This window comes from Hemicordylus capensis, chromosome 13 (assembly GCF_027244095.1).
Source record: "Hemicordylus capensis ecotype Gifberg chromosome 13, rHemCap1.1.pri, whole genome shotgun sequence".
In the NCBI taxonomy this organism is placed as follows: Eukaryota; Metazoa; Chordata; class Lepidosauria; order Squamata; family Cordylidae; genus Hemicordylus; species Hemicordylus capensis.
In genome coordinates this window covers 16,270,706-16,391,786 of record NC_069669.1, presented here as the reverse complement: position 1 = coordinate 16,391,786, position 121,081 = coordinate 16,270,706, and the positions used below count along the sequence as shown (strand labels likewise).

Below are 121,081 nucleotides of genomic sequence, written 5' to 3'. Positions count from 1 at the left end.
GGCACTTCTTAAGACCCGCCTATTTAAGAAAAAACAAGAAAAACAAGAAAAATGTTTAAATGCTTTTTTAAAAATTAAGAAACATTTAATAAATAAATTTTGTCTGGTGTCTCCTGTGTGGGTTCTGGGACAGGGGTTTCAACCTTGGCACCCTCAGGGTCAATCCCTGCTGGCATCTAGAGCCACAGGGTTCCTCAACCGAGGAGATCTTGGTGTCATCTGGTTGGTACCCGCACGGATCAGGTACCAATGGCTCTGACAAACCCAAATTTTTCCTCTAACCCAGGTCTGCTCCACTTAAGCCCCCCAGCTGTTTTTGGACTACAACTCCCATAATTCTCAGCCACAGCAGCCAATAGCCAGGAATTATGGGAATTGTAGGCCAACATCTGCAGGAGGGCCGAAGTTGAGCAGGCCTGCTCCAACCTAAGCGCTCGTCCTCTAACTTTCTATTCAAGAGAACGTTCTATTTAAGGGAACGTCTTCTTTGCCATGGACTCCACCGCCCCTTGAGATCATCAGGAGAGGTCTGTCTGCAGTTGCCACCAACTCATCTGGTGGCTACTCAGGGACTGGCCTTCTCCATTGCTGCCCCGAGGCTTTGCAACAGGCTCCCTGCTGAAATAAGAGCCTCCCCATCCGCGTTCCTTCTAACAGGGATTCCCAGATGTTGTTGACTACAACTCCCCAAGCAAAAGCCATTGCAGCTGGGGATTATGGGAGTTGTAGTCAACAACATCTGGGAATCCCTGTTGGAGGGAACACTGCTCCGCATATCTGACAACTTTTAAAAGGGCAGTCAAGACACATCTATTCACTGAGGCTTTTCATCAGATTCTGTTTTAATAGTTTGCCACATGGTTTTTATTTTTAAATTATTGTAATGTTTTTATTATTTTTATTATTATTTTTACATTTATATCCTGCTCTTCCTCCACCTTTCTTCCTCCAAGGAGCCCAGAGCGGTGTACTACATACTTGAGTTTCTCTTTCACAACAACCCTGTGAAGTAGGTTAGGCTGAGAGAGAAGTGACTGGCCCAGAGTCACCCAGCTAGTTTCATGGCTGAATGGGGATTTGAACTCGGGTCTCCCCAGTCATAGTCCAGCACTCTGTTTTGTTTTGTTTGTTTTGTTTTATTGTAAACCACCCAGAGACGCAAGTTTTGGGCGGGGTACAAATGTGTCCAAGAAATAACAAAAAAGAAATAAACTTGGTTTTGCCAAGTTTAATGTTGCTTGGACCTCTGATGTACCTGCATGGTGCATTCACGCACGGCACTTTAGGAGTATAAGGCATAGCTAAAATACACAATCAGCTTGTTCACACAATCCTCATCAGGGTGGGAGGGATGCCTAGCCAGGTTAGGAAAACAGTGATGAGAACTCCAAAAGCAAGATAGGAGGACAGGAGACTGTAGGGGTGTGCATTTTGGAATTTTCTTGTTTCGATTTGTATCCGAATCGAAACATCCCCGTTTTGTTTTGTACCCAAATTTTCTGAATCCGAATCAGCCCTGTTTTGTTTTGTAGCCAAATTTTCCGAATCCGAATCCAAATCGATTTGGATTTTTTAAAAGGGTCCCAGGGCAAAAAGAGTGGGTGGTGGTGGTAGTGTCCAATGGGTGGAAGCTACCACCCAAATTTCAAAGGAATTAGGCAAAGGGCTGGTTTTTGTGTGTGAATTTTTTTAAGTTTACACATCTTTAAGAATTTTCCCATAGGGAATAATGGGGATTCCAGCAAATGTATCGCTTCAAATCAAGGGGAAAGGGATGACCCAGAGCAGAGTGTGGTGGGTGGTAGTGCCCAATGGGGGCAAGGAAACTTCCAGAATTATTTCAAAGGAATTGGGCAAAGGGCTGATCTTTTGTGATTTGTTGAAGTTTACGTGTCTTTAAGATTTCTCCCATGGGGAATAATGGAGGTTTCAGCAGCCCCATAATTCCACTTGGGGGGCACTGGGGTTGCCCAGAGCGAGGGGTTGTGTAGTGCACATAGGGTGCCAACCGCCCCCACACCCACAAGCCTGTGGGGTACCGGGTTTTGTTGTTTCTGTGGTGTTCATTGTAGATTCTCTGGTAGCATATGAGATTTTCAGTGAAAAACAAGAATCCATTCTCATATGCTACCAGTGAATCTACACTCAGAACACCACAGAAACAGCAGAACCCAGCACCCCATGGGTTAGCAACCCTTCCCCTGGCCAATGTGGGGTCAGTAAAGAGTGGGGAGAAGCAAAAGAGCCAATGGGGAACAAGGAGGGAATTGTCAGCATGTCAGCCCATGATTTAGGTCACTGATCAGAAGGCTGGAAGGGTGGGAAATTCAAAGAGATGTCAAACACAAAATGGAGACTGACTCAGACATCACCACAAAATGGAGGTCTGAAACAATAAAACGTTTTGTAGCCGAAACAGGGACGTTTTGTTTTGTATACAAAACTTTTGGATCTGGAAAATGGGTGTTTTGTTTTGTCTACAAAACACCCAAAACAGGCTGTTTTGCGTACAAAACGTTTTGTATCCGAAATGTTTCGCACATCCCTAGGAGACTGGTCCTGTGGGAGGTGGGGAACTGGGTCAGACTGGTGTGGCCAGATTATTTCCCCAGCATTTTACTGGGAGTGGATGAAAAGCTTTTAGCTTCTATACTCATAGTTCCAGGCATAGACTGTTTTGATGTTGATGATGATGATGATAATTAATAGTCAATAACAACAACAATAATAATATTATCTTGATTTTCTCATTGAGTTTGTTCTTCCATCAGCTCTACAGTCTCCAGCTCTGGTTGCTCAGCTGAAGATCCGGAGTCCTGTAACCCATTTTTCTAGCACTCGACGCAGCCCTTGTTGACCAGGGCAATGATCGATCCGGTATAGAATTCATTTTTCTTGTTCTCACCATGGGCACCATTGAGTGGCTCTGGAAAAAGGAAACAATAGTGGTGCCAATACTTGTGGGTGCCCTTGGTGCAGTACCAAAAGACACCTTGGGCATCGATAAAATTACAACACATCAACTACAGAAGGCCACACTACTTGGGACAGCACAAATACTGCAACACTATCTTTGATTTTTCTTTAGTTATCCTAGACCCTTGGAAAGGGCCCGATAATTAAAGTACCAAATCTAGTCAATAACATCTAGTAGACGGTGTGTAAATAGCATCATCATAATGCCTGCAACCTTGGAGAAGTCGCTGCCAGTCTGTGAAGTTCATACTGAGCTAGATAGACCAATGGTCTGACTCAGTATATGGCAGTTTCCTATGTTCCCTATGTTCCTATAATAAACAACTTTGTTAGCCGTCCTATAACAAATTGTTATCTGAGCGGTTTACAACACATTAAGACAAAAACAACAACAAATACTTATATACTGCTTTTCAACAAAAGTTTCCAAAGCGGTTTACATAGAGAAATAATAAATAAGATGAAAAATAAGATAAATGAATAAGATAAATAAGACATGAGATTAAAACACACAGCACATTAAGTCATAACAGACCAAAAAAAAAGGAGGGGGAAAGAAAATACAGAACTCAAAGTACAAAATACAATACAAAACAATTTTTTAAAGACTTTTAAAAAATCAGTTAAAAACAGATCAAAATCTAAAATTTAAAAGGCCTGAGTGAACAAAAAGGTCTTCACCTGGCATCTAAAAGAAGAAAGTGATGAAGCCAGGTGAACCTCACTAGGGAGACTATTCCATTAATGCTGTTTTAATGCCACACTAATGTAATCTACTTTATGCTGGTCAAAGACTGAAATAAAGATTGATTGATTGATTTGATTTGATTGATTGATTGAACAGCTGTCCTACCCAGCTCCCGCCTCTCAATTTTTCTATTCAGTTTATTACAATCAAAGATCAGCACACAAATCAAATCCCATTACAAGTGTCCCCAAAAGTGAACATCAATAAACAGTTCATGCATATATATATAAACATACACATAAAATATACAATGAAGAACTATTACATAAAATATAAAATGGAATAACATAGCAAAATAAAAACAAAACCAATTAAGAGCCTGAATTAAGCATCTCCTACATACCGTATGTGGCTCTTAATCGCAGCTGTACAAAATTTGGCTACCAGATCCGAGACATCGGTATACGTAGCAGAAATAAGTAAGTTTATATAAAACTCAGAATTATTTGGATGTCTAAAAATAAGAGGGGCAATAAATCTAAGACGCAGATCATGATAAAATGAGCAATACAAAAGCACATGACCTACCATTTCAACATCACCATTCCCATATGGACACAATCTCTCCAAAAAGGAACCCTCCTAAATCTACCCTCTAATACCACAGAGGGCAACACATCCATCCGGGCTAGCATTAGGGCTTTTCTGTGGGTTGGATGTGTCCGATTATACAGAGAGTTGACTGGTTTTTGCAAGGGCTTAACTGCTGCAAACCACCTGTAGCTTGATGCCCGACCTAAATCTATCTGGTGTCCCATATCAATAATACTCTGCATAAGAATCACTCCGGCATTATAGCCCAGGGGGAGAAGAAATTCTATTGACAGTCCATATACTTTTAATTTTCCAGTGATTAAGAGGGTCCAATCAGAGGGGTATTCATCCTTAAAGATTAAGGGAGATAAGCCAGAAAGGGGTGGGGGAAATCAATTTCAGCCAGAAGTTGAAAATATAAATCCAGGCAGAGGACTCCAAGTTTAACAAACCAGCTTCCAGTTGCAGCTTGACATTTGACACACAACAGGGGGTTGAAAAAATAGCCCTGAGAAATTTGGACTGGATCCTTTCAAGCGGACAAAAGTCACGATACTGTATATGCAAATTTGTGAGCCATAAAGAAGCTGTGAGATTACCTTAGTTTGAAAGACCTTAATGGCAGCTGGAACATATCTGCCCCTTGCCGAAAAGAAGAATCTCAAAATCCCAGTAGTAGACCTCTGGGCGTTTGTTTCAATGGCCTTAGTTTGCTCTTTCCAGCTACCTGTCACCTGGAAGATGACCCCCAAATACTTGTATTGCAATGTCTGTGCTAAACAACCCCGTTAATTTGCCATTTATGCATAATAGGTTTCTTGGCAAACATTCCGACCTCAGTCTTCTGGTAGCTCCCGCCTCTTACATGATCACGCTCCTGGCCTCCGATCTTGCTTTTGGAATTATTTTTGGATCCTCTTGTGTGAAATGATTTAAATTCCTTTGCAGCAGGGGTTTACACCCAGTTCCTTACAGAACACAAAAGAAAGCACAGCCGCTGGCTCATAGACTGCTTAACGGAGTGTCCTCCCTTGGAGGCTGGTTACTTTATACTGTGCTAAGTAGGGTTGCCAACTGTCCCTCATTACGCGGGACGTCCCTCATTTCAGGGAGGAAATGTTGGTCCCTAGAGGTTCAGCATTTGTCTCTCATTTTGGTGGCAGGGCGAGCAGCTTCTTATTTTTGAGAAGTATGGGGCTGAAAAGTAGCATAACACTGAATATGTTCTAAATAATAACAATGCTGGCATTATTCAATAGCATAGAATTCAGTTACATATACGTCAATGATACTCCGGCTCTTGATTAATTCTCCTATTTATTGATCTCTCTACACAAGAGTAGTGACTAGAAAGGAAAGCAGATGTGCTATATACCTCCTGCCCCCAGCCAGCCCCTTAGCCCCCCCTAAACTTGTGTCTCTCATTTCTGGCAATGAAACATTGGCAACCCTAGTGCTGGCATAAGAACAACCCTTGTGGATCAGGCCCAAATCCTATCCTGCGTCCTGTTTCACACAGTAGCCTGTGCCAATGTGCCAAAGACGGCAGGGTCACCACCGGAGACAGGAAGAGAGATTTCAGATTGATAGCAGGCCTCGGAAAAAGATATGCTCGCCACTTTGGGCTATTGAAACACTGCTTGACTCTTTCTCATAAATCCACAGATGGGAACAGACTCTATCTGGAGTTTAAACCATCACCCTCAAAGATGTCACGGGGACGGGGCGGGGCGGCAGTTCAGTGCCCCGGACGGAGGCACCGAGGGACGTTTCTGATGTGAAAGCCCAAGGACAGCAGCTGTTTCATCAGCTCCTTATCCACAGGTGGCAAGTTGTGCAGGAAAACGGGCTTGTATGGGGAAACCAGCTCTCAGAAGAGGGAATAATGGAGTGCGGGCAGTGAGAATAATTAACACTAACGATCTCCGAGAAAGCGCCGCATATATAAAACATGAGGAGGGCATTTAGTACTGTCATTCATTGGCTCTAAAATATGTCAAGCGTTGGAAATGGTTTATGTCCGGCCTACAAGAGGAGAGTGCCGAGCTCTGACAACCGAGAGGAATGTACACTATTAATGCTCTGATCAATAGTTTGTGAAATGCATTTCTGGTCCTCAGGGACTCGGGGGACCATAACGTTGACAAAAAGCGGCACGCTTGGAGCAGAGGGTGATCCCTGCGTGGGCCTGAGGATTGCTCCCCGGGGGGCAGAGATAAAAAGTACCAGAGACAGCAGATCGGGAGTGGGAAATGGAGGCTCCTTCAAGGGCAAAGAGCCATCAGATTCCCCATAATTGGAATTACTCAAAGATTGCTGTGGCCCAGCCGCCTCTGCGCTGACCCCTCCAATAATAACCTCAAGCCCAGCTCAGTGGTCCAAAAGATCTCACAGCCTCTGAATCTTCAGGCACTGGGCCAAAAAAAGCCACAGAGTAGACCTGGGAGTAGGGCGGGGGTGTGTGTGTGTGCGTTCCATGACTGGAATGGCCGATGTACTTTACGAAACGTGGCTGCAGGTGTGGGAGTTGCAGCAGAGCTTCAGCATGTAGGGGCAGTCTAACCCAAAGTTGTGCTTGCAAGTTTTAATGTATTTAGAAATATGGGTGACACAGTCCACACAGCAAAATGTTGCAGGGTATCCGTGGTGTGCATATGTTGCCTGCGCCTGTGTGTGAGCATGGAGACTGTTTTAGACACCTTTCCCCCTCAGAAGCAGAAGTGGCTGTGACTGTCTTGAGGAAGTATTCTTCAAGCTGGGAAACTCCCCACGCTTTTTGTTCAAGCACCCCCTTCCCCCTGCTTCTTACAACTACGTAGCATTAACTCTGCCCACCTAGTTGTCTGTTAAGGGCACTCTGAGTCCACAAACATTCTGTTCCATTGATTTCCATGGGAGAAGTGTTGGGCTTTTCCCCTTCAGATGTTTGTGAAACCAGCATGACTCAGGTTACCCCAAATATGCCAGCGCCTTCCTCTCACCCGCAAGTGCTCTGGTTATGTGTCCATAAGGAGCATATTTCCAGCTCTTTCAGAAATATATATAAGATAGATAGATATATCCTGCCTTTCCATTGGCAATCCCGAGTGCTGTGTCATTCATGCTACACGTACATAACATGTTACTTAAAATCACATCACTAAATAAACTGAATCACAGATTAAACAAATTGGAGTGGTATATCTCATTCTATAAAGTGTTTCCCTCCATTGCTTAAAGCTTTGGGCATGTGTGTGTGTGTGAATTTAAATTAAGGGATCCCTGGGGGGATAACTGTCCTTCTCTATGCCACAGCCCCGACATAAGAACATGAGTGCTGCCTTATACTGAGTCAGACTATTGGTCCATCTAGCTCACTGTTGTCTACACTGACTGGCAGCAGCTCTCCAAGGATTTCAGGCAGGAATCTTTCCCAGTCCTATCCATAAATGCCAGAGAGTGAATCTGGGACTTTCTCTATGCAAGAAAGATCCTTTACTAGGAGCTACAGGCAGCCCCATCATCTAAGGCAGGGTTTCTCAACGTGTGGGTCCCCAGATGTTATTGGACTTCAACTCCCATGATCCCCAGCCTCAGTGGCCTTTGGTTGGGAATTATGGGAGTTGAAGTCCAATTACATCTGGGGACCCACATGTTGAGAATCACTGTTCTAAGGGGACTATCTTATGGCGCTCACATGTAGTCACATCCAAATGCAAACCAGGGTAGACCTTGCTTAGCAAAGGAAACCATTCATGCTTTCTACTGCAAAATCAGCTCTCCTTCCCAGACCAAGCTAGAAGCATGCCCCCATGATTGCTATCTGCAAAATAAAAATATGTCCGGATCTGTATATTTGTATATATGTTTCCCCAAACGTGCCTCGTGTCCACACATCCTTTTGTGATGCCTGAATGAGGAATGCATGTTTTGGGCAATGTTTGCAAAAGTACTCTCATCAGAAAGTCAAGTGAAACAACAGCTCTCTGACAAATGGACTGTTTGCTACCATACAGTGGGGAGGAATGGCTCAGATCTGTTGTTTCCCCCCCACTCAGAGCTGCACACTCCTCCCCAAATGTTTGCACCTGTTCTTTGGGAGAAGAGGACCCATTCAGCACTTCAGCTGAATCTGTACCAAATTAGGGGTGCCATATTGAAGCTCCCCCAATCCAGGTGGCCTAATTTGCATATTTTGCAAAAATTGCATATTATGCAAATTAGGTGGCAGCTAATTTGCATGTTTGCTTATTTATTTGACAGGTTTGTATACTTTCCCCATCTTCTCTGCCCTCCCATGTGATCAGATCCAGAGTAAAATCCGGGCAATCCGGGCAGCACATTTAATCTGTGTACATCTGTTTAAATCCGGGTTGAATTTAGCAGCCGGGTGGAGGAGCCAAAATCTGGGGGCTACCCTAAATTCTCGGGGACATGGCAACCCTATACCTAATAAACTTGGGCATTCATGCGACAAATGTTAACTTGCAATTTCCATTTCAGAATCCCCAGTGCTGTTTGGTTTTTTAAAAAGCATTTTGCATAATAGCTGCTAAAGGCTTCGTCAGCAGGAGTCTACTGATCACATACATCCTTGTTTATGTACATAAAATCTAAATCCATTCAAGCAATCGGAAGTAGAGTGAATTACCATTTGTCCAGCGGTAAATTATGGTGTGCACATAACCACATGGTCAGTGGTCTTGGCCATAGAGATAGGAAATGTCTAGAGCAGGTTGCTCAACTTCTATTTCTCCATGTCAACATCATCGGGAGAAGGCATAGCCTCCCTAAATGCCTGCCTGCAGGCAGTAATGGGCTGGATGAGGGATAGCAAACTAAGGCTGAATCCAGATAAGGAGGTACTTATTGTGCTGGGTCGGAACTTATCAGACTATTTTGATCTGCTGGTTCTGGATGGGGTCACGCTCCCCCGGAAGGAACAGGTATGCAGTCTGGGGGTGCTTCTGGATTTGAACCTCTCCCTGGTGTCCCAGATTGAGGCAGTGGCCAGAGGTGCTTTTTATCGGCTTTGGCTGATAACGCCAGCTGCGTCCATTTCTTGAGATGAACGACCTCGAAACGGCAGTACATCTGCTGGGAACCTCTAGGCTGGATTACTGCAATGCACTCTACGTGGGGCTGCCTTTGTATGTAGTCTGGAAACTGCTGTTGGTCCAGAATGCAGCAGCCAGGTTGGTCTCTGGGTCATCCAGGAGAGACCATATTACTCCTGTGTTGAAAGAACGACACTGGCTGCCGATATGTTTCCATTTAGATAAGAGACCCTTCAAAGAGGCACCTTTTAAAAGTAGCGATTCTCTTTATTGAGCAGGGGGAGAGCAACTGGCCCTCTCCATCCGCAGCACAGCATCCCTCCAGTGGCTCTTGCTGGTGTCTCTCTTCTGTTTCCTTTTTAGATTGTGAGCCCTTTGGAGACAGGAAGCCATTTTATGTCTTTATTATTTCTCTATGTAAACCGCTTTGGATACTTTTGTTGTAGTAGTTGTTGTAGTAGTTGTAGTAGTTTTTGTTGTAGGAGTTTACCCAAAGCAGGAACACATCCTTAACTAACTGATAGGGGGAGCCTGTCTTTGCCATTACTTGATGAATCTTATATGCAATGGCACAAAATTTGGCAGCACAAGATATACACGTGTACTCTTATCCGCAAGAGAAGTTGCATAAAAATCCATTGCTCTTCCCTGTCAACCTTCTAAAAGGGGTAAAATCCGTTCACGACGTGGAATGCTATACAAATTACAATAAAGTAAAATATTAGCCAAATTTTCACCTTCATCTGATCCACAAGGACAGTTTATTTTTATGTATTTATATATTTATTTATCAAATTTATATGTCTAAGTTGCACAGGTAATAGGGTGATCTGGTGCAGTGCTCAAAACGGCTTGATTATAGCGACTTCCTGCTGCAGTCAAATACGACGAATATTTATATACCGCTTTTCAACACAAAGTTCCCAAAGCGGTTTACATAGATATAAACATACAAACAAATAAGCAAATAAATAAATATTTTTTAAGCAACAACAACAAAAAACAAACCCCTGTCCCCAAAGGGCTCACAATCTGAAAAAGAAACATAAGACAAACACCAGCAACAGCCACTGAAGGGACACTGTGCTGGGGACGGATAGGGCCAGTTGCTCTCCTCCTGCTCAATAAAGAGAATCAGCACTTTTAAAAGGTGCCTTTTTGCTCAATTTGCAGGGAATTGTCAGCAGTCAAGCTGCCTGTCTGGGACAGCTCCTGGAAAACCGCCACTGGTTACCTGTATCCACCCACTGGCTGCCTTGAATGTTAACCTGGTAAGATTGAAAGTACTTTACTAAGAGGACTCATTTGCACGGCTTCCGGACTTTGGCGATGGTGTTACTGATACTTCTCTGGATAGCCTGACTGGGCTGGCATATCTCATCCAGTTCCTCTCTTGTGGCAAGGGACTGACTTCCTTTTTCAGAGGTGAGGAAAATGTGGGATTGCCGTTCTGCATGACGAAGTTCTTAGAAATAGATCTTTGGGTTTCCGTTCTGATTGTGCACAGCTTGGTGCAGACCACACTTCTCCAAAGAGTAGAAGAGAAGCCCTTTTAGCAGCCAGAAACACTTGTTTCTCTACTTCCCATTCATTAATGACCTTTATTGCACGCACACACACACACCCCACTCACTTGGAGGGTGCAGCACCAAAAGGTGTCTCCCCCTTTTGCGAATGCAATCACAGGGAAAGAAAAAACCCCTCAGGACTGCAAGCATTTTACATATGGTTGAGGAGATCAAAATGCTCTCCAGCAGCTAAGAAGTTGAGCAAGGTGGTTTACAGGTGGTTGAAGCAGATTTAAAGGCACAAGTCTGGGGAGGAGACCTGGTCTTGCAGCCGTGAGCCTGAATTGTCCCCTTTGCTAAGCAGAATCTGCCCTGGTTTGCATTTAGATGGGCATACACAGGAGCACTGTAAGATATTCTCCGTAAGGGATGGGGTTCAGTGAAAGAGCATCTGCTTTTTATGCAGGACTCTGATTAAGTACCTGGTAGCCTCCCCAGGTAGTGCTGGCAGAGACTTCAGTGTAGACCAGGCAGCCCTCCAGCTATTGGACTACAACTCCCATCATCCCTATTGGCCTCTGTGGCTAGGGATTATGGGAGTCATAGTCCAACAGTCCCAGGTATCTTGGTGGATACCTGGAACAGGTAACTTAGCAGCAGGGCAGTAGACACAAACCAGGGTGGACCCTGCTTAGCTAAGGGGACAATTCATGCGTGCTTCCAGAAGCCCAGATCCTCCCCACAACAGGATTATCCACAGCTGGTTATCCTCAAGGCATCACTATTATTTTTAAAGAGGCAGCTCCGGGTCAGAAGCCGGCAGCCTCACCCTCATCCCATTCGACATGCTTGTAAAGGACCATGAGCAATATGGGTTAGAATAAAGCCACCTTCAGAGAGATACAGAATTGGCTAGCTAGGCAATCGTTCCAGGGGAGCAGGGCCGCGAAGAGATTAATTAATTTAAAATTCTTTTAATCAACGGGGGAGAGGGGATCACATCCTAATCAGGAATCATTTTAACTTAATTAGTATAAATACAAGTACCTTTAAAAACAACAACAACCCTGCAGATCAGAAGACCTATCTTAACAGAAGTGTTTCCTTTTCAGTCTCACACAGGAGGGTGATGGGATCATAGCTCAGTGGTAGTCTAGAGCAGGGATTCTCAATCTTGGGTCCTCAGGTGTTATTGGACTTCAACTCCCATAATCCCCAGCCCCAGTGGCCTTTGGTTGAGGATTATGGGAGTTGAAGTCCAATAACATCTGGGGACCCAACTTTGAGAATCACTGGCTAGAGCATGGATTCATTGGGTCCCCAGATGTTATTGGACTTCAGCTCCCATAATCTCCAGCCCCAGTGGCCTTTGCTTGAGGATTATGGGAGTTGAAGTCAATAACATCTGGGGACCCAACATTGAGAATGCCTGGTCTAGAGCCTCTGCTTTGCATGCAGAAGGTCCAGCATCTCCAGGTGATGCCAAAGATGGAACTTGGGAGCTTGTGCATACGGAGCAGAAGGAAGACTCTGAATCCTTGGAGAGCTGCTGCCAGTCAGAGTAGACCATTCAGAGCTAGAGGGCCCAATGGTCAGACTTGGTAAGACAGCATCCTATGTTTCTCTTCCAAGATCCCTCCTGCTGCAACATACAGGGCGCATCCATGTTTCCCCCCTTCAAAATTATTGTTCAGATCCTTTGCAAATCCATGCAGATAAATGAGTAATCAGTGCATCCAAGCTAGTTCAGACTGTGACTCGTTTAAGAGTCCTGTGATTGGGCCACAGCCCTCTGGGGAATAATGGAGGCATTTCTATTAGATGGGAAAGGAAGAACTGGCAGCAACCCATAGGCCCATGGTTCCCAAACCTGGATCCCCAGATGTTGTTGCTAGACTACAACTCCTAGCATTCAGATTGTGGTTGGGGACGATGGGAGTTGTAGTCCACACCATCTGGGGATCCCAGGCTCATGGGGTGGGGGGTGGGAGTTGCAGTCCAAGAACAGCTGGTGGGTCAAATTGCCCATCTTTGTTACACAGCAATATATTGTCTGCCGTGCTTAATTCTTAACGATTGGAATGAAGGGGAAAGAGAGGAAATCTCTCAGGTACATTAAGGACGTGCAATTCTTTTTAGAAGATATTTAAGAGAGTGCCTCCTTTGTCATGAACCCTGCTACCTTTTACGACCTTCTGGATTGGTCTGGTTATGGTTGCCACCAATTCATTAGGTGGCAACTCGGGACCAGGCCTTCTCTGGGGCTGCCCCAGGGCTTTGGAATATGCTCCCTGCTGAAATAAGAGCGTCTCCTTCTCAGCTTGTTTTCAGGAAGACCCTCAAGACTCTCCTGTTCTCATAAGATTTTAATTAGAATTAATTTTGATCATTTAAATAATTTGCTTTATATTGTTTTTATTGTGTTTTATGTCTTTTAATCTGTGATTTCTAATATTAAAATTTGTACACTGCCTAGATATGTACACATCAGGCAGTATACAAATATGATAGATACATAGATAGATAGATAGATAGATAGATAGATAGATAGATAGATATTACCGACTTTATCGCCATCAGCCAGAAAACCAAACAGCTGTGCAACCTGGGTCAATGTCTCTCTCTACACGCAGGTGGTGGGAAAAACACCCCACGGCTGCCCCTGCCCCAAGTATTCCTGCCAGACCTCCAGCCAGTCTAAAAGTCCAGTGTGGCCTCCAAAACCATGAAACCCACCGGGTGACTCTGGATGGGTCACTTCTCTCTCAGCCTACAACTACAACAAATATTTATATACAATATTTCAACAAGAGTTTTCCAAAGTGGCTTACAGAGAGAGAGAGAGAGAGAGAGAGAGAGAGAGAGAGAGAGAGAGAGAGAGAGAGAGAGAGAGAGAGAAGGCTCTCTGCCCCCAAAGGGCTCACAATCTAAAAAGAAACACAAGATAGACACCAGCAGCAGCCATTGGAGGGATGCTGTGCTGGGGATGGATAGGGCCAGTTTAGGGTTGCCATGTCCCCTGGAATTTAGGGTAGCCCCTGGATTTTGGCTCCTCCACCCGGCTGCTAAATTCCACTCAGATTGACACAGATTTCAAATGTGCTGCCCGGATTGCCCGGATTTTACTCTGGATCTGATCACAGGGGAGGGCAGAGAAGGAGGGGAAAGTGGACAAAACCTGTCAAATAAATAAATTTAAAAAATGCAAATTAGCCGCCGCATAATTTTCATAATATGCAGATTCGCCCACCCTGGAAGCTTGACTATGGCAACCCTCGCGGCAGTTGCTCTCCGCCTGCTCAATAAAGAGAATCGCCCCTATTTTTAAAAAAAGGGAGGGGGAGTGCCTCTTTGCCGAGTTAGCCTAGCCTACCTCACAGGGTTGTTGTGAAGATGAACACAAACATGATGTGCCCCACTCGGGGCTCCTTGGAGGAAGCGCAGGCGATCTAGGTGTGGCGGGTAGACAGCTGGCAGACTGGAGCACATAAATGTTACCCCCCCAAAAAAAATTGAGGGGGGAGAGAAAAGTGGGGGCGGCGCGCGCCCGCCACCCTAGCAAGTTTGATTGCCGCGCTCGCTCGCCCGCGCGCACCCGGGGTGCAGAAAGCCCAGGTAGGAGCTGTCAGCATCCTTCCCCCCCCCCCCGCCCTCTTTTGCAAAGTTCTCCCCCCCCCCCCTTCGCTCTCTCCCCTTTGAACTTCTTCAGCCGCCGGGTTTCCTGTCGCCTCTCTGCCCCCGCCCCTCCTGGCCGCCTCCCTGCGCGTCCCTGGCCGGCCCCACGGCGGGTGACTTGGCCCCACACTTCCGCAGGCGGCAGCAGCAGCAGCAGCCCCTCGCTGGATCCGAGCCGCAGGGGCCGAGGATGCCCGCCGGGCAGCTGGCCCGCAGGTGGCCTTGAAGGCGCCCCGCACCGAAGTCCCTTGCCGCGCGCCTGCCCAGGTAAGGCGCGATCCGCTTGCCGCCGCCGCCTCCGCCGCCCTCGGTTTCTCTTTCCAGCCTTCTCGCTGCTGCCGCCGCCGCCGCCACGCTCCGAGCTCTGCAGGCCGACTCGCGAGGAGGTTCCCTGGCTGTGGGGCTTCCCTGCAGACCCTCGTGGTAAGAAGAGCCAAGGGCGGAGAAGGCAGGCGCTGAGCCCGGTGGCCACGCCGGCCCCTCCTCTCTCCTTACTCCCGAGGAAGGCAGGGGCGCCGACGTGCCAGGACCGGGCCGCACTGGCCCCTGAAAGCCTCCCTCGTTTCCTCTCCGCCTGGCTCTGCCTGCATGCTGCTCTCTCCTTGGCTGGAACTTTCGACAGGTGCAGAGGTGCTGCTCTTACCCCCGGACTTTGGGGCCCAAGTCCAGGGCCTCCACAGCCCCTGCCCCCCCCATCCTCTTTAGTCTGTCCTGGGTGGTGGGGTCACCCTGGCAGAGCATGATAATGTTTAATTTGCAGGGCAGGGGGGCCTCCAAAGGTCCTTCAGGTCCAGGCTCCAGAATTACCTAGGTGCACCTCTGGACAGGTGTAAACATGCCTTGGGTCATTTAGGACCAGAGGAAGCTGCCATATACTGAGTCCGGCCCTTGGTCCATCTAGCTCAGTATAGTCTGCACAGACTGGCAGCAGCTTCTCCAAGGCTGCAGGCAGGAGTCTCTCTCAGCCCTCTCTTGGAGATGTTGCCAGGGAGGGAACTTGGGACCTTCTGCATGCAATCAGGCAGGTGCTCTTCCTAGAGTGGCCCCCTCCCCTCAGGGCAATATTTTACAGTGCTCACACTCTCCCATTCAAATGCGAACCAGGGTGGACCCTGCTTAGCAAAGGGGACAAGTCATGCTTGCAACCACAAGACCGGGTCACTTAAGTTGTAAGCATTTCCCAGCAGTTCTTAGCTTGGTTTGGCTTTCCCTTCCTCCCACTTCATTTGTATAGAAAGAGGAACTCAAGTCTGTCGGGAAAGGGGACCCTCTTCTTGGCAGCCCTGCCTTCTGATGTGGGTGGGGGCTCTCCCTTTCCTCTGCCGCAGAATGCACTCTGCACATGCTTATGGGTGCCTATTAACGTGTGCTCCAGTGTTGAGTGCAAGCAAGTGCTGGGAACCGATGCCCTGAGAAGACCCTTACACAGATGTAAGCTCCCCCACATGCTGCACATGCGCACTCGAGCAGCCTAGTGAGGACGGGCAAGTGGTGACATGTAAGTGTCTCCTTGCTTCTTGGAAAATAGTGGCAGGTGCCACAAGAGATGGGGGTGAAGCGGGTGATGGCCATCATTTGGAGAGTGCATATATCTGTGGTCTTCAAACCTCCTTGAATACCATGCAGAATGGTGACCATTTTAAAGACAGGGGTTCCCAATGGCAGGTCCCCAAATGCTGTTAGGCTATAACTCCCATCACATAGGAACATAGGAAGCTGCCATATACTGAGTCAGACCATAGGTCCATCTCGCTCAGTATTGTCTACACAGACTGGCAGCGGCTTCTCCAAGGTTGCAGGCAGGAATCTCTCTCAGCCCTATCTTGGAGATGATGCCAGGGAGGGAACTTGGAGCCTAGATGCTCTTCCCAGAGCGGCTCCATCGCCAAAGCCTCAATGGCTGATGGGAGTTGTACTCCTGCTGGGAACCCTGACTTAGACAGTGGAGCCATTACTTGCTGGAGAAATGTCGCTCTGGATCAAAACTTTTTGAGTGCTCAAAACTCTGGATCAAAACTTTTTGAGTGCTCAAAAACAGCCCAGCTGAGCTGTACAAAGACCTGGTCAGAGGGACGGCCAATTCATACTTCTGTTCGGAAGGACATTGAGGTGGAGAGAGATGCAATTTGCACATAGCCAACCATCGCAGAAACCTTTAAAAAAAACACACACACAACTTGCAGCTTTACTGGCCATTTTTACTCTTGGGAGACGTAACTCCTGGCTGCCCACCTGACAGCGGACCGGAATAACCCATCTCCTGCCTGTCTCTGTTCTGCTGGGTGGGGGCTCACCCATGCAAGTGGAGGAGAAGACACACTAGCGTGTATGCAAGGCTTCCTCGGGTGTGCCTGCTGCCTGCCGCCCATGGATCCACAGAGGGGTTTTTCTTGCCTTTTGCTGCCTCCCTGGTTTCCCCGGGGAAGGCAGTCTGGAAACACTGACATTAGCAAAGCAACTTGGGCTGCAGCCTTGAGTGGGTTTGCTTAACTAATACTAACTCGAATGGTTAGATTGCTTAAAAGGAGTCCCTTTGAGTTCACACCTTGGGCCTCACTCGCTGTGACTTCCTCCTCTCTGGTTTTCCGGTGGGGCCCCCTCGTGGCCCCTTCCTCTCCATCCTGCACTCCGCTGCAAAGGCGTTCCCCTCGAAATCCCTTCACGGGGCGTCCTGTTTCTCTCTGGTCCGGCACAAGCTTCTTGCCCTTAGCATCAAAGGCCTCCGCGCCCTGGCCCCTCCCTCCCTTTTATATTGTTTTTGTATTTTCACACACACACACACACACACACACACACACACACACACCCCTGTTATGATTTTATGTATGTTTTTATCTCATGTTTTAATGTGGTGTTGTAAACCGCCCAGAGAACAATTCGTCATGGGGCAGCTAGCAAATAAATTATTGCTCTTTATTTGCACAGTCAGACAGATGTTATGGACTGGTTTATTTTATCCAGACATTGAGTGCTTCCCAAGGACCTGGGATGCCTGAATTTTATTGTCAATATTGTTGTGGTTATTATAAATATTGTTGCAAAATGTAAGCTGTTCCCAGTAAAGTTGCTTTTTGTAATTGACCGGTGGTAATTTCCGTGAGCCCTATGTTATCGAGGTGCTCTTCAAGGTGTTTTGGAATTGCACATGCTTAAGTTTATTATTAATTACTACTACTACTACTACTGCTGCTGCTGCTGCTGCTACTACTACTACTACTACTACTACTATTATTAATACCACCACTACCAATCTCCTGTCCCTGACTTTCATTCCTCCATCCCCACCACTTCCAACTGTCTGAAGATCTCCTCCTTCCTCGGATGCCTCTGCCCTTCCTCCTTTAAAAAGGCAAAGTGTGCCATTGAGTCGGTGTTGACTCCTGGCAACCACAGAGCCCTGTGGTTTTCTTTGGCAGAATACAGGAGGGGTTTGCCGTTGCCTCTTCCTGCGCAGAATGAGATGATGCCTTTCAGCATCTTCCTATATCGCTGCTGCCCGACATAGTACCAGCGGGGATTCGAACTGGCAACCTTCTGCTAGTCAAGCAGTTCCCCAGTGGTGCCCCCTATTCTTGGTCCTGTCCCTTGGCACCTTCTTTGCATCATGCCTTCTCTTCTCTTCTCTTCTCTTCTCTTCTCTTCTCTTCTCTTCTCTTCTCTTCTCTTCTCTTCTCCGTCCTTCCTTCCTTCCTTCCTTCCAACCCTTTCTTAAAACCTACCATGAAGCCTGTAACACTTTCTGTGAAGCCTTGGGCCCGATGTTTTTGTCCTTTGGGGCCCGATGCTTTAGCCCTCATTCCCCAGGAGAGGGGATCCCAATCCTGGACTACTGGATTACAACTCCCATCACCCCTGCTGCAATGTGGCGGGGGAGGATGGGAGTTGTAGTCCAATAACGCCTGGGGTCCTCCAAGGGGCGGAAACCCCTGCCCTTCCATAACTCAGCTCAAGCATGTGTCACTGAAACAGCGGCATATTCTTTTCCTGTTTACTCTGCCTGCACGTGTCTCCCTTTTGTGTTAATATCTAGATTGCCAGCAGGCCTATTGCCAACCTAAAGCTTTTTGTGGGGTGGGGGGCTTATCTGGCCCACATCAGTCTAAAGTGCAAGAAACATTGTTACTTAAAAATTATTTGAGGAAGAGAAAAAGCTGGGGGTCAGAGAGAAATTAAGGGGGCAGGTCTGCCCTTGTTCCCCTCCTGGCTATGGGTCTGATTGTAAGTCCCTTGAAGGGACCTGTCGCCTTAGCCTTCGTAAAGTGCCACAGGTAGATGACACTACAGTGGTCACTCGACTTACAAACTACTCGACATAAGTATTTTTCGAGTTACAAACGGCAGTTTTAGATCCGGTTTTAGATGCAGTTTTTTCGACTTACAAATTTTTAGATGGGGTTTCCTCGACTTACAAATTTTTAGATGGGGTTTCCTCGACTTACGAATTTTACATGCGGTTTCCTTGACTTGCCTGCCTGTTTACTGCCTGTTTATTCTTGAAAAGAAATGTTCCTGTGCAGTTTGCAAGCCTTACTGGGGGTCTGGGTCTTTTTTCTAGGCTCCGGAACGCATTAATCCGTTCCCAATGCATTCCTATGGGAAACCGCTTTTCGACTTACGAATTTTTCGACTTACACATGTGCATTCGGAACGGATTAATTTCATAAGTAGAGGGACCAATGTATATGGAATCATAATCTCAATTAATTGGCTACATTCCTCCTTCCTTCCAAATTCATTTAGCATTAATTTAAACGCTTTAGCGGGCAGGCACTATTCTGCAAGAAACATTTCTCTTTCTCTCTCACCTGGGTGGCTGTGCAGCTCCTGAAGTGGATCTGAAAATAAAATGTGTTTGGTTTGATTTGCCTTAAAAATGAGTTTAGTTGTACGCACACTGAATCAGTTAAAGCCCATGTGGTACATGGACTCAGCCCACAGTCCTCTGTACACTTACTTAGAAGTAAGCCTTTTTGAACACTGTGGGACTCTATTCTGAGGAAACATGCACAGAGTGCTCCATCAGTCAGGTGGCAGCCCCAAAAGTGGTGTATTCCCCTATTCTGGTTCTGGGGAATCATAGGAACATAGGGAGCTGCCATACTGAGTCAGACCATTGGTCCATCTAGCTCAGTATTGTCTACCCATACTGGCAGCGGCTTCTCCAAGGTTGCAGGCAGGAGTCTCTCCCTCAGCCCTATCTTGGAGATGCTCTCAGGGAGGGACTTAGCTAAGTCTCTCCTTAGCTAAGCAGGATCTGCCCTGGTTGCATATGAAAGGGAGACTAGAAGTATGAGCACTGTAGGATTTTCCCCTCAGGGGATGGAGCTGCTCTGGGAAGAGCAGAAGAAGGTTCCAAGTTCCTTCCCTGGCAGCATCTCCAAGAGAGGGCTGAGAGAGGCTCCTGCCTGCAACCTTGGAGAAGCCGCTGCCAGTCTGTGAAGACAATACTGAGCTAGATAGACCAGTGTTCTGACTCAGTATAAGGCAGCTTCCTACGTTGCTATGGACTTGGAACCTTCTGCATGCAAGCAGGCAGGTGCTCTTCCCGGAGCGGCCCCCTCTCCTAAGGGGAACCTCTTACAGTGCTCATACATGTAGTCTCCCATCCGAAGGCAAACCAGGGTGGGCCCTGCTTAGCAAAAGGGGACCCTTCCTGCATGCAAGGCCAGCTCCCCTCCTCAGCTGAGGCTGAGAGAGCCGCTTGCCAGAGGCCTCCGGTGTGCTTACGGCAGAGGCAAGAGCTGAACCAACCACTGTGTGTTACACCGTGCGAGGCGTGATCTTCGTTTGCAGCGAGGGGCATCGTTGCCACGTCCCTTTTTTTCCGATCCTCCGGTTCAGTGGCTGCTTAGGGGGGAAGCATGTGACACAGCCCATACCCTATAAATACTCCCTGTTCAAGTTACTCATTCACAATCTTTTCTCTTTCTTGCTTCTGGCCTCCCACACACTCCCGTTTCCTTCCCACGATTCCGCACTCGCTCTCTCGCAACAGACCCATCACATCTCACTTTACGATAATATTCCGTTTGCACTCTCGCTGCCGTTTCCTCCCCATCGACCATTGCTCTGGGGCCCACGTGTTTCCTTTCCTTGTTCTCTTCCCCTTTCGGCTGATGAAGAGGAAAATAACTACTTAGTTATTTTAGCTGGTCCCGTGAGAAGACGGTACAGAGGAACAGAGGCAGCTGCCATATACTGAGTCAGACCCTTGGCCCATCTAGCTCAGTATTGTCTGCCCAGACTGGCAGCGGCTTCTCCAAGGTTGCAGGCAGGAGTCTCTCCCTCAGCCCTATCTTGGAGATGCTGCCAGGGAGGGAACTTGGAACCTAACGTGGAACCTAGATGCTCTACCCAGAGCGGCCCCATCCCCTAAGAGGCATTTCTTACAGTGCTCACATGCCTCCCATTCAAATGCAAACTAGGGCAAACCCTGCTTAGCAAAGGGGACAATTCATGCTTGCTACCCCAAGACCAGCTCGACTGGCTGCCCATTCAGGATGGACAAAAGTCTGGATTTCTTCACGTAACACAGGGTGGCATTCTCAGCCCCCAGATGTGGTGATGATCATTAGCTTTGCTGGCTTTTGAAAAGGATGAGACACAGAAGGTCTGTCTATGGTGCTAGCCCTTATGGCTCTGTGGAGCCTCCAAATTCAGAGGCAGCCTATCTGAATACTAGTTTCTTGGGGACAAACAGCCAGGGAGGGCCTGCTGGACTAGATGGTGTTTTCACCAGCTCCAGAAGGGTTCTTTTGATATTTTTACTGTGGTGAGTGGTCAGAATATACTTCACAGCGAGTGATTTTGTATGTGAATGGCGTTTGCACACCAGCAGATTTCCCCAAGATGATTGCTTTGGGCTGAAATACAGCTGCCCCAGAATATTTATAAATTTATTTGGAACCCTGAGGTAGTCCTGGATGGCATCTCCAATATGCCATGCGATGCCATCCCTTTTAAAAATTATTATTTTAATATTCAAGCTACCTTCTGGCCAGGGGCGTAGCAAGGTTGGAGTGGGCCCAGAGACAAGATTTTAAAAATGGGCCTTGCTACGCCCCTCAGCTCACAAAGTAAAGAAATCTTAAATGAGGCTGAATAGTGGTAACAAATATATATATATATATATATGTGTGTGTGTGTGTGTGTGTGTGTGTGTGTGTATGTATGTGTGTGTGTATATATATATATATATATATGCCTCAAAAGAACATCATCCTAAATTATTTTTAAAGAGGTTTTGTAAATTGTGGACGATGCAAGTCATTTAATGGCACTAGAGAAAGACCTGCTGTTCTGGTAGCTCCAGGTCTTAACACTCACATCAATTTCGGAGGATGAATACAACTGAAGGAAGCCCAGGAGGGTGCACGGCTTGGGAGTTAGTCATTTGACTTGCCTCTGGGGCTGCCCCCCAAAGCAGTGGGACCCCAGACAACTGTCTCCCCTTGCCCTATTATAGTTACGCCCCTACTTCTGGCCTCTTGTCCTGCTGTGTCAACGCCCACAACGAAGCGTTGCATCAGGATCGCTGATCGACAACAACTCCGAATCCCTGACCACGTAAACGAGCCGTATTGCGCCCAGCCTCGTACTCGTATTACTCCCCAGGAAGTTCGGCATTGACCTCTGTTGGCTAGTGAGGGTTCATTAAAGAGCCTTCTCTTGGCTGCTGTTTCTGCTTTTAGCTCAATGGCTGCATTTCAGTTGTGCAGATGGGAAGCTCACAGGTGTGTGCCTGAAACGAATTTCCAGCGTCCTGCCTCCCTGCACATTCTCCTTGCACAGATTGCTTTCCCCCTTCAACCTGGGTCAATAGTTTTAATGGGGGTGAACATTTTCGAGAGGTTAGCATTTCTGTTTTCAATTTGTTCACAGGCGCTCGGAGTTGATAATAGGTTGTTCTCAGAGGTGCGTAATTGGTACCTGTGTTACAAAGCTAATGCATGGTGTGTGTTTTTTTTTTTTAAAAAAACCTTCTCTGGATTTCAGAGATGGCAGCCTCTTTCCTCTCCTTCCAAGTTTGCTCTTCACTTTTATTCCTTTGCGTTAATATGTTTCATGTTCATTTTTAGTATCTTTGGCCCCAAGTCAGCCCTTAGAGAAACCATTTCTCCTATGAACACATGAAGCTGCTTTTTACTGAGTCCATTTCGTCTCATATTGTCTACCCTGACTGGCAGCATCTTTCCAGAGTCTTGGGCAGAAATCGTTCCCATCCCCTGTCACCAGGTCTTGTAGCTGAAGGTGCTGGGAGCTGACACTGGGGTCTTCTGCATGCAAATCATGTGTGCTCTCATTCAACTGGGACTCTTAGGTGTGAGTTCTACTAGTCTACTAGCCTAGTGAGTTCTACTAGCCTATAGCCCTCCGGCTACTAGTCCTAGGGCTATAGGCCACCTCCAGCCTCAAAGGCAGGATGCCTCCGAGTACCAGTTGCAGGGGAAGAACAGCAGGAGCGAGGGCGTGCCTTCAACTCCTGCCTGTAGGCTTCCAGCAGCATCTGGTGGGCCACTGTGCGAAACAGGATGCTGGACTAGATGGGCCTCCTTGGGCCTGATCCAGCAGGGCTGTTCTGATGTTCTGAAGGTTCCCAGTCCCCTCTCTATCATCTCCAAGATCGGGCTGAGAGTGACTCCTGCCTGCAACCTTGGCCGAAGCTGCTGCCAGTCAGTGTAGACAATACTGAGCTAGACGGACCCATGGTCTGACTCGGCAGCGTCCCATGATCCAGAACACGGCAGCATGTACAGCTCCCGAATGAGGGTAGCAGACATCTCCTACTCTTATTATGATAATGTGACGTGTGTGTGTTTGTGTGTGTGTGTGTGTGTGCGTGTTTCTGGTCAACTGCAGAACACAAGAGAGACGGTAGATCGTGCCTCTTCTTCTTGAGCAAAGAAGCCTGGCTTGCGGTCTCCTGCAAAGCATCCACACCACAACATGATGATGTGGAAGAGGAAAGACTCCAACAGTACCAGAAGGTTATCGGGGATATCAGTCGAAGGCTGCGATTGTTGGGCTGGTTAGAAGAAGCCATCCTGCCGGCTTCTGTGGCGTTACTCCAGCACAAAGCCAAGTATGTTGGTGCCTTTTGTTGCAAAGGTTAAATACATACGTGGCATTGTCTAAAAGCGGCGTAGGCTTTGTAGGCGGCCTGCTGTTCTGCTGAAGGACTCGCTCGTCAAGCGAAGCGGCTTTGTATTGACAGATGCTTGGAGTTCTTGTCCCCGAAGCCCCATTCGGAGGCTGCTCTCCATTTGCACAAAGCGCCCTGTTGTTTGGGGAGAGTGCCGAGAAGAAGTAACATTTCAGAGTAAATAGCACGAAGATGATTAACAGGATTAGGAGCACAAAGAGCGTCTTCCTCTGGGCGGCAGAGGCGCTGAGCCAGACCGAACGCAGTGCAGTGGAGACTGGGGGAGGAATTCCCATTCAGGCTGGGGGCACGGACTAGAACGTGCCCTATTCCAATCGCTAGGGTGGAGATAAAGGATCTGAGGGAGCTGCCTTCTACTGAGTCAGAACCTTCGGCCATCCCGCTCAGTATTGTCTACACTGACTGGCAGCAGCTCTCTTGAGTTTCCAGGCAGGGTTTTTTTTTTGCAGCCCTACCTGGAGATGATGTCAGGCAGCGAACTTGGGGCCTTCTGCATATAAACATGCAGATGCTGTGCTACTAAGCTAGGGCGCCATCCCCCAAACACAGGAAGCTGCCTTCTACTGAGCCAGACCATTGGTCCGTTGAGCTCAGTATTGTCCACTCTGACTGGCAGCAACTCTCCAAGGTTCCAGGCAGGAGTCTTTCTCAGCCCTACCAGGAGATGCCAGAAATGGGAGTTGGCGCCTTCTGCAGGCAAAGCAGATGCTCCTCCAATGAGCTACAACCCCATCTCCAAAGGGGAATATCTTACAGCAAACAGAACAGGATGTGGTCGCCCATCCAAATTCAAACCAGGGCAGGCCTTGCTTAGCAAAGGAGACCCTGACTCTCCTCCAGCCTCTCCCTGGCTGTAATGGAAAGTAGGATGCTTGGCTTGACGTACTTTGACTCTCAAGTTCTTGCAGTGCCTGAGGAGAGGTGCAGGCTCCCCTCTTGCCCCTGCTTCTCTTCGGGGTCAGCCCCCTTTCCCAATCATCTAGTCTTGTGGCAGAAAGCATGAATTGTCCCCTTTGCTAAGCAGGGTCCATCCTGGTTTGAATTTGAATGGGAGACTCCATGTGTGATCACTGCATGATATTCCCGTTAGGGGATGGAGCTGATCGGAGAAGGGCACCTGCCCGCTTGCACCCAGAAGGTCCCAAGTTCCCTCCCTGGCAGCATCTCCAAGAGAGGGCTGAGAGAGATTCCTGCCTGCATCCTGGGAGAAGCTGCTGCCAGTCTGGGGAGACAATACTGAGCTAGATGGACCAAGGGTCCATCTCGGTATATGGGAGCTTCCAAACCAGCCTTTCGTAGTTTGAAAGTGTGCAGGGAGCAGCAAGGAGGGCAGGTTGCCAGCAGCCTCCTTTCCTCTCCTCGTGCGTCTTGTGAGCTCTGAGGAGAGGCGCCCCTTGCAAAGTCCAAAGAGCTGCTCCAATAGTGACAGCAGACTTGCGTCCCTGGCGGTGCCCCTGTCATCTGCTGGCTGAGGAGACTGCCTCCCCTCGCCTCATGAAAGGGCCGCCCCGTTTAGTCTGATCCAGGAAGGCTCTTGCATTCCTAGATACAGTATCCCCTGGAGTAGACTTTCTTCACTGCTCATAGTGCTGCATACAAGCTTTTGGGTTGCACAGAACTTTTCTTCAGGTTGGCTCTTTCACTGCCTCTTGATTGATTGATTGATTGATTGATCGATTAAGTGCCGTCAAGTTGGTATCGACTCTTAGCGACCACATAGATAAATTCTCTCCAGGTTGATCTGTCTTCAACTTGGCCTTTAAGGTCTCTCAGTCAGTGCATTCATTACTGTCATAATTGAGTCTATCCACCATGCAGCTGGTCATCCTCTTCTTCTCTTTCCTTGAACTTTTCCCAGGATTATGGACTTCTCGAGGGAGCTGGGTCTATGCATAATGTGTCTGAAGTATGAGAGGTTGAGCCTGGTCATTTGTGCCTCGAGTGAAAATTCTGGTTGGATTTGTTCTAGGATCCATTTCTTTGTTTTCCTGGCTGTCCATGGTCTCCTCAAAAGTCTTCTCCAGCACCAAAGCTCAAAAGTGTCAATGCTTTTTCTGTCTTGCTTCTTCCAAGTCCAGCTTTCACATCCATAGAGTGTCATGGGAAAAACCATTGTCTCGATTCTAATCTTTGTAGGTGTAGACACGTCATGCCATCTAAATATCCTTTCCAAGGCCTTCATTGCAACCCTACCAAGTGCTAGTCTGCGGTGTATTTCTGGACTGCTGGATCCTTTACTGTTGATGGTCAGTCCTAAAAGGCAGAAGCTCTCCACCACTTCAATGTCTTCATTGCCAGTTCTGAGGCTGGTTGCTGTACCTGTTGTCATTAGTTTTGTCTTCTTTAGCCTTTGTTAGTTTAGTGCCTCTTATGCCTAGAGTATTTCCAAGATTGCCTGTGTCGCGCTAGGCAATCTTCGCTCTCCAGCTGTTGCTGAACAACAACTCCCATCATCCCTAGCCACAATTTATGGTGACGGGGGATGATGGGAGTTGTCGTTCAGGAACAGCTGGCGAGCCAAAGTTGCCAGCTGCTGACTTATATGTTGCCACCTCTCTCTTCCTTCACATTCCTCTTTAAACCCCACCTTGTCTCTAACCGAAATGAAGCTTAAGGCTGTAACCCTTTGCATCTTTGCTGGTGAGTAGCATGCAGTGGCACCTTTGCATATCCACCTCCTATTTCCCTTGCTGCATTCTCTGTGGTTTTCACCACCACCCTCATGATCACCACCACCACCTCCTCCTCCCCTTCCTATGATTCTGTTAAGTAACAGAAGAGCAGATTTCAGCTGCACATCAGGAGCAAGGTCTCAGTGATAAGAGCAGTTTGACAAAAGAAGGAATTGCCTCGGCGGGGGGCGGGGGCGGGTGAGCTCTTCCTCACGGGAGGTCTTGAAGCAGAAAGTGGATGGCCCTCTGCCAAGGGTGCTCTTGCTCTGAATCTCCTGCATCAAGCAATGGGGTGGGCTTGATGACCTCCAAGGACCCTCCAGCCCTGATTCCTCAGCATTGATGTTTCAATTGTAAGCAGTTTGGGGCAGAGACTAGTGCAGTGTAATAATACTCGACTGAATCTTTTAGGATTGCATTTCTAATCAGGCCTTTGTGCTTGTTGCCCCTAGGTGTCGGGACACATTCCTTGTGGGTTCGAGAGGCTCATCCTCTTTGAAGCCCTTAGAGAGAGCCCGAAAGACCCATCTTTTCAGCCTGGCTTTAAATAACATCCAAGTGGTTTTAATTATTTTAAGATTAGCTTTGAGTTAATATTTCAATTGCTCTTCATTTATGTTTGGAATGGTTTGGAAACCGCCCAGAGCCATTTTAGGATGGGCGGTCTGTCTATCTGTCTATCTATCCATCTATCTATCTATCTATCTATCTATCTATCTATCTATCTATCTATCTAATAAATATTATTATTATTATTATTATTATTATTATTATTAAGTATCTAAGCACTGTAAAAATGAAGCAGACTTCAGGCTCATGGGAGGAGAGCTGGTCTTGTGACAGCAAGCAAGAATTGTCCCCTTTGCTAAGCAGAGTCCATCCTGGTTTGCATTTGAATGGGAGACTACATGTGAGCACTGTAAGACATTCCCTTGAGGGGATACAGCTGCTGCGGGAAGGGAAGAGCATCTCCAAGATAATGCTGAGAGAGAATCCTGCCTGCAACCGTGGAGAAGCCGCTGCCAGTCTGGGTAGTCTGGGTAGACAATACTGACCTAGATGGACCAATGGTCTGACTCGGTATATGGCGGCTTCCTATGTTCCTATGGGATCTACTTTCTCTCTAACTAGAACAGCCGCAAGCACCAGTTGGAGCCAGGTACAGAACAATGGCTTGAGGGTGGACACAGAATTGAGGAACTGGGCAGGGGTGGTGGCTTCTGGGTATGTGGGCAGCCCAGGAATTTGTTTTCGGCAGAGCTACTGAGCACAGACTCCTTCCACACACACAAATCCACCCCTGAATTTGAAGTCAAGCAAAGCGGAAATGAGGCTGTAGCTTAGATGATGCATCTGCTTCGCATGCAGAAGGTCCTAGGTTCAATCCCTGGCAGCAGTAACTCCAGGTAGGGGTGGGAGAGGCTGCTCCTAGGTTCCTAAACGTACCTATTCTTTGGAAGGATATGATCTCTATTGCATCTTCTGCTACTGATCTGCATCTGCCTCAGACGAGTTGATGGAGGCAAACTTGAAGTCAGTGTCGTCAATAAATGAATCTTTTCTATTTTGTTTGCTTTTGCAACCAGAGCTGAGACCTTTTTTTTTGTCGCTTTCAGAGGCAGACACATACGTGTTGGCTTGCAAAGTGTTGCTCAGACACAGGGGCTGCCAGCTTCCCAGGCGGGAGGAGTGTGAAAGCACCCATGGAAAGTCTGAAGCGTCTGCTCTTGTGCTGAAGTTTCATTTCATTCTGCTTGATGCCTTGTAACTTTTGCTTTGGGAGGCAGAAGCAAACAAAACAAGAGGATGGAGTGGCCGTCTGAGCACAGGGCTCCCAGCCTTGTGTCCCCAGATGTTGGGACTACAATTCTCATCACCCCTGGCCACAATGGCCAAGGGGGGTTATGGGAGTTGTAGTCCAGCATCATCTGGGGATGCAAGGTTGGGACTCTTTGTCTTAAGTGAAGTCAGAAGGAAGACTCTGTCATCTGCGATGCCTGCTTAATTTTGCTGATCATAGAATCTCAGGATCAGCAAATCAGGATTTCAGACTTTGATATTTAGCAGCTGAGGCCCATCATGGACTGCAAAGTCATTTTGCATAGATTACACTTAAAGGAAAGTTGAAGAAACTAAATATGTGTCATCGATTTCTTTATTAATGTGTTTGCAAAGGGGAAGAAAAAGGAAAGTTTTAAATTTTCAACTTTAAACATTGACTTTATTGAATAATTACCATACATAGTAAATGTCATAAATCTGACAGTCAGGCTAGCCAGACGAAGCACAACGGGGACAGAAGCAGCACAGCAAAATTCAAGAGGAATAAATTCTCCAAACCAGATCCTGTCTGAGTCAGTCCAAAAATCCAACAGAGTCCAAAGCGAAATCCACAGGCAAGGTCAACACAGTCCAGGGTCCAAACATGGTCAAGGCAATACAGGAACACAGCCGATTAGCATGCAAGAAACTGTTGTTGCTATCAGCAGGGAAGGCATGTTACAGGCATCTTAAATAGGCTGAGCGCCGCTCCCCCCCCCCCCCCGGTGCTGTTAATTAAGAGCCGCTGAGTCAGCAGCTTTGCCTGTTGTTATATGCTTCTTAGAAGTTATATGCTTCTTAGCTCTTGCTGTCTCTTGGATCGGTGCCTCTCCACAGCTGAGACTGGTCGTGCCTCCTCCACACGAGCTGCCTCATCCGGCACTAACTCATCTTTGACTCCCTGTGCTTCAGACCCACTCTCCTTTGCCACCTCTGGTCCTTGCCCACCCTCCTCAGCTGTCAGCTCTGTCTCTATCTCCAATTCCTCCTTGGAGTCTTCCAGCATGCCGATGACAGTAAATCTGAATCTTAGTAAATTGGAATATGTGAAAGATCCTTCTGTTTCTCCTGGGCATGATGTCATTTCTGAACTATGGTTCTGATTATTGAGTGGTTCTGATTATTGAGTGTTTAAAAAGCTGAGAACAATAACAATAAAATATGATCTATTCATAATTCCCCCCCACCCTTTAAAAATACAAAAATAATATTTAAACCTCTCACCCAGCAGATTCCAATGTAAAAAGTAATGCATTCCACTAATTTAAGTGGCAGGTTTGTTGATACAAAATTTTATATCTGTAGGGAATTGGGAAGTATGGCTTTGCTTTTGCACAAACAAATCTACAAATGAACAAACTCTTCAAAATCTATAATAGATCCTTCCACGGTTGCGAAATGGGGCCAAGTTCAGGGTTTAATGCAGACGGTGCATAAAAATGTATGAGTAGGTGTCAACCTTCCTTAGCTTATCTTGTATCCAAGGGTGGTGTGAGGATCAAAGAATGGGATATGTTTGTAACTCAATTCAGCATCACAGGGCAAGTGAAAAATGAGGGGTTGGGTGTAATTGGGACACTCTTCTGGTTTATTGGCCTGACCCTCCTCTCTTAGATTCCTCGAGTGTCACTTTGATAGGAGTTTTCTATCATCTTCCCCCCTCTCTGGCGGTAATTTGTGTTGCCGTTCTCTTCCCATTCAAGTGCCATGTTATCCATTATTGTTGTAGGCCCCGCTGTTTGTCCTTGGAGAGGAATCTAAATGAGGCTCTTCCCTGGTAGCAAAACCCAGGGTGACTGAATAGTATGAAGGCATCAACATCCAAGTCTCTAGAAGAAAGGAAAATAACTAGGTATTAAAGCAGATTGGTTATTTACTGCCAGCAGAAAGCCGGAAACGATTAGCGTGCACGAAGCTGTATGCAAAACAATGCCAGTGGAGAAGAAGGCTGGAAGAGCAGACGTTTTCCAAGTCTTGCTGAGTACTCTAATAAGTGGGGTATTTGAGGACGGGGCTGTCGTTTTGCATGCAAAAGGTCCAAAGGCAAGCATCTGCTTTGCATGCAGAAGGTCCCAGGTTCAAAGCCTGTGTGTGCAGCTTTAAGGGCGGGGGAGGATGCAATTACCCCCCCCCCACCCGCCAGTTTCTTAAACATCCATCGGGGCAGCAGCGTACCCCCCCGCTGCCCCCTTCGCTATGTTTTCTGGAAGAACCCGGAAGTAGTGGACGTGTCTGGATGCGACGTGCACGAGCATGCATACGTCCCACTTGCGAGTGCGCACTTGCTTGCGCGACATGCACAAACACGCAGGTGCGTCCACTAATCTGGATACTTCTGGGAAATGTAGCGAAGAGAGCAGCAGGGAGGGACGCTGCCACCCCGTTTGATGTTTAAGAAACTGAGCGCCGGCACAGGAAACGCGGCGGGGGGGTCAGTGCATTCTCCCCCACCCTTAAAGCTGCACCCCCCACCATCGAACCAGCGGAACCACCGGCCTTTTGAACCAGTTCGGAGGCCCATAAAGAGCTTCCGAACTGGTTCCATGCACATCCCTACTGCTTTCCCACTGCCGGCACTGTCTCCAAAAATGCTGGCGTGGGGCTGCTGCGTGCTTCCTTGCAGCCCAGGTCAGCGTCATGCCCAGAGGTACACCTAGATAATTCTGGAGCCTAGACCTAAAGCCTTTTAGAGGTCCCCCACCTGCCCACACAAACAGCATTTTTAACATATTTTTTATCATGACCACACCACCCAGGACAGACTAAAATGGATTTGGGGGCCCCCAGGGGGTTTGGAGGCCCTGGACTTTAGCTTGGAAGTCCAGGGGTAAGAGGACCTCTGGTTTTACCGAAAGTGGCCAGTGCACATGCACGCGCGTGACTAGTCAGTGCGCGTGCACGCAGCAGTGGCTAGTCGGTTGCTCTACAGTGCCATCACTGCAAGTGGTCAATGATGGAATTGCAGTGTGGCAGCGATCAGCTGACGTTAAGTGGCCAATAGGCTGCCACCTGGCCCTATCGTTCTGCCGACCAGCTTTCCTGTTTGAGCCACTTGTTGCCAGGCACCAGACGGTGTTCTTGGATCGCTCTTTCCATCTTGGCTACCTGTTTCCTGGCTCTCTCCAGATGCCCAGCAGCAGCGCTGACAATCTGTGTCCTTAGGAAATCAGCCAAGACACCCGAGGATGCTCTTTTGTCCAGGGAGAGTGGAACGTCATTCATATTACAAAGCCATTTACTGGCTTTAAGAGTGGCCTCGGGGGCCGTTGGGAGGCAGTCTGTCTTCTACTCCCAGAACCTCATTTCCACACCTTCCTGTCAGATCTCAAGGTCTCACTGTAGAAGTTGGCATGCACATTGCTGCCATTTTCAGCACCTATTCGACTGGGCTCCTATACAGCCAGGTAGGAATACAGCGAGGAGGATATCGGTATTGAATCAACGGCAACTTTCAGCCACCTCTTCCCTGCCTTTTCTCTCCATTCCTTGTAAGATCGCATAGGCACTTCAGAAGTCTTGGCCTAGGTGGCCTAGGGAGCTGCTTCCTACTGAGTCAGCCCCTTGGTCCATGTAGCTCAGTATTGTCTGCACTGACCGGCAGCAGCTTTCCAAGGTTTCAGGCAGGACTCTCTCCCAGCCCTGCCTGGAGAGATGCTGCCAGGGAGGGAACCTGGGACCTTTTGAATGCGAAGCAGATGCTGTTCCACTGGGCTATGGCCCCATCCAGTCATGGTGACCAGGAGCCAGAGATGATGGGAGTTGTTGGCCCAAAACAGCTGGAGGGCTGCAGTTGGACACCCCCATTCTAAGGGGAATATCTCACAGCCCTCCCATTCAAGTGCAAACCAAGGCAGTCCCTACTTAGCAAAATAGACAATTCCTGCTTGCTGCCACAAGACCAGCTCTCCTCCCTCCTGTGGGAAGGCAAGGATCCTTTTGCTACAGGGGTTCTTAAGCCTGGGTCTCCAGCAGTTGCTGGACTACAACTCCCATCATCCAGAGCTGCAATGGCCTTCAGCAAGAATATTGGGCAAAGCAGGCGTTGCCAAACCTGGGGCCCACAGCCACCAGACTAGTAGCCAATGATAGACCTGTCCTCCCTGAATCTGTCTAAGCCCCCTGTAAAGCCATCCAAGCTGGTGGCCATCACCACATCCCGTGGCAGAGAGTTCCACAGATTAAATACAATCTATTCTATTTATGTATTTATTTATTTAACAAAACATTTTATACCGCCCAAAACGTACGTCTCTGGGTGCTTTACAACAAAGCAAAACAAAAAAACAACAGAAAAAGTTAAAACCTTAGTTAAAACAAAATAAAGGACAACAGAAAAATTAAGACATTCATTAAAACAGAATAAATGATAACAAAAAGGTTAACAATACAACCCATCTAACATTTTTAAAACAATATTTTAAAACAATGTTAAAACGATTAAGACAATATGTAATTAAAAACCTGGGTGAACAAATGCATCTTTAAAGACTTTGTGATATTTATATTCTCCCCTTCCTCCAGGGAGTTCAGACGGGCATACTTGGTTCATACCCACCCTCTCTTATCCTCACAACAACCCTATGAGGTACATTAGGCTGAAAGACGGGGCTTGGCCCACTGAGGATTTGAACCTGGGTCTTCTTGCTCCTCATTCATTCATCCATTCATTCGATTTCTATACCGCCCTTCCAAAAATGGCTCAGGGCGGTTTACACGGAGTGTCCTCGCTGGACACTCTTGCCCAGGGGTAGGCCAAACAGGCCCTCCAGGTGTGGTGGGTCTACAACTCCCATCACCCCAGCCCCCTCCCGGTGTTGTTGGACTACAACTCCCATCATCCCCCGGCCACATGGGGATGATGGGAGTTGTAGTCCAACAACACCGGGAGGGCCGAGTTGGCCCACCCGTGCTCTAAGCCCTACTTCTGCTTTCGTTGCCTAGAGCTCAGCACTGACGGGGCCTCTTTGTGTGTGTGAGACCCAGTCCCGGCAGTAGGGCCTGTGGTGGTCCTGGTGTGGCCATGGAGCGGCAGCCCCTGCCTGCGTGCCGTTGGGGATGAACGTTGGTAGCCGAGCAGCCCGTACTGTACCGTGTGGTTCCTGATGAGAAGATACCGAGTACCTCATCACACGCCTCCTGCTTCCTGCTGAGTGAGAGGTGGGGGGAAGTCCAGGTGCTTCTGCAGAGTCCCATGAGAGGAGAAGCGGAACCAACACGATAGGAACTTGCCAGAACTGTCTTGTGCCTTTGGGGCATCCATCTGCTTGGACCAAGCAGCAGCAGAAGTAGCAGCAGCAGCAGCAGAGGATAAGAAAACCTCTGGAGTATTAGGAACATAGGGAGCTGCCATATACTGAGTCAGACCATTGGTCTATCTAGCTCAGTACTGTCTTCACAGACTGGCAGTGGCTTCTCCCAGGTTGCAGGCAGGAATCTCTCTCAGCCCTATCTTGGAGATGCTGCCAGGGAGGGAACTTGGAACCTTCTGCATGTAAAGCAGGAACATAGGAAGCTGCCAATACTGAGTCAGATCCATGGTCCATCTAGTTCAGTATTGTCTACCCAGGCTGGCAGAGGCTTCTCCAAGGTTGCAGGCAGGAATCTCTCTCAGCAGTCCTATCTTGGAGATGCTGCCAGGGAGGGAACTGGGAACCTAGATGCTCTTCCCAGAGCGGCTCCATCCCCTGAGGGGAATATCTTCCAGTGCTCACACTTCTAGTCTCCCATTCATATGCAACCAGGGTGGACCCTGCTTAGCTAAGGGGACAAGTCATAGGAACATAGGAAGCTGCCATATACTGAGTCAGACCATTGGTCTATCTAGCTCAGTATTGTCTTCACAGACTGGCAGCAGCTTCTCCAAGGTTGCAGGCAGGAATCTCTCTCAGCCCTGTCTTGGAGATATGGCCAGGGAGGGAACTTGGAACCTTCTGCTTTTCCCAGAGCGGCTTCATCCCCTGAGGGGAATCTCTTACAGTGCTCACACATCAAGTCTCCCATTCATATGCAACCAGGGCGGACCCTGCTTAGCTGTGGAGACAAGTCATGCTTGCTACCCCAAGACCAGCTTTCCTCTCCTGCCACTGAGCCATGGCCCCATCTCCCTAAATTATATAGATTTCGTGGAAGCTGCCTTATGCAGAGTCAGACCCTCGGTCCATCTAGCTCAGCATTTTCTACACTGATTGGCAGCAGCTCTTCAAGGATTCAGGCAGGAGTCTCTCCCAGCCCTGCCTGGAGATGCTGTCAGGGATTGAACCCGAGACCTTCGGTATCCAAGCACACAGGTACTCTTCCCAGAGCTCCCCATCCCCTACAGGGGAATATCTCACAGCACTCACCTAAGTAGTCACCCATCCAAATGCAAACCAAATTGGACCCTGCTTAACCAAGGGGAATCCATGCTCTCTACCACAAGGCCCATTCTCCTCCCTACTAGAGCTCTGGCTTTTCTGTTTCTTGGCAGAAGAACTACATTTCCAAGAGTGGTGCAGAGCAGGGATTCTCCATGTTGGATCTCCAGGTGTTATTGGACTTCAACTCCCATAATCCCCAACCAAAGTCCAATAACATCTGGGGACCGAATGTTGAGAATCCCTGGTGTGGAGGATACTCCAAGGGACTCCACCCTCCCCTTTTCTTTGGCATTTGACTTGAACTGCTCTGGTGGGACCCACAGCGGGCTCATTGCTTGATCTAGAATGGATTGCATGATGCCCCCACTGGCATGTTCTATTTTTTCCTGGGTGGTGGGTGTTTTTTTTGGGCAGGGGGCGATTTTCCAGATGCAAAGGAAGATCGCATTAAGGGCAGAAGCCCATAGCTCAGTGGTGGGGTGGGTGCCCTGCAGCTGGAGATGCCCAGGATCGAACCTGGGACCTTCTGCATGCTCAGCAGATGCTCTTCCACTGAGCGATGGCCCCCTCGCTTCTTTGCTTGCCACTAGATGCTAATGGAAGACCTGGTTTCCCCATGCCTGTGGAAGTGTGATTTCCCTCTGCAGTCTCCCATAAGGATTGCGGATTATCATTGAGAATATTGAGACCCTGCTTCGCAACAAAAGGGTTTGCGCAGCAAAAGGTGTGCGTAATGGGTCCCCAAAAGGGTTCGCCGTCTGCGAAGAAACACAAGGGGAACCTTAGCAACGGTAGCTTCCCCAATGCAACGTAAGAGGCAGCTCTTGAAAAGCTGCCTGTTTGCTTCCGTCTGCCTCCTCTGTTGCTGCATGCTGGCTTCATTGATCTTTTAAATTGCAATGATATTTGTATTCGTTGATGTCAACCAAGTAAGGTGTGAGCTGTCCCGAATCTTCAGAGGCGAGTGAGGTAGTAAAGTAAAGTAAGGTTGCGCCGTTGAGTTGGTGTCGACTCCTGGTGCCCACAGAGCCCTGTGGTTGTCTTTGGTAGATTCCAGGAGGGGTTGACCATGGCCATCTCCCATGCAGTGTGAGATGATGCCTTTCAGCATCTTCCTAGATCACTGCTGCCTGATATAGGAGTTTCCCATAGTCTGGGAAACAAACCAGCGGGGATTTGAACCGGCAACCTCTGGTGGAGACCTCTTTAAATCCATCCAGTGGAAGCACTCGGCCCATCGATGATTTTGACCAGCTTCTCAGCCTTTTATCCCCACATGTTCCTCTCTCTCATGTTCTTTATATTTGCATCCTGCTTTTCTGTACAAAATAGCCAGAGTGACTCACAAGCTCCACGCAAGACAGCATAACACTTCTTAAACACCATTAAGGCATACCAAGGTAAATAGCAGCAGCAGTAGCGTCAGATCAGACAAGCAGTTAAAGATGAAAGCCTCCTGGAATAAATGAGTCTGAACTATTCTAAGAAAAGCAAGCAAAGACAGAGTTAGGCAGGTCACCGCAGGGAGGGTTTTTCATCATTTAGATTAGGGTTCTTAACCTTGGACCTGGAGATGATGTTGGACTACAACTCCCATCACCCCCTGCCACTGTGGTTTGATTCAAAGTGGTTTGCAAGCCAATCAGCGAGGGGAAAATAACAAGACAGTAAGACAACAGCTCTCCAAAACAGTGCCTGGAGTCGCCCGCCAATAGCTTCTCGAACTGGTGAGCCAATTCGGTTTGAGCAGGGCTTGATTCTGTTTGATCTTGGACTGGCCCCCTTTCCTGAAGGGCGGTCCGGTTTGTAATTGGACCCGTCGAACCGGCCTGGTTTGCGTCGATTCGATTCACGATCGAACCGTTCTGCACATGCCTACCACAGTGTGTAGAAATTTAACCACGGTGCCCAGACTAGGATATTCAGAGGTAGAGTTATTAAATAAAATATTTCGTTGTCCCAAGCGGCCCTGTTTCTGTTCCAAGTGTGTTAATTGCAAAAGGAATAAAGCAAAGCCAATTTACCCTTCCACTCCAATTACTGTAATTCTGGTAATTTTGCCAAGGGTCCCTGTCAGGCTCCTAAATCCAAATAAAAAAGGTCCGTCCTGGGCCCTTTTCTGACTTCTGCCATGAGAGTACTTGTGTAAAGGGCAGGGCAGAAATTGTCTAAATAAATGAATACATACTTTTGCCAGTAGTTGGGGGAAAGGAAAGGAAAAGTCCTAGGATCAGGTGAATCCTTGCCAGCAAATGAATAGGGCTTTCATGACCCCCAAAGAATTCACCCAGTTGCTGCAGGAGGTTAGCTGTGCGGCTGTTTTGAGGGTCTTTTGTTTTAAAATCTCTGCGAAGGTTTCTGCCTCTGCCCATCTTGTCTTCTACGGCGACTTCATTAGCAGCAAGCTGCTAATTAAATTCTATATTTATGACTGGAAAATAAAATCATTGGACCCTTTTAGAGCGGATTTTTACGACTTTGCGTTCAGGCAGCAGCTGAGTCAGCGGCTGAGGATGTGCAGAGTTGGAAACGTAAAGGCTTGTGTGAGGAAGATAAATAGAATGAGGGATGACACCCGGAGACACTCATCGGAAGATCCCACCTCGCCGCTTCTATGCCGTATTAATCTTCCAGCCCTAGGAAAACAAGGCTCTGTGTGTCTCTTTCTTAACAAGCGCTGTTGCCCTGCTTAGCAAAGTGGACAATTGATGTTTGTTATCACGAGACCAGCTCTCCTCCTGCGTTTTGTCCCCCACCCCTGATCACTTGCCGCTATGCCTGATTCCTGGAGGCTCTGGGGCCAGTCCTGAAGGGATGTTGACTGAAGCAGTTCCAGGATTTGTGCTTGTCAGTATTCTCATATAAGTACACAAGAACAGCCCTGCTGGATCAGGCCCAAGGAGGCCCATCTAGTCCAGCTTCCTGTTTCACACAGTGGCCCAACAGATGCCTCCAAGAAGCCCACAGTCAAGAAGTATGGGCATGCCCTCTCTCTCGCTGTTACTCCCCTGCAACTGGTATTGAGAGGCATCCTGCCTCTGAGGCTGGAGGTGGCCTGTAGCCACCAGACTAGCAGCCATTGATAGACCTGTCCTCCATGAATTTGTCTAAGACCCTTTTCAAGCCATCCATGCTAGTGGCTATCATCCCATCCTGTGGCAGAGAATTCCATAGATTAATTATGCGCTTTGTGAAGAAGTGCTTCCTTTTGTCGGTCCTATTTCCTGACCTTCAGCTTCATGGGATGACCCCTGGTTCTAGTGTTGTGAGAAAAAATGATCTCTGTCCACTCTCTCTACTCCATGCATAATTTTATACACCTCTATCATGTCTCCCCTAAGTCGCCTCTTTTCCAAACTAAAACTTCCCAGGTGTTATAGCGTTGCCTCTTAAGGAAGGTGCTCCAGACCCCTGATCATCTTGCTGGCCCTCTTCTGCACCTTCTCCAGTTCTATAATGTCCTTCTTAAGAGAGGGTGACCGGAACGGAACACAGTACTCCAAATGTGGCTGCACCCAGGTGCGGACGGAGGCCAGTTGTGGCCCGGGTTCTGCTACCGCCACAGCCCCCTAGCCCTGCCCCCTGTGTCTGATGTCAGATGCAGGGAGCATTTAGTCACCCCCCCACATCTGATGTCAGACATGGGGGTGTGGCTTCGCTCCCAAATGGGGCTGCGTGGCCCCGTTTGGGAGCTAAATCATGTCCCCCATGTCTGATGTCAGACGCATATCTGGGGCACGAGGCGCGGCCCCTGAGGGGGTGGTGGCCCAAGTTCTTTGAACTCGTTTGCTCAATGTTGGCTCCGCCCCGGCCACACCATAGATTTGTATAACGGCATTATAACACTAGCATTTTTATTTTCAACCCCCTTCCCCATTCTTCATGATATCCAGCACGATATTCACCTGGAGACTGATGTCTGATCTTTGGAGGCTCCAGATCACTCCTGTGGGATTGGCAAACTTAACTGACTGAAGCTGTTCCTGATATTGTTCTGGCTTTGCAGGGTCTCAGACGTGTCTTTCCTCACCCTGTCTGGAAATGTCTTCCCTCACCCTGTCTGCCCCTGAAGCTTATGAGGCCTATTTGACACATTCCAGAATAGCTTCCCTTTCTTGGTACCTATCCCTAGTAGTTGGCATTCTTCAGGGTTTAAGTCTCTCCCCAAAACGCCTGCATGGGGAATGGATTACCCTAGTGCATATCTGCAAACATTTGTTTGTTTTTTAAAATGTATTTATTACTTCTGTTTTTATGCCACCCTTCGTCTAAAAACCCCAGTGCAGTTAACCACAAGATAAAACCAGCAATAAAGCTTCAATAAAATCAAATTGCTAAGATAAAACAAAAACACAGCTATGTTAAAAAGAGAGCCGGGGGGGGGGGCACTCATTGGCCCAGCTCCTGTTTAAAAAGGGTAAGCTTCATATTCCTCTGAAAGGCTGAGAGAGAGGGAGCTGTGTGGATCTCAGCCGTGAGCAGGTTCCTCAGCCTGGGGGGCCATCACTGTGAAGGCCCTGTCCCACATGCTCCAGTAGCTTCAGTAGTTGTTGGCACACAGAGCAGAACCCTCCCAGCCAATTTCGTCAGGTGAGTGGATTCAGCTGGGAGCAGGTGGGCCCTAAGGTACCCGGGCCAAACCGTTTAGGGCTTTAAAGGTAATAACCAGCACCTTGAATTATACACTGCGGAAGCTGAGCATGTATCATGAACCATTGATGACTGTTGTGTGTTTTCACGTATCTCTTTAACCAAATGAATGAACACTGCCTTGAGTTTCAAAGGGATGGAGGGGAGGCTACTGCAGAGGCCATCTCAGTCAGTCATGGGGATGGGTCCATAGCTCAGTAGGTAGAGTATCCACTTTGCATGCAGAAGGTCCCCGGTTCTATACTTGATATCTCATAGAAACAAAGGAAGCTGCCATATACTGAGTCAGACCATTGGTCCATCTAGCTCAGTATTGTCTTCACAGACTGGCAGCAACTTCTCCAAGGTTGCAGGCAGGAAGCCCTCTCTTGGAAATGCTGCCAGGGAGGGAACTTAGAACCTAGATGCTCTTCCCAGAGCGGCTCCATCCCTTAAAGCAGGGGTGTCAAACTGTGGCCCTCCAGCTGTTGTTGGCCTACAACTCCCATCATCCCCAGTCACCATGGCCAGTAGCCAGGGATGATGGGAGTTGTAGGCCAGCAACATCTGGAGGGCCGCAGTTTGACACCCCTGCCTTAAAGGGAATCTCTTACAGTGCTCACACATCAAGTCTCCCATTGACCCTGCTTAGCTAAGGGGACAAGTCATACTTGCTACCACAAGATCAGGAGGGGCTGGGAAATAATCCTCTCTGAAACCTTGGAGAGCCGCCTCCAGTCAGCGTAAACGATACTGAGCTAGATGGACCAAAATATTGACTTGGTATAAGACAGCTTCCTCTGTGGAGATGAGGGTTGTGGCATCAGCTTTGCATGGAGAAGGTCAGTGTTCCCTCGAACAGGGATTCCCAGCTGTTGTTGACGACAATGCCCAGAATCCCCAAGCAAAAGCCATTGCAGCTGGGGATTCTGGGAGTTGTAGTCAACAACAGCTGGGAATCCCTGTTTGAGGGAACACTGATCCCAGGTTCAATCCCTGGCAGATCTGTGAGTGAGGCTGTGGAAGATTCCTGCCTGTGACTGTGGAGAAGCCGCTGCCAGTCTGCATAGACCAGGGATTCTCAATGTTGGGTCCCCAGATGTTATTGGCCTTGAACTCCCACAATCCCCAACCAAAGGCCACTGGGGCTGGAGATTATGAGAGTTGAAGTCTAACAACATCTGGAGACCCAATGTTAAGAATCCCTGGTGTCGACAGTACTGAGCTAGGTAGACCAAGGGTCTCGGCAGTCTCGGGCTCTTCCAGTTAGGGCTGGAAAGACCCATCTGAAACCTTGCCAATCAGATGATAATGAGTCCAGGAGATGGACCAAGAGTCTGATTCTGTAGAAGACAACTTTGCCTGCATAAAGTATTTCAAAATATATGAGAGTTTGGTAATGGGGAAGTGTTGGACAGTGAATCCGGGTGTGTAATTAGGGCCGTCGTCAGTGTGTCCCGGTATTATTTTCTCAGGTGCCTCTAGGAGAGGAGCGGGCTCTGCGACTCCTGGAGAAAGCATCCTTCCCGGTTTCCCTCCGTAAGAGGAACCACACTGAAAGCTGCTCAGAGCCTCCGCGCAGACGAGAAGGGGAAGCGGGCCCAGCTTGGGCGCTCTCTTCCTGCTAAATATAGGCACAGGGTTTGCAGCAGACAGCTATGGGTGGGTGGGTGCTTCCGGAAACATGTTGTACGGTTCCGTGGCAGCAGCGTTTGAAGGGGCACCACCCGAGGAAGAGGAAGGAGACGCGAGCCGCTCGGCAAGAGCTGCGATGGGGGGAGCAACCGCTTGAGCCAGCTGGGGTGGCTGTTTGAAGGGCCCGGAAAGCAGAACTGGGGCCGGGTGTCGTGCCGGCTCTCCGGCGGGCGGCTGCTTCTGCGAGTCGAAGGGAGGCCTGTAAGTTAAGCTGGCTCCTGGGTGGCCCTCTCTGGATGCTCTGCTCTCTTTGGCCTGCTTCGGAACTCTCTCTTGCCTCTGCCAGGGGAGGGCTGGTGGCGAATGATCTCCAGTTCGGGAGCCGATGCGGCGTGGTGGCGATGCGAAGGAGCGGCAGCGAGCCGACTCGAGCCTCATGAAGGCACTGCCGTTGCCTAGACTGCTGTTGCTCAGTGTGAGGGCCCCATCTGGGCAGGCGAGGGCTCCTTGTGGTTATGGATAAGGTCTACAGCCCTCAAGATGGAAAGGAGGTGATAGCATTGCCAGACTTTCAGCTCTCGTGGGTTCTTGTGTTTTTCTTGTCCTGAGCCTCGGGCCTGCAGCAGCCGCATTTGAAAGGTCTTTTCAAAGCCTTTAGAAGTCTTAAAAGCACACAAATGCGTATAAACGTTTCTCGATGTCAGATGGATCCAAACAGAAATTAGCAGGAGGAGTGTCCTCCCAAGATTCAGAGCACAGCAATTTGTTCATTCTTACCCTATCCTTTTCCTCTCTGCAAAACTGACTGCAAATTTACCCCAATCATTTGGGGGTTAAGGATAAAGATGGGGTGATGATGCACACAAGTGCAGTAATGCTATCACCCACTTGCCATCTCTAGTGGGGTAGAATCACAAACAACCTCTACAAGCATTCATCCCTGTGATGGTAAAGGTAAAGTTGTGCCGTTGAGTCGGTGTTGACTCCTGGCGACCACTGAGCCCTGTGGTTGCCTTTGGTAGAATACAGGAGGGGTTGACCATGGCCATCTCCTGTACAGTATGAGGTGATGTCTTTCAGCAACTTCCTATATCACTACTGCTCGATATAGGTGTTTCCCATAGTCTGGGGATTCGAACCGGAAACTTCTTGCTCACTAGGCAAGTTACATCCCCGATGCGCCATTAGGTGGCTCCTGAGAACCCTAACTCTAACTGATGGTCAAAATTTGTGAACCTGCTCATGGACTCCTGAGGACATAATGCTGGGATCTGCCAAGATTTGGGGGCTCACTGCCCTGTGTGGTGATCCATCCAGGTCATCACAGACTAGGGGATGATTTTCAAACTTGGGTCCCCAGATGTTGCTGGACCCTAACCCTAACCCATCACCTCCAACCTGAACGACCAAAGGCAACTCCATGTTCCAAGTGCAGCTCAAACTTAACCTCATGAAGTGCCCTGTAATATTCTTTAAAATGGGCAGTTTACACTAATATAGACGTTGGGGTGTTGCCAACTCCTCTTTGTATTACATAGGAAACAGAAAGTACTGGGCACTTACAGTGCTTGGGGTCAGAGGGACCCCACAAGATGCTGTTGTAATAATGCAGTTACTCTTTAGGTCTATATATGCTTAGACTGGAACCTGTTCTTCCCCTCTCTTGTGAGAAAATGAGATCTTGGACTATTTCAAGTCCAGAAAAGAAGTTGTCCAACCTCTGTGCTCCTTTCCCACAAACATGGGAAATACTTTTCGATCTCTTCTCATATGGAGTATATTCCACCTTTGTTCTTTCCAAGGGGCAAGACATGTTTGTATCATGCTTTAGGTACAAATAAGAATCCGTGTGTGTGTGTGTGTGTGTGTGTGTGTGTGTGTGTGTGAACAGGATGAGGCAAATTACATTTTTAAAACACTTTTACATTTTATATCCCGCTCTTCCTCCAAGGAGCCCAGAGGGGTGTACTCCATACTTAAGTTTCTCCTCACAACAACCCTGTGAAGTAGGTTAGGCTGAGAGAGACGTGACTGGCCCAGAGTCACCCAGCAAGTATCATGGCTGAATGAGGATTTGAACTCGGGTCTCCCCCGTCCTAGTCCAGCACTCTAGCCACTACACCATGCTGGCTCTCCAATTACTCACCGTAGTCCCAATGAACTAAAGTGAAAAGGCCGTGGCCCAACTTGTCCTTTTAGTTTCAATGGGACTACTTTGAGTCTTTTTCCTCAGCGTGTCAGCTGTTTGGCTTAATTTGGTGTGTCATGTGCGTAGAAGGCATGCTAAAACTGAAACTATCTCTGCAACAGAATTTGGCCAAAATGCTCTCAGACGGAACTGGGAGCTAAAGAAACGCCAGAAATCCTTTTCATCGGACTGTTTTCTAAACAAGCCCCTAATGCGGTGTTCAAACAGCAGAAAGTCCTACGACTTAGAAGCATTTGCTTTCCGTGGTCCCCATAACCATCCCTCCTCATCATTATTCATGGCAGTGTTGGAGGGTGTGTAGATTAAAGCCTTTATTAAATGCCAAGCTTTCTGCTCCTTCCTTGCGACTTTTGAAATCCCTTTAAATAGATGCACTAAATTCCTATGGTAAATTATTAAAATTATTGTGCCATTAGTTTGATTTGCATGCTTTGAGCTAACACTAATCTCCAGGATGCCAAGATCTGTCTTGGGGACCCTCGTTCTCTTTATTTCTGCGCTTGGAGTTTTGCTGTTTGGTGTTTTCTTTTGAGGGACTTCCCCCCCCCCCTTAGTCCTCCTCATCTTGGTGTTTTGTTTTGTTTTAATTCCTCCTTGCCATAGTTGTATGTTGAATTAGGCCTGGGGTATGTTCCTACATGCGGGATTGCTCTACCCATTTGGTGTTTGCATGCAACACCGGCGTGTCGTGTTTCTTGGCCCAGAACGGGGCCATAGTTCAGCGGCAGAACATCTGCTTGGCATGCAGAAGGCCCCAGGTTCAATCCCTGGCAGCATCTTCAGTCAGAGCTGGGAAACACTCCTGCCTGCAACCTTGGAGAAGCCGCTACCAGTCAGTGTAGACAATACTGAGCTAGGTGGACCAATGGCTAGACTCAGTATAAGGCAGCACCCCATGTCCCCCAAACGCATGTAGGCACAAGTGCAACATCACATTTACATGTTTGGTTTAGGAAATGTTGGTATTTCCCGCAGGCCAGGGGTTCCCAGCCTTCGATCCACATGTGTTTGACTACAGCTCCCATCATCCACTGTTGTGGCTACTACTTGAAAAATGAAAAAATAAGCAAACAAGGTGGTTACCTGTCCCAAAAGGGCTTGTAGTCGAAAAAGCTGAAGATGATGGGTCCCCTGGGGTTGAGGATCCCTCACTGAGAACCCTGACCCAGCCACCAGTCCAAATGTCTGTATTTACCAGGGATGCCCTCAGTTTCCCTCCACCCTCACCCTGCAACCAGCCCTGGTGCATTGCAGACATTGAGTTCATTCCCACAATCATTAAAGCGGGGCTTAGAGGCAGTATAGTGCATAAATGGAGTAACTCAATAAAGTAAAGTTGTGCCATCGAGTCGGTGTCAATTCCTGGCGGCCACAGAGCCCTATGGTTTCCTTTGGAAGAATACAGGAGTGGTTGACCATTGCCTCCTCCCGCATAGTATGAGATGATGCCTTTCAGCACCTTCCTATATTGCTCCTGCCCGATATAGGTGTTTCCCATGTTGTCTAGGAAACATACCAGTGGAGATTCGAACCGGCAACCTCTTGCTCCCTAGGCAAGTTACTTCCCCACTGCGAACCCGATAGTGCTATGGAAACTCACAAATAGTCAGATAATACAATTAAAAACAGAATATGTTGTTTCATTGTTAGAATATCTCTCAGTCTTGCAAAAGATGCTTGAGAGAGATTCTACCAGTGACTGAGATGTTCTAACAATGAAATGCTATATACTGTTTTTAACTGTATTATCTGCATATTTGTGAATTTCCATAGCAGTATCGGGTTACTCCATGTTTGCACCGTATTTTACGATCCTGTCCCCTTTTTCTGATCGTTTCCTTACAGACAGTATACTCAGGGCTTCCCAGTCATGAGAACCCATGGTATTCTGACAGGGCCAGCTTGTTGAGCAGGGTAATCCAGCCCCTAAACCCTGCTCTTAACCCAGGTTTGTGAAAAGTCAGGGTTTATACATGAGTGGAGAACAAGCTTCATGGCCTACAGGAGTGGCCAGCTTCAGCCCTCCAGCTGATGTTGGACCTCAGCTCCCAACACTCCTGACCATTGCCCACCAGGGAAGATAGGAGTTGTAGTTCAAGAACAGCTGGACCGGTCAGGCGCCCCAGAAGTAAAGGAATACAGTAGACAGCAGCCAAGGCGAGCTTTCAGCAATAGGTCATGCAGGATGGGGGATGTCAGGCAGTGATCCTCGTATGAGAACTGAGGTGTTGAAAGTATGTACTGTACCTACCGTCGTCTGTGTGAAATGCTGGAGGGTGTGGAATTCTCTGCCACAGGAAGTGGTGGTGGCCCTCAGCTTAGATGGCTTTAAAAGGGTCATAGACAACTTCATAGATGGCAGGTCTGTCAATGGCTACTAGTCATTGATGGCTACAGGCCACCTCCAGCCTCGGAGGCAAGATCACTCTCAATACCAGTTGCAGGGGAGCAACAGCGGGAGAGAGGGCCTGCCTTCATCTCTTGCCTGTGGGTCTCTCTGAGGCATCTGGTGGGGCCATTGTGGGAAACATGATGCTGGATTAGGAGGACCAACACAGATGGTTCTGCGACCGGATCCCTCAGGTCTCGGGCCTTTGCCGTTTTCTCCAGCTCCTCTCCTCTTCCTCTTTGCAGATTCTCGAAAGGTTTGCCAGGAGAAGTACAATCTTTAGGCATCTGTGCAAGTTCGCTGTGAGATGGAAGACTGTCAAATCTTGTTAGGTGCATTCACACCTGTGTCATGCGTCAGCGTGACTGTGCAGATCTCCACATTGGAGGCGGGAAATCTCCCCCCACCCCCGGCCGCCTTTTTTTATGCTTAACAAGTTGTCTGCCAGGGTTGAAGCTGTTGTCACCCCATATGCTGCTAATCTTCTTCCAGACTCCTCCAGAGTCATCTGTAAATCAAACTGTACAATACAGCCGTTCTTGAACTTGGTTTACCACTATTCTGGTTTGCTTTGTTGTTTGCGGGAGGAAATACCCAGAATATATTTGTACATTATATCCATCCTGCAGAAGGCTCCCTAAAACGCTTCTGAGCGAACATATTGTTGGTTGGTTTGTCTGTTACATTTCTATCCTGCTCTTCCTCCAAAGAGCCCAGAGCGGTGTGTGTGTGTGTGTGTATCCTCCCAATAACCCTGTGAGGTAGAATAGGCTGAGAGACAAGGGACTAGCTCGGAGTCACCCAGTGAGTTTCATGGCTGAATGGGGATTTGAACTCGGGTCTTCCTGGTCCCAGTCCAACACTCTAACCACTATGCCACGCTGGCTCCTTATGGTGCAGCCGCTCTGAGGGTGCAGAGCAGGAAACAAGTATTGCTAGATAGCAGGGAGGCATCGCTGTGTTTGCATGGGTTCAGCGTCACGGAGTCAAGAAAGTAAAGACCCTTTCGGTCAGGAGATCAATGATCCTCATTATTTTGAGGATAATTTTTTTTTATTATTCTTGTCAGTGGATTTTTTATCCAGGATTGATTTTTTGATTTTTTTTAATCCAGGATATGCATTTTTTTTAATCCAGGATTTTTTGATTGGTTTTTGATCCAGGATTGATTTTTGGTCCAGGATTTGTTGATCCTTGTCAGTGGTCCTCATTATTTTTCAGGCGGGGGCCACTTTGGCCAAAAACCTTCCATGCAAGAGCCATTCCCCTCTGTGCTGATCTCCATGCAGTGGTGCGTTTTCCTCCAGTGCTGGGAGAGCCCTTCAAGAGAGACGGAGCCCTCCCTGACGAGCTCTGTGGGGAAAGCCCTGGCAAGAGCTGCACTTCCCAGCACTCTGTACACGCCTTCCATGGTGGTTCAGGAACTCAAGAGGGCTCCATTTGCCTCAAAAGAGTGTGAGGACATGTCAGGGACTGGGGTGTGCCAGGGTCAACGATGGTGGCAGGAACACTCCGTATGCCTTGCTCTGCTGCTGCACCAGACCGAGACGCCCCTCAAGACGAGGGAATCGGTACGTCGAGACGAGATCTCAGAGAGGTCCAGCGAACTCTTGTGAGATTGTGAAGTCGATCGAGATCTCGTGAGACTTGCATGGGATGTCAGGGACTATTTAAGGAGGCGTTGTCTGATGATGAAGGGCCAGTATTATTATTTCTTGTTTACACAGTCAGACAGGTGTTATTGACTGGTTTGTTTTATCCAGACATCGAGTCCTTCCCAAGGACCTGGGATGGCTGAATTTTATCGTCAATTGAATAGATATCATCGCAGAATATAGGCTGTTCCCAGTAAAGTTGCTTTTTGTAATTGGCTGATGGTGATTTCTGTGACCGCTATGGTGTTGAGGTGCTCTTCAACATCTTTTGGAACTGCACCCAGGGCGCCAATGACCACTGGGATTATTTATTAATTCGATTTCTATACCGCCCTTCCCAAAATGGCTCAGGGCGGTTTACAAAGAGAAATAATAAATAAATAAGATGGAACCCTGTCCTCTAAAGGGCTCACAATCTAAAAAGAAACACAAGACAGACACCAGCTACAGTCATTGGAGGGATGCTGTGCTGGGGGTGGATAGGGCCAGTTTCTCTCCACCTGCTCAATAAAGAGAATCACCACTTTAAAAAGGTGCCTCTTTGTCAAGTTAGCAGGGGTTAATGGTACATGGTGAGGGCTCAAACTGGCAAGAGCCCTGGGACCCATGAGAGGGGCAAAGAGTGGGAAAGACCCCAATAGGCCTGTGAAGCGAACAGGCCACAGGCAAACACGTTTCCTCCTTTGGTCCCTCTCTGCCAACCTTCAGGGAAATTGCACAGTGGAAGAGACCCCGGGGCCTTAGCAATGAAGAAGATTGGCTTAGGTCCTCAGCATGGCATAAGCCAGCCCTAGGGTTCTGTCACCTGCAGTTTGTTGCCTACACTGGAGTGCCAAAGGAAGTGCAATTTTAATTTAGTAGTATAAGGAGAATATGGTCAAAGACATGCATTTGGTGAGATATCAGAAAGGGGAGGAATGCTATTAGGACTGAGACTTCTTCTGAGATTTGGGATGGTTTTGTAAATTTTTGGAATTGGTGTCGCAGTCAAAATACACCACAGAGATACTAATGCTTTGAGAATAATGCTGGTATTTAATGGTATCTAAGCAAAGAAGCTGATATGAACCCACTGAAGTGTCGGGCTGAAGAGAAGCCGTATTACTGGGATGGCAGAATTACTGAATTAATGCAAATTAGGAAGAATAGGAAAGTAAACAACAGAAGCAAAAGTGTGGGAGCAACTATTGAATTCACAAGAAGCAGCAGTGAGGCTGATTAAAAACACATTTAAGAAGGATGCTTACATTATTGTTCAGCCCATTTGGTCATCAAAGTGTAACTAACGTCCTAATCCAAAATGTGTTTACTTGGAAGTATATCTCATGTTGTTGAAACTGTTTTTTCAAGTAAAGATGTATAGCAGGGATTCTCAAACTTGGGTCCCCGGATGTTGGGCCACAACTCCCATCACCCCCTGTCATGTGGCAGGGGGTGGTGGAAGTTGTAGTCCAACACCTAGAAGAGTAAAAGAGTGTTGAGACCTAGAGGGCTTTCATTCAGACATTCTGAAAGAATTTGGATAAATAACCAGACATGGAGAGTGGAACTTTCTTTCTGACTGACTGACTTAGTATAAGACAGTTTTCTATAGCTGGGGCCATATCTCAATGGTAAAGCATCTCGTCGGAATGCAGAAGGTCCCAGGTTCAATCCCTGGCAGCATTTCCAGGCAGGGCTGGGAGAGACCCCTCCCTGAATCCTTGGAGAGCTGCTGCCAGTCAGAGTAGACAGAACTGAGCTAGAGGGCCCGAGGGTCTGACTCAGTATAAGGCAGCTTCTGACTGAGGCAACTCAAGGGATTTGTAAAATTATTTATTTATTTGTTTATTTGTTTATTTGTTTATTTATTTATTTATTTATTTATCAATCAATCACATTTCTATACCGCCCAAAACTTGCGTCTCTGGGCGGTATACAATTAAAGATGCCTGATTAATATGTAAAATGAGGTGCTGGTGAGCTCTTCTCAGATTGGTTAACCAAACTTGCTACCTACACTGGTGTGGTGTTCGATCTGTTCGTTGGCAGCGTAGTATTCAAATCAAGGTTTTGGATCATTGCCCAAGCCCTTCAGAAAATGTGTGTGGCGTAAATTACCTTGCAGTATCGTTTCCTGCCATCTTTCTTCTTCATCAGCCGGCGTGATGAGCATTTTGCCACATTGGGCTGGTTTCCTGTGCAGGAGGGTCTCTGCACAACTCTGAATAATATATCGCTAGATACGAGAACCTCGTCTCTTCTCTTTAATGAGGCGGCCGAGAGGGCATTCTCACTGGCATCACTGCAGTAGATGTGTTTTGGGCTATTCTCCCAAATGATGATATAAAGCATTCATATTTATTTGGTTTGGAGTCAATAGAACTAAATTCCACGCCAAGATCTATGCGGGAACATTTCCAATTTGGTTTCCCGGTCGTTAAATCATTGCTCTGAGCTGCTGTGGAATGCTCTCTGTGGCCACATATGCTGGTTTATGCTGTCATTTCCGTATGAGCTGGAGTTCTCTCCTTTTTTATTCTGCTGCTCTGTGATGCTGGCATAGGCCAGCTGAATGATGCTTGAGACCCCCTCCTACGAACCACTTCCCACGTCTAAAGAAACCCATTGTGAGTCAGTTCCGAAGAAATCCTATTAAGATGGGCCTGGTTTTAAAACAGCAAGTTCATCGGCTCATACCTTCCAGCTGTCCCTACTTTAGTAGGGACAGTCCCTGTTTTCTGGTGCCCGCTGTGCCTGATAAAATCACTGCCCCATTTGGCCCCTGACTGTTTCTGCATTTAGGGGAAAGGGAGAGGGTTGTTTTGCATGAGTCGCGCATGAAAGTAAATGCACGCGCATGAACACTAAGGCAGCAAGCCATGCCTAGGCAGACAGTTTCTTCGCGCATGGCAGACATTCAGGATGCCTCTGAATACCAGCTGCAGGGGAGCAACAGCAGGGGAGGGTGCATGCCTTCATCTCCTGCTTAGGGGCTTACAGAAGAACATAAGAACAGCCCTGCTGGATCAAGCCCAAGGCCCATCTAGTCCAGCATCCCATTTCCCAGAATGGCTCACCAGATGCCTCTGAGAAGCCCGCAGGCTAGAGGTTTGTGCATGCCCTCTCTCCTGCTGTTGCTCCCCTGCAACTGGTATTGAGAGGCATCGTGGCTCTGAGGCTTCCCAGAGGCATCTGGTGGGCCACTGTGAGAAACAAGATGCTGGGCCAGATGAGCTTGGGCAGTGATGTAGTTGCAAATTCAGCCATGCAGAAGGCACTCTCCGCGACAGCCCTCAGCGCCATGCCCACCCCAACAGGCGGAGAAGTACTGGCGCTCCATCCCTGCACATCTCCCCTCTCCTATGGAGAGGAGAGCTGGTCAGGAGAGGAGAGCTGGTCTTGTGGTAGTAAGCACGACTTGTACCCTTAGCTAAGCAGGGTCCGCCCTGGTTGCATATGAATGGGAGACTAGAAGTGTGAGCACTGCAAGATATTCCCCTCAGGGGATGGAGCTGCTCTGGGAAGAGCATCTAGGCTCCAAGTTCTCTCCCTGGCAGCATCTCCAAGATAGGGCTAAGAGAGATTCCTGCTGGCAACCTCAGAGAAGCTGCTGCCAGTCTGTGAAGACAATACTGAGCTAGATGGACCAATGGTCTGACCCCTGGGCCTTGGGCCTGATCCAGCAGGGCTCTTCTTATGTTCTTATTGTGTGTTGTTGTTGTTGTTGTTGTTTCTTGTTTACACAGTCAGACAGGTGTTATTGACTGGTTTGTTTTATCCAGACATCGAGTCCTTCCCAAGGACCTGGGATGGCTGAATTTAATTATCAATATTGTGGTTATTATTATAGATATCATTGCAAAATATAGGCTGTTCCCAGTAAAGTTGTTTTTTGTAATTGGCTGATGGTGATTTCTGTGGCCCCTATGGTGTTGAGGTGCTCTTCAAGGTCTTTTGGAACTGTACCCAGGGCGCCAATTACCACTGGGATTACTTTGGTCGTCTTCTGCCACAGCCTTTCAACTTCAATTTGTAGATCTTTGTATTTTGTGATTTTTTCTATTTCTTTTTCTTCTATTCTGCTATCCCCTGGTATTGCTATGTTGATTATTTTCACTTGTTTTTCTTTCTTCTCAGCTACAGTTATATCTGGTGTATTGTGTGGCAGATGTTTGTCTATTTGTAGTCGGAAGTCCCATAATATTTTTGCATCTTCATTATCTACAACCTTTTCAGTGTTATGGTCCCACCAATTTTTGGCTACAGGTAGCTTGTATTTCTTGCAGATGTTCCAGTGTATCATCCCTGCTACCTTGTCATCCCTTTGTTTGTAGTCAGTCTGTGCAATCTTTTTATAGCAGCTGATTAGCTGGTCCATTATTATTATTATTATTATTATTATTATTATTATTATTATTATTATTTCGATTTCTATACCGCCCTTGCAAAAATGTCTCAGGATGGTTTACACAGAGAAATAACAAATAAATAAGCTGGCTCCCTATCCCCAGAGGGCTCACAGTCTAAAAAGAAACATAAGGCAGATACCAGCAACAGCCACTGGAGGTACTGTGCTGGGGGTGGATAGGACCAGTTACTCTCCCCCTGCTAAATAAAGAGAACCACCACTTTAAAAGGTGCCTCTTTACCAAGTTAGCAGGGGATGTATGTGTCATATGTATTGAATTTATTGGTCGTGTGTTCTAGAATAATTACACTTTGCTAGAACATCTTTACCAAAAGTGCATTTGCTCTCTTGGCATTCAAAGTCAGTTGGGGACAGGCTGAGGGCATAGCTCAGTGTGGTAGAGCATCTGGTTTGCAAAGGTCCCTGGTGGCATCTCCAGGTAGGGCTGGGAAACACTCCGCCCTGACATCTTTCAGAAGCCGCTGCCAGTCCGTGTAGACAATACTGAGTTGGATGAACCAAGGGTCTGACTCAGTATATGGCAGCTTCCTATGCAACCTATATAATTTGGGGAGATGGGCCCACAGCTTAGTGGAAGAGCTTCTGCTTTGCATGCAGAAGATCCCAGGTTCATTCCCCGGCAGCATCTCAGGGCTGAGAGAGATTCCTGCCTGAAACCTTGGAGGAGAAGCTGCTGCCAGTCTGTGAAGACAATACTGAGCTAGATGGACCAAGGGCCTGACTCAGTATATGGCAGCTTCCAGTGTTGCTGCAGGCAGCTACAGAGCAAATAAATACAGCACACAGCAGGCAGTGAATAGTCTTTAGCAGTGAATGGTAGTTCTATGATTGGAAAATGTTCTGCTTGTATCAAGGGGACTTTCACTGTTTCTCCTTTTAGCCCAGTGTGCCACCAGATAGATAGATAGACCAATTGATTGACTGACTGATTGATTGATTATGGTCATAGACCAGCAGAAAATGAATAATACGCCATACAAAGGTACACAATACAATCCTACATTGGAGACTACAAAACCATCATACATAGTCATTCACATAATCAGTCGTCATTAAAGAAACAATACAAAACAATTCAAATGATACTGTTTTAGTCAACGTCTGTTGGATGGTGCAAGCAACAGAGCAAAACTTAGCAACTCTATCAACAACAACAACAACAACAACAACTATTTATATACCGCTTTTCAGCAAACATTTCCAAAGTGGTTTATACAGAGAAATAACAAATAAATAAGGTGGTTCCCTGTCCCCAAAGGACTCACAGTCTAAAAAGAAACATAAGATAGACCCCAGCAACAGTCACTGGAGGAATGCTGTGCTGGGGGTGGATAGGGCCAGTTGCTCTCCTCCTGCTAAAGAGAATCACCACGTTCAAAAGGTGCCTCTCTGCCCAGATAGCAGGGGTTAAATAGATGGATTTAAGTAAATGGATGGATGGTAGATAAATAAAACTCATCAGACCGGCCTCCAGATATGGGGGAAATGTTGTGCGGGTGTGGAATCTCGAGGAATAGCTTCCGTCAAACCTCGCTACCTAAGAGGGTGGAGCAGACGTCCGGAGTGAGCCCCTCTGAGCTCTGGGTGCTCAGAGGGCCCTTGGGGAGACGCTGCCTCTGCTAACCCATGGCTCCATTCTGTCTTCTGCACCCGCCCTCCCAATTCAGGGGCTGTGCCCTGCATGAGGCCTTAGTGTTCATGTGCCCTTGTTTATCCACATGAGCAGTAGAGATGGGGGGGGTCATTATCCAGGCATTGAGGGGGGACTCTACTATCCTTGCTAGGAAGCTGCCTTATACCGAATCAGACCCTTGGTCCACCTAGCTCAGTATCGTCAACACTGACTGGCAGCGGCTTCTCCAGGGTTCCAGGCAAGAGTCTCTCCCAGCCCTACCAGGAAATGCTGCCAGGGATTGAACCGGGGACCTTCTGCATGCAGGCTTGCAGACGTTCTATCACTGAGCTCTGCCCCCATCTCGTAAAGCGAGGATTCTCAAACGTGGGTCCCCAGATGTTGTTGGACTACAACCCCCATTATCCTCCCACAGTGGTTTTTGGGCTGTGGCCGTTGTGGTGGGGGATGATGGGAGTTGTGGTCCAACACCATCTGAAGTCCCAAGTTTGAGACCCCTGCCCTAAGGGGGAGATCTTACAGCAGAAAGTGCTTATTTAGATCCATCCAAATGCAAACCAGAGCAGTCCCTGTTTAGCAAAGGGGACAATTCGTACTCGCTGCTGCAAGACCAGCTCCTCTCCCGGAAAATGGGGACCATTGGAGGAGGACCACTGGAGGACCATTGGAAGAGAGGAGGAATAGGGTTTGTTAAGCCAATCCCCCAGCAGAAAGTGATTTTGCTCCAGTGTGAACACTGGAAAACACCCCTCCAGTGGATTCCCTGCTAACACGTGTTTATCTTAGGAACTTTTTGTCTCTGCTGCTGCTTTTTGATTCAGCTCTTATGGCAAGACTCCAGGTTTCAAATAAGGTCTTCACTTGCTCTCTCCCTTTGTGCTTTTTCAAAATAATGATGATGATGATGATGATGATGATGATGATGATGATGATGATGATGATGATCTCCCAGGTGCTTCATCTCTTCTCACAACAAAGTGTGAGATCTGACCTGGACTGTATGGCAGTGATTGGGCTGGCGGGGGGGGGGGAGCTTTTTGCCTCCCTGCTTGATCAGCGGGAAACAGTTGTTGGCACCGGGCAGGAACATAAAAGAACAGAGCTGCCCGTCTGAGCTGCTAGCTGGCTTCCTCCATTGGAAGTGCAGCCAGAGAGAGAGACAGAGAGAGTCAGAAGAAGGCAGTAATCCGTGCGAGAGGTGAGGTGGTGGGTGGGGCGTGCTTGCTTTGAAGCATAAACGCCAGCCTGTTTCATTGGTACTGATGCAACGAGGCTCTTTGGAATCATCGGTGTGCCCTCGCTGCGGAATTCATTTCAGCGCACCGATAAATAGAGACTAACTTGTACACAAAGTATTATGCTGTTGGTGGGGAGAATAGCAGGCAAGGAGGGAGGCTGCCACTGCCCCCTAGCCCGGCCCCCTTTATTAGCGTCTGACTTAGGGAGTGGTTAGCCATGCCTCCTGCGTCTGACATCAATCGCGGGGGCGGGGTTTAGCTCCCAATTGGGGTCACATGCCCCCCGTTTGGGAGCTAAGCTACGCCCCCATGTCTGACGTTGGACGCTCGAGGGGCGGCCCCTGAGGGGCGGCGGCCTGGGTTCTTTGAACCCATTCGCTCAATGGTGGTTCCGCCGCTGGAGAATATTTACATAAGTGCTATTCCTAAAATAGGAGTTGCCAGAGCTAGACCCGGATGACTTCAGAGTGACCTTGAAAACCAAGCCTACTTACATAGCCCCACCCCTTCATTTGCATAGCCCCACTTAGGGATGTGAGTTGCCAGAACTAGACCTGGAGTCAGATGTTGAAAACCCAGCCTACTTGCATAGCCCCACCCCTTCATCTGCATAGCTCCACCTAGGTTTATGAGCTGCCAGAGGTTCACCTGAAGTCAGCCCTTGAAAACAAACCTTTTTATCTGCATGGGGGTCCACCCCTTATCTGCATAGCCTTGCCCTTAGCAAAGCAGACAACAGAATGGCTGAATCCCTTCCCCATAATTATGGCATTCAAGGTCAGGAAAACCATCCAAGTCAGAACCTGAGAAGTCCATTTAGAGTCATTCAGAATCTGTGACCAATGCTACATATTTTGTAACCTCCCATGGCTCAGCAGAAGAGCATCTGCATGCTGGCTGAAGGTCCCAGGTCCAGTCCCTGGCAGCATCTCCAGGTAGGGCTGGGAAAGACTCCTGCCTGAAACCTGGGAGATCCGCTGCCAGTCAGTGTAGACAACACTGACCTAGATGGACCATGGGTCTGACTCAGTATACAGCTGCTTCCCGTGTGGCTGCCATTTGGGAGGGTCCTCTCGATGGTGGGGTGGTTTTTTTGCCCATATTTGCTGCCCTTGGGTTATCTTTCTCCATTGAGAGGGCCATGGTGCTGTGGTTGGTAAGGAAGAGACTGCTTAGCAACTGCTCCAAAATACCTGCGGCCACAATTGCATGAGTGGCAAATACTTTGGGGCTCTTTGGGGTGTGTGTGTGTGAATGCTCCTCCTTCATCCCATTTGCACACACACCAAGAGCCCTTGCATTGATGAATTTCTACACCTATGCACGAAAGGGAGTTGCAGGCATCTCTTCAGAACCAGGTTCAGCTCCCAGGCTAGCCTGCCTATGCATGCGTACCCTGCAAGTGATCAAGAGCCTGTCACTATTTGCAGAGGCGAGATAAACCAGGAAGGAAGTGAAAGTTCTGATATGCCTCTTGTTTTCAGAGCTCAGCAAAATCCTCCTCCCCTCTCCCCCACCATTCCAAAGTACATCTGGCCACCTCCGCCTCCAGCCGTAGCAGTAAACCATCCGAAGGGGAATTTACAGAGAGAACTGCCGAATTAACAAGCCAACAAAGCCACCATTGGGGGGCAATACATAGTGTGCCACCTGAAAAGCGCCACTCGGAGCTGCCACGTCTCAGGCTTGTTCACGTGATTGTGATTCGGGAGTGGGGAGAACGTCCCATCCTAGTCTGGGGACTCTGCATGCTCTCGTGTTGTGACTGTGTGCGAGAGAAACCACAAGCGTGGAGGGGGAGGAAGTGATCGCCTGGGAGAAGAGCTGGGTCAGACGGCAAGAGCCTTCCCCAGCTCTCATACCCGGTACTTTACGGAGGTCGGAGTAGGGTTGCCATATTCAAGCTTCCCAAACCCAGGCAGCCTATTTTGCATATTATGCAGATCATTTGCATATTATGCAAATCATTTGCAAATTATGCAAATTATGCAGAGACTGATTTGCATTTATTTATTTGGCAAATTTGTGTACTTTCCCCTCCTTCTCTGCCCTCCCATGTGAGCGGATCCAGAGTAAAATCCGGGCAATCTGGGCAGTGCATTTGAAATCTGTGTAAATCCGGGTGGAATTTAGCAGCTGGGTGGAGGAGGCCCTCTCCTGTTGGAGGAGAGCTGGTCTTGTGGTAGCCAGCATGAATTGCCCCTTTGCTAAGCAGGGTCCCATTCAAATGGTTTGCATTTGAATGGGAGTCTACATATGAGCACTGGAAGAGATTCCCCTCATGGGATGGAGCCGCTCTGGGAAGAGCATCAAAGGTTCCAAGTCCCCTCCCTGGCAGCATCTCCAAGATAGGGCTGAGAGAGACTCCTGCCTGCAACCTTGGAGAAGCCGCTGCCAGTCTGTGTAGACTAGTGGTCCCCAACCCGGTTTCCTCCAAGATGTTGCTGAACTACAGCTCGCAGCATCCCCAGCCTTAATAAATTGTAGCTGGGGATGCTGGGAGTTGTAGTTCAAGGAAAATGAAATGAACCCGTGTGAAATGGGCAAGGTTCACACGGGTTCATTTCATTTTCCTTGTTCTTGTGCGCATGTTCCCCTTTTGATTCTTTCTTCTTATTTGTGGGAGTTGTAGTTCAGCAACATCTAGAGGAACTCAGGTTGGGAACCTCTGATCTACTGAATACTAAATGGACCAAAGATCTGACTCGGTAGAAGGCAGCCTCCTATGTGACTTGTGAAGGGGTTGCCTCTCTGGGCAGAATGGCTAAGACAAGGAAGGCCAGCTCATCTTCTCAGAGCAGGCTTCCACCCTCCATTCTGAATGAACATGGTTTGCTTTCTCACATCTGGATCACAGGGTCACTGCTCCATCTCGCCTGAACTTTCCATTACTGTGTTTTGCAGGCAGAATTTTTCTGAATCAGCACACTCACTGCTCAGTTTATTTCTTCCCCACCCCACCTTCTTCCGAAGAGGAGAGTCAAACATGGACGACTGTTTGGACACCCTGCGGGATGAAGAGGATGCCCTTTGGGAGAACGTCGAGTGCAACCGGAACATGTTCACCCGTTACATCCACCCCGCCAAGCTGACTCCGTACCTACGCCAGTGTAAGGTCATTGATGAGCAAGATGAGGACGAGGTGCTCAACTCACCTATGCTGCTCTCCAAAATTAACCGAGCAGGTATGCCCGACTGGCCTTTGTAGCTCTTTCCAACCATGCCGAGTCAGATGGAATGGTTTTCCTGGTGGGATTTTTTGTACCAACCTCCATGTTCCTGATAAGATGAAGCTAAGAGAAGGTTGAATCTATCATACAGCCAGGGATGGATCTACAGTTGGGCGACAGTGTCCAGTGAACATGGACCACCCAATGGGGCCAGCATTGGGGTAGCCATGTGCCGCTTGCTTCTGCAGCCATCTACCCACCCACTAGGGTGTACTCAGTGCCGGGTTTGCTGGTTCGGTTCGAATCCGAACTGAACTTGAACCGGCCTGGCCCAGTTCCAACCGGTTCATAGATCGGTTCGGGAGTCTACTGGTAAAGGCGAATATGGTGAGGATTCCCTTTTACCCGTTAAGGGGCAGGGGGGCTTCCTTAGGGCTAGAACAGGCTGGAAGGGAGTCAGGGGTACTTACAAGAATGATTGCCAGCAGCCACGGGGGTGGGGGGCTCCCCCAAAGTAGCCTGGGCCAGAAGTTTGGGCTACTCTGAGAGAGATCACCACTGCCCCTGCTGCCTGGGTTCTTGTAAGTACCCCTGACTCCCCTTCTGCCCCCTCTAGCACTAGGGAAGCCCCCCTTCCCCTTTACTGGTAAAGGGGAATGCTCGCTGGATCCTCCTTTACCATTAGACCCCTGAACTGGTTCGAACTGGGGCTGTTCCGGCTCAAATCCTCCCACCCCCGGTTCAAGTCGAACCTCGGTTCGAACCGAACCAGTCTGCACATCCCCACCACCACCCTGCCTGCTTCTTTCTCCGTTGCTGGCAGCAGCAAAGTGCCAGTGTACAGGCCAATGATGTCGCCACCCAGTGACATGCACCAGGCTTGACATCACGAACGCACCCCAGAGGTAGGTGGACCATGGCAGCTGCAGAGAGAAGGAGGGGGCAGGCAGGCAGGTGGAGGCTAGAATCAGCAGACCTGACGGTAGGAGCCACCGCGAAAAATGTCACCACCCACGTCGCTATGCGAGTGCAAAGGGCCACTTGATTCTCTGTTTTCAAGAGATCTCCGTTATTCAGAATCTGTGAGAAAACGCAGAGGAAAGACAAGGTGTTGTTGAGTAATCTTTTGCCAGGAATAAGGATGTTGCCTGCCCAAACCTAAAAATGTAAAGCTGCTAAAGCTGCCATCAGTTAACAACTGATGTAGAAAAAATTGGCATTTGATGGTTCTGTTGAAACACTCTGCAGTTCTAATTGGGGAGAGTTCTGAGAATGCAGCTGCTTTATTCAGAGTACGCTGGGGAAATGTGTAAGTAAAGTTGTGCCGTCGAGTCAGTGTTGACTCCTGGTGCCCACAGAGCCCTGTGGTTGTCTTTGGTAGAATACAAGAGGGGTTGACCATGGCCTCCTCCCGTGCAGTAGGAGATGATGCCTTTCAGCATCTTCCTAGATCGCTGCTGCCCAGTATAGGTGTTTCCCATAGTCTCGGAAACATACGAGCAGGGATTTGAACCCGCAACCTCTTGCTTGTTAGGCAAGTGATTTCCCCGCTTTGCCATTAGGTGGCCCCTAAAAGCAACATTTGTATAGAGTTTTTTGTCATCGTGATGGGTTTATCAAACCTTATTTGTGTGTGTTCATTCTGTGACTTATAAATAATTGTCGTTATGGTCATTTTGATTTTCTGTTTCCAAGTTGTATGAAATGTTCCTCTTAACTATGGATAAGTAAAGTGTTCATCTTGGTGGTCTTCCCAAGGAAGGAGAGCTGGTCTGGTGGTAGCAAGCATGACTTGTCCCTTTAGCTAGGCAGGCTCCATCCTGGTTGCATATGAATGGGAAACTAGATGTGTGAGCACTAGAAGATATTCCCCCTTAGGAGATGGGGCCGCTCTGGGAAGAGCATCTAGGTTCCAACTTCCCTCCCTGGCAGCATCTCCAAGATAGGGCTGAGAGAGATTCCTGCCTGCAACCTTGGAGAAGCCGCTGCCAGTCTGGGTAGACAATACTGAGCTAGATGGACCAAGGGTCTGACTCAGTATATGGCAGCTTCCTATGTTCTTATATCCTATCTCCGTGCTATCTCTAGGTCGACTCCTGGACATCCTACATACAAAAGGAGAAAGGGGGTATGTCGTTTTCTTGGAGAGCCTTGAATTTTACTACCCTGAGCTCTACAAACTGGTAACCGGGAAGGAGCCAACACGGCGGTTCTCTACTATTGTTGGTAGGTTGGATCCATTTTTATAAACTCAGTTAATAATAATGTCTATATTGATCAACATGTATGTAAATGCTCCTCTGATACGAGCAAAAGTGGGAAGGTAGGGAACCGAATAAGAGCAGCAGGGACAAGAAATTGCCCTTAAGAGGAGCCCTAGTCCCACAATGGCCAACCAGAAACCTCCAGAAAGCCCACAGGCAGGACATGAAAGCAACAGCTTTCCTTATTGTGTACTCTGAGGTAGACCGCCTCTGAACATGGAGGTTCCATTTAGTCATCATCGTTAGTAGCAATTGATACCAGACCTCTTCCTCCTCCATGAATTTATTTGATCCCTTTGTAAAGCCACCTAAAGAAGTGGCCGTTTGCACACATCCTCCCTGACGGTAATAATGTATTGCATGAAGAAGTATCCTGATTGGCTACCATCTGATTTAATGTGTCTCTGACTCGGACCAGAGCAGCCAGTCAGGGATCACCACTGGGGAGCTCGAATCGCTCAAATTGCTCGAATCGCCTGTTCCTTGGCCAATCTGGAGCTGTTGCTTTTTGGCTTGGACTCATTGCAGTGAAAATTAACTCCCCATTCCAGCTTTTGAGAGGAGAGGAAAGCTGATCTTGTGGTAGCAAGCATGACTTGTCCCCTTAGATAAGCAGGGTCTGCCTTGGTTGCATATGAATGGGAGACAAGAAGTGTGTGCACTGTAAGATATTCCCCTCAGGGGATGGAGCCGCTCTTGGAAGAGCAGAAGGTTCCAAGTTCTTTCTTTGGCTTCTCCAAGATAGGGCTGAGAGAGATTCCTGCCGACAACCTTGGAGAAGCCACTGCCAGTCTGTGAAGACAATACAGAGCTAGATAGACCAGTGGTCTGACTCAGTATATGGCAGCTTCCTATGTTACTATGAGATCTTCCAGGTTTTTAGCTACTCTCTGGGCAAGGGGATCCTTGAAACGGGATATCCAGATGGCTGGTGGTTTCCATCATCCCTGGCCAAAACATTGTAGCTGGGGGTTATGGGAGTGGTCGTTAACTGCATCTGAGAATTCCCACTACAGGGAACCCTGACAGAGGCTCAGCTTTTGTCATCTGCGTCCTTACCAATGTCCTCTCCAATTTTTTCTATCTGTGTGCGGAAGGAGTTTTGTTCTGGGCGGAAGTATCAAGGCAGTGTGCGCGCATGTGCATTCAGAGTGGGGGCTTCAACCTGAGCGGGATCTAAAATTAACTGAGCGGACATTTAAAAAAACAAAACACCTTGTGAATGCATGCATGTGTGCACGCCTTAGAGGGAACACTGGTCCTTACCGCTGCTCACAAGCATTTATGGGATGTGGTGGTGCCCTGTCGTTACCCTTCTTATTTCAGTAGAGGAGGGCCATGAAGGCCTCATCCACTTCCTGATGAATGAGCTCATCAAACTGCAGCAGCAGGCCAAGGCCAAGGACGCCCAGCGCTGTGAGCTCCTGGCCAAATCCAGCCAGTTGCAGGACGAGATGAAGCAACTGAAGCTCAACAAGATAGAGCTCCTGACCTTCCAGGAGAGGTACAACAAAATGAAGGAGGAGCGGAACAACTACAACGACGAGCTCAACAAGGTGAAGGACGAGAACTACAACCTGGCCATGAGGTACGCCCAGCTGAGCGAAGAGAAGAACATGGCGGTGATGAGAAGCCGGGACCTGCAGCTCGAGGTGAGACGGGGTGGGGGGCAAAGGCCCGATGTGGCTTGCTTGGACGCTAGATGTGGTCAGGAGCAGAGAGGGCATGGAGCTCCCACTCAGACATGGAGCTAGGGGAGAAGGGGCTCGTGCTGGCCCCTCGCACACGTGTCAGCCACACCCCCGTACGTGACATCACGTGCAAGGGGTGTGGCCAGCACCTGGAAAGGCCTGTGCAGCCCCGGGAGCTAACTTGCTGGCCAGTTTTGCTATTGGCTGGCTGTTTTCTTCGCTCTCTCCCTCGCTCAGGAAGAGAACAGCCAGCTGGCAATGAAGCCGGCTGGAACCCGGGGGACGAGCAAGCCAGCCGGCTCCCAGGAGCTGGGCGGCTCGTGTTCTTTGAACCCACCGGCCCAACAATAGCTCCGCCCCTGCTCCCACATTCTGCCGCCCCATTCATGGGCAGAGGGAAAGGCATTGGGGTGGTTTTTAGGGGCAGAAGACAGGGCAAAAGGGTGGGCCTACTGGCAGCGGTGCTGCTGTGGGCAGCTGTCATTTTCTCCAAGAAGCCCCCTAGGAGTGGCACGGCCTGTTGGTGTGGCGCTCTTCCCAGTGGATTTATGGGAAACAAATGTGGCGGCTCGAAAGTGCTCGGAGTTCGGTTACTCTGATCCTCGGGGTGACACCACAAAATGTGAGCTGGAAGGATCTGTTTCAGGACAGCGTCCACCCCTTCCAGGTTTCGTGGCTGAAAGCTTTCGGCAAAGAGTTTTCGGCTCCCCCTTAATAAGATGTTTGCCCACTCATCCAAGGATATGTTGATGTTATACAGATATACATATGGGAATATGTTAAGTTGTGTGTGGAGAAGTTTCTGCTCATGCATCTTTGCATAAATCGTCCTGTTTTATATCCTCACATTGTTGTGAGTTTGGTTGCTGTTTGTGCCCTCAAGAACCCAAGGGTTTAAAATGCTGAGTGTGTCATGGTGTGTGTGTACAGGGCTTGAGTGGGGGCTCCAAAGGCCTTTAGGTCTAGGCTCCAGAATTACCTAGGTGCCCCTCTGTGTGTAATACAGATATGCTTTATGAGAGGAGATTGAGTTCAGCTAGTTCTCGGAGGCATGGCTTGTGAGTCTTGTGGTCAACTTGCATGTCCTCTGTCACGGATTTTGAATGTCTGAAGCCACCCTGGGATGACTCTGTTTTCTCTCCAGGTTGTTTGGGGTAACTGGCTGGTTGTCTAGTGGGGCAACTGATGGGGCTTCTGGGGTAATCCTTACAGAAATTTGCCATGGAGATGCCTTCAAACTGGCTTCTTAACAATTCATTGTGCTGGTTGGGGAACGAGAGCTGGAGAACATCCCAAGGGCAAGGAATCCAGGCTGTTTGTGAACACACCGTGACCCGGAATGGAGATTACTTGGGGGGGGGGGGGGAGAGGGAGAGAGACGTGGATTTTCTCTTCTCTCTCTTGAATAAGGAGTGGTGATTCTATTTATTGAGCAGGTGGAGTGCAACTGGCCCTATTCATCCCCAGCATAGCAACCTTCCAGTGTCTGTTGCTGGTATCTAACTTAGGTTTCTTTCTTAGATTGTGAGCCCTTTGGGGACAGGGATCTTCCTCCCTCCCTCCCTCCCTCCCTCCCTCCCTCCCTTCCTCTTCCTTCCTTCCTTCCTTCCTTCCTTCCTTCCTTCCTTCCTTCCTTCCTTCCTTCCTTCCTTCCTTCCTTCTTCTTTCTTTCTTTTTTTCCTTCCTTCCTTCCTTCCTTCCTTCCTTCCTTCCTTCCTTCCTTCCTTCCTTCCTTCCTTCCTTCCTTCCTTCCTTCCTTCCTTCCTTTCTTTGTAAACCACTTTGGGAGCTTCTGTTGAAAAGTGGTATATCAGTAGTCGTCATATTTGTATTCATACTCTCTGAATGATACTTGGGGTTTTCCAGATTGACCAGCTGAAACACTGGTTGAATAAAGTGGAGGAGGAATGTAAACTGGAGAGGAACCAGTCTCTGAAGCTCAAGAATGACATTGAGAAACGACCAAAGAAGGAACAAGTTCTGGAGCTGGAGAGGGAGAACGAGATGCTGAAGACCAAGATCCAGGAGCAGCAGTTCATCATTCAGGTCAGCAAGGAGAGGCTTCCGGATTGCGTCTGATTGGCCGGGAGACAGAAAGCCCATAGAGGAGATAGGGGCGGGGCTCAGTGGGAGAGCCTCTGCTTTGCATTCAGAAAGTCCCAGGCAGTGTCCCCTCTGACAGGGATTCCCAGATGTTATTGACTACAACTCCCAGAAACCCCTGCTCTAATGGCTTTTGCTTGGGGATTCTGGGAGTTGTCTTCCAGTTAAGAAGAGAGAACACTGGTCCCAGGTTCAATCCCCGGCATCTCCAGGTAGGGCTGAGAAGAAGGCTTCTGCCTGAAACCCTGAAGGAGGAGAAGAAGGCTTCTGCCTGAAACCCTGAAACCCCCGCCAGTCAGAGCAGACAATCCTGAGTTTGGTGGACCAAGGGTCTGATTCAGCAGCAAGCAGCTTCCTGTGCATATAAGTACCTATAGAGGGGCTGGTATTGGGGGTTCACTTTTTGGAGGGGTTAGGTTGCATGGTGTGATCCAGGTGGTGTAAGTCAGTTGTGTTGAAAAGGTGTCCACATATTCTGGGATTCCCCAGAAGTCTTGTGAATTGTTCAATTGATTGATTAGGAACATAGGAAGCTGCCACATACTGAGTAAGACAATTGGTCTATCTAGCTCAGTATTGTCTTCACAGACTGGCAGAGGCTTCTCCAAGGTTGCAGGCAGGAATCTCTCTCAGCCCTATCTTGGAGAAGCCAGGGAGGAAACTTGAAACCTTCTGCTCTTCCCGGAGCGGCTCCATCCCCTGAGGGGAATCTCTGACAATGCTCACCGTTCTAGTCTCCCATTCATATGCAGCCAGGGTGGACCCTGCTTAGCTAAGGGGACAAGCCATGCTTGCTCCCACAAGACCAGCTCTCCTTGTCTTGTGGCTGTCAAGTCAGCGTCGACTCTTAAGTGCTGTCAAGTCGGTGTTAAGTGCCATCGGTTGAGTGCAAGTCGGTTCAGTGCCGTCAAGTCGGTGTCGACTCTTATTAATTGTATTGTTTGTTACATTTGTATCCCACCCTTCTGCCTTGACAAAGGCACCCAAAGCGGTTTACAAGATTTAAATAAGCAAATTACAGGAGATTGATAAAACATTTCAGGCTGATGGTCTTTTCAGGAGCCGAGCACAAGAGCTCCCTGGCTTGGGTGCCTCCTCTCTTGGCTTCCTCTCAGGGCACACTGGTCTTTCAGTACTCAGGTGTGGTCTTAGGTGCTGGAGAAGACTTCTGAGGAGGCCATGAACAGCCAGGAAAACAAGCAAATGGATCAGATAATAAATAAATCCAGAACTTTCACTCAAGGCACAAATGACCAGACTCAAACTAAGAGTTGACACCTACTTAAAAGCACTCAGCCCCATCTGCAACATGAAGGTAATAACTCAGCCTCAGCCCCATCTGCAACATGAAGGTAATAACAATATTAGTTTACATGAAGGTAATAAGAAAGACGTGGCTTAGCGACCATATAGATCAGGGATTCTCAAACTTGGGTCCTCAGGTGTTATTGGACTTCAACTCCCATAATCCCCAGCCTCAGTGGCCTTTGGTTGGGGATTATGGGAGTTGAAGTCCAATAACACCTGAGGACCCAAGTTTGAGAATCACTGATATAGATAGATTCTCTCCAGGATGAATGATCTCTCTTCCACTTAGCCTTTCGGGTCTCTTAGTGGTGCATTCATTGCTGTCGTAATCGAGTCCATCCACCTTGCTGCTGGTCACCCTCTTCTTCTCTTTCCTCCAACTTTCCCCAGCACGATCGACTTCTCAAGGGAGCTGGGAGATCAGTAATGGTGGACAGTGGTGTTGCAGTTACTCGCATTCCTGAACTCAGAAATAAAACTCTCGAAGGCTCACGATGCTTGCCTCAAATCCAAAATATAGGGAAAGAAGTTGCTTTAATCTCTGGGGGCGGAAAACCTGGTTGCCATGCTATAAGATCTCTGAAGGAAATGGGGAAATGTAGTCCAGCATAGAGCAAAGATCGTGGCCTTGCTATCTGGGAAACGTAGTCCAGGACGCTCCAGGGGCCCAGAATGGAGTTGCCCAATTCCATGCACATGGCAGCAGAAGGAGAGAGAGAGAGCTCCTGGACTCCCTTTTCCCAAGAGCATGCTAGAAGCTTGCCCAGGGTCTAGGCTCAAGCGGCTGGAGGATAGGCATGGTGTGTGTGTGTGTGTGTGTGTGTGTGTGTGTGTGTGTGTGTGTGTCTTTTCCAGTGAGCAACTTGGCCACCAGGATTAGAGATTTGGGTTATTCGGTCAAGAGAGTGGGGAGTGTTCAGTAAAATACAGAGGACTCCTCCAATGCTGAGGATAGGGTTCTCCACCTCTGGTTAGTGGCTTGCTTAAGGTTACCTAATCAGTTCAAGGCTGAGAATCCCCTGCTAACAGAGCAAAGAGGCACCTTTTAAAAGTGGTGGTTCTTTTTATGGAGCAGGGGGAGAGCACCTGGCCCTCTCCATCCCAGGCACAGCGTCCCTCCAGTGGCTGCTGCTGGTGTCTATCTTAGGTTTCTTTTTTTTAAGATGGCGAGCCCTTTGGGGTCAGGGGGCCGTTTTATTTATTTATTTAAATCTCTGTAAACCACTTTGGTGGGAGAACGAGGGTATATGTTTGTGTCATATTCGTATGAGAGGGCTTCCTGGTTTTCAGCTCCCTGCACCCCGTCTGTTTCACGAGCTCTCAAGGAATACCGTGCAATTTTATATCGGTGGGGAATTTGGGGAAAATGTGTGTGTGTGTGTGTGTGTGTGTGTGTGTGTGTGTTAGCGTGCTTCAAAGCTGAAGTGATTTCATTCCTGTCTTGGAATGGCCAAATCCCTTGTGAAGAGGACCCAAAGTCACGTGTGGGCTTTAGGAACCCCTTGTGTGGAGAAAATTGTGGGTTGTTCCGAGGGCATGGTTCAGCGGCAGGTGTTTTCCTAACAGAGCCGTGCCTCCCGGTCCCTTTTGCCAGCTGTGGTCTTTGTGTGTGTGTGGGGGGGGTTGCATTACAAATCATAATTTGGAAGGGGAGCAAGCACTAATCACTTAATCAGCTTGACTAACTTGAGCTTAATCACAAGTTGGAATTAAAGCAGTGGAGAAATAGAGTTGTAATTAATTGCAGCCAGACATATTGGCTCACCCACGAGCGCTGGAGACGTGAGTACCGCTGCAGTCCTGCATGCATGTCCATATAAATAAGTTCTGTGGGCTTCAATGAGACTTAACGGAGTAAACATCCACAGGATCAAGAAACTTGGAAGGCCTGGATCTGAGATCTAATGGAAAAGCCCCCCACCCACCCACCCCCTGCAACAAACCAATTTTCTTTCTTGCTTGTCGTATATTTGTACCTTTTGACTCCCAGTTTATGGGATTATTTTTTCGACAGCAAATTACTTAAAGGCAGAGAGGAAAGAGAAGTGGCTACAGCGGAGAGGAAATATTTGTTCTCGTCAGCAGCGGTGGTGACTCCAGGCATGGATTTTCGATTATTCAGTGTATGTTGCTTTGAAATGTCTCTGCATGTTTGAAGAACTTCTCTGCCTGGATGCATAGACCCTGCTCCGTGGCACAAAACCAATTCTGCTCAACAGGAGCAGGCTGGTTGCAGAAGAAGGCCATCGGGGCCTCGAGATGTGATGGGGGGGGGATCTAAGACTCTGGATTCTGGTTCTGTGCTTACTGGGAGGCGATCCAATTTGCAGGATGGAGGAACAGCCTATTCTCTTCCACTGTCTCCCCAACCATCAAGATGAACACAGGCCTAGCCCACAGAGTGTGATCTTTCAGCTGGGGCGCTGTTCCTCCATCTGCTGAGGTGCTGTGAGTGATTAGGCATGGCCTCTTTGGTAGCAGCCCCTCCGTTGCAGAACAAGGACTGAAAGGAAATGTGTTACTAGGGACGGGCTACCACCCTCCAGATCAAAATGCTGAGAGCGACCTGGAGTTGGAGGAGCAAATAAGAGAGGTGTCAAAGAGAGACAGGGCAGTAATACTGGGTGACTTCCACTACCTACACCTAGACTGGGTAAATTCACATTCAGGTAATGAAAGAGAGGCCACATTTCTAGACATGGTAAATGACTGTGCTTTAGAACAGTTAGTCACGGAACCCACCAGAGAGATGGCGACCTTGGACTTCATCCTGAGTGGTGCGCAGGACCTGGTGTGAGATGTCAGCGTTGCAGAACCATTGGGCAGCAGTGTCCATAGTGTGATCCAATTCAGCACATATGCAAGTGGAGAATTGTCAAGGAATTCCAACACAGATGCATTGGACTTCAGAAGAGGAAACTTCTCAAAAATGAAGGGACTGGTAAGAAGGAAGTTGAAAGGGAACGTCAGGAGGGTCAGATCACTCCAGAAAGCATGGAACTTATTTAAAACCACAATAATAGAAGCACAGTTGGAATGTATAACAAGAAGGAGGAAAGGTAGCACTAAGTTCAGGAGGACTCAGTGTGGCTAACAAGTAGAGTCAAGGAAGCTATAAAAGGGAAGAAGACTTCCTTCAGAAAATTGAAGTCCTGCCCAAATGAAGAGAACAGAAAGGAACATAAACTCTGGCAAAAGAAATGCAAGGAGACGATAAGGGATGCAAAAAGAGAGTTTGAGGAGCATATAGCAAGGAATGTCAAGGAGAATAACAAAAACCTCTTTAAATATATCAGTAGTAGAAAACCTGCCAGGGAGGCAGTTGGCCCCTTAGATGATGAAGGCATGAAAGGGATTATTAAGGAGGCTAAGGAGATTGCAGAGAAGCTGAATGAGTTGTTTGCATCTGTCTTCACGGAGGAGGATACTGACCATATACCCTCTCCGGAATTGAGCTTTTCAGGTTTAATGGCTGAAGAACTTGGCCAATTTGAGGTGACAAGGGAAGATGTTCTAAACTGTCTTGAAAAACTAAAAATTAACAAATCGCCAGGGCCAGATGGCATCCACCCAAGAGTTCTGAAGGAACTCAAATGTGAAATTGCTGATCTCCTAGCAAAAATATGTACCTTGTCCCTACAATCAGGCTCTATACCAGAGGACTGGAAAGTTGCCAATGTGATTCTAATTTTCAGAAAGGGATCCAGGGGCAATCCGGAACATTACAGGCCGGTAAGCTTAATGTCTGTTCCGGGCAAATTGAGCATTCTCAAGGATAAAATTGTAAAGCATATAAAAGAGCAGGCCCTGCTAGGGGAGAACCAGCATGGCTTCTGCAAGGGCAGGTCTTGCCTCCCTGACCTGTTGGAGCCCTTTGAGAGTGTCAACAGGCATGTGGATAAAGGTGATCCAGTTGACATTAAAGTATACTTGGATTTCCAAAAAGCTTTTGACAAAGTTCCCCACCAAAGAATCTTGAGTAAACTTATCAGTCATGGGATAAGGGGACAGGTTCATCTGTGGATTGGTAACTGGTTGAAGGACAGGAAACAGAGGGTTGAAGGACAGGAAACAGAATAAATGGACAGTTTTCACAATGGAGGGAAGTAGGAAGTGGGGTCCCCCGGGGATTGGCACTGGGACCAGTGCTCTTTAACTTGTTCATAAATGATCTAGAAGTTGGCGTAAGCAGTGATCTGGCCATGTTTGCATATAATGCTAAACTATCTAGGGTAGGGAAACCCACAACAGATTGTGAGGAGCTGCAAAAAGCTCTCTCCAAATTGGGGGAGTGGGCAACAGAATGGCAAATGTAGTTCAGTGTAAGCAAGTTGAAGTGATGCATATTGGAGAGAAAAAAACCCCAACTTCACATATACACTGATGGGATATATATGCTGATGGCAAAACGTCCAACGATCTTGAATTGGCCTTTGGATGGGCATAAGTTGGAACAAGTTAAGACCTTTAAATACCTAGGTGTTGTCTACGAGACAGAGTGCACATCTGCAGTATGTCACTCAAAATGCATGGAAATTGTCAGCAACAATTCAATCCTGTTTTCATCAGGGTGGGGTTGTGTGCTCAATTTGTTCCAGCAGCACTTAAATTATTTTTAGCTAAATCCTGCTCTCAGATGTTGTATGGATCGCAACCCCTGCTAACTTGGCAAAGAGGCACCTTTTAACGTGGTGATTCTCTTTATTTAGCAGGGGGGGGGAGTAACTGGCCCTATCCACCCCCAGCACAGTACCGCCAGTGACTGTTGCTGGTGTCTATCTTGTGTTTCTTTTTAGATTGTGAGCCCTTTGGGGACAGGGATCCATCTTATTTATTTGACATTTCTCTGTGTAAAATGCCCTGAGCCATTTTTGGAAGGGCAGTATAGAAATCGAATGAATGAATGAATAGGGTCCGTATGCTAATTTTGCAGCTTTAGAGGTCATTCAGACAAAGTTTTTAAGATCTATTTTGCAGACCCCTAGATGCATCCCAAACGTGATCCTGAGGCTGGAAGCTGGTATTCCTAGAATGGAGGCCCGGGTTTGGCTTTCCATTTTAAGTAACTGGCTGAAGTTACATTTCTTTCCTATAGGCCTTGCTCGTCTTACCCTTATGGATAGTTTTAACTCTTGTTGGAAATTGTCAGTTTTTTGTAAACTAAGCCTTTATGGCTTTAGCTTAGATGTCCCACTGAAGATGGGATTAATCCATACGAGATTGGCACTAAAACAACGGATATATGATATGGAGGCGCAAATTGATTGGTCTTTAATCCCCAAGCAAGTTTTTTGGGGGGCTACAGCCCTATAACTACAAACCTGAGAGTTATTTAGATAAACATACAATTGCTAAATATCGCAGGATGTTCACGTAGGCCGGATTTCATGTATTACCTTCGGCTGATTTGGAGGGTAGGTTCAGAAGGATTCCTATAGAACAGAGTCTGGGCCTTTGTGATTCTGGAGATTGGGAATCCATTTTTCACATTTTACTTTACTGTTCCCTTTACGGGGACTTTCGGCAATGTTTTATTGCTCCGCTATTGGTCGATTATCCAGGGCATACAGACATATTTTATATTAATTACTTGCTTTCTGATCAGAAGAAGGAGATAATGTCGTAAAGTTCTGTGTGGTGGTTAGGAAAGTTAGGCACCAGATAGTAGACCAGCTTGTGTAACTTGAGGTTTATTTGTTATGCTGAGACATTATACCAAACTACTGTAAGCATTGTTGATTCTTGTTGGTTCATATGTTTTGAATTCTGGTCTTTGACTGTAAATAAACTTGACTGACGGACATATACGCTGATGGGATCTGAGCTGTTGGTGACTGACCAGGAGAGAGATCTTGGGGTCGTGGTGGACAGCTCATTGAAAGGGTCAACTCAGTGCACAGCAGCTGCGAAAAAGGCTAATTCTATGCTAGGAATCATTAGGAAGGGGATTGAAAATAAAAATGCTAATATTATCATGCCCTTATACAAATCTATGGTGCGGTCACATCTGGAGTATCGAGTACAGCTTTGGTCACCGTATCTTAAGAAGGACATTGTAGACCTGGAAAAGGTGCAGAAGAGGGCAACCAAGATGATCAGGGGCCTGGAGCACCTTCCTTATGAGGCAAGGCTACAGCATCTGGGGCTCTTTGCCTTGGAAAAGAGGCGACTAAGGGGAGACATGATCGAGGTGTATACAATTATGCATGGAGTAAAGAGAGTGGACAGAGAGAAATTTCTCTCTCACACACACACACACACAACCAGGGGTCTGTTTCACCTCATGAAACTGAAGGTCAGGAAAAGTAGGACCGACAAGAGGAAGTACTTTTTCACACAGCGCATAATTAATCTATGGAATCCTATGGATGTGGTGATGGACACTAGCTTGGATGGCTTTAAGCAGGGCTTAGACAAATTCATGGAGGATAAGTTTGCCAATGGCTACTAGTTTGGTGGCTGTGGGCTGTCTCCAGCCTCAAGGGCACATTTCATCTCAATACTAAATGAAGGGGAGCAACAGCAGGAGAGAGGGCATGCCTACACCTCTTGCCTGTGGGCTCCACAGAAGCATCTGGTGGGCTAGTGTGGGAAACAGGATGCTGTACTAGATAGTCCTTGGGCCTGATCCAGCAGGGCTGTTCTTATGTAACCCCCAGAAATAGTGGCCCCCGATTCTTTCTTTTGCCCTGTGAAGCCTGTCCTATTTTGGCAGGTGTTGGGCCTGCAATAAATCACGGCTGAGTTTGTTTAGGACCTCCTTTCGTCATGTCTCTGCTGCTGTGATATTTTTAAGTCCTTTGTAGTGGTGTTTGTTAGTTTCTTTACTGTTGCTGTATGTTCGATTTTTAAATTGCAAGCCACTTTGGGTGCTTTTACCATGGAAACATGCCCTATAGCAATTGTTATAAATAATAAAACAGGGACAACTCGTAAGTACTTGTGTTAGATCCCTATCTTCATGCCAAAGATAGCCTGCAGATTCTCCCAGTCCTGCTTTTCTCCGCCTACTCTCTGTTATAGTAATTTACTTTTCAATAGCATAATCCTGAATTGCGTTTTGAAGCAGAGTGCTTAAATAAACTGACTGCAACATTTCATATAGTGTGAGAGTGTGTGTGTGTGTGTGTGTGTTTATTGTTAAATTTATATACCGCCTTTCATTAAAACAATCCCAAGGCGGTTTACAGCAAAATTAAAAAACAAGATATAGATATAGATACAGATGTAGATATAGATATGGACTGTTTTGGCCAAAGCAGACGTTCAAAGAAACTTTGTTAGTTAAACAATGCTTGCACAGCGAATGTCGTTGCTTTTAACACACATGAAACGGCAGCAAAGAGGAGAGCAATAGATACCTTCGCCTGATATTAGGGTACAGGGGGTTTCTTAAAGGAATCTAAAATCTAATCAAATACTTCTGTCCCCCCCCCCACCCGCCCCAATTTTCCCACTGTCTCTCTGCTCTCCCTATCGATTTCCGCCACCTATTTCCTTTGCCTTCTGTCTTTGCCTATAAAACCTCACAATATTACAGGCTAGGAAACCTGGCTTACCAGATTCCGACAAAGCCATTTTGGATATCCTAGAACATGATCGCAAGGAGGCTCTGGAGGATCGCCAGGAGCTGGTCAACAAGATCTTTAATCTTCAGGAAGAGATCCGCCATGCGGAAGACCTCCGAGATAAGGTAAGGTGGAAAGCTGGGAAGAATAAGGTTGGGAACCCAAGCTTCTTCTAGGTCACTCTCTTTGGATACATCCAGGTCTTCTGTATCTCTGCTGCTTGCTAGCTTTGCAAAGAGTGGAAGGAGAGGGGCTCGTTGCAAAGCTTGCAAGGTGCAGACCAGTCCCGAAGAGCTGCTCTGATGGCAGGGACATTTTGCTGCGCTGCTGACACCCCAATAATCTGCCACCTGAGGTAAATGCCTTACCTTGCTTCATGAAAGGGCCGCTCCTGACCCCCAGCAGAATGAAATGGCTCAGTGGTAGTGGTGTTGCTGTGCCTGACCTGCTGCCCTCATGTAGGGTTCCCTGCTTGGGGGTGACCAAGTTATCTCACCTTAGAGATTCCCGACCCCAACGCCCTCAGAGTTCCTCTCCAGATTTCCTTCTGCAGCTCCCAGTCACTGTCCACATGTTGATCAGGAGGGCGATCGCACTTCCCTAGTAGCACATTTCCTTTATGCGGGGATGTTTGGCAAAGAGGCCTTGCGAATGGATTCACAGCTGTGTGCCTGGAGCCTGTCTCTGCACCCCAAGTGCTCATGTTGCTGTGCAAGCAGCCAGGCTGACATCCTGACATGGGGAGATAGATTGGCCGGGTTCCCTGGTTTGGAGCAGGCGAGCCTGTTTATCGATTTGCCGGGGTGCACTGTGCGTATTGATTGATTCATTTGCAGTACCTCGAGGAGAAACAGGAACTGGAGTTGAAATGCTCGACTCTGGGGAAAGACTGCGAAATGTACAAGAATCGGATGAACACTGTGATGATACAGCTGGAGGAAGTGGAGAAGGAGAGGGACCAGGTAACTAAAATCCCAACAGCGGGGAGAAGTCAGGGAAAGAACAGAAAGGAATGGAAACCAGGCTTAGAAATGAGCCAGAAGTCCTTAAAACTCAGATTTAGGGGGGCAAAGGGCTACCCCAACTCACGTATTTGTTGCTGCAGTCACCGATTCAATTGTGCCTTGTGGCTGCTGGGTACCTTCCCCCCACCCCGCAAAGTGCCTTCCTTTCCATACAGGAAGTATAGTCGTTACCTGAATCCAAGACTAGGTTTTTTCCCTAGTCTTTTTGATATTAGAAATCAGGGGCTTAAATTCAGAGTCGTCTTGTATTCAGGTAAATACGGATATAGCTTCTTCCTTTTGCCCTCGCTCTGATGGTGTTGTCCTGAAGCCAAATCAGAGTGAGGGCAGGAGCAAGAACCCAGAAAATACCGGAGTGAAAACACCCGTTAGCTATGTATGAGAAGCCACTAGCTGATGCTTTCTTGGGACTGCAAAAATAGAGGTGGGTGGGTGCTATTGAGTACCTGGCAGGCGACCCCAGGCTGAACTGCTGAAGTTGGCACATCCTCTAGTTTGTGTGTTGCTCCCTTGCGGAAATTGAGAGAATATATGCAAATCTATTGCTTTCCATTCACAGAAGAGATCTCTATAGCTACGTTTTGCAACTTCTTATTCAGCTCAGATCACACATAATTGTGAAATAAATTCAGTCGATTTTTGGGATCCCCAGAAGTTCAGACAAGCTTGTGCAGCATCTCTGGCACACCTTTTTCAGATGGGAAGGGAGAACTACTACCCCAGGAGTTCATAATCTGGGATAAAGTGGAACTCAGGGGCGGCGTGCCAAGGGATTTTAGTGGACTTTGCTTTCGCAGGCATTTCATTCTCGTGACGAGGCACAGACGCAGTACTCTCAGTGCTTGATCGAGAAGGACAAGTATCGGAAACAGATCCGGGAGCTGGAGGAAAGGAATGATGAGCTCCGTATCGAGCTGGTCCGGAAGGAGGCCTGTGTCATTAACCTGGAGTGCAAACTCCGACGTCTCTCTAAGGACAACTGCTATGACCAGGTAAACCAGGGGAGACAAAAGCCCTATTCAGACATTTTAGACCCACCCACAGTGCAGCATTAGGAGCCCACAGGAAGACCACCGGACACTAAGGCCTTATTTTCTTATGCTTGCAGAGCTTACCTAGGAATCTGCCTCTCACACTAATTTCTCAGAGCCTAGGAACTCCCATCCCCAAAATCAATGGCCAGGAGGCTGATGACTCTTCAACCTCTGAGGAGTCTCCAGAAGACAGCAAGTTCTTCCTCTCGGATCAGCCTCGATTCAAGAGAAGGATGAATCTGAAGGCCATCCAGGTGTGTTCCGAGAGGATTCGAGATTGCTGGGGTGGGAGGAGAATGCTTGAAGTGTGGGGCATGGTCTGGAGGCAACCATTTTGCTTTCCTCCCCATTTTCCTTATCTTCCATTGCGATGGTACTTTCTCGTATCATCAGGCAGGTCCAGGTTAACTTGCTAACACTTTGGGGTCAGTTTGATGATGGTTGGAGACCATTGCTCTTGGGTAAGCAGGGAGTAGCAAACCCATCCGCTCTTGGGGATTGCTTGGGAAACTGAAAAATCCATCTGGAGCAGTCGTTCAGGAAGGAAGAGGGGAATGCTAACATGTGTAACTCCGGAGTTCCCAACTATGAGTCCCCAGATGTGGTTGGACTATAACTCCCGTCATCCCTAGCCACAATCGCTGAAGGCCCCGGGCTCTCCCATCCCTAGCCCCAATCAGTGGGGAAGAGGGAGGCTGTCATCTTACAATGTCTGGGGACCCAGAATTGGTCCTACCTCAGTCAAGGCACTCTGTGAAAGAAATTCGTTCCAGACAGTCACTACCTTGATTTCAGGCATAGTAAATGAACTGTGTTGGATAGTGATTAAGTGCTTTCCCCTTAAATATAGTCCGGAATCCTGATTCCTCCCTGCCTTGGCCTCAAGAGAAACCGGCTGCAGGTCTTCATTCAGAGCCCTGACAGGGGGCTGTATCTATCCCTGCTAAATACCATATTTACCTGAATTCAAGGGAAGTCCTTTCCAAGTGCTTTGGTGTTAGAAATTAGGGGGTCATGTTAAGTCCAGAGTCCTCTTCCTTTTGGGTAAATAAGAGGATGTATTTAACCCCTGTTTATTTTTTAAGGGGCTCAACTTAAATCCAGAGTCGTCTTGTATTTGGGTTAATATGGTGACCCCGTTGAGTTACCAACACTGGTAATGACCTGTAGTAAGCTGGAGGGGTGGCAAACTAGCCCCGGCTGCTTGGATCCTGGCAGCCACTCTCTGGCTCCCTTCTGGTCCCACCTTGGCCGTAATTGAGTCATGCGGGCTGGTCATTCATCCGGTAGAGGAGGGAAATCCCCATCCCTGGCCGTTCACCTGGTTCCCTCCCCAACCAGATAAATGATGAGGCTGCAGTGCTCAATTACAGCCAGGACGGGGCCAGAAAGCAGTGAGAGTGGTTGCCGATACTGAAGCAGCCGCGGCCCATTTTCTGCCCCTAAAGCATTACTGAGCAACATCTGCACTGAGCCTGAATTCAATAGCCAAATTGGACCCAGCCTCTAAGACAAGATGCCTCTGAATCCCACTTGCAGGGGAGCAATGGATGCAGGAGAGAGGGCATGCCATCATCTCTTGCCTGTGGGCTTCCCAGAGGCCTCTGCTGGGCTACTGTGGGGAAACAGGATGCTAGACTAGGTGGGCCTTGGGCCTGATCCAGCAGGGCTGCTCTTATGAATTCAGAGAACATACTCATCATCCTCTTCACTTTGGTTCCATTTGCCTAGTGAAGTGGGGAGAACCAGCTTGCCCGAAGGAGTAAGGGGGGGTGCCTCTCTTTCCTGGAGCTCTGTTTGCTCCCTTCCCTCCTGCCCAGCGGGCTGCCTGCAGGCTGACCATTCATCAGGCAGAGCCTGATAACCACACCACGCTACCGGATGAATGGCCGGCCTGCAGCAGCATGGCTCTTGTTAACGCTGGGGCGAGAGGGGAGAGGGAGCTGCGGGTGGAGCTTCAGAAAGCAGAGGCAGCTGGCCATCCATCAGGTAGAGCTGTGTGGTTTGCCACGCAGCGCTACCTGATGGATGGTCAGCCTGCAGGCAGCATGGCTCTTGTTAACACTGGGGCGAGGCTGTCTGTTGTATTTGGAGCTGCTGCTGTGACTAGAATGCACACTTTTGCCTCTTTGATAGCTGCACGAACAACAGAAATCTCTAGGAAAAAATAGAAAATTGGAGCAATACCCTAAGACTACAAAGCTGATGGACAGCAGAGAGCTGTTAAGAACATAAGAACATAAGAACAGCCCTGCTGGATCAGGCCCACGGAGGCCCATCTAGTCCAGCATCCTGTTTCTCACAGTGGCCCACCAGATGCCGCTGGAAGCCTCAGGCAGGAGTTGAAAGGGGCAGGCCCTCCCTCCTGCTGTGACTCCCCTGCAACTGGTACCCGTGATAAATGGGAACTCCTTGGAACTCTTGCAAAAGTTCCCATTGGCTGGAAAGAGTAATAGGAAGAAGGCAGCCAGAATCTGGAGGGAAATTAGCTACCTAATTAAGAGTTAAATTAAGCTGTATCTGTATCATCCCTGTGTAAAGGAAAATGGGCTGGCAGGCTTTGATTCTGCTCGATTGACTGAGTAACTGGATCGTCTGCCACGCTGGTAGACGCTACAAAAGCTTTGCTCACGGAGATGTGGCTGCAATGGAATGGATTTACGTCCTAATCGTTTGGGGGTAGGGATAAAGAAGCTAGCATCTATATTCCATCTCTTGGGCGGGGGGGGCAGATGTTGCCAAAAATCACGATAAGCCCTTATCCCCTGAGATGCTAAGTAAAAGTACAGTTGTGCCGTCGAGTCGGTGTCGACTCCTGGCGCCCACAGAGCCCTGCGGTTGTCTTTGGTAGAATAAAGGAGGGGTTGACCATTGCCTCCTCCCACGCAGTATGAGATGATGCCTTTCAGCATCTTCCTAAGTCGCTGCTGCCCGATAGAGGTGTTTCCCATAATCTGGGAAACAGACTGGCGGGGATTTGAACCGGCAACCTCTTGCTCCCTAGGCCAGTTATTTCCCTGCTGCGGTACTGATGGCCAAAATTTGTGGGCCGGGCTCCTGTATTAAATAGGCCTTAACCTACCCGGAGGTCTTTGTTCCACATGCATCCAGAGTATTATTATTATTGTTTACATAGTCAGACAGGTGTCATTGACTGGTTTGTTTTATCCAGACATCGAGTCCTTCCCAAGGACCTGGGATGGCTGAATTTTATTATCAGTATTGTTGCTGTTGTTATAGATATCATCACAAAATATAGGCTGTTCCCAGTAAAGTTGCTTTTTGTAATTGGCTGATGGTGATTTCTGTGGCCCCTATGGTGTTGAGGTGCTCTTCAAGGTGTTTTGGAATTGCACCCAGGGCGCCAATTACCACTGGGATTATTTTGGTCTTCTTCTGCCACAGCCTTTCAAGCCTTTCATCATCATCATCATCATCATCATCATCATCATTATTATTCACATTTTATATCCCGCTCTTCCTCCAAGGAGCCCAGAGCGGTGTACTACATACTTAAATTTCTCTTTCACAACAACCCGGTGAAGTAGGTTAGGCTGAGAGAGAAGCGACCGGCCCAGAGTCACCCAGCTAGTCTCATGGCTGAATGGGGATTTGAACTCGGGTCTCCCCGGTCCTAGTCCAGCACTCTAACCACTACACCACACTGCCTACTGTCAGTAGCAGGCATCCTCACCTAGTTATCTCCAAGCATGCCACAGCCTGAACGCAGGGGCCAAGGCTTCCATTCCATTGCTCTTGTGGAACGCCATAATTTCTGCAGGAAAGGGCTTCAGTGAAACCGTGCTGGCTTCTGTCCGTTCCCATTAGTGTGCAAAATTGATTTTTATAAACTGCAAAGCCTTATGCAGCAGGTTTTCTGATCACTGAACACTCCATAATCTGGATACATAAGGATCTGGCTGCATGTGACAAATGCAAGCCCGTAGAATATATATCTGGTTTTAGCTGAATCGGGATGCCGACTCTCATATTTTTCCACATCAACCATCAGTGTAAATGAATGTTAGCCCGAACCCTGTGGCTGGATTCATGAGGAGTTAGATCACTTTTTAAATTTTGCAACCAAGTCACTGAAGAAAACCATGAGGAAGGGGCAAAGCTGCCGGTGCTCTTTGGCAGCCAGCGTGAATTGTCCCCTTTGCTAAGCAGGGTCTGTCCTGGTTTGCATTTGAATGAGAGATTACATAGGTGAGCACTGTAAGATATGAGCGGATGGGGCCGCTCTGGAAAGAGCATCTGCATGCTTGCTTCAGTCCCTGGCAGCACCTCCAGATAGGGCTGAGAGAGACTCCTGCCTGCAACTTTGGAGAAGCTGCTGCCAGTCTGTGAAGACAATACTGAGCGAGATGGACCAATGGTCTGACTCAGTATAAGGCAGCTTCCTGTCTTCTTAGGTAACACAGACCCATCCACCTCTTCCCAGAATCAGCCTTCTCCCTCCGTTCTTGTTCCTTCGTACTTTCCCGCCTCCTCTGATGCAGCTCCCACATGTGGAATCCGGAAGCCCTGGCAAATAGCACATGTGCACGCAGAGAGGAGGATGAAGAGGAGAGGGAAAGGGACACCCGTGGGCAGGGAAAGGAGAGGCAAGCGGGCAGTGGAGGTGGCAGGGGTGAGCACATGCCACTCCCGAACCCCCACTGCTGTGGGTGGGTGGTGAGCCCATGCACTGGGGGCAGACTCAGACCTCCCATGCACTAGCTACACCAGCGGCGTAAGGTCAAATAGGTTTTAAGAGCATAGGAAGCTGCCATATACTGAGTCAGACCCTTGGTCTATCTAGCTCAGTATTGTCTTCATAGACTGGCAGTGGCTTCTCCAAGGTTGCAGGCAGGAGTCTCTCTCAGCCCTCTCTTGGAGATGCTGCCAGGGAGGGAACTTGGAGCCTAGATGCTCTTCCCAGAGCAGCTCCATCCCCTGAGGGGAATCTCTTCTAGTGCTCACACTTCTAGTCTCCCATTCAAATGCAACCAGGGTGGACCCTGCTTAGCTATGGGGACAAGTCATGCTTGCTACCACCAGACCAGCTCTCAGTCTGTACACTTCAAGCCACGTGGCTCTGTTGTCTATTGCGTTTATTGGCCAAGCACTCAGGAAATAATTGGTGTTAATGCTTTTATTGTATTTTAATCATTGTATCACATGCTGGAACCCAAGTCGGTCTACCCACGTCCAATTCCAGCATAAGGGGAGAGGGAGGTGAATGTCCATCTCTCTGCATCAGAGGTTCCCAACCTGCAGTCCTCCAGATGTTGCTGAATAAATTGTTGTTGAATAAATTGTGGCCAGGGATGTTGGGAGTTGTAGTCCAGCAACATCTGGAGGGCCACAGGTTGGGAACCCTTGCTCTACACTGTACTGTTTGTAAACTCTATCATGTTAGCCTCTCCGCAGGGCTGCCAAGAGCGGGTTTGGGCCCCGGTGGAAAAAAAAATTTGGGCCCCCTATGAGCCCCCCCACATCTGCCACTGCCATGAGGCCCCCACCATCACCACAAGGCCGAACCACCAGTCTTTAAAATAAGTCTAGCCACCATGTGCGTGGCGGGAAGGGGGGTGAGCCGAGCACCCCCCCTGTGGTGGTGGGCAGAGCGGGTGGCGGCAGGAGGCAAGAAAAAAACATGCAATGTAGTCGGGCCCCGGGCCCCCTTCCAGACCACCAGGCCCCGGTAATTTGTTCCGGCTTTCCCCCGCCTCTCGGTCCTGGCCTTCCCCACTTCCTGGAATTGCCTGGTTTTTGCGGGGTGGCCTGAGATATGGCGGGCAGCACCTGAGGCAAGGCAGCAAGTGCTGATGGAGGCCAGTTCCCTTTCCAAATGGAGCTTTGGGTGGGGGGGCAGGGAGGAGGGAAGGTTGCCAGAAACTTGCAAGCAGTACCAGGAGAGGTGCTTGCAAGGGTCAAATCAGTACCCAAAAGCAGCTCCAGTGACAAAAAAAGGTGGGCATCTCTCTGCCCTCCTGGCACCCCAATAATCTGCCACCTGAGGCCACCACCTCCCCTTGCCTCATGAAAGGGCCGCTCTTGTTATTACTGTCCTCTTACATTCACATGGATGTGCCATCTTCGTTCCTTTGACAAAGCATAGGCGTCCAAACATATTGGATGCTTCTCCATCTCCCCCTTTTTTCCTCCGGAGAAGGTGCCCAGAGTCACTGCTTGGTGATGGAAAGCGTGGGAGGTATCTCTGGTACAGGCCACGCGAACACATGTCCCGAGTTCAGCTTGATTTCTGTCCTCTTTCAGCTGCCAAGAACGAAATCCCCCGTCAGGGTGAGCAAGGCGTCGGATTTTCAAGGTCAGCGAAAGAACCGCGTCCCTGTTGCCAGGCTTGACGATCTTCCCTCTTAACGCTCGGGCTGCTTCTCTTGTTCGCGCTCATGTTTCCAGCATGGCAAAGACAAAACTAGTCCTGGGAGAGAAAGGACGGGGTTGGCTGAGGGTTTGGATTGCTTTGATGGGAAGCACTCTGAAAGCGTGGCTTCACATGGGCAAGTGCTGGGTCTGAGAATGCTTGCAGACTCTTTCGACAGCCAATGCAAACCGGAGGAGACCGAACCTGGACCCACAACCAGACAAGACTAGGGCTGACCCAGATCTCTTGGCGGAGCACTTTTCGCTCAGCATTTGGGCGGCGGGGGAAGGATAAAATGGATGCAGAAGGTCCTCTGAAATGATCCTTCTGGTTCATTTCCTCCCCCTTCACACTGCTGCTGGTAGCCCCCCTTTTTACCCACAGTTTCCCTCGGCACAATGCTATGATGATCAGACATTCTGCATCATAGCAATAACAGAAGGAGACAAGATCCAACTGCCTATATATTTACATGCATTGCCACGCAATTTGGGTAGCAAAATGTGCATGGTATCTTGGCAATTTTTCAGGAGAGGGAAAACTGGGGCAAAAGGAGGCGAAATCGTTGCTTGACTGACAGCAGCCACATCCCCACCCAGCGAGGGAGGGAGGGGACAAGTTTTGTTCACCTTTTTGTCCCGTCCCCACCAAATCCATGCCACGAGATAACATTTGAGTCCACCCTGATTTATAGTACCAAACATGTAACATTTTAGGCAGGTGGATATCCATCTGCAAACTCGGCATCCAAATCCCGAGCTGACTGAGCAAATATTTATTGAATCTTTTAAAAAATACTAGTTTGCTAGATTTATGCTGACGGTTGAGATTGCGGGCTGGTGGGGGAGAAGGAATGCTTTATGAAAGGATTTGAATGGCAGGTCCCAGACGGAGACACTCCAGAGGGACTGCTTATGTTTCTTTGCCTAGATCCATTCCCCAAATCCTGGAGGACTCGTGGAATAAGAGAAACAGGCAAAAGAGGTGGTCTTGGGTCACTGGGAAGAAAAAATAAAGGCAACACCAGTGGGGGATCCCTCCATCATAAACCAATTAGAGCCACAACCTGATGTGTTAGAAATCTTATTTGCAGAGAAGAATTTCCACTGAAGCAAACCTTAATGCCAGTATCCTGGGTGTCGTCTTTATCCTCTCTGACTCGATCCGTTCCTGTCATTTGTGAGTCCAGCTATCCGAGGACATGACGCTGACGGGGGCAACACTGCCAGCAGCCATGCCGGATCCAATTCCATTTCCATCAGCAACGCCGTGGGCAACTGCGAAGTTGGCAACATTGTAAGGACCTTGGGCGTGGGGAGGGGGGCACACCTTGCATGACCTGCTCTATATAATACTGATGTGGGGGGGCTGCTACCATTTTTGAGTTGCTAACCCCAGCCATGATGAAATCAAAGACTTTTCCAGCCTGCAACCTTAACCCTTTTAATGTCTTTTTATTAGATGCTTATTAACCTTTTGTCCTACAAAGCAATTCTATTACTGGGTCAAGTTTATTTAAAGATATAGCAGCCAGCTCTCTCTCTCTCTCACCTCTCCGTTTAACGCCGAGTGGGGGTGGAGTGGGAATAAGAAGGGGCGTTCCTCCCATTGCTGCATTGCAATTGATTTCTATTTTCTTTAGCAAAGCATTTGAGATTCTTTTCCGTTTCTCATGCCCTCCATGTCTATAGGCATCATTTGGGTGAGGAGAAGGGTCTTGCTAGCAGCTGGGAGTTCCGGCAGCTGCCAGCCGATCCATTTCTCCCCTGCTTGGATGTGTTCCCATAATCTCCCAAGGTAGATATCCTATTACACACAATGTGATCACTGGCACAGCAGGAGCCGTTAGTTATAGAGGGAATGATCTGGTGGAGTGTTAATAACAGGCCTGATGAAGAAGGAAAACACCTTGCCGGAGAGGCCTATAAAAAACAATGCCCCCCCCACCTGAAAATTAAGAAACTGCTTCCCGCTGGCGCCAAGAGAGAAGTCCGCTATGGGTGTGAATTATGTTGCCGGGATTTTATTACCATGTAGGATCTGCTCTGGATTGGGACTGCTAACCCAAATCATTTGGAAGGCACCATGTTGAGCATTTCAAGGTGATTTGGTGCAGAGGCAACTGCTAGCCAATGGCCACTGGGGGGCCTGTGGCCCCTGTAGCTGTGAGATTGGTGGCAGCAGGTTTGGGGGGGGGAGTAAGCCAGGGAAGAGATCCACACCACCCTCCCTGATCCCCACAAGCCAAAAGTGTATTTCTTCATTACTGCACTTATATGTATACCCCGCCTTCTATAAAACCCCGGGGTGACTAACCGATTAAAATACAATCTGCAAAATACCGTTGCGTGAAATGAAAAGGCATACATCAAGAACTTTAGAAATGGCATATCACAGCCAGGAAAGAGAGGAAGCCGTTAAAGGACCACAGCATCAGACCAGCACAGAAGTCGGAGATCAAAGGTGCAGGAGAGCAGGACAGTCCTTGGCTGTTGTGGCAAGGGATGGTGGGAGTTGTAGTCCAACAGTATCTGAGGCCCCCAGGTTGAGAACCCCTTGTATAACCTTTTGGATTCGTAGGCTATAATAAAGGTATTGTCTTGTGGTTTTGGGATCTTTTTTTCTAAGGAACCAACACTACTACCTATGATCTTTACATTCAGGCTCTGGTTTGTGGTGCCTTAGTAAACTACCTTTCCCAGATGGTTTGGTAGTTTTTGAATATATCTGGACAGTGCAGTACCGCACTGCAGCACCAAACTTTGTGGTCCTAATGAAAGTTTTGTCTTGCCTTTTGCCGTAAAGCAAACGCTACGAAACCGCAACCCCAGCATTATGTCCACAACCCCAGAGCCTCCGGGGAACGATTCCATTGTCCGGCGATGCAAAGAAGATGCTCCCCCTAGCAGGTAGGTGTCACGGGGCAAGATGTTTTGCTAAGTTCCGCCCCTCCGTGAAATTCAGCCTTCCCTTAAGAAAATAAGAACAGCCCTTCTGGGATCAGGCCCCAAGCCCATCTTGCCTGGCATCCTGTTTCCCACAGTGGCCCACCAGATGCCTCTGTGTCATGGCTCAGACTTCTGACTCGGAAGAGTCAGAGGAGGAACGGGAGGATTCGCCTGCTAGTGAGGGCTCAGAGGCACAGCAACAGGATTTGGCAGGGAGACCAGACTCTGGAGCTGAGGAATCGGAACAGCTGCCAGACAGGAATCCTGATCAGGAGCAGGCTGATCAGGAGCAGGCTGGGATTTCACCTGTCTTGAGAAGACGTCTCAAGAGGAAAGCTCAGTGGGAGACACACAGGCGCAGGAGATCACAAGAGAGGAAGCAGAAGTGCTGACTCGGGGAAGCCTGATTGGCTGCTGGTTCTCTTGAGCCATATATCAAGCAGTCTGTGATTTCCACCGATGCTGTTAGCTACTTTCGCTGACTGTGTACCATGTTCTATTTTGAATTCTCAACTTTTCCAAGTTCCAGTTTGCCCTTGTTCTGTTCTTTCCTGCTCTGTGCTCTTGTTCCGTTAATTCCTTGCTCTGGTGTCCTTTGTTCTTTTTCATACCTTGCTCTGTTGTTTTCTTTTCAGTTATTACTCAGTTTTTGTTAGAATGGGCTACCTAGTTCAGTTCAGGGGACTTGAGTCATTTACTATTTTCTTTGTGAGCCTTTTTGTTTTCCTTCGTGCAGCGTCGCTGCTACTTTCTGTTAACTCACAGGGGGAGTGCTGAAGGTGGTTGTAAATCCTGTTGGTTAGCCGAGCTAACAGATTTATGACACTCTGAGAAGCCCACAGGCAAGAGGTGAAGGCATGACCTCTCTCCTCTTGTTGTTCCCCTGTAACTGGCATATAGAGGCATCTTGCCTCTGAGGCTGGATGTGGCCTATAGCCACCAGACTAGTAGCCACTGATAGACCTGCCCTGCATGAATTTGTCTAAGCCCCTTATAAAGCCATCCAGGCTGGTAGCCATCACCACATCCTGTGGCAGAGAATTCCACAGATTAATGATGCACTGTGTGAAAAGTCTTCTATTGGTCCTAGATCGCCTGGCCATCGGTTTCATGGGCTCTGGTGGGTTCATGGGTTCTAGTGTTGTGAGAGGAGGAGAAAAAGGTCTCTCTATACACCATGCATGATTTTATACACCTCAATCATGTCTCCTCATATTCACCTCTTTTCCAAACTAAAAAGCCCCACATGCTGCAGCTTTGCTTCATCAGGAAGGTGCTCCAGGCCCCTGATCATCTGGGTTGCCCTCTTCTGTACCTTACAATGGGAGGTCTGGACTACATACGGAATTCAGTCTCAAACTCCAGAAGAATCCCTGTGTAGCTTGTAGCAATGGTGACAGTGTACTTTGGCACATTAAAGACTTTTTTAAAAATTGTGGTGCAAGGGTGGAACGTACGAAGCTGTCTTCTCCCAAGTCCGCCTGTTAGTCTGCCTAGCTCAGTATTGCCTACACTGACTGGCAGCAGCTCTCCAAGGCTTCAGGAGGGATTCTCTCCCAGCCCTACCTGGAGATGCTTCCAGGGAGTGAACCTGGGACCTTCTGCATGCAAGGCAGATACTCTTTCACTGGCCTACGGCCCCATCCCCTGTGGGGAATATCTTACAGTAGACAGTGCTCACATGGAGACACCCATCCAAATGCAACTTAGGGCAGACCCTGCTTAGCAAAAGGGACCATTCATGCACACTACCACAAAGCCAGCTCTCATCTTTGGAAGTGTGAGGAGCCACTGCTCACTTCAGCCTTTTTTGGCGGGGAGATAAAAGAGAGGAGAGCTGGTCTTGTGGTAGCAAGTATGACTTGCCCCCTTAGCTAAGCAGGGTCTGCCCTGGTTGCATATGAATGGGAGACTAAAAGTGTGAGCACTGCAAGATATTCCCCTCAGGGGATGGAGCCGCTCTGGGAAGAGCATCTAGGTTCCAAGTTCTCTCCCTGGCAGCATCTCCAAGAGAGGGCTGAGAGAGACTCCTGCCTGCAACCTTGGAGAAGCCGCTGCCAGTCTGTGTAGACAATACTGAGCTAGATGGACCAATGGTCTGATTCAGTATATGGCAGCTTCCTATGTTCCTAAAGACACTTGGTGGGAGCGGGGAGAATATAAGAAGCCCTGCTGGATCAGGCCCAAGTCCTATCTAGTCCAGCATCCCATTTCCCACAGTGGCACACCAGATGCCTCTGGTAAGCCCACAAGCCGGAGATGAAAGCATGCCCCCTCTCCTGGTGCTGTTCCCCCTGCAACTGGTATTTAGGGGCATCTTGCCTTTAAGGCTAGCCTATAGCCATCAAGACTGATAGCCATGGATAGCCCTGTCCTCCATGAATTTGCCTAAATATATAGCATGTATGGGCTATTAGGTTTGGGAGAGTTTGGGTAAAATATTGCTGGGGCTCCTCAGAAGGGGAGGGGGATCTGCACCCCTTGCTTTCCTAAGCAAGGATCTATTTTTCGGAGGACAGCGAAAGTGTCGAATGGGATACGACTTCAGTATCCCCATATTTGGTGGGTTTCACAGGAGTGCCTTGTCTCTCTGTCCCTAGGGGCAGGGAATCTGTCTGTCCTTGGCTTGATGCAGTCAGCAGAGGCTGAGCCACCCCCTGTGTGTGCTCTCGCTGCAATATTGGTCCCTGCAGCACTTTATCCACCCATGGTGTGAATGGCAGCCCTTCACTCTCTCTGCAGACATTTTCCTAAAATGAAAAGCAGCCTTGGATGGCTGTGTTCGGGATTGGAAGAGTGACCATGAAGGGCCGTGATTAATCCAGGGGTTCCCAACCAATGGTACTCCAGATCTTGCAGAACTTCAACTCCCATCATCCACAGCCATAATACATTGTAGCTGGGGGTTATGGGATTTGTAGTTTAGCAACAGCTGGAGTGCCATCAGTTGGGACCTCCGGCTTAATCCTCTCCCCATTCGCTTTTTTTCCTATGCAAAATCTCACTCCCCAGTTGCATTTCCTTGTGCGGGAGAAAAGACACACTTTTCCTCTTCAAGGGAAAAACCAACATGGGAAGCAGCGGCGTTAAAAGCCAGCCAGTGGGGAACAAGTTCAGCACCCTCTTCCTCCTCTGGCTGCTCTGATCCCAGCCTCCCTTGCCTGCTTTTCATTTTTCAAAGAAGTTGGGAGAATGTTGCTTGTGACCATATACAGTGTCTAGTTTGACCCTCAATGAAGAGACGGCGGGTGTAATTCGGCGGCTGACTTACTTCCCCTCCTGCTTTGAGACACATTGTTATTATTTGACTGTTCCTACGTGTTGTGTTAGCGAAAGACCCCGGGGGTGGTGGAAATCTGTAGGAAATTGTCAGTAGACGTTTGATTGCATTTGACAAGGTGACCAGGGCAACTCCATTTCCCTTCCTTCCGCGGTTCCCGGACTGCGTTCCTTAGACTGGAGTATTGCCACCGGTGGATCTGTGACATTTGACATGTGTTTGTGGAAGAGAGAAAGAAAAAAAAACCCAACCCTCACCTTGGAATATAATAGGCCTTCCGTGTGCGACTTACCAAAATATTTCAAAAGCAGGAGGTGGGAACAGCTAGGGCTGCTGGACTGCTGGGGAGACCGACATCCCCTCCTGCAGAAAGCCTCACAATATCCATCTCGGGTGCTGACGGCTGCTTCTTCAGAAACAACCCCCTGATTTGCTGCCACCCCCCCCCTTTCTGGCTTTCCTCTCTGGATATGCCTTTGCTAACTTTTCAGCCTCTTCCCTTCATTCACACATGTCTGTCTCTGAAGGCACAGTCTGTTGGCACCGCCTCGCTTTTTCGCCTGCGACCTCTGACAGCCTCTTGCATTAGAAACGCATTCCCCCCCCCCCACATTCTGCCTTCTGCCACCTGTTTTAGAATGCTAAAAGGTGTAATAAGAGGGAGGGAGGGAGAGCAGAGAGAATCTGACTTCTTTGCTTTTTAATTCCAGCCTGACTGAAGAAGACAATGACAGTTTTGGCTACGAAGAGGGTAAGGACTTGGGAGGAAGCTGTCTCGTCCTTAAACAAAATTGTGAATCAAGGATCCATGTTGCAATTGTATTGCATGATCGTCAACATAAAACATCCACTGTATGCATTAGAACACTTCTTACATCACAAATATGTCCCTGTCTCAGTAGAAGCCCTATTACAGGGGTTCCTAACCTGTGGTACCCCAGATGTTGCTGGACTACAACTGCTATCATCTCCAGTGACAGTTTATTAGACATTAAATTACATTTAATTCATTAGACCTTATGCTGGATATGTATACAGGTGTCTGTATACATGTATGTATGTTTATGGGAATGACTAGATGTGCATTTATTTTAAAGTGAACTTGGCTGCAGGCTATCTGAAATGCAAGGTACAGCTCAGAAGTGTACTTCTGTGCGTGTGTTGAACATCAGGCGCTAACTTGGCAAAGAGACACCTTTTACCGTGGTGATTCTCTTTATTTAGCAGGGGGAGAGTACCTGGCCCTATCCACCCCCAGCACAGTACCTCCAATTACTGTTGCTTGTGTCTATCGTGTGTTTCTTTCAGATTGTGGGGACAGGGATCCATCCTACTTATTTATTATTTCTCTGTGTAAACCGCCCTGAGCCATTTTTGGAAGGGCAGTATAGAAATCGAAATAACAACAACAACAACAACAACAACAACTATGGCTTCATTAGCACGTAATGCGGAACTGCTGTTGAATGTGCCTGAGGTTCTGCTGACATTACGTCCAAATGTGGGCCACCAGGGTTACGCGCAGCGATGAAACAGAAGGTTTAGATTTGGAACTCCAATCTGAACTCTCGGGTTGTAGTGAATTTCATCGCCGCAACCCAAGGATCCAGGCACCCTGTGGTATGTCCGAATTTGGAACCGCAGGCTGCTTCCCCTGGGTGGGAGAGCGGAGAGGACCTGTGGTTCCGCGTTATATCCAAAGGCGGCCTCTATGTGCATATACATGCATTGAACTTGACATGTGAGTAGGGCTATCTTCTCAAACCCACTGTTGCCTTTAAGCGCATTATGGACCAGATGGGGCAAAATGTCTCCAACCATTTGGCCCATCACATGAGAGAGAGAGAGTGGGGGGGGGTGCAGCTGCTTCCTGCCCATCTGGTGCTCTGATGCTGGTGTGTATGTCTAAATGAACATGTCCACCATTAAGGATGTGCACGAACCGAGGTTCGAGCACTGGTTCGGTGCCGCGGGTAAAGCAGCGGCAAGCAGGAGCTTCCTGCTGGGGTGGTGCTCATCCCAAGTACCCACACACGGCGCCAGCATGTACATGGCCCCCACGCATGTGTGGATGCCATGTGCGTGCTGGCGCCACACGGGGATTCTTGGGCCGAGCGCCGCCCCAGCAAGAAGCTTCATGGGGCGTTGGAGAGCAGGTAAGGACCTGCTCTACTCCTTCTTAAAGCTCTTTGCCACTCCTCTACCCTGGCGCCAAACTGGTTGGGCACCAAACCAAGGCCCGAACCTCGGTTTGTGCACATCCTTACCCACCAAACAGGCATCAGGTCTTTGTTAGGTAAGTAAGGATTTGGAGAATACTTGCAATATTGATTACAACCCAAATCACATTCCTGCTTTCCGGCATCTCTCTGGTTAAACACTTGGTTTTTGCTTTTTTAGGCAAAATCATACAAGTACTTTTGATGGTGGGTTTGTTTAGGCACCCTAGGCTTCTTCGAGTCCTGTTCCCCTTCCCCCACTGAGCTGGGAGTGGATACATGCAATTGGATGCTAAACAGCTCTGTGTGCTGCTTCCCTTTGCTCCCCCCAATACATTAGTACCCCACATATGAGTACCCACCCACACAGGAAATGTTACCATGGACATGTTTGTGCTATTCTCCCATTGCAGCCATATCCATTGTGTGAAACTGCACATTCTACTAAGCATGGGACTCTAGAATGGCTGCTGTCAGTCACCCAGAGCAGGGCCACTTTCAAAGTCGTGATGGTGGGAAATGGGGAACTAGGGGTGGGTGGGACTTCTTTTGGAATCAATTCTTCTGTGCCTCCTTCCCAGATGACTTCCTTGAGAGGTGTTCGCATGAATATTCCTCGCTCCCCTCCTCTTCATCATCCCACCAGTCTGATGGGCTGGACCTTGAGCAAGTCAACTCCATCTTCCGGAAATTTTCTCTGGAGAGGTATGAAATCATCCAGTTGGGTGTATAGGTATGATCTCTAGTAGGGATGTGCAAATTCAATCAAGTCTGGGCGATTCAAATTCGGATCGAATCACCCATTAAAGGGGAATTTCAATTCGAATTTGAAATGAATTTTTGAAATTTGAATTTGATTCGAGAGCCATTTGACACCTTTTAAAAACAATTCAGGCCACTTGAATGGTTAAAAAAGGGGTGCCAAAACAGGGTCAAATCAATCTGAATTTGATCCAAATTCGATCCGAATTTTCAGACCAGATTCGAATTTGATTCAAATTTGGAATGAATTTTTGGAATTCGGTTTGGAATGAATTGAAAAATGTGTTTCATGCACATCTCTAATTTCTAGTGTAAGACTGCACAAGCAGAAGAACTGAGGGGTAAAAACCCCTTTTTGCTTGGACTCTACCACTGGAGGCTGCTAGCGCATAGGGAGTGTTCTCTCATGAATAAAGCTAGCTGCATGGATAAAATGACTGAGTTGCAGGAAAGGAGTCAGCTTAGCCTCCTCCCGAGGGCCAGTGTGTGGGGTGAGCCGTGTCAGGCATAAGCCCACGGGCCCAGCCTCTGCAAAAGCAGAAAGTTGACTCAGAGACTTCCGAGGTCCTTCCCAGTTTTATAATTCTCTGTCTGTGGCTGCCACTGCTTCCTACCATCAGCAGGACAGCCTCCCCATTGGGCCTTGCCCTACGGCAAGCTTGCTTCAGGCTGCAGAGGTGGCTGCCTGTTTTAAAACAGGGGTGACCTCTCCATGAGGCAAGATGAGACAGTTGCCTCAGGCGGCAGATCTTTGGGACTGATCTGACCATTGTAAACTCAGCAAGGTGCTCCTGCCCTTTTTGCAGGGCTTGCAAGAAGCATCAGGAGAGAAGAGGAGGCTGCTGGAAACCTTTCCTCCTCTCTGCCCTCTGCGCCACTTTCAAAGCTTGCAAGGTTTGACTGTAAAAGGGGCATGGGGCAAGGCAGGACTGGTGCCTTGTCCTGGCACCATAACGCATTGGGCCACTTCTAGTTTGCATGCTTCCTTACATCTGGCTCTCGGTTAGCCTTCCTGGCACCGGGCGCTTTGGGGAGGAGTGGGTGACCAGGGGGCATGCTGGGGGCACCTAGGATGGATCCATTTCCCAATCCTAAATGTGTGTATTCAGGATGGAGTGGATCCTACAGAATTCAGGGTCAGACTAACTTCCTAGAACCCATGCTTTAAACTGCAGGCTAGGAACTCATTGAGAAATCTTAACTCGGGGCTCTTTCTCACAGCCCAAATCCTCCTTTGGGTTGGAGACAGCTATAATTGCTGTTTGCCTGTCCACTGAAATCTTTGACCCCAAACAAGAGCAGGACTGGGTTGCTTTGCGTTTCTATCACCTCCTTCCTATTTGAAAACCCCGGTTGACTTCCGAGAAGCAAGAAGAATGTTGTCTTTTCCAAGCTGTTTGGTTCCTTCCTTCCCTTGACACAGGCCGTTCCGTCCCTCGGTGACATCTGTCGGACGCGTCAACAACACGTTCCGTGCAGTCCAGCGCATCATGGTAAATGGAGACAGCCTGAGCTCGGAGATCACCCTGGTGGGAGGCAACATCAAAGGAAGCTTTGTCAACTCTGTCAAGCTGGATTCGCCCGCAGAGAAAGCTGGCCTCCGGGAGGGGCATCAGCTACTTCTGGTGAGGATCCGGCCATAGAAAATAGCATGCTTGCATTCATTCATTCATTCATTCAATTATAAGTTTTGTAGGCTGTCTTTCAGCCAGGGCTTTCAAGGCAGCTTAAAAATTTTCTATTAACCAGTTTATAGACAATTTTGAAAATTGTTTCAAATCAAAAATTGTGATAAAATAGTTTCCCAACCTGGGGTCCCCATATATTGCTGAAGTACAACTCCCAAGGAAGCTGCCGTATACTGAGTCAGACCCTTGGTCCACCTAGCTCAGGATTGTCTACGCAGACTGGCAGCGGCTTCTCCCAGGTTGCAGGCAGGAATCTCTCTCAGCCCTATCTTGGAGGTGCTGCCAGGGAGTGAACCTGGGACCTTCGGCATGCAAGCAGATGCTCTTCCACTGAGCTATGGCCCACCCCTCAAAAGGGGAATTTCTTACAGAACACCCATGTAGTCACCCATCCAAATCCAAACCAGGGCAGACCCTGCTTAGCAAAGGGCCGTGCTTGCTAACAATTCATGCTTGCTACCTCCAAACCAGCTTTCAGCCATTGTGGCTGTGAGTGATGGGAGCTATAGTCCCACAACATCTGAGGTCCAAGACTGGAAGTTTCTGAAAAAGAAAACCCAAGCAGTATTGAAACAGCAATGCAAATTACAAGGAAGCAACAGAACAGCAGGGAAACTAGAATCCATAGAGTTAAAGGCCCGGGATTCCCTCAGTCCAACCACAGTTCAGGAGTAACGGAATGCAGGGAGTAACTCTTGATTTCCACCCTGGGCTGAAAAGTCATCAGGGCTGGAGCCCGGGCTGAATGTTGGTTTCACCCTAAGCTCTCCTCTTACGCCAAGTTGTGTGTGCTGTTCTTGATTAATTGATGTTGCAGTGTGCTCACAGTGACACTGCACTAGCTGATAAAATGTGTTGCTGAAAAGCTCTCTGAACTGTCTTTCCACAGCAACTAATTTTGCTAAATCCTTGAGACCTAGTTGGGTGATGATTGTGGCCGTTGCTGCTTGTTGCTGCTATTTATACACACACACACACCGCTTTGAAAATTAAAACACCAAAGTATCTTGAAAAGACATAAAACCAATAACAAGCTATAAACACTTTAGTAAATATAAAAACAAGCCACCATTAAAACAGCAGGGAAATGCATGAACATTAGGCACCAAACATATTTCAGCAGTAGAGTAAAACACCAGAAAAAAAAGGCTTCAGTTTCTGCTGAAAGATGGCCAAAGAGGGAACCTGCCAAGCCTCTATGGGAAGGAAATGCCATAACAGAGGAGCTGCCACCAAAAAGGCTCTGTCGATTTCTGTTGACAACAGGCCAAATTCTGGCAGGCTTACATGGGAGAAGATGGCCCTTAAGGTAACTTGGTCCACAGTCATGTAAGGCTGTAAAGGTTCAAATCAGCATTTTGCATTGGGCCCAGAAATGAATGTTTGCAAATATAACCCCTTTTTTGCTATTGGAGGAAAACAAGGGAAAACAAGGAAAACAACATTCAGCTCTCCTCCATCAGCATCCTAGCAACCACATTCTGAACACACTAAGCTGTTTCCAAAAGCAGCCCCACATAGAGTACCTTGCAGATATGTCAAACCTTTCTAGTTATTTCTGTCTCTTCAGTTATGTAATTGGCATTAAATTAATGATACTCATCCTCGCCACACTCCATACCAACTACTGTAAGAATCCTTCACCTTTCGATTGATTGATTGATTGATTGATTGATTGATTGATTGATTGATTTAGTGCCGTCAAGTTGGTGTCTACTCTTAGTGACCACATAGATTCTCTCCAGGATGAACTGTCTTCAACTTGGCTTTGAAGGTCTCTCAGTGGTGCATTCATTGCTGTCGTGATCGAGTCCATCCACCTTGCTGCTGGTTGTCCTCTTCTCCTCTTTCCTTCAACTTTCCCCAGCATTATAGACTTCTCAAGGGAGCTGGCTCTTTGCATAATGAGTCCGAAGTATGATAGTTTGAACCTGGTCATCTGTGCCTCATGTGAAAATTCTGGATTGATTTGTTCGATGATCCATTTCTTTGTTTTCCTGGCTGTCCATGGTATCCTCAAAAGTCTTCTCCAGCTCCAAAGTCCAAAAGCGTCAATACTTTTTCTGTCCTGCTTCTTCAAAGTCCAGCTTTCTCATTCATAGAGTGTCACAGGGAAAACCATTGCCACCTTTTTATAGTGCATTTTAAATGTTGAAAGCACTTCCTAAGCATTGCATTGATCATTAGACCTGTGCAGCCTAAAATGGTCAGATCTGACCCAACAGAGGAATTGTTGGGAGGGCTGATGTGGACCCCCCCCAGTTGTTGGGTCGTGTTGGATCAGAAATCTAACGTTTCCCAACATTCCTGTTGGACCCCAGTTAGATGGCCAATCAGCTGAGAGACAGCTTGCTGGCCATTTAACAAGGGTCTGGCAGGAATGCCCGAGCTCTGATGAGTTCTGACACAACAGCGGGCAGCTTGGTTGGAGGTTCCATCTATCAGGGCTCCCTGCTGTCGTGTCTGAACTCACTCGGATCGTGCCCGACCGAGGCGTCCAACATGCCGGTCAGACTGGCACAACTGCACAGTTCATCCTTACTACATCCTTACTACTATATTTTACTACTACATCCTTACTACATCCTTGCTACTAAGGATGTAAATTCATCTTTACTACAGCCTCGTTGGATAGGCCAGTATCCTATGCAGATTGGGGAGATAGGATTGAGAGAATAATGACTTGCCTAAGGCCACCTAAAGAGCCGACAGCTGATGGGAGATTTGAGCCAGAGACTTTCCATCACTCTCCGCCTCTGTGCTGCACCAGCTCCCTGCTGTGTATAAATTTACTAGTTTGATTAATCGCCATTTGTCATATCAGTGTTTCTTAATACGGCATGGGAAGCAAAGATGAGCGCTGCACATGCCTCATTTCCTAAAGGCTGGTCTTCCCCGCCATCCTTGTAGCTGCATTTATAGGACAGACATGAATCCTCGGAGCCGAGTTATCAATCCATCCAGTGCTTCTGCTTTATAGTAGGAGACGGAGGGGCGGACGAGAAGAGAGAGCAGAGGAGAATTATGATCACTGTAATGGCTGCATCCCTGTTGTAAAAGAAAGGCCGGCTGTTTGTTCCAAAGAGAGGCTGGCCACGTCGCTTAATAAGTGGAATCGTGGGCTTGGAGGAGAGAATAATGCTAGCTTCCTATTCTTAGGTGGAAGGCTGCATGAAAGGAGAAGATGAGATTTTTCCCTTGGATAACTGCACGAAGGAAGAGGTTCATTGGATAATTCAGCGCTGCAGTGGGACCATTACGCTGCACTGTAAACTGAACCATGAAGGTAAGGCATAATGTCCCGTTCCTCCCAGACGTCCAGACAAGTGTGTATATCAATATTTGAACACGCAGCAAGGAGAATACACTGAATCAGGCCATTGGTCCATCTGGGTTGGTATTGTCTACACCAAGGCTGCAGGGCTTTGGCCTTCCAGCTGTTGTTGGATTGCAGTTCCCATGGGATGATGGGAGTTATAGTCCAGCAGCCAGAGGACCGAAGCTCTGTAGTCCTGGCCTACACTTACTAGAATCCAGAATTACATTAAGCAAGATGGGAGGAGAGCTGGTCTTTTGTGGTCGCAAGCATGAATGGTCCCCTTTGCTAAGCAGGGTCTGCCATGGTTGGCATTTGAATGGAAGACTGCATGTGAGTGCTGAAAGATATTCCCCTCAGGGGATGGGGCCACTCTGGGAAGAGCATCAGAAAGTTCCCAATTCCCTCCCTACCATCTTCAGATAGGGCTGAGAGAGACTCCTGCCTGCGACCTTGGAGAGGCCACTACCAGTCTGTGTAGACAATGGACCAATGGTCCATCCTTGGACCAATTGCTAGATGGACCAATGGTCCCTCCTTGTTTCTGTGTTCTTCCTTCCAAAGGATCGGAAATTCCATGCATTCTTATGTCCCTTTGGAAGGAACCAGGGCTTTTCATTGGGCATCCCCTGTCATTCATTTTATCACATGCCCTAGAGCATGGATTATCAGCGTTGGGTCCCTAGATATTATTGGACTTCAACTCCCATAATCCCCAACCAAAGGCCCCTGGGGCTGGGGATTATGGGAGTTGAAGTCCAAGAACATCTGGGGACCCAACATTGAGAATCCCTGCAGAGCACCTACTTTGCAATCAGAAGGTTTCAAGCTCCCCCCCCCCCCGGCATTTCCAAGGGAGGGCTGGAAGAAACTCCTGCCTGCAGCCCTGGAGAAGCCGCTGCCAGTCTGTGTAGACAGTACTGAGCTAGAAGGTCTGACTCGGTAGAGGGCAGCTTCCTATGTTCCTCTGGAGATGCTACCGGGGATTGAACCTGGGACCTTCTGCATTCAGAGCGACTGTTCTACTGCTGAGCTATAACCTTTCTTCTGTATATTCACTGTGTTTGCATGAGAGTGATTGGACAAAAGCCATGTGCAGCAGTAGGACCATGGAGGAGAAGTTCTGGGATGCTTTTAGCTCCAGCCACATAGAAATGGGTCGAGGGACCATGAAGAAAAGGCCAGAGCCCACATCTGTGGTGCAGTTTGGGTTCTCTAAGGAGTTCTCCCCCACCCCCATGCTTCATCCCAGAAGATCGGAGGATCATTTGATAAAGTTAATGATCTACAAACCCTGGGCTCATTAAATTGCCCCCGGAATGAGGAAGTGCCTCATGGTTAATGAACTTGCCACATGATTACCTCCATGATTAACGAACTGCCCCAGAATTGTTGTGTAATGTGTCTGAATTTCAAGGAGAGACATTGATTATTCATTTAGAGTATTTATGATTTGTTGATTATGGATATACTTGGAAATCTCAGGCGAAGGAGAATGAGGACTAAGAAATCAGAAACCAGCTTTAATTGGTTTCTTTCCTTTAATTATGTTATGCCAGAGATGCAAAAAGAACAGAAATAGGGAGGGAGGAGGAGGAAGAGGAAGAGGAGGAGGAGGGAGGAAGAGAAGCAGCAGGAGGAATGATGAGGTGGAGGAAGGAGATGGGTCCAAGAAATTCCACTGGAAGGTGCCAAAGAATTAATAACAACAATTTTTGAGATTGGGCAAAAGTTTCTATAAACGTTCGGCAGAGTTGGTTAATGGGTCTTATACTAAGACAGGAATTCCCAGTCTTGAGTCTCCACATGTTGGGATACAATTCCCGTTATCCCCTGCCACCATGGCCTTTTGCCGTTGGCAGCAGGTGATGGCAGTTGTAGTCCAACAGCTGGGGACCCCAGTTTGGGAATCCCTGCTCTAAGGAAAATGAGTAGAAGGTAAATTACAAATCAGATGTGAGGACTGAGAAGAATGAAGATGCCACACAAACTAACAGAGGATAAGACGGCAGTGGGGTGTAGTGGCTAGAGTGTCACCCCAGTGACCATAGATCCTTCGCTGTGATCTGTTGAAAGTCCCCTTGACAGTAGGATTGGGAAACATGGGTTCAAATCCCCCTTTCAGCCATGAGTCTTCCTGGGGGACTTTGGGCTGATCATTATATCTTAGCCTAGCTTACCTCACAACCCTGTTGTGCTGGTTTTAAAAATGTAATACATATGCGCTGGTAGCAAGCGGCCTGGATTATTATAGGGCAGGTAGTTATCTGACACACTCACACAAGTGCAACCTTTAAAGAGGATATAGACTGGCTAATTGTTGGAACAAAATCAGTTATTCGATTTAAGAATGAAAAGAGTAAATGTGTGGTTATATTTGTAGGAGTTTCTTAAAAGATTGCTTTAAAACTGAGTCACCATCTGGATTTTTTCTGGACTTGTAACTACAAACCCTCAAGATGTGATGTTAGTTAATAGTGTTTGGAAAAGAGGTCAAGTTTAGCATTGACTTTAATTAATTATTATTAATTCAATTTCTATACCTCCCTTCCAAAAATAGCTCAGGGCAGTTTACACAGGATCCCTGTGTAAATCCCTGTCCCCAAAGGGCTTACAATCTAAAAAGAAGCATAAGACAGACACCAGCAACAGTCACTGGAGGTACTGTGCTGGGGATGGATAGGGCAAGTTACTCTCCCCCTGCTAAATAAAGAGAATCACCACGTTAAAAAGGTGCCTCTTCGCCAAGTTAGCAGGGGAAAGAGAGTTCTGAATGAGTGTTAATGACATTTATAGCTGATCTATAGGAGTTATTACTAAAAGCAGATATCTTGAGAATTTAACTGCTTAGCTTTGGGGGTAAAACAGTCTGGTTTAGATGGGGAACACAGGTGGTTTATGTTTTTGGATCTGTAAAAGATGTGGATGTTTTTTTTAATTTCTGAGAGTACAAATTGAATGCTTGTAAATAAAGATGAATTTGCTGCCCAATCCTATGCATGTTTACTTGGAAGTAAGTCCCACTGTGTTCTGTGAGGCTTACTTCCAGGTAACTGCCTAGGATTGCAGCTGTGCTTCCAGAAATACCACGCATACACCTCTCACTCAGAGAACTGCAACGTCGTAATAGTTGGTGTATCATCATGTATTTGTAAATTTCTCAAAAAGAAAAAAAAACCCAAGTCATTTTTGAACCCCATAAAATGAACACAAATTTGCCTTCCCCTAGTTATGGGGGTCAGGGGAACTCAGAAAGTTAAATTTCTCACTGGGAAATAATCCTTTCTTTCTCCCTTTGATGTTTTCAAGCGTAAAAATGAATGCTGCATTTGGCAGGAGCAAAAAGGAGGATACAGATTGTGTGAGGTTCCAATTAGAGTTAATTATGAAATGACTGAACTGCACATTATACTAAGCAAAAAAAAAAAAATCATTATGCACCTAAAAGAATGGAGCATTTCCTGTTTTATCTTCAACTATTCGTTTTTCACACAGGTCCTTTTGAGGAGATAATTCATCAACAGCTACTAGAAAATGGGGTCACCGTACCTGTCTGAGGGATTCTTAAAAAAAAAAAAACGTTAACATCTGGCAGAGAAATTTAGCAATGTTGCCTAGTGGTTCAGCTAGGTTCAGTAATGAGTTAGTGTGCTGAATGTAACCAGTGCATGCTGTGTGCATGTGTGTGTTTGTGAGTAGATCTATATGCATAGACCCTGCTAACCAACTGAGCAAAGAGGCTCCCTTTAAAGTGGTGATTCTCCTATACTTAGTAGGGGAAGAGCAACTTGCCCTATCCAACCCCAACAAATCATCCCTCCTGGTTTCTACCTTGTGTTGCTTTTAGATTGTGATCGCTTTGGGGACAAGGAACCATCTTTTTCATTTGTCATTCTTCTACATAAACCACTTTTAGAACTTTGGTTGAAAAGTGGTATATACATATTTGTAGGAGAACCATATTTCCCCATATTAATAGTAATAATAATAATAATAATAATAATAATAGGAAATTGCCCGAACACCAGAGGCACAAAAGACCAGCTGCTGATTGACAAAATGATTTTAGAAAACTGCAAGAGAAGAAAAACAAATTTAAGTGTTGCATGGATTGACTACAAAAAAGCCTTTGATTCATTGCCTCACACATGCATACTAAAATGTTTAGAAACAACTGGTGTCAGCAAAAACATTCAGCTATTTATAAAAAAAAGCGATGAGCATGTGGAGTACACAGTTAACAATCAATGGCGAGACACTTGGACAGGTTAGCATTAGAAGAGGCATTTTCCAAGTGGACTCACTATCCCCTCTGTTGTTTGTAATCGCCATGACCCCACTTTCACAAATACTAAACAAAACAGGCCTTGGATACCAAACATCTAAAACATCAAGTAAAATCAACCATCTGCTGTACATGGACGATCTGAAGTTGTATGGAAAGTCTCAGTCAGAAATCGAATCACTGCTAAACACTCTCCGTATATTCAGTAGCGATATAGCAATGGAGTTTGGACTAGACAAGTGTGCTGCATTAATAATGAAAAGAGGAAAAATAACAAAAACAGAAGGAATAGAACTGCCCAATGGAAGCAACATCAAGAACCTGAAAGAGAAAGAACATTACAAATACTTGGGCATTCTCCAGGCTGATAACATTGCACACACTGAAGTTAAAAGAAAAATTGGAAGTGAATATATCAGGAGAGTTAGAAAAATCCTCAAGTCCAAACTCAATGGCGGGAACACCATACAAGCCATAAACACCTGGGCTATACCTGTTATCAGATACACTGCAGAAATAATAGACTGGACCCAGGCAGAGCTAGAGATGCTAGATCGTAAGACCAGGAAAATCATGACCATCAATCATGCTCTGCACCCCCGCAGTGATGTCGATAGGCTATATCTCCCTCGCAGCTCAGGTGGAAGAGGAATGCTGCAAGTGCATCAAACAGTAGAGGAGGAGAAAAGAGGCCTTGAAGAATATATCAAGGACAGTGAAGAAGATGCACTTCAAATGGTCAATAATGAGAAACTATTCAACACCAATGAAACAAAGCAGGCCTACAAGAAAGAACAAGTCAAGAACCGAGCAGAAAAATGGAAAAAGAAGCCCACTGCATGGTCAATATTTGCACAATATAAGTGGAAAATCAGACATCACCAAGACCTGGCAATGGCTTAAGAATGGCAATTTGAAAAAAGAAACAGAGGGTTTAATACTGGCTGCACAAGAACAGGCACTAAGAACAAATGCAATAAGAGCAAAAATAGAAAAGTCAACAACAAACAGCAAGTGCCGCCTTTGTAAAGAAGCAGATGAAACCGTGGACCACCTAATCAGCTGTTGTAAAAAGATCGCACAGACTGACTACAAACAAAGGCATGACAAGGTAGCAGGGATGATACACTGGAACATCTGCAAAAAATACAAGCTACCTGTAGCCAAACATTGGTGGGACCATAAAATTGAAAAAGTGGTAGAAAATGAAGATGTAAAAATATTATGGGACTTCCGACTACAAACAGACAAACATCTGCCACACAATACACCAGATATAACTGTAGTTGAGAAGAAAGAAAAACAAGTCAAAATAATCGATATAGCAATACCAGGGGATAGCAGAATAGAAGAAAAAGAAATAGAAAAAATAACCAAATACAAAGATCTACAAATTGAAATTGAAAGGCTGTGGCAGAAAAAGACCCAAATAATCCCAGTGGTAATTGGCTCCCTGGGTGCAGTTCCAAAAGACCTTGAAGAGCACCTCAACACCATAGGGGCCACAGAAATCACCATCAGCCAATTACAAAAAGCAGCTTTACTGGGAACAGCCTATATTCTGAGACGATATCCATAACAATTGACAATAAAATCCAGCCATCCCAGGTCCTTGGGAAGGACTCGATGTCTGGATAAAACAAACCAGTCAATAACACCTGTCTGACTGTGTAAACAAGAAATAATAATAATTTGATTTCTATACTGCCTTTCCACAAATGGCTCAGGGCAGTTGAGCCATATAGAAGGTGTCTCTGAATTTAAGGCTATGCCTGAAATGGTAGAAGTTATACCTGTATTTACTCAAAAGCAGGGACAGAGTCACCATTGAGCAAGTGGGTTCAAAGAACCTGGCCCGCCACCCCTCAGGGGCCGCGCCTCATGCCCCAGACATGCCCTCTGCATCTGGCATCAGATGCAGGGGGCGTTTGGGAGCTAAACCACGCCCCCGTGTCTGATGTCAGATGCAGAGGGCGTGGCTAACCACTCCCTGTGCCTGGTGTCAGACACTGGCGCAGGGGGCGGGGCTAGGGGGGCCGCTGCAGTGGGCTGAGCCTGAGCCCTCCGCACCGGCCCAGAAGAAAGAAGGTTCGCATTCAAGGCAACCCCACTATATTTAACAGGAAAGAACTGAGGCAAAACCTACTACTATGAATATTACTACTACGAATATTTACATACTGCTCTTCAACCCAAGTTCTCAAAGCGATTGACATACTGTAGAAAAAGAAATAATACATCCATAAGATGGTCCCCTGTCCCCAAAGGACTCACAATCTAAAAAGAAACTTAGGGCAGACACCACCACCAGCCACTGGAGGGATGCTGTGCTGGGGTTGGATAGGGCCAGTTGCTCTCCCCCTGCTAAGCAGAAGGGAATCGCCACTTGGAAAAGTGTCTCTTTGCTCAGCAGGGGTAACCTCATCATGAGTTTGGGTAAATATGGTAGTAATACACACATTGTATGTGTTTTGAATGTGCTGTCTGGATAGGGATCTGGTGCTGAGAAGAAGGATCTAGCTTGGGATCCTGAGGGCTTCGGTCAAGGCTGCACCATTTTGAGACTCCAGCTGTTTCTGTACTATAACTCCCATCATCCCCAGCCACCATGGCCAATAGTTGGGGGCGATGGGAGTTGTAGTCCAAGGTCTGCAGGAGGGCCAGCATTAGGACAGACCTCCAAGCGTAGCACCAGCCGACTGCTCTTGACGCCACGGCTGAGTCCTGGCTTCTTGCTTCCCTATGGCCACTTACCACCTTGCCCGGATGCCGCCGCAGGTTACAGGAAGCTGCTGTCCGAAATCGAAGAAGGGTCCGTCACCTCGGGAGACTCTTTCTACATCCGCCTGAACCTGAGCATCTCCAGCCAGATGGACTGCTGCTCCCTGTCGGTCAAGTGTGACGAAATCCTGCACGTGCTGGACACCATGCACCAGGGCAAGTGTGAGTGGCTGTGTGCCCAGGTCGACCCTTTCACCGACAAGGACTTGGAAATGGGGACCATCCCCAATTTGAGCAGGTGAGGGCAGGGCACTTCTCGGCTCCGCCCGTGGTCAGAGGCTGACCTGGGATGAGTGGGCACCCAACAGCCAGCTTCACACAGGGTGGGAAAACCTGCTTGCAGAGTCCGTGGGTGACTTGGCTGTGGCTTGAAAACCCACGCTAAGGCAGGAACCAGAGCTTCCCGGGGGGCGGGCCTCAGGCCTAAATTTGAGGGCCCCCAGGTCTAGGGGAGGAGAGCTAATCTTGTGATCCTGACCTTTCCACGGCAGTTTACATTTGGATGGGAGATTACAGGGAAGAGCAGGAGGTTCCAAGTTCCCTCCTGGCAGCGTCTCCAAGAGAGGGCTGAGAGAGATTCCTGCCTGCAAACCTTGGAGAAGCCGCTGCCAGTCTGTGTAGACAATCCTGAGCGAGATGGACCAAGGGTCTGACTCAGTATATGGCCGCTCTCTATGTTCCTAGATGTGTAAGCAAGATTTGAAGCTGACTTACGAAGCCAAGAGGGGCATACCCCGTCTGAACCCATGCGCTCCCTGAACCTCTGGTTCATTCCAGGCGAACCAGCCCTCTGAGCCATTGGGGCCAATTGTGCGAGGTGACTGATATACAGAAGGCTTGTCAATCAAAGGCCAGTGCCAGGCAAGCTGGGACAGCATACAGGTCCTCCCTGAGGGGTGCAGACATGGGGTGTACCTCTGGCTGGGTCCAGTTACTTCCAACAAACTAATTAATGTGGTCATCTTCCGCAACAGCTTGAGGATCTTTCCATATCTTGGTCTGGGGGAGCTGCCATATACCGAGTCAGACCCTCGGTCCATCTAGCCCAGTATTGCCCGCACAGACTGTCAGCGGCTTCTCCAAGCTTGCAGGCAGCTCTTCCTGGATACCGAACCCGGGACCTTCTGTATGCAATACGAACTATCCAACAGATCTGATAATGTAACCGAAAACAAAAAAATCAATTCAATATGTAAATATAAATTATATTAAAGGTAAACAGCAAATATTACCGGAAAGCTGTTGTGCTTACGTCTTTCTGAAATATCATACATTCTTTCGTGTTTTGGGAATACTTTACTATTCGATTGTTCTTATATCCATATTTGTGCTGATGTTTGCCATAGGTTGCTGGTTCAAATCCTTGCTGGTATGTTTCCCAGACTATGGGAATCACCTCTATCGGGCAACAGCGATATAGGAAGGGTGCTGAAAGGCCTTATTTCACACTGTGTGGGAGGAGGCAATGGTCAACCCCTCCTGTATTCTACCGAAAGAAAACCACATGGCTCTGTGGTCGCCAGGAGTCGAAACCGACTCGATGGCACACTTTACTTTACTTGATTGTTATATCTTATTGATTTATTTTATATGATTCATCCCTATCACTTTATATACATGATTACCTTTAATATAATTTATATAATATATAAAATATTCATTCATTCATTCATTCATTCATTTAATATAATTTACCTTTAATATTTTGTGCCTTGAGTGAGAATTCTGGATTGATTTGTTCTTTGATCCTTTTCTTTGTTTTCCTGGCTGTCCATGGAATCCTCAAAGGTCTTCTCCAGTGCTCAAGTTCAAAAGCGTCAATGTTTTTTCTATCTAGCTTCTTCCAAGTCCAGCTTTCGCATCCATAGAGCGTCTCGGGGAAAACCATTGTCCGAACGATTATACTCATTTCTAAATCCTCACTTCTAAATCCTGAGTTATACTAAATCCTCATTATTTGCAGAGCTCAACAGCTCCTTCTAGTTAAACTGCAGCGGCTTATGAACAGAGGCAGCCGGGACGAGACGGACAGTTCTCATGGAACGCTCCGCACGCATCGAGTAAGTAGCCACCTCCATAGCCACAGGAATTGCTCAAAATCTATGGCCATTGGACAGGTGTGTCTTACCTGCTCCACTAATATTCTATGCAAACCCCCATGACGTAACCATTAAAACCCAGGATAGTGTCTGACATTTGACCTGCATATACAAATATCAATGGTCTTCTGAGTTTTCTGCAGATCGGGGATTCTCTAATTTAGGGAGTGAAAGCTGTTGCTGTTCAAAGATTTTTTTTTTAAAGGGAGGCACCTTTTTAAAGTGGTGATTCTCTTTATTTAGCGGGGGGAGAGCAACTGGTCCTATCCATCCCCAGCACAGCATCCCTCCAGGGGCTGTTGCTGGTGTCTACCTCATGTTTCTTTTTTAGATTGTGAGCCCTTTGAGGACAGGAGCTAGAGATGTACATATCAGGCAATATAGAAATATGATAAATAAATAAATTTTATTTATTTCTATGTAAACCACTTTGGGAACTTTGGCTGGAAAGCAGTATATAAATATTCACCGTTTTCGTATCTGTTAATGTGAGCCATGCAGGCTCATGAGCTCGAGTGATCAGATGACCGGTGAAAGACTCTTCTGTCTGGCTGGGAGATACAGTGAGAAAGAGGTCCCCGTCTATTATGGGGGCAAAACTCCAGGGATGAAAGGATGCTGCTGTTAATTTGGAAGAGACCATTTCCTTTTGGAAATAAATGCCGAGGCAGTTCATATTCCAGAGAGGGGGTGCAGCTTATGCGACTAGCTGTGTATTGGGGGCTGTGGTGCAATGGACAAAGGAGATTGTGTTTTGGGGTGCAGAATATGCAGGTCCTTTGGGGAGCAGGGTGCAGTTTGGTATCCGGCATTCTCACACCACTGTGCAGTACCCCAGGGGTGCGTTACAAGAGGGGAAGAAAGAATGAGGTATTCTCGCACTCACTACATGCACCCCAAGAATGGCGCCCTAGGCGACCCCCTTGCTCTGCCTAATGGACAGGCCAGCCCTGGTATATGGAGGTTCTATTTAACTAGACCCAAACGGCGCTCTCTATAACACGGATTCCCAGATATTGTTGACTACCACTCCCATAAGCCCCAGCCAAAGGCCGCTGCAGCTAGGGATGATGGGAGTTGTAGTTGACATCATCTGGGGATCCCCATTGCAGGAAACACTGCTTCTATCCTCCATGTCTGATCCCAATATCCCTTTGGCCTCTTATTCCTTGTCCACAAATTCCTTAGGTTGCTTGTCAGTTGTATGAAGCTGCCGAGAGCGTCCAACAGACATTCACTGAACCATTTGATTTCCCCCAAACTAAGTTGTTTTCCTGGTGCAATTCCTACCAGAATACGCTACAGCCGGAAGAGCACACGCCGCCGAGTGATCCCAAAGCTAGCCCACGCCTCTCTCGAGCCAGCTTCCTTTTGGGCCAGATCTTGCAGGTAATGAAGGTTTTTCCCCTCTAGTAGCTAGTGTGGCTGTGTGAGGAAGTGTGATCCCTGCTTTCCGCTGCGAGAGCCTCAGGGGTTGAATCCTTCCCAGGTGGATGCTCTTGGGTTCAAGTTCAGCATCTCCACGTAGGGCTGGGAGAGACTCCTGCCTGCAGCCTTGGAGAAGCCCCTGCCAGTCTGGGTAGACAATGACTGAGCTAGATGGACCAATGCTCTGACTCAGTATAAGGCAGCTTCCTATGTCCCTGTGTCCGCTCTCAGTTTGTCAGCAGGACTGAGAACAAATATAAGCGCATGAACAGCAACGAACGAGTCCGCATCGTCACCTCCAAGGATACCCGCAGCAGACCGGAGGGGCAGCCAGTCACCAAGGCACTCCTCGATCGATTCGAAGGTACGATTCGCGATCAGCATTGATGCACTCGGGAGCTTTGCCGGAGGAGATATCTAGCCATCAAGCCTTTCCCTCTGCTCCAGCCAGCTAGAAGGATGGCTAACATGTATACATTTATTTTATTACGTTGATATTTTGCCTTCCTTCCATCGCAGAACTCAAGGTGGTGTAGAATTCCAGGTGGTCTCCCATCTGGGCATTGTCCAGACCCCACCCTGCTTAGCTTCCACAAGGTGGCTGCACCATGTTCCCTCAGACCATGCCCAACAGAGTCCTAAGAGGGGAGGAGCCACACGGCCACTGCGCCTAGCTCAGCCAATGGAGCGGGCCGTGCTGCCTCGTGTCGCCCTCTGCTGCCACCAGGTGGAATCGCTGCTAGTTAGGCTGCAAGGGACATCTGGAATGCTTGTTGGAATGGTGGCTATGGACACTCGCCATTGGCTCTGTGCTCAGTGCACAGAGCCACCTGGCAGGATGCACATTTTCTAGCTGGGTTGACTTTTCCTCATCAGGTTATTTGGTTCTCTGCACGAAACCTTGGTCTGAGCATAGGCAACGTGCATCCCTAGCTTGTCGGTGTTCTCCTTCTCCCACAGATTTTGACTCGGTGAGTGAGATCACCAAGAGCTTCAGCTTGATCCCGTATAGCTCCGTGAGGCCAACTCACTGCAACCATCGGCGCCCCGTCCTCTTCACTCCTACGATGCTTTCCAAGATCTTAATTCAGAAGCTCCTCAACTCCGGAGGGGCCCTGGAATTCAACTTATGCAAGCCAGGTAATTTAGCTAATGATGAATACTGCTAACTGAGCAAAGAGACAGCTTTTTAAAGTGGTGAGTCTCTTCCATTTAGCAGGGGGAGAGCAACTGGCCCTATCCATCCCCAGCACAGCATCCCTCCAGTGGCTGTTGCTGGTATCTGCCTTATGTTTCTTTTTAGATTGTGAGCTCTTTGGGGGCAGGGGTCCATTTTTTTGATATCTTATTTATTTTTCTATGTAATGTGTGTAAACACCCAGCCACTGCTGAAAGAAACACAGCAGTGCACCTTTGGATCCCGTGCAGAGGCAGGTACTGAATTTATCTGTACCCAAGACTAGATTTTTTCCAAATTCTTTGCAACTAGAAATTGTCTTAAATTGAGAATTTTCTCCTTTTCGGGTAAGTATAGGTATAACTTTTTTTTAAAAAGAACCTTTTTTCAATGGGGATCATCTTAAATTCAGAGTTGTCTTCAGTTCAGGTAAATATAGTACTGAGGGTTATGGAAGTCCTGAGTGAGATACTTCAGCAGCTGAATTGATTGATTTTTTATTGATTAAGTGCCGTCAAGTCGGTGTCAACTCTTAGCGACCACATAGATAGATTCTCTCCAGGATGATCTCTCTTCAACTTGGCCTATATTTTTATTTATTATTTATTTATCAAATGTGTATACCGCCCCAAACTTTGGTCTCTGGGCAGTTAACAATAGCATAAAACCAGTTAAAAACATATACAAAAAAACTTTAAAACAATTTAACAATTTAAAAATAAACCAGAGATTAAAATCCCCAAATTTTAGGAAGCTGAGAAAGTTTTGGCAAAAAGTTGGGTCTCTCTTTAAGGTCTCTCAGTGGTGCATTCATTACTGTCATAATCGAGTCCATCCACCTTGCTGCTGGTCGTCCTCTTCTTCTCTTGCCTTCAGATTTTCCCAGCATTATGGACTTCTCAAGGGAGCTGGGTCTTCACATCATGTGTGCCAAGTATGATAGTTTGAGCCTGGTCATTTGTGCCTCAAGTGAACATTCTGGATTGATTTGTTCTGTGATCCATTGGTTTGTTTTCCTGGCTGTCCATGGTATCCTCAAAAGTCTTCTCCAGCACCAAAGTTCAAAAGTGTCAATGCTTTTTCTGTCTTGATTCTTAAAGTCCAGCTTTCACATCCATAGAGTGTCACGCGAAAAACCAGTGTCTGAACTATTCTAATCTTTGTAGGTATAGACACATCACAGCATCGAAATATCCTTTCGAAGGCCTTCATTTGCAACCCTACCAGGTGCAGCTGAATGGAGCCTCCATATTCAGAGGCAGTTGATCTTTTAGTTGCCGATGACAAGCAGAGAATGGCTATAATCCTCATGCAGTCATTGCAAACTTTCTGGAAGCATCCAGTGGGCTGTTGCTGGAGACAGGACACTCTGTTAGATGCACCTTTGGTCTAATACAGCAGCTTTTTTGTTTTTACGGTCTTATGTGCATCCAGTTGCGTTATCTGTTGCAGCCCTGATATGCTTTGATGTTGAAATACTGTCTGGAAAAGACAGCCGACACCACCACATGAGCCTGCAATTACGCAGACGTCAGTTATTTTCTCGTCCCGGCACTTCATACGCTGTTTCTTGAAACAGGTCATGCTCAAGTTCGCCAGATTTAACTAGCTCGGAGATAAACTTGCTGCCAGCAATGATGGTCTCTGCCAGCGAAAGCTTGGGGGTTGTAAATTGGAGGATATTGATGATAACGATCATTATTCTGCACTGTGTCCTCTTCATCCCAGGAATATTGGGGGGCTTGGATTGTAATATTCCCCCTTCACGTACGTCTTGACAAATCCTTAGTCTGTGAGCTTCTCTCTTGAGGAGAGAGAAGCTGGTCTTGTGGTAGCAAGCAGGACTTGTCCCCTTAGCTAAGTAGGGTCCACCCTGGTTGCATATGAATGGGAGACTACATGTGTGAACACTGTAAGATATTCCCCTTAGGGGATGGAGCCACTCTGGAAAGAGCACCTGCTTGCATGCAGAAGGTTCCAGGTCCCCTTCCTGGCAGCATCTCCAGATAGGGCTGAGAGAGACTCCTGAAGAAGCCGCTGCCAGTCTGTGTAGACAATACTGAGCTAGATGAACCAATGGTCTGACTCAGTATATGGCAGCATCCTACATCCCTATAAGAGGTCTGCCCCAAAGGCAGAAAGCAAGAGAGCCTAGAGGAGTGCACAAAATTTTTGATTTATGTAGAATAATACATTACATAGCTTAACACAGGGGTTCCTAGCTCGGAGTATGTCTAAAAACTCATTTTGCTCTAGCTGCAAGGATCCATGGGATCTGTAGTTCTGAGAAGCGATTCACACCACCGTCACAATTTTCTTTGGGGTAAGAAGGATGAACCACGTTCAAAGGAACAAGTGGGGAGGAGAGCTGGTCTTGTGGTAGCAAGCACCTTTCCTAAGCAGGGTCTGCCTTGGTTTGCATTTGGTTGGGAGATGTGAGCGCTGTCAGATATTTCTCTCAATGGAAGATCATCTCCTTTGCATGCAAAAGGTCCCAGGTTCAATCCCTGGCAGCATCTCCAATTAGGGTTGAGAAAGACTCCTGTCTGGAACTGTGGAGAGTTGCTGCCAGTCAGTGTAGACGATACTGAGCTTGACTGACCAAGGGTCTGATTCAGTACAAGCCAGCTCCCTATTTTCCTGTGATCAGGAGTGGCCGTGTTTATCAAGAATAGATTTAAACTTGATCTGGATCTTGTGACATCTGCTTAACTATTAGTTAAGCATCCTTGCTTTGGGAGTATTTTCCAAAATATGGTTGGAGGCTTTCCTAGGCTACAGAACCTGCACACAACTATGAACCTTATATTTTGCCATTGTCTTTTCCAGATGTCATAACCAAGGAGGAATTCTCTAGGAGGCACACAATAGAAACCATCATATATTACCGAGAGAAGAATCCACACACCTATGAATGTATATTTCCTGCAAATATTGAGGCTGTGGCCACCAAGGTAATTAGGTTTGAGAACCTGAAATCCCCTTGCTTGTTTCTAGGTATTGTCACACCTGAGGCAAGGTGACAAAATGCTGCTTTGCCTTATGCAAAACAGCACTGGGTCAGGGGGGGTGGCGGGACGGGACACAAGCCCCTTTTCAAAACCTTGCAGGCTTTGAGAGTGGCCAAGAGGGCCAGTGGCCAGCAGCCTCCACTTCCCTCTTGGTGCTTCTCAGGAGATTTGCAAGGAGTCTGAGAGGCAAGACACACCTGACAAAGCTTGCAAGGTCTGATCTGTCCTGAAGAGCTTCTCTGTTGGCTGTGGGCATCTTGCCACCTGCTGGCAGCCCAATAATCTGCCACCTGAGGCAAGCGCTTCCCTCTGCCCCATGAAAGGGACGCCCCCTGCTGGCTCCCCCAACAAGATGGACTCGAATAAGACCGTCTCCTCCCATGTGAGTCTGCTGCCCTAGGAGAACTTTGGGCTGAACTGAAATGAACTTTTCTTCCAAATTAGCCTTGTCTGTTCCCCTTCTTTTATTTATTTATTTATAACATTTCTATACCTCCTCATGCAAATGTCTCATGGCCGTTTTACGAACTCAACCAAAATTAAAGCCAAACATTAAAAAAAAAATAATAATAACCCATAAAACAGTAAGAATCACCATGAAAAACCAACTTAAAGTGAAATTGTGCCATTGAGTCGGTGTCGACTCCTGGCGCCCACAGAGCCCTGTGGCTGTCTTTGGTAGAATACAGGAGGGGTTGGCCGTGGCCTCCTCCCGCGCACTATGAGATGATGCCTTCCAGCATCTTCCTAGATTGCTGCTGCCCGATATAGAGCAGATTGCAGTAGTCAAGCCTGGAGGTTACCAGCATAAGTACCACTGTGTTGAGGTCATTCTCCTCCAAAAATGGCCGTAGCTGGCGTGTCATCCTAAGGTGATAAAAAGCCGTGTGCCAGTATGGAGAGGAGAGCTGGTCTTATGGTAGCAAGCATGACTTGTCCCCATAGCTAAGCAGAGTCTGCCCTGGTTGCATATGGATGGGAGACTAGAAGTGTGAGCACTGCAAGAGATTCCCCTCAGGGGATGGAGCCGCACTGGGAAGAGCAGAAGGTTCCTGGTTCCCTCCCTGGCAGCATCTCCAAGATAGGACTGCTGAGAGAGATTCCTGCCTGCAACCTTGGAGAAGCCGCTGCCAGCCTGGGTAGACAATACTGAGCTAGATGAAGCAATGGTCTGACTCAGTATATGGCAGCTTCCTATGTTCCTATGAACCAGAAGGCTTACTGGCTGACCAGTTGGGGCTGAGGCAGGGCAGAGCAGGCAGGAACACGGCTGGGACCACCATCAGTGGGAGCTGAGGAGCAGAGCCCAGATTCTCTGCAGAGAAGCAAGAGGCTGCCGCGAGGGTGAGACTGGAACAGGCGACAAGACAGGAACGAGGAGGTTTCCAGAGCAGAGCCAGCAAGAGTCCTCCGGAAGCAGGACTTGGGCAAACAGTCTTGGATTTTAGAAGGAGCAAGAAGGAAAGGAGTGAAAGAGCTTTGAGAGAAGGGGTGAGCCACAACCTCGATCCGTCCAATGGGGTGTTTGGACCCTTGTGGCTCGCCCATTACCAAGGGACTTCTTTCCTCCGGGGTAGACAGGAAGGCTAAAGGCAGGAGCGGGAACCCGGGGACCAGGCCATTGTCCAGGAACCAGGAAAACTCCAAGGGGGATCTGATCCGTGTCTTAAATCCTTGAGAAGGGCCATGCCTCTTTCCTGGAGTTGCAAACAAAGTTTATTTCCGAGGAGGTCTGCTTTTATTCCTCCTCTTGAGGAGACGTACTAGGCTCCAGGTTCCTGGGAGCTAAGTGAGCACTTTTCAGGCATTGGCAAGGGACGTTGCGAGCTTGGGCACGAGTTGGGTGCACCGAGTGGGGTTCCTGGCAGGTCCCAGGGGTGGCCAGAGGCTCTGAAGACCAGGATGTGCTGGGGAGATCAGCAGCTGGGGGGTGGCTGGGAGTCTCCCCCAGGGGGCAGGCTGGAGCTATGGGTGGTGGTAGCCTGGCATTCTCCTCCAGAGGTACTACAGGGGGGTTCAATGAAGCATCAGGTAGGGTCTGGCAGATCGTGGGTGAGACCTGGAAAGGGGTCTTCCTCGGAGACGGGCTCTTCCGATGGAAGATATCTCCCTCCCCAACCCGCTGAGGGTCCCTCGGTCTCCTGGATCAGCCTGTCTGGATCAGCCGGGGTCTCGATGGGGGGCAGGCATGCTGACACCCCTGGCCACAACCTGAGAGGATGGACCCGTATTCCATCATCTGTCTGTGATTGGCTCCATCCACCTTTTCTCCCCTTCTCCATCACTTGTTGCAGGAGCTGCCTTGTTGCAGCCGAGAATGTTTTCCTTCCTAAACGACGTTTTTAATCCATCCCCTAAATTGCCATGTACCTCTGCAGAGGGAAAAGAGAATCTGCTAATTTTTTTTTTTTAAGTGGATTGCCTGAGCCATAGAAAGTGACAGTGATGTACAGAACAAAGATAATAATGTCAAGCCCAAGCAGATGGCATCAAATACCGGATGCTTGTTACGCAGCAGGGAAAAGACAAGGAGAAGAGCCATTTTTTCCCTTTGAGCGGTGATTACTGAACATGTTGCATTTGAAGAAACAAAGTTCAGTTGCGTGCTTACGTTTTGCTACCTTCGTTTTGACATAATCCCCATCTTTAGATCCGTTAATGCTCGTCTGGGAAAGGGGCTTTTGTGGCAGGTTTACAAAAGGACGTGATGGAGGGAGAAGGAATAGATTTGTTTGGCTGATTCTGCCTCGGGACTGTGCTAGATCTGAAATGTATTGTTGATACGATGAGGCTGCATTAGTTTGGGATCAGAGGGAAAGGGGATTAGTCCATGATCCAGGCCCACAGATTTGGTCATCAGGACCATCACATAAGAACAGCCCTGCTGGATCAGGCCCAAGGAGGCCCAGCTAGTCCATCATCTGTTTTCACACAGTGGCCCACCAGATGCCTCTGGGAAGCCCACAGGCAAGAGGTACGTACATGCCCTCTCTCCTGCTCTTGCAGGAAAAGGATGGTCATAGGGATTTTTGGCAATGTCTGTCCCCCTAGAGATGCAGATGGCATAGTCACACTTCCATATTTCTCTGTGTTAACACCCCTTCTTTTATCCCTACCCCCAATTAGGGTAAAATTGCAGCCATTTTTGCACAGAGGAAAGGAACATAGGAAGCTGCCATATACTGAGTCAGATCACTGGTCCATCTAGCTCAGTATTGTCTTCACAGACTGGCAGTGGCTTCTTCGAGGTTGAAGGCAGGAATCTCTCTCAGCCCTCTCTTGGAGATGCTGCCAGGGAGGGAACTGGGAACCTAGATGCTCTTCTCAGAGCGGCTCCATCCCCTGAGGGGAATATCCGACAGTGTTCACACATGCAGTATTAGCATGTAGGATTAGTGCCAGGGTTAGGGTAACAATGAACAAATAGTTGCCTTGTGGGGCCCCCAGGCCTTTGCTCAGTGGTTGCTACACCCTGACTGTGAGCTTCTTGGGACAGGGTACCCCTTACTGATTTCTTACTTATTAGTCTGTGTAAACCACTTGGAAAAATTTTGTTGACGTGGTATATACATATTCATGGTAGTAGGTAAAGTGTGCTGTTGAGTCAGTGTCGACTCCTGGCGCCCACAGAGCCCTGTGGCTGTCTTTGGTAGAATACAGGAAGGGTTGACCATTGCCGCCTCCCACGCAGTATGAGATGATGCCTTTCAACATCTTCCTAGATCTCTGCTGCCCGAAAGAGGTGTTACCCAAATTTATTATTTATTTATTCGATTCCTATACCGCCCTTCCAGAAATGGCTCAGGGTGGTTTACACAGAGAAATAAATAAATAAGATGGCTCCCTGTCCCCGAAGGGCTCACAATCTAAAAAGAAATGTCAGATAGACACCAGCAACAGTCACTGGAGGTACTGTGCTGGGGGTGGAGAGGGCCAGTTGCTCTCCCCCTGCTAAATAAAAGAGAATCGCCATGTTAAAAGGTGCCTCTTTGCCCAGTTAGCAGGGGTTCCCATAGTCTGGGAACATGCCAGTGGGGATTTGAACCGGCAACTTCCGGCTTGCTAGTCAAGTCATTTCCCCTCTGCGTAGTCGGTCAAAAACTGCAGGGTGAAAGTAGGTTTTGAAGAGGAAGCGTCCACGTTTGGAGTGGAGAATTTTTGAAGAGGGATTGGAAAGGTGCTGGCTGAGAGATCTTTAGGGGTGAGATTCCAGGCCTAATGGGCAGCAGGGGAAGATGGGCGGAGTGACTGAAGGTGATAGAGATGAAGGTTGTGCCCTGGAGAGAAGAGCTGGTCCTATGCTAGCAGCTACGAATTGCCCCCTTTGCTAAGCAGAATCTGCCCTGGTTTGCATTTGAATGGGAGACAACACGTAAGGGCTGTGAGATATCCCCCTTAGGGCAGAGCTGCATGACATTGGCCCTCTGGCTGTTTTTGGAATACAGCTCCCATCACTCCCAGCCAAGGATGATGGAAGTTGTAGTCCAGCATCTGCAGGAAGGCCGAAGTTGTGCAGCCCTGCCATAGGGGATGGATCCTTAGCTCGGTGACAGAGCATATCCCTTAGATGCTGACGGTCCCACATTCAATCCCTGGCAGCATCTCCAGGCAGGGCTGGAAAAGACGCCGGACTGAAGCCTCGGAGAGCCGCTGCCGGTCAGTGTAGACAATATTGAGCTAGATGGACCAAGGGTCTGACTCAGTATAAGGTAGCTTTTATCTCAGGAAATCTGATTAAGATGCTTGGCTGGGAGAAGGCTTTGAAGCGCTTTAATGGAAAGGGAAAGGGAACCTTTGATGTACAGCCACATTTTTCAGACATGTGGTCAGCAGGACATGATTTGCCTGATCCCATTTCAGATTGTGGGCTTACAAATCCCAAGGTGTACTTACCATAGTCCTTTCCTGGCTTCATGTTTACAGAACAAACATTGCCTCCTTGAAGTTGGAATCGGCTGCACAAAGGATTTAATCAAAGCCAAGATATATCCCATTGTTCTCTTTATTAGAGTCTCGGAAAAAAACATCAAGAAGTTCAGGTACGTCGATGTTCTGATATGCTGGTGTGTTCACTGAACATCACCTGGGGCACGTTAGCAGTGAGAGGGCCAGAGAGCTGCTGTTCCTTCCCGAGGGCTCAGCAGTCTCCGCTTGGCTTCCATCATATAATTTTCTCCTTCCTCCTCTCTGGAAAGATTGACATGATGAGAACCGGGGTGCAAAAACCAACAGATCCAGGAGCTGTTGGAAACAAGGGAAACAGTTGGAAACAAGGGAAACAGTTAACGGAAGTAACAATTAAGAATGGAATTATTACAGTGAATTTAAATATTAACTTTTTAATACACAAAGCGAATAATTGATAAATAATTCATAATAAATACAATTAATACAATGGTTAATTTAAATATAAGCGTGAAGCATTAATTAAGAAGTAAAAGGGATTAAAGAAGGCAAAAGGGAGATTCTTTCTTTTCCTATGTATGCTGCGTTGGGTAGAATCTGGTTCATTATTTATTTATTTTATTTAACATATTTTTAGACCGCCCCAAACCCACATCTCTGGGCAGTTCCCAACAAAGCAAACAAAACAGAAAGAGTTAGAACACCAGTTAAAATAAATGGCAACAAAAATGAAAACACCAGTTAGAACAAAATAAATGATACAGCAAAAGTTGAAACACTACAACAAATTCAAACCTTAAAACATTTTAAAGAATGTTAAAACTATTAAAGCAATATTTAGTTAAAAGCCTGGGTGAAGAGATGTGTTTTTAAAGACTTTGTATCAGAGGGCCGAGGGCCAGATGCGTAATCAAAACCAGGCAAGTTCTGGAGCAGCAAACGGGGGAACGGAGCAAGAGTCTCAGCAGAGTCTGCCTGCCAGAGATTTTGCTCAGACTGGCTGAAACCTCCTGCCTGAAACCTTGGAGAGCTGCTGCAGACCAGTGTCGACAATACTGAAGTGGATGGACCAAGCGTCTGACTCAGTAGAAGGCAGCTTCCTGTTTTTTTGTTTGGAGTTTTGTTTTGGTTTTTTGGTTTGTTTGTTTGTTTGTTTGTTTGTTTGTTTTGGGGTTGGTTTTTTTGGGGGGGTTACATTTATATCCCGCTCTTCCTCCAAGGAGCCCAGAGGGGTGTACTCCATACTTAAGTTTCTCCTCACAACAACCCTGTGAAGTAGGCTAGGACGAGAGAGAAGTGACTGGCCCAGAGTCACCCAGCAATTATCCTGGCTGAATGGGGATTTGAACTCGGGTCTCCCCGGTCCTAGTCCAGCACTCTCACCACTACACCACGCCGGCTGTGTTCCTAAGTCCTTGTGAAACAGTTAAAATCTAAATAGTAGAGCTGCAAGGTGGAGTGGTTTAATTAATGATTTAAAATCTCTATATTGATTAAAGACGTGCCCTTGATTAACCAGGCAGTAGATTCTTTTTTATTAATTGCTTTTAAGACAAATACTTAAACACACAGACACACCAGACAATGGGTCCCTTCACAGAAGAGGCATCCCCCTCATGCAGAAGAGAATGCCTCTTCTAGAACAGTGCCTGCTGAAACTTGGGTGTCATCTGAAACCAGAGACTGTTCTTTCCCTTTCTACACTATTGTTTTCTTCATATGGACATTTTTGCAGATTTAATTCAATTGAATGTTTATTTAACTGGGAGCCAGTCCTACTAAGTTCAGCTAACCTGATATGAGCACCCCCAAATTCAGAGAAAGTTAGTCACACTGAAGTGCTATTGAAATTAAGGGACTTAAATACTTAGCTTGCTCCATCCTGTTCAGTCAAGCTTAAGCTTCTCTGGATGGTGTCCATTTAACTTAAATGAGTCTACGCCTCTTGGTAGAGGAGGAAAATGGGAGCCACTTCACACATTTTGAAGGGCACACCTGCAAATGTAACACAGAAATGAGATGTAACGTGTGTCTGGGGACATGCATTTCCAAGACAACAAGACTGCCAGGATTAGCTGCAGTTCTCTGCCGGGTAGACACCAAGTAGCAAATCTAGATTTGCTATCATCGACTATGTAGAAGGGCTATGCTAGAGATGCTTGTGAAGTTCTCCAGACCCAGGCTCGTAAAGCCCACCTCAAATGCAATGAGAGCTTTACAAGTCCCTCGATTTTTTCTGGCTTGAGCCAGAGAAAAACTCTCACTTCCCCCCTTCCCATAGGAATATAGGAAGCTGCCATATACTGAGTCAGACCATTGGTCCATCTCACTCAGTATTGTCTTCACAGACTGGCAGCGGCTTCTCCAAGGTTGCAGGCAGGAGTCTCTCTCAGCCCTATCTTGGAGAAGTCAGGGAGGGAACTTGGAACCTAGATGCTCTTCCCAGACCTGCCAGATATCTCCCATGGGCCCTTGGGCTTTGCCTCATGGGACACTACAATGCCAGGGCAATGGAAGGGCGGGAAAGGAAGGGACACATCTCTCTTCTCCCCCATGCGACTAACATTTCTGTAAGTAACGGGAAGGGAGGCGGTGTTTGGAGGAGTGGGGGGGGGTGCTTCGGAGAAGTGGACAGTTAGTAGGGCTGGTGGGTCGTTTCTCCGAGCCTTAGACGGGCTCAGAAAAATGCTCAGAGTTTTCCCCAAGTTTGGAGGAAGAATAAACAACTTGGATTATTTCAGAGTTAATCAAAGGGGGTGGCATTCCCATCTCTGGCTATTGCTTTTTTGGCCAAAGTGCAGAAAAAAATGTTACGCGGATTTTGCTCAAATGGGAGGCATTCATTCATTGATTGATTTGATTTGATTTGATTTGATTTATATACCGCCCTTCCAAAAATGGTTCAGGGTGGTTTACATTTTTTTAAAAAAAATTAAAATCAATTAACGAAATCAAAACTAAATCAACTAAACAATTAAAATCATTTAAACATTAAAAACATTTAAACATTAACAATCATTTAAATTATGTACTCTGAGTTCAGTGACTCCTGCTAATTGAGCTAAGAAGCACCTTTTAAAAGGGGTGATTCTCTTATATTTCGCAGGTGGAGAGCAACTGGCCCTCTCCAACCCCGGCACAGCATCCCTCCGGTGGCTGTTGCTGGTTGTCTACCTTGCGGTTCCTTTTAGATTGTGAGCCCTTTGGGGACAGGGGACTCGGTATTTATTTATGTCTGTGTAAACCACTTTGAGGACTTGTTGAAAAGCGGCAGATCAATACTCATTGTAGTCGTAGTAAATGTCCTTCTTTGGGGCCTCCTTTTACAATACAGGAAGCTGCTACCAAAGCCGGAAATAGAGGATGAATTCTTACGGATGTGCCGTCAAAATGAGAAAGAACTGGAAGGGTTGCCCTGCCTTTACGCCTCTCTGGAGGCAGAAAGCTGGAGCAGCATTGAGGACCTCCTCCGTATAATAAAGGAAAAAGTTTGGGAGGAACAGCAGAAAACCATCTGGATCGAAGAGGATCAGTTGTGAAGCGGGGACCCAGCTGGGGAAATGGATTGTGCTTAGTTGGGAAACAAAGCAGTGCCAGAGGCTATTGAGAATTCTCTGATGCAGAGCCCACTTTCCCTGGTTCCATCTTTACTGGCCGGGAACTCTCAGAAACTGGCAGGAAACTGCCCTGTGAGAGAAGAATCAAAACGGTGAGCGTTTGCAACGGGCATCCCAGATGCTACTTTGGGATTCTGACCAGGATGCTGTCCTGGGTTGCTCCTGTGCCATGAACCATCCATCTTTTCCAGCACAGCTGCTTTTGCAGGATGGAGATCTCAAGAGACAAGTTTGGAGTGTGGACCTATTCCTGCAGGTCTCCAAGGGAGAGATGGGCCACACTAAGGAGGTGTTCACAGTGGCGAAGGAAGATGCCAGCTCTTTGGGAGAGGCCGGATGGGGTTGGGTGGATAGGGCTCCCCACACTGAGACAACAGAAGAATGTATTACATGATGGAGGGTTCAGCCTGCTGGATCGCAGAGCTACTCTGAGAGCCGATGTCTTCACTACAGCTGTGCATTGGTTTTGTGCCAGGTTAACTGTCATGGCGTCCCCCCAAGGGATCCTGGGAACTGTGGTTTAGAGAGGTGCTAAGAATTCTCTGTTTGAGATCCCTAGCCCAGCCTTTTCTTGCCCACATAGTAGCCAGAGTTCCCTTGGGAGAGTGAATGACTATCCAATGGAGCTGTGTGGCATATTCTACAGTTTCGGTCTTTGCGTAGAAGCTAGCCATTTCTGAGGGGAAGAAAAACGTTTCCCCCAAGAGAGTGATGCCAAATATCCACCTGAAATATCCTCTTAGAAAGAAGCATTCCGCTCCGTTGTTTCCCATGACTGCTGCTATTGCTTTGGCCCCTTTCCCCCTGCTTGCTCCTTCTTTAGTTTACCAACATGGTTGGTCCCACTCCATCAGGAGCCACGCAAATGAAGAGGGTGATGTCACAGCACGGCATAGCCCATCAGCCCTGGCGACGCGGTGTCGTCCCCGAGAGCAAAGCGGAAGAAATGAATCGCGACTATTTCCCCAAGGAGGGCTGGAAACGTGCTCCAGAGGGGAGGCCTCTTTTTTTGACGTGGATAAAAGTGGCTCACAAAAAGCACTGTGAGCCCTTTTGCCTGGAGCTCTAATATTAAACCAGTATTATTAACTTATGTCTGTAGTGCAGAGAGGCCTGAAGAAAGCTCCTCTTGGGGAGAGAGAGTCCGAATGCTCCTCTTTGCTAATCAGTCCACCTTGGTTTGCATTGGGATGCGTGACTGTAATGTGAGTGCTGTAAGGTAGCCCCCTTAGGGCAGGGGTTCCCCTCCTGTGGTACTGCAGATGTTGCTGAACTACAACTCCCATCATTCCCAGCCACAATAGCTTGGTGGAAGAGCGTCAAGGTCCCAGTTTCACTCTCTGGCTGCTCCTCTGGATAGGGCTGGGAGAGACTCCTGCCTGAAAGGCAGTCGCTGCTGCCAGTCAGTGTAGACAAGTCAGACCCGCTGCTGCCGGTCAGTATTGACAATACCGGGCTGGGTGAAGCAGTAGTCTGATTTGGTATAAGGCAGCTTCTTGTGCTCCTTGCAGTGATTATGGGAGTTGTAGTCAACAACAAGAGGAGAGCTGGTCTTGGGGTAGCAAGCATCACTTGTCCCCTTAGCTAAGCAGGGTCTACCCTGGTTGCATATGAATGGGAGACTAGAAGGGTGAGCACTGTCAGATATTCCCCTCAGGGGATGGAGCCGCTCTGGGAAGAGCAGAAGGTTCCAAGTTCCCTCCCTGGCAGCATCTCCAAGATAGGGCTGAGAGAGACTCCTGCCTACAACCTTAGAGAAGCCACTGCCAGCCTGGGTAGACAATACTGAGCTAGATAGACCAATGGTCTGACTCAGTATATGGCAGTTTCCTACATTCCTGTGTTCCTAACATCTGGGAGTCCCGTTTACAGGGAACAGTGGTTTCTTGGTCTTTGAAACTTTGTTCTTTTTTAAAATGTTATTTTAAGAGGACAGTCCACCGGGGTGTGTGTGTGTGTGTGTGTGTGTGTGTGCACGCATATCTGCTTGTACGCCTCCGTGGGGCTTGCATAGGGCTAAAATAAATTGAAGCTTCACAGCTGACCCCAACAGATTGTGCCACTGTGCCTGCAGTCACCATGTGCTGCTGGTACCCAGCCCTTTGAAGAATACTGATCGCCGAAGGCTTTGCAACCGGCAGCGAGAACAATTCCTCCACTTTAAAACCTTAAATTAAGTGGCGGGTGTTTCTGCCACAAACCCCTAGCAAGCTACCTTGTCACTTGACATATTTCCTTCTATAAAAACATTTATGAGCACATAAAAATAGCAGGCTCTCTCTTCCTTTTCTCCCCCCCACCCCCTCGCCTTTCTGTTTCTTTTTTTATATATATAAATTGCACTCTTGGAAATGCCACGTTTCCCCCATCTTTGGGGTGATTGTAAGAGGCAGTGGGTTGAGAGAGAGAGATGTGGAAGGTGCAGTTGAAGGCGGCTTCGCTAAAGTTGGGATCGGCGTGAGAAGGGTGGTAATTGGGATGGGGATTTGGACATTATGTATAAATGTATAATATATCTATTTTAAGGAAAGGTAAATCATGCTTTACAGTGCTAAGGTGAGACACGGTGTTTCTGTTATGAAAAACAAGCCAATTAGTCAGCCTCTCTTTCCCAATCGGCTTTGCCCAGATGATCAAATGATTTTGTATTATATAAAGCCGGCATTGTGCGGTTCGATGCAGAAGGGATTTGTTGCTTGTAAGGATTTCCAGCAAACTTTATTTCACAGTATTTGATTTTC

General features: G+C 47.8%; 1 protein-coding gene across 5 annotated transcripts; it reads left to right on the top strand.

Annotated features, from left to right (window-relative positions):
* The first annotated feature begins 14,608 nt into the window (after positions 1-14,608).
* CARD11 (caspase recruitment domain family member 11) lies at positions 14,609-119,433 on the top strand. 5 transcript variants are annotated; one of them, XM_053276118.1, is made up of 24 exons: positions 14,609-14,744; positions 57,262-57,473; positions 59,547-59,684; positions 61,049-61,374; positions 63,280-63,459; positions 72,365-72,517; positions 73,229-73,354; positions 74,197-74,409; positions 74,526-74,705; positions 80,716-80,767; positions 82,014-82,120; positions 83,630-83,733; positions 87,763-87,803; positions 89,853-89,976; positions 91,457-91,658; positions 94,881-95,007; positions 102,101-102,341; positions 104,067-104,163; positions 105,496-105,591; positions 105,862-105,994; positions 106,591-106,770; positions 109,637-109,761; positions 114,742-114,857; positions 118,058-119,433. In XM_053276118.1, exons 2-24 carry the CDS (start codon positions 57,275-57,277, stop codon positions 118,260-118,262), a joined length of 3,465 nt encoding a protein of 1,154 aa, XP_053132093.1. In that variant the 5' UTR covers positions 14,609-14,744; positions 57,262-57,274; the 3' UTR covers positions 118,263-119,433. The 5 variants fall into 5 exon arrangements, with proteins under 5 accessions (XP_053132093.1, XP_053132095.1, XP_053132096.1 ...); XM_053276120.1 differs by having other exon boundaries at positions 57,193-57,473; positions 61,052-61,374; XM_053276121.1 differs by having other exon boundaries at positions 57,193-57,473; positions 74,215-74,409.
* Positions 119,434-121,081: the final 1,648 nt, after the last annotated feature.

Bases quoted from the DNA above. Each gene is read 5' to 3' on its own strand.
- CARD11 (XM_053276118.1), top strand. From the start codon at position 57,275: ATGGACGACTGTTTGGACACCCTGCGGGATGAAGAGGATGCCCTTTGG. The intron at 57,474-59,546 runs GTATGCCCGACT...TGCTATCTCTAG, and splicing joins CTCCAAAATTAACCGAGCAG to GTCGACTCCTGGACATCCTA. The intron at 82,121-83,629 runs GTAAGGACCTTG...TTTGCCGTAAAG, and splicing joins ACTGCGAAGTTGGCAACATT to CAAACGCTACGAAACCGCAA.